This window comes from Borostomias antarcticus (genome assembly GCF_949987555.1).
Source record: "Borostomias antarcticus genome assembly, chromosome: 12".
NCBI lineage: Eukaryota > Metazoa > Chordata > Actinopteri > Stomiiformes > Stomiidae > Borostomias > Borostomias antarcticus.
Window position 1 is genome coordinate 15,449,614 of NC_140245.1, and position 139,814 is coordinate 15,589,427.

At 46.9% G+C, this 139,814-nt stretch overlaps 2 protein-coding genes across 2 annotated transcripts in view; both read right to left on the reverse strand.

The window, feature by feature from the left end:
• Positions 1 to 44,037: 44,037 nt before the first annotated feature.
• On the reverse strand, positions 44,038 to 121,517 carry LOC311315740 (inactive dipeptidyl peptidase 10-like; the record flags this gene model as incomplete). The annotated part of the gene is made up of 26 exons (XM_084446443.1): positions 44,038 to 44,172; positions 44,429 to 44,502; positions 44,632 to 44,704; positions 45,891 to 45,949; positions 46,185 to 46,284; positions 46,692 to 46,746; positions 48,182 to 48,376; positions 48,872 to 48,941; positions 49,099 to 49,197; positions 49,603 to 49,650; positions 49,763 to 49,884; positions 51,264 to 51,311; positions 53,472 to 53,563; positions 54,234 to 54,341; positions 54,759 to 54,797; positions 55,133 to 55,256; positions 55,993 to 56,090; positions 59,762 to 59,916; positions 60,951 to 61,071; positions 61,903 to 61,984; positions 62,143 to 62,195; positions 68,399 to 68,473; positions 69,911 to 70,005; positions 91,645 to 91,740; positions 91,968 to 92,082; positions 121,458 to 121,517. The coding sequence occupies 26 exons, from the start codon at positions 121,515 to 121,517 to the stop codon at positions 44,038 to 44,040; spliced, it is 2,391 nt and encodes a 796-aa protein (XP_084302569.1).
• A 2,622-nt stretch (positions 121,518 to 124,139) lies between these two features.
• The window catches only part of LOC311315741 (sodium/hydrogen exchanger 2-like), a gene marked incomplete at both ends in the record, with an annotated part of 23,341 nt that continues 7,666 nt past the window's right edge, over positions 124,140 to 139,814 (reverse strand). Inside the window, 8 exons of the mRNA XM_084446444.1 lie at positions 124,140 to 124,516; positions 124,727 to 124,814; positions 125,015 to 125,131; positions 125,745 to 125,850; positions 127,598 to 127,765; positions 127,863 to 127,933; positions 128,279 to 128,368; positions 139,558 to 139,757. Coding sequence (XP_084302570.1) covers positions 124,140 to 124,516; positions 124,727 to 124,814; positions 125,015 to 125,131; positions 125,745 to 125,850; positions 127,598 to 127,765; positions 127,863 to 127,933; positions 128,279 to 128,368; positions 139,558 to 139,757 — 1,217 coding nt within the window. The remainder of the gene's footprint in view (positions 124,517 to 124,726; positions 124,815 to 125,014; positions 125,132 to 125,744; positions 125,851 to 127,597; positions 127,766 to 127,862; positions 127,934 to 128,278; positions 128,369 to 139,557; positions 139,758 to 139,814) is intronic.

Genomic DNA, 139,814 nt, shown 5'->3' on the forward strand with positions numbered 1-139,814 from the left:
ACTCCTCTCAGGCTCCTCTCTCAGGCTGCTCCTCTCCTGCTCCTCTCAGGCTCCTCTCTCAGGCTGCTCCTCTCCTGCTCCTCTCAGGCTCCTCTCTCAGGCTGCTCCTCTCGCTCCCTAAGAGACTCAACCACCTGATCCTCCTGGGCTCTCTCCACACACACTTTCAAAAACTTTCACACACACACACACACACACACACACACACACACACTGTATACACACATACACACACACACACACAAACACACACTGTATACACACACACGCACACACACTGTATATACACACACAGACAAACACACACACAGACACACACACACTTCCACACCCACACCCCACACACACACACATACTATATACTAGGGGTGTAACAATATATCGTGCCACAATATATCGCGATACAGAAACGTCACAATACGTATCGTCAAGGTGAAAACAATATTGTGATATGTTTATCGTATGTCAGTGAACGCTGGATACACAACGCTGGTAACAAACATGTCTTTTGTCTCTAGGCCTATCCATGATATTACAACAGTTAAGCTCTAAATTCACAAAGTGTAGTGGAGTAGAAATGTGGAGAAATGCACTATTGATGTGAACAGCAGCCCTACTGCTTCACACCTGCCCTTAGTATATCGTATTGTTATTGTCAACCCAATATCGTGTATCGTATCGTGAGATTAGTGTATCGTTACACCCCTACTGTATACACCCACACACACACACACACACACACTGTATACACACACATACAAACACACACATACACACATACTGTATACACACACACAGACACACGCACACACACACACACTGTATACACGCACACAGACACACACAGACACACACACACACACACACACACTTTCGCACAGACAGACACTCTCTCACACACCTACACACACACACACACGCACACACAAAAACACACACACACTCTCTCTCTCTTTCTCACACACACTCACCCACACACCCTGTGGATGGATCACACACATACACACACACACACACACACAGACACAAACACACACACACTCTCTCTCTCTTTCTCACCCACACACCCTGTGGATTGGCTCTAATGTTTGTGGAACTCTCACATGTGGCCGTCGCCCTCCGGGAAGCCCCGCCCCCTGTCCATGCAGATGTGTGAAGAGAGGCACCCTCTCGACGGGGATTAGACGGTTGATGAGGGTTTGGAGGAGTCCTACAGAAGAATAAGCTAACTCACTTAACCATCTGTTCTTTTGGATTAAACCAATTACAATAGCATCTGACACAATAAGCTGTTAAAGTCAGGCATGGCATAAAAACACAAGATGATTTGTTTTCGGTGGGGGGGAGACAAACAGCTCTCTTTGAGGGGTTGTGTGTTCATTTGAGGCTTCTTCTGCATGGGAAGCAAGAGTCCAGACCCCAGATGATTCCAGTATAAAACAGACACAAGGTGCTTCACGCAGAGTTCAGAGAGATCATTTCATTAGGCTGTTAAAATACCATGACCATGACCACGCCAGACCACTGTTCTTTTTTTATCCTCTACAAAAATGATTTCATTACTCCCAGGATGTCTGAGATCTTTAGCTCTGAAGGAGGAATGCTGTAATACGCAGAGAGATATAGTTTTTTTTTTTAGATAAGAACCAGGAGCAGGATTATGACACGGTTGACATCATTTGAAAGGGATCCATTAAATAATATCATTTCTGTGAGTGTGAGTGCAAACATGTGAGTCGTTCATGTTCACGTCACACCTTTTAAACACAACGTGTGCGTGTTTAAATTTAGTATCTTTTGAAATTGCTGCTGAAAAAGAATAAGAACAATAATCATTTTACCGGAAGACCACCGTCATAATCTCTTGCCCTTGGGAATGAATCGAAGTGTATGATTTTAAAGGGTTTTTATTGTTTTTGTATGTACATTTGAGTCTCTGATGGGCCTACTAACACACAAAGTATGAAGTGAAACAACCCAGTCATTTTGTTGTGGTCAGCCGAAATGAAAACATTAGTAAAAAAGGCAGTCCCTGCAAGCCGTTCAAATCTCCCATGTCACTCTACGTCACATTCGGGGTCCCCGCTAGCTAGCATAATGTCTTAGCGCGGAAAATCTGCCTGTACTAAGCAGCACAGATCATCTCCCAAGCTCAAAGGACAGCAGAGCTGAGTGGATACATTTTATTTTTGATGGCAACGTTCCCGCTGAAATTGGCAAAACACTGGCAGTGTGTGCTAGCCATTTTTTGCCTGATTGCTTTTCCAACCTGGGTCAGTACAATGCAGGATTTTCAGATAAACTCTTTCTGAATGATCAAGCAATACCAACTGTCCGTGGAAATTATGCAGAAACTGTAAGTAATTACGCTTATGTTTGTTTGCATATAGTACTAACGCTAGCTAGCTAACACGAACAAACTGCCCTTTTGCCTCAACCCGGATGCTCCTTTCATCATATGTTAGAGTAACGTTAGTGGAATCAAATTGGTAAACTTCTAGTTCATCGAGCGGTCATTAAAAATGATCAAATGTTAAGTGGACATCATTGGATTCCCCTCCTACAGAATCTAGCTATTATTGTTTGTAGTCGAATGGTGTCATATAGCCTGGTTGTGTCTAGCTAGCGAATGTAGCTACAGGTAACAGCATGCAACCGTGGAGATAATAACATGGGCACTAACGCTATCATGTTTAGTCAGGGAAAGAGGACAATTAAATTTGTCACAGTGATATTCAGTGTGGATGGTCCAGGCTAGCCAGTTATATTTGAGATAGCATAGCACCATCAACATCCCTCGTTCTCTAGCCTGCCAACTTGCTCTTAGCTGAGCTCATTTGCATATAAAAAAATCGCTCAATCAGCTCAATCTGATCTCGTGGTCAACGGAGGGGTATAGAGGCATGCTACAATGCTTATTCTGATTGGAATTTTCAGCAAAAATACTCAGACAAGTTTTGGGGACCCCAACGACTTATATTAAATAGTTGAAAATTAGCAAAATAGAACACCTTTAAACCACATGTATGGCTTTCGCAGTCCTTCAGACCAGATCACAGACAGGAGATTTTCTATTAAGACACCAGAAAATGACACATGAAAATAATAAAATGACAAGCCTGGGCTCATTCTATGTTGCTGACACAGGTCAGAATGTTCACTGTCAAGACATCCAGGACAAAGCGAAGCTGAGATCTTATCATATATACCAGGACAATCCTCCATGATATCAGTCCTGACCCGAGCGCTCACGAGACAGTCAGTGTGTCATCTCAGAGCAAGGGGCCGTTGTTTTCCTAAGATGGAGTCTAAGATCGGGGGGAGGGGTCGGGGTGGGGGTCGAGGTGAGGGGGCGGACAGTGACATTCACGCTTTCCGACGTTAACGCCACGTCGCCCCCCACCCCCCTCCCGCCCGCCACTCCGCCAAGCTGTTATCGCAGTCGTCCTCGTTTCCAGGTCGCAACCCTCAGCAGCGCCGCCTTTATTGGGCCGCAGCTTGATCCGCGCCCTGGCCCCGACCCGCCATTGTCCCTGGGTGAAGCGTGGCACTGCCAGCCACTCCAACCGCCCTGACAGAGCCATCTGGCCCCTGCTCCCCTCCCCTCTCTCTCTCTCTCTCTCTCTCTCCCCCTCTCTCTCTCTCTCCCCCTCTCTCTCTCTCTCTCCCTCTCTACCTCCCTCTCTCTCTCACCCCCTCTCTCTCTCTCGCTCCCCGCCCTCTCTCTCTCTCTCTCTCTACCCCTCTCTCTCTCTTCCTCTCTCTCTCTCCCCCCCTCTCTCTCTCCCCCTCTCTCCCTCTCTCTCTGTCTTCCTCTCTCTCTCTTCCCCCCCCCCCCCCTCTCTCTCTCTTTCTCCCTCTCTCTCTCTCTCTCTCTCTCTCTCTTTCTCCCTCTCTCTCTCTCTCTCTCTCTCTCTCTCTTTACCCGGGCGGGCATGCCTCAACACGTCGGCCCCTGAGGAGGCGCAGAGACAGAAACCAAAGAGGGCACCGGAGGACACACACACACACACACACACACACACACACACACACACACACACACAGGGAGGAGCAGGCTAGAGAAAGCGTGCCACACAGGGTTTCAGAAACGATAGGATAGACAGCACCCATTATGACACAAAAATATATTGTGATATATTGGAAATGGGCAGTTCCGACCTCGCAATCTGATTGCTTAAGAGCCGTTGTATATAAACGATATACCACGGCAAAGCCTCTTTACCGTTCTATGTGAAATATTACTGCGTCAATTATTACTGCCTGTAAAAACCTTAGTTCCATTGCGTAACCGTCTAGTGGTTATATTTTCCGATATACTGTAATATATGAAAAGCGGCAATTCCTTCAGTATTATTCAATATATTCAAGCTGTTTTTCTATCAGTATTAGACTATGGTGACACTATCTATAGACATGCTTCCGTGACAACCTTGAATCCCTTGGACTCTGTCTACCTGCCCTAAGATTTATTACGGGTGATAGATATGACACTCACCACTGTGTTCTTATTCATAAGGTGGTCTGGCCATCTCTTTCTCTAAGGCGTAACTATGACTGGTATTTGTTTATTTTCAAAGCCATTATTGGTAAACTTCCATCTTCTATCTCGTCTCTGTTGGACTGGAGCCTTGGCACCTACCAGACCCGATTAAACGATTGGCTTGTTCTCAGGGTTCCTCAAGTGCATTCTGAACTTGGAAGGGCTGCTTTTTTCCATGATGCTCCTTATACTTGGAATACTTTACAACAGACTCTAAAGCGTGAGGCATTTCTTTCAGTCACAGAGCTCTATACCTATGTACTTTAACCTGTAACTGTTTTTAATTATTATTATTATTATTATTATTATTGTACATTGCATTTGATTTGTTGATTTGTGTCTCTGTGTAAACTCGTCATCACTCTAAATAAGGGAAACCTCTTATTTATGCTTCACGAGTATAAATAAAGGTTTGAAATGAAATGAAATATATTATGTGTATCATATATTATTCTGTATATTTCCTCCATACCATATATTTTACATACTAGAATATATTGACAGTTAAAGTCGCACTGAAATGAAAAAAGTATTCTGTCCCATTTTGGTTCACATAATTGGTCATAGTGTTCACCTATTCAACGATGTATGCCCAAACATTTACAAAATTATACTTTTGTTATAATCTTATATCAAAGTATATAATTTCTAATTTCCTGGAAAACGGTAGGTCACGTGCAATGATGACAACAGGTACCTTCGATTTGAGACCAATAATCTCACGACATCCACCCGTCAATCAGCGCTATCCTTCTATCGAATCTGTCTAAAGTTCTTAAAACCCGTCCACTTGTCAATGTTCCAATCAAATTCCTCTAAACATATGTCCCACCCTCATAGCTGGTTTGCGTCGGAAATACGTCAAACTACGGAAGTTAGATGATCTCAATGACTTTAATATATAGGGGAATATATTTTCTTTGCATAAGGGACAGCAATGACAGTTACAGGGTGTTTTTGTAGATGAGCATATAACAGTAGCTGAGTCGCTGAGGTTTTTAGGAGTCATGTTGTGTCTTGCTGTGACCACACAGTAGTAGTTCCCTTTATCAAATCAAATCAAATCAAATCAAATCAAATCAAATCAAATCAAATCAAATCAAATCAAATCAAAGCTTTATTTGTATAGCACATTTCATACACAGAGGCAACACAATGCGCTTTACAGAGAACAAGGAAGGTGGGCATACATCTCACCCCTACATATTCCAGAGGGAAGCAAAAAACCAGTATCACCCAGGGGCCAGAAAAGTGAGCTGTAAAAACTCTTCCCTGACCCCTCTCAACGAGACGATTTATCAAATACCTGCTACTTGATATCACTTCACGCTACATTGTTCTGAAATTATTCTGGTATTTATCTGGAACACGCCATTCCAGCGAAAATGATTGTTGCAACCTATCCTCCATGTTCCCTACGCCCTGTAATGAAGATGCGCACATCACTGACAGTTGGGGAAAGACGACGACAAGCTGGCTTGTTCTTCTGTCCCGTTCCCATCAGCATTCACCTCATGTTAGCCAGCATTAGCAATTCACCACGTACGCCATTTTGTTGCACCTATAATTATAATCCCAAATACTGACCCCGGTGTCACGAGAGTCAAGCAGGACAACGACCAACGGAATATGGACACGGAACCCGATGAGGCTTGAGGTCTTTGTCCCCCGCCTGTTTTCTGGGACGCGCCGTCTCTGTGAGCCCAGACTGGGGGGAGCGCAGGTTGGACCGGTCCCCCGGGAAGGAGGTGACGGTTGAGAGGTTCCTAGCGACGGTTCTTCTCAAGGGCGGCGGTTTGGGGGCAGGCTGGGGCGGCTGGCTTCCCCACGCCACAGAGTCCCGGGCCAGGTTAGGGCTGGGGGTGGGGGTGGGGGAGGTGGGGGGGGGCGTGGCGGGGCGGGACCCGATGCCCCATCACTCCCAGATACATCATCCCCGTCGGACACCCTGGCGCCGATCCCCACCGGTCCGGGACGCCTGGGAAACGCTGACCTGCTCCCCTTTTGGGCCGGACGCCTCGGATGCCGGGCGTCTCCTTTAACATGCAAACCCGTTGCCGCGGCAACCCGGCGGCCGGCCCCACCCCCCGGTCGGGGCGACACTGGACCCCGGCGACACCCCGAGTGACGGAGCTCCGTTTGATTGAGGCCTCCCCGCTTCCCAGAATGCCCTGAAAAGCCGATCTCCCCAGGCGTGTCCCCCCTGCGGACATGTCTCCCCACCCCCGGTGCATGCTGGGAGTTCTCCTCACGCTCGGGATACAAGGCAGATCTCCTCTGCTGCCCCCCTCTGCTCAACACGTTTCTAGGCATGCTCAAACATTCAGAGCGTGTGGGAGAGTGCACTCTGGGTGTGTGTGTGTGTGTGGGGGGGGGGGGTTAGACCTGGAGGGATGGGAAACAAGGTGTAAAGGATGAATGGGGGGGTGGTCATACTCATCATCCCAATTCTGTCTGGACCTCACTGCAGTGGGCACACACACACACACACACACACGTTCTCCCTAAACCACCTACTAGGCTGAGGGGAGAGGATGAGGAGAGATGTCTTTTTGATTTGATTTGATTTGATTGACTTTATTTATCCCGAAGGAAATTAAAATGCCACGTAGCTCATAAAGCCATAAAAACAACACAAGACAACAATACACATATAGAAACATACAAGATAAGGACAGACCAAAAACATCAGACATGTACGTTGTTAAAAACAATGGATGTGTTGTACACCAAGTGATCTCCAGTTAAAAGCCATAGTGTCATAAGCTCCCCCGGGGGGCCACGCCGTGCCTGGGATCAAGTGCACCCTTTATCGAGTGTGGCCCAGGCCCCCGTCCTTTTTATTTACTTCCTGAGTCAAGCCAGAGCCTTTTGAGACCGAGGGGTTGGCAGCGGGGGTGGGGGGTGGGGGGGAGGGGGGCGTGACACAAAGATATGATGAATGTAGCAGATGAAAATGAAGGGAATGGTGGCGCGTTGCCAACTCTCTTTTATTTCACCCTGGTGCATTTTCAAAGAGCAGGGAGGCCTGAAGAAGGCCAAATTCACCATGACCACCAGCAGATGCTCCTCCCCTCCTCCTCCCTCCTCTCTCTCTCTCCTCGTCTTCTCGTCCTGTCTTCTTTCCCACCCTGACTTTTCACCCCTCGATTTTCACACAGCTTCAAGCGGAGGCGCTCTCAGACGAGGGGCAGTGTGTGTGCGCTCTGATCATCATCTGGTCCCGTCTGTGGGCTTTTACAAACAAACACGTATTGTTTTAGAGACTTCACGAACGGACGTCCATTTTGTCTGACGGTGCAGAGCAGACTGAACTTGTGTGTTTGTGCGCCTTCTTGTGGACCTCAGGAAGACTAGTGGTCACCTTGGTGGCAACGGATGTGGATCCAAATAAACAATAAAAAATGAACAATCAAGACATTATAAGATTGCAGTTGTGATGTAATGGCTCCAGAGAGACGGTCTACTTGTTCTAGCTGAGGGTATCTCCTGACAAGGGGCTTCACAGAGACTTTCAGATCAGAATCAACCCCTCTGACCGCATGAGACCGCATCCTCCTGGTAATGCTTTATTTGGACGGGTCATTTGCAGACCAGATGGAGAGTTATCACCCCATAAAGGAAAGACTTAATTTGACCATGTCCTCTGCCAAAAAACGGAAAATAAACTAGTCCAAAAAAAGTGAGACCGTAACACTTGCGTGCGTGTCTCACTGAGGAGTTTTGCTATAATTAATTACTGAACATTATCAAGGACACCAGGAAGACCACTATGCTGTAATATAAGATGAAGCGTTTGAGTTGCTTCTGGGCCGAGTGAAAAATGTGAAATTTAAATAAAAGCAGATTTCCCTCCATCATTTCCGTGCAGCGGGCCGAGCCCTTGAAAAAATGAGACCTTTCAAACCGCTCATGAATCATTTTATAATAAGTCAATTATTTCAATGGACATTTAGTCCACTTTCAAATTAATTTATATATATATTATGACAGCCTTAACAGTAAAGTAAAATTAATATATTTGTCAAATATTTTGACAAATAAAAATCTATCAAATACTGTAATTCAGAGCGACTGCTGTTCTAGGACAGTTTTTTAAATCCTGCATCTGAAAGACAAGATGAAGGTCTCATTTCAGAAATATATAATAAACTATAAATACTGTATTTGTTTTTGGTGGTTCCCTTCGTTGGCCTCCTAGCTGACCCAGCGCTGTTAGTTCTACCCAGAAGACCGGCGGTGAGGTGGGAACAGCTGCAGAGAAGACTCCGTCTGAGAGACCAGTGACAGGCCGTCGCTAACCAGAGGAGTGTGTGAGCTGTGAGCCATGTTCTGTAAATCTGGGCCTAAGCAGCGGTGTCAGACAGAACCAGCGGTCCAGACCCGGGTCAGACAGAGCCAGCGGTCCAGACCCGGGTCAGACAGAGCCAGCGGTCCAGACCCGGACCACGCACGCTGACAGGTGGTGGGCCAACCTGGGTCACATGGGAAACCCTCCCTCTAAATCACCTTCACAGTCTGCTTGGACCTGCTTGGACCTGCTTGGACCGTTTTAATATCGGCTTTCACACCCAAAGGCCCCAAAACATCATCTCTTGGATATAATGTATTTATATGAAGTTGCAAATCAGATTATCTTCATGTTAATTCTAGACTTTTATTATTATTATTATAATTATTATTATAGTGAGTAAGAAATGCACACACTTTGAACAATGCTTAAAACAGGAATACGCCAGGCTCTGCTATGTTAGAACATTTTGTTTGGTTTGTTTTAAAAAGATGACATTTTTCATGGATTAACAAACCTTAAATCAAATTTTGTATTTGTGTTTCAAAAGTAAAATACAAATACTTACTGTGCCATGCAGTCACCAGACTCCCATAAGGCCCCTGTGGCGAGCTGTCCTTCCAGGACCCAGACTCCCATAAGGCCCCTGTGGCGAGCTGTCCTTCCAGGACCCAGACTCCCATAAGGCCCCTGTGGCGAGCTGTCCTTCCAGGACCCAGACTCCCATAAGGCCCCTGTGGCGAGCTGTCCTTCCAGGACCCAGACTCCCATAAGGCCCCTGTGGCGGGCTGTCCTTCCAGGCCTAGCCCTCTCTCACACACCCTGTATGGTCACGCCCACCTTGGGATACCATAAATCCAGGTAATCCTAATTCCCAGTTCTAGAAATGCGTGGCGGATTACCGGCGTCCGTGCCGGGCCTGTGTGGGGCGCTGGCTCGCCCCCGTTAGAACAGACAGGACAAGAACATCAATATTCAGGGTTAAAAGAATCCAATTCAGTCAAATCGTGGACTTACTGTATCACAGATATTTAGCACTTAAGAGAAAAAGTGTGTGCTGTAATGTACAGTAATATTAATTGTACTGCATATTTAAATTTATTATAAGTTTGAAAAACTTTCTCTCTCTCTCTCTCTCTCGCACAAACACACACGCACGCACGCACACACACACACACACACACACACACACACACACACACACACACACACACACACACACACACACACACACAGCGGGTGGAGGTAGGCATAATCCCAGCTCCGGATCTGTTCTCCAACAGATCATTGTGTAAATTGAAGCTACTCTATTGCAGCTGGCTGTCTCCGGGCGCGTTATTGTCAGGGACAACCTCTGCGTGTCAGAGAGGCAGAGAGAGAGAGCCCTCTCGGTGAAGGATACACCCCTGATAAAAGGGTGAAGTAGATCGGTGTAAAAGGCAAAGAGGAGACATAGCGCACAAAAAAATTCATTTCCTGTCTTACATAGCGGCAGCAGTATCAGGAGGAGCAACCTGTCTGCTAGATAGGAGATTTCCCTTGTTACATTGATAACCATTTGTTCATTTCCTGACAACAACAAAAAAAAATGTATTAGTCTCCTCCAAAATGAAATGACCCCCCCTTTTTTTTTCAGGTGGTGTTCCTCCCGCAGATGGAGTCTATTTCATCGTCTGTGTGCTCTCTGCCTGGGATGGTAATCAGCGCATCAGTTATTATAGGAGTATTTCCAGCGCGCCTGGAGGCTCGGGGGCCCTCAGGTCTACGGGCCGAAATTCTTCCACTTTTATGTCGCTTGGCTTTCTCCGCAGGTCGGATTTGCATTTTAATGGAAGCAGTTTATAGACTCCTCGTCGGCGTCCGCGGCACCACAAGTGGCATCATTAAGTGAACTAAGCCGGATTAGCAGCGATGCCGGGGTCCGATAACCCCCATAACACAACTGTGCTTTTCTGCTGGATTAGGGAGAGAGAGAGAAATACTGTATATAGAGAGGGAATAGAGTGAGAGAGTGTGAAAAGGAGGGATAGAGAGACGGAGAGAGAGGGGTAGAGAATGGGAGAGAGAGAGAGAGAGAGAGAGAGGGAGTGAGACAGAAAGGAAGGGGGAGAGCTGTCTAAAACAAGGTGATGAATTGCGAGTAAAGTATGTTCCTACTTGAGTTAAAGGGCCCCTTGACTGTCTGTTTTTCTCCATTTTCCCATATCGCTTTCTCTCTCTCTCTCTCTCTCTCTCTCTCTGACTCTCTCTCTGTCTGACTCTCTCTCTGACTCTCTCTCTCTCTCTGACTCTCTCTCTCTGACGCTCTCTCTCTCTCTCTGACTCTCTCTCTGACTCTCTCTCTCGCTCTCTCTGACTCTCTCTCTCTTTCTCTCTCTCTCTCTCTCTCTCTCTCTCTCTCTCTCTCTCTCTCTCTCTCTCAAGTGATTCCTTTCCTATTTTCTTATCTTATTTTTCACTCTCATTCCTCTAAGGCCCAAACATGAACAGTAGGTTTCAAGCGAACATTTTGAAGCTGAAATAATGAAATACTCTCAAGTGAAAAAAACAGTTGTCCAGAGTGACAGAGGGGAAAATATATATTATTGACTGCGGTGTTTTAAAGACTTTAATAAATAAACGTTTTGTTATTTGGTAGCTAAGAGGTTTAGAGTCGGTACTGTGTCTCTGAGGTGTGGCACATTGTTCTAGGACGTCTATTGCGTGCTCACTGTCAATCGCAACGAGGGCTGGGAAGTGTGTCATTTCATATCTGAAACCAGAGAATCCAAACAGGGCTGGTGTTCACCTATCCAACCCCGAGAATGTTCACGCTTTCACAGGTAGGATTGAGAAGTAAATCCTCAAACGCGTCACCCTCGACGCTCCTGACTGAAATGTGTGTGTTTCATTTCATCTCCTTTCCTTCTTCTCCCCCCTCCCCCTACACAGCTACAACGCCAGGCAATCTTGTTTGAGATGTATTTTTGCGGCGTCTTGTAATTGGGGGTGTCAAAGCGCGAGCCGTACTCCGGCGGCGGCGAGGGCGCGGCGGCGTGCTCACGGAGCCAACGCGGCGTGCGGGAACAGACGAGCGCCGTCAGCCGGTGAGCGCTAGCCTGTGGAGGTCACACACCGACGCCGGCAGGAATAAGAGATTATGCATCGTGAGATCAACGCAGGGGGAAGTGTATCTGTGCATACAGGATAAGCCTCCACGCAGAATCAGGGGCTGAATCGGCACATTTAGATGAAAGGGATGCGAGGTGAAGAAGAGGCTTAGCCTGTTAGTTGGGGAGGCCATCTTGGTTCACGATTATGTTGTAGCTTTCAATCTGCTGTGTTGTACAGAGGTGTTGCGTGGTACATGCTTCACATCATTAGGGATTTTCGATTGTGCAACATTAAAAAGTGTGCAACATTAAAAAGCCTACAAATGGAAATAGTATTCTTCAATATTGTTAATATAAAGGTGTGCTGATACAAATTACTGTGTGTCTGCTGCATCAATGTTACATTACAAACATAACTTGATCTGAAATCAAAAATGTAGTATTATAGAAGTGGCTCTCAAATGTTTTTTGTTTTTTTTCCCACCAATACTTGTTTAAAAAAAAAAAAAAAAAAATATATATATATATATATATATATATATATATAATTCAATAAATAAAATACACAAAAAATATTATTGGACACTCAATTAACATGAGAAATAAATAGGGGGAAATTAAAGGAAAATAATGCACTAAATAATGGATTCAATCAATAAAAAAACAAACTTTTTTTGATTAATGGTCTATTCTAACTCTAATAAATTAAAGTTGAAAAGTTGTCATACATATTTGTTCTTCTCTAACTCATTTGAGCTCAATGGCCATTTCCCATTATGTTGATATGCGCACGATCCCAAACTCATTGCTAATTGTATGTTGGTTTAAAAGCCATTTTCTGTTAGAGTGCACAAATCCATTACACTCCTTCCTCGCTCTGCGCTGCTATAATGTGATTGAATTAATGCACCATCCACAACATGTGGCCGGCGACTCCAACATTGATTGATCATCTTATTTCTGGTGCTCAAAGCGGTCGGTCTGCGTTTATCGATACTATTACTGGCGCTGTCCCTGGCCCGGCTCCCCTAACGAGCCGCCCTCTCACCTTTGTCTGGGGCTGATGATGCCACGCCGGGGCGGGGTGGGGCGGGGAGGGTGAGGAGGGCAGCGCGGGCAGGGTGATGGCCTTTCCGAGGGGTGACACAGATAAACACTGACACCTCCTAGCGCGCGGATGTTGTACCCAGATGGAAATAAAGGAGGCTAGATCAGCAGGCGAGCTGAGAGATCAGATTGGCGGACCTGGCCTCCTCCAGAGTGTCATCTCACACTAATAACCCTTTGGGCTGTCTGCCTCTCCCTCCCTCCCTCCCTCCCTCCCTTTATTCCTCTCCCTCCATCCCTGGCTCAGATTTCCTCCTCATTAGCCCTTATCTCTGGCCTTGTGTTCATCAGGTTTATCTTTCTAATGATGTTGCTACTCACCTTTAAGGAAGCCAACATGGCCGGGGGTGGGGGGGTTGTAAATGCAGGCCTCCAACGGCCCTCCATTCAGCCCCCCCAGCCCCTCCGCTTACCCCTTTTCAATGCACAGCTTACCCCTTTTCAATGCACAAAAAAAAAAGTCACCTTTGTATCTGGGGGGTCCCCTGAGCTTTAGGGGGGATGGGGGTGGGGCCTCATCTCCACACCGCCAGGCTCCAAGATAGAACTCCCTGAGCTCCTCTCTGCACAGTGAGAGAGGACCCCCCCCCCCCCCCTACCCCCCAAGAACCTCCCAGGGCCCCGCCCCTTATCCCTCACACCTCCCTCCACCCTGTCCAGCACCCCAGTCTCGTTATCACCTTCTCTCTGTGCCCCACCCTGGTCTCTCTCTCCCTGGTCTCTCTCCCTGGCGTCTCTCTACCTGGTCTCCCTCTCCCTGGTCTCTCTCCCTGGCGTCTCTCCTCCTGGCGTCTCCCCCTCTCTAAGCTCTGTCCAACTGCCATCAGGAGCCCAGACACATTTCTTGTATGCCGATACAAAAATCGCGTGACCTCTGCAACGCTGGCATCGCTGCTTGTTCTATGCAGGTTTCCAGTAACAGATACTATCTAAAGTAGTTAATATGTCAATAGAACATCAGACAGACGCAGGGATTTGGCTGAGGTGTGCCTCAGGGTGGTGTTGAAGGACATGCGGTCTTACGCGTGGTCACCCTGGCCCCGTCCGGGGCTCGCAGGGTCCGTCTGGGCATCCTGGCTCTGCGCTGCCAGGAGATTAGAGGGTGACTCGGTGTCTGAGTCGCGGCTGTCAACAGATACACAGTTTCTGACACGGCCTCGCACCCCTGCACACACACACACATGCACGCACATACACATGCACGCACACACACACACGCACGCACACACGCGCGCGCGCACACAGGGCAAAGATCATTATTGGGATCATCTGCGGCTGTTAAACGGGATATGTCAAGATGGGACAGGCCCCAGTCAACATCATGTAGTGCAGAGAACACTTAAACCCCCCGTGTGACAACGAGGAGCTCCACGAGATCTGTCTGTCTCCAGCACAAAGCATGCCACGTACATCTGCGCTGTGACCGTGTCACATTCCACGGCCGGGGACTCTCCCAGCCCAAACCCTCGGTCACTGCGTATAGCTGGTGAACCTAGTTAGCACTGCCTGCTCCAGTAGCACTGCCTCCCATTGTCCTTTATGTTCTGGAGGCCTCTCCATTGTGTGCACTACATCATACTTCCTCTCCGAGGAGGACAAGAGAAGAGAAAATGTTTATAGTGGTTTTGTGTGGGCTCGTTGTCCAGTTTGCGAACTAGCCATAGTTTTCTTGTGCTGATCCTTTAAGACTCGCCATGTAATTTGTCCTTTCCTCAGAGAACCAAGCAAATGACAGTGTAAATACAACAACAACAAAATACAGTACTGTATGCCAGCCTAGCCTAGCCTACAGTAGCTTAGCTTAGCCTACTAGCCTAGCCTACTGTAGCTTATTTTAGCCTACTAGCCAGTCTACTGTAGCTAAGCTTAGCCTAGCCTAGCCCACTGTAGCTTAGGTTAAGTGCTGCATGCTGTGCTTTTTGCAGTCAGGCACCAGAGCTGATGTTCGGGGTTAAAAGGCTGTAAACAGTGTTGACTGCAGCCGGGGGGGGTGTTAGAGATAAAGCTTGAACCTGAACACCAACGGGCTGCCCTACCATGGGGTAAAGACCGGGTATCTGTGACAGGGCTCGCGCACGGGGGCATACAATACCAGGCTTTAATGAAGCTAATCTCCACCCATTACCGCATCTCCAAGGCAGAAAATTAATGAGCGCAACGTTAAATGACCCCCTTTTCATGGGAACAAAATTGGTTTTTCTTAGGATTATGGGATTAAAGCGGTGTTAAACCCTTTAAAGTGTTCCAGATACACCAAATATTCATTACGTGCGGTACAAAAGGAGAAGGGAGCAGTCGCTGATCAAGGGAGGGCCCCACCTGCTAATCATTTTGGAACAGGAGCTCATGATCTTACAAGCCGTCGGTCATCACGCCGGGGCCTTCCTCTCTCATTATCAGGGCGGCCATTTGCATGAGATAAGACGGCGGGACACACAACAGGGTTGAAACGTACGTTCGAATGAATGGGCTTGTTTTTCTGACCCCCACCCGACGTGGTGGTCGTCCCTCCGGGGTCCCCGGGTCAGAGAGCCCATCTCCCCTCGGGGTTGAACGCCGCGGCGCTAGCTGTTGTCAGCGGCTACAATGAGGCTCGCTATCTCCGTATTGCAAAGCCTAATGATTTCCTGATGCCAGCGCTGCAGCGTGAGGTCTGGCTCCCATAGATATTTTCAGGCTGAATAATAAATCAATAGTCAAGCGCCATCACCCTGAGCTGACAGCCTGGCTTTCCACAGGGTCCTCCCATGGAAAAACTGTCCTTTAAAAGTTAGCGCGAGGAGGAATTAATTGAAGGTGATTGAGCACAGTTCTCGCCGTGGCCTTTTTTCACCCAGCAGGTGGTAGCTTGTGAGAGAGATTGTCTTACAACTTAGAACGTGTGTGTGTGTGTGTGTGTGTGTGTGTGTGTGTGTGTGTGTGTGTGTGTGTGTGTGTGTGTGTGCATGCGTGCATCCGTGCGTGCGTGGGTGCGTGTGTGTTTGTGTGTTTGTGTGTGTGTGCACGTGCACATGTGTGTGTTTGGTGGGGGAGGGATTGCACGCATGCTTAACAGGAATGAAGTTGCTGTTGTTTTGGGTGGAACACCATTCTGATGGTTGCCAAGTGTTGCTGACATTCACTTCTACTAAATCTTGTTGAAATAAAGGTTATGTCCAAGGGCAAGATCCCACCAGCTGAACCGTGACAATCCTCGCCAGATTCTTCAAGTGCCAGAAACCAAAAATAACTTTTATCTTTTTTCCCCTTTGTTTTAACAAAATTGTGCTGCAAAGCATATCTGTACCATGTTAATTCAACTGAACTAAGAGTTGTGCATATTTACATTTAGGATTCCTGAGTCCTGATGAGGACCAACAAATTGTAGTTAATTTCTCAATAATGTTATAGAATGTATAGATTTTAAATGGTCTACAGACTTTAGCAAGATAAACCCAAATATCACTTGAAATGGCACATGTACCAAATATTTGGCAGATGCACAGAATATTTTTAGTTCATTTACTCATTCATAGTAAAGACCCCAACTCTACAGAAAGAAAGAAAGAAAGAAAGAAAGAAAGAAAGAAAGAAAGAAAGAAAGAAAGAAAGAAAGAAAGAAAGAAAGAAAGAAAGAAAGAAAGAAAGAAAGAAAATGCTTTTGTGTAATGTACTGTAATGCCCTGTATGACAATTCACCTAGACTGAGCCCATAGCCAGAAACTGTTGCGCAATCTCATGGCTCTCTCCTGTTGGGATAGCTGTAGACGGCCAAAGGTCAAGCCTTGACCCCCGCTCTACCTAGACTGCCTCCCTCCATCCTGCGCCATCTCTCCTCCTCTTCTCTCTCCTCTTTCCTTCTCCCTTCATCTCTCTCGTCTTGACTAACCAAGGCTTCATTACTTCGGTAATGAGCCACATTAGCGGACCTTTCGATCTGTTTGCCCGAGGCCCTGGTAACCCTGGGCTGAGTCTACAGACAGTGATTAGTGAAGGATGGATGGTGCTAACAGCCAGGCAGGTGATCAAGTCACGGATGATGCCGGCCTGTCAATCGTGGTCCGACTGCTATTGAGTGGATGCTCGTAGCCTCCAGAGATTTCTGTCTCTCAAGTGAACTATTTCTGCGTGGGATAAGAGGATGGGGTATTACTGGGGACCAGACCTGTTTGTCCATATTGAAGTGTTTGCCATTAAAGCTGGTCACATGGCTTGTAAAATAAGAGGTCTCAGTTGTCTCGGGAAAGATGTGAAGGCAGATTCTTTTTTGTTTGAACACAAGCAAAAGATTATGAATGGGAATGTGGAAATCACCTCTCTCTCTCTCTCTCTCTGTCTCTCTCTCTCTCTCATCTCCTAGGTCCTGGTTGGGTTTTTGAAGTCTCTGTGAGGGTCTGTGGACTAGACCTCCATGGCAGAACCATCATAGAGGTTATGTGAATGTCAACACTGCAAATCAACTCCTAATGTCATACCCATCTGCTCCAAAACAGATATCTCTGGCTCTCAAGGGCAGGATATGGCCACCGTCGGTCCACTGATGGTTCTGCCACTGTGTGTGCAGTCTTTAACCTTTACACATCCAGCCTGGGTCTGCAATTAGTTTTTGTACTGTTTTTTTTTTTAACCAACGCTGCTGTTTGGGCTCCAGTCCAGGTGGCATGTACTTTAATAATCCCTCACACAACTGCAAATACATGGAAATATTTTATCAATCATTTTTAGAGTGCTGGGAGGATGATATCTATCATCTTTTTATTATTATTATTATTATTAGTAGTAGTAGTAGTAGTAGTCTTATTATTAGTAGTATTATTATGTATTATTATTATTATTAATCATTATTACTATTATTATTATTATTATTATTATTATTATTACTACTAACAATTTTCCTCTTATAGCTGCTTTAAATGAACTGAAATGTGTATTGGTCAGTGTTAATTGTTAAAAACACCTCTTTAAAAAGTAGTTAAGTGTTTAATCTGGTATTAATAATTACATTAGATCTTCTCAGAAGAATATTTCACCTCCGTGATTTCAGTTTCTTTTTTATTTTTGTTCTTTTTGGGGGGGTATTCTGCGGGCTCTGATACTGTTCTCTCCACTAAAGGTTTTGCATCTGCTGGTTTTATAACCCAGTGATTTTGGCGTCTGCAGGGATTCAGGGAGCAAACACGCAACAACGCTCGGCCTCCTCGGGTGTGACGGCAACCATTGTTCCTCCAAACAAAGTCTTCACTTTGATGTGTGACGCTCGGCTAGCTGGGAGAACTTTCCCAATCTGTAGACCTCTCTTTTCAGGCCAGAGTCTGTTTAGCAGCCAACATAAAATACGGCAGCATTGTGTGTGCGTTTGTGTGTGTGTGTGTGTGTGTGTGTATGCGTGTGTATGCGTGTGTGTATGCGTGTATGTGTGTGCGTGCGTTTATTCTCAGGGACAAAAATCTGTGAAATAATTCATCTAAAATATGTGAACATCTTTTGGTTATATTGGTGAAACACCTACATTATATACATATTTTTAATGCATAGATTAATATATATTGCTTTCTTTGACTGATTAACTAATAAAATATATGCATGTGTTAAACAAAAAAAATCCACACGTTAGGTTTCAACTGACAATGACATGACAGCCTACATACATCTCTGACCTCTCCCGAGTTATTCCCTTTACCGGTGATTCTATGAGCGGTTTTGTAGCGTATTGTATGTAGCATGCTGCATTTACTAGGAACAATCGGGGGGGCTCGATGGTCTAATACATCCTATTAAAACCCCCTTCAAGGGTTAAGCCCGGATAGTGCTCTGTTATTGTCCTGTTGCTGGGACAACATGGTGTTTTGACTCATGCTAAAAGTCTTGACTGGCAGTTTCTCCCCGCCAATGCGCCGGCCACAAAAGGTGACAGGACCGAGGGGAAGCCCGTCTTTATCCCGGCCGCTGAGCTACTTAACCTACACCTGATTCTCATTTTGTCACGCGCGCGCGCGCACACACACACACACTCGCAAAACAACAACAATAACAACAATAATAGACAATACCAATTTCATTTTTAATTTAATCAAACTGAAACATCAAACTATTTCAAACATTTAATATATATCTTTATCATGATAGTTTGCAGTGGCTTCAGTTTGGAACACAGTAATATCCTGACATTCATTACCATCCATATCAATGATTTTGGTATCATTGTCATGGGAAAAACACTGTTTTAAATAGAATGTTTTATATAAGGTTTATATGTTGGATTGTGAGACGTTCCTTTCATGCAGAATTGACGTTGTGTCAAATGTTTCATTTCAAATGTAAAATGAAATGAAATATTGCTTGTGGTATTTTCAATTCTTCACATTGTACTGTAACACCACGATGTACACCTTATAGCTGCTGTCTAAGGTTGGGTTGACTATTTCTTTAGCTAATAACATGAAACGAATCCTTGGGGTGTTATGGAATTACTAGCCTATATATAGGCCTCATCAAAGAATAATTCATCAAAATATGGAAACCACTTCTTTTGTGTATTATTTTATTAGCCTAATAGACATAGTAACAAAATGACAAATTATAGCCTACTGTAATAGTTTCAATCTATGAAACAAAATTATCACGTTCTTCATATATTTTCTTTTCATTTAGCCTACTTTCGTGTTTTGTAAATTAAATTAATAGGTGAAAATGTATCAAATGTAATGTGATGGATACATTGTGTAGGTTATGCCTCGTGTCTTTTGCAGGCTACCATGTGAATACAGTAGATAGGCCTACAGGGTCAGTACCGGTATTTGTTTATGATCCCGTATCTATCAGCAGGGGTTCGGCTGCTCTGCTCCGTGTGCTCAGTCGGCCGCGCTATGCAGAGGTGTGAAACCCGTATTCAGGAGGCGACAGTAGGCTACTAACGCATGTCTCCACCCGTGCACTAAACCAGTGGATTCTAATTAGCACAACTCCTCAGCCAGGTAGGGAACCAATTAGTGAAATCAGCTGGTTTAGTGCACGGGTGGGGCAAATACATGTTGAGCAGTTCTACTTTCTGAAGCCGCGGATCTTCCACCTCTGGCTTCATGGTCCAGGGAGAAGCGGTTCTGTGTCGCGCGTAAACCAGGGGGTTTCTGCCCCCTTCCGGCTACACAGAAATAACATGAGATGTGATAGAATGGATAGCCAATGGTAAAGTAAATATAGCAGCAAAATTAGATTAAAATTAAGGGTGGGCTATAGCCTAATAAAACGATTCAAGGTAGTCTACAGTACCCTACTGCCTGCAATTGATGTAGGCTATTGACTTGTAGGCTAAGCCTATTATGTAACCGCTTCAAATATTGTTAATGCTTGTCGTTATGCATTCCTCACTAATAAAAAAATATATATATTTCTTTCATAGAAAAATAGAATGATCTCCACCATATCCAGCCTATGATCACCGTTTATTCTATCTTTAGCTTGTCTGAGTCGGCCGTACAGCGCGGCTTCAAGCTGGCCACAGCCTCACGTATAGACTAAATGAATTTTCACTCTAAACCTAAAGATTTTCCAAGGACCAAAGCCTATTTCAAAGTGGCATTTTAATTAAGGCACACTGAAAGCCGGCCACATCAAATTTATCTCACTGTTTAGGTCTCTCTCTCTCACCGGCGCCATATAGCAGGCGCTGTAGAGTTGGGATGCACCAGGCCCTCCCTCTGATAACGATTGGAGCCTCCTCGACACCCTAATAGAATGCCTTTCCCCATACGAGCGGAATTGAGCTGGGCACTGGAGCAAAAATCATTAGGTAAGCAAGATAATAAGAACCAAATCAGCCATTATCCCCCGCACATCTGTGTACTCTCCACCCTGACAAGCTACCGGTCTCTCAAGGATCCTCTCGCATTTCTCTCATTCAACTCCCAGCTCCATATCTCCTCAGCAGAGCTTGTCACAGTCGCCCCCATATTAATTTTCGCGCGTAAAAAGAGATGCTGACATTGCAGCCGCTCAATCTGGGCGCGCGCGTGACCCTCGGAGGGGCTCGAGGCTATCAGGGCCATAGAACTATGTTATCACCGCTATTAGGAGGCTTTAAACAGTGGATAGGAGAGAGAAGACACCGGCGAAATTGGAAGCTTATTGTGATTGATGGGTTCCTATTAGACTGTGTGTTATCTCTGCGGATGTGGGGAGCGGGCACTGAGTTGTAACACAACAGATTACCCGAACCCTCGCAGTCTCCCGAAGGATGTTTAAATAAAACATGGAGGGCCTTTACCCGAGACGCTCATTTTCGCTCTCGGCCACTCAAAACTATTTCACGTCAGGAGCGATTTGCCAACCCTCTCCACTCTATAAACTGACACAGAATTCATATTTTCAATTTATTTACTTTCTCTGGGAGTATGAGTAGACTATTTTCTTTCAGATTCTAAAGGCAACTAACAGGAATTGTATTACAGTCCAAGGTGCTCCTCTCTGGGGGGGGGGGGGATTCTTCCCATTTTCGGTGCACACTCAGTGCCAAAATGATTGATTGTGACTAGCACTGGGTGTCCGGCATTACCCAACAAATGACTTTGGCCCGTGCTGACAGACCTTGGCCAGACAGAAATCAATATTTCACCATTAAAATCTATCAAAGAAGAGTTAAAGCTCCAGCTGTCTCGGCCGCCTTTTTTTTGCGCTACACGAACATTAAACCCGACACTTGTAGTACATGAGTAATCAATATATAGTAGTTCACAGATCATTTGTGGTCACCTCGGAGCATTGATGGATGCCTTGAGTAGTTGTGATTCATTTTGTCACCCCATTAAAGCGGATTCTGTCGACTTCTCCCTTGATTTCATTTAGAGGAACATTCTTTACACTCCTGGAGAGGCAAAGTGGGTGAGAGGTTTAAAGTCGCACTGGAACGGACGTTTGAGATCATCTAACTTCCGTAGTTTGACGTATTTCCGACGCAAACAAGCTATGAGGGTGGGACATATGTTTAGAGGAATTTGATTGGAACATTGACAAGTGGACGGGTTTTAAGAACTTTAGACAGATTCGATAGAAGGATAGCGTTGATTGACGGGTGGATGTCGTAAGATTATTGGCCTAAAATCTAAGGTACCTGTTGTCGTCATTGCATGTGACCTACCGTTTTCCAGGAAGTAAGAAATTATATACTTTGATATAAGATTACAACAAAAGTAGAATTTAGTAATTTTTTACGTACATACATCGTTGAATAGGCGAACACTATGACCAATTATGTGAACCAAAATGGGACAGAATGCTTTTTTCATTTCAGTGCGACTCAAAGACCTAAAAGCAGAGCATGCTTTTCAATTTCCCCATCTCAGTGAGAAGGGTTATAGAGATTTAGTGTCCCACAGACTGTGAAAGACCCATCGAGGTAGGACAAACATGCTTTATATTAGAAGCCACTCTGCATGACATATGCTCAAAGTGTGAAGTGACCTATGTGAATAAGTTTTCTTACGCGTACTGTGTATGTGTGTGTGTGGGTGGGTGTGCGTGTGACCCATTCCCTCAGAAGAGAGATTGGTTCTTGGTCAGTGAAAACATATTATTCCACAGTATAACCGCATGAATCAGTCTGGTCACTAAAATATGCGATTTAAAAAAACAAATGGTACAGTCCTTAGTACTGAGTAAGGCTTTCTATGAACAGTGACGGGGTGGTGAAAGAAGACAATATGTTGTTAATGCAGAGTAGCTGGTTTCTGCCCTCTTGTGAGAGACAGAGAGGGTGTTTCTCATTGCTCATTTGCCTCAAGGACAGCCTCTGCCTGTCTGTATCTCTTCCTGTATGTCTCCCTGCCTGCCTGTCTGTCCGTCTCTCTTTCTGTCTACTTGCCTTGCCTGTCTCTCTGTCTACCAGCATGTCTCTCTGTCTACCAGCATGTCTCTCTGTCTACCAGCATGTCTCTCTGCCTGTCTGTCTGTCTGTCTGTCTGTCTGTCTGTATGTATGTATGTATGTATGTATGTATGTATACACATCATGTATCCCTGCATGTCTGTCTGCAAGTCAGTCTGTTTGCCTGTCTGCCTGTATATCTTTGTCTGCCTGTTTGTCTGTATGTCTGTCTGCATGTCTCTCTATCTGGATGTCTGTCTGTCTGTCGGTCTGTCTCTCTGTCTGCCTGCATGTCTCCTGGCCTGCCCGCCTGTCTGTCTGCCTGCATGTCTCCTGGCCCGCCCGTCTGTCTGTCTGTCTCCTGTCCTCTGTTGGACCCGGGCCCAGCCCACACTGTGCGGGCTCAGAGCTCACTGGCGCAGACAGCAAACAGCTGCTGGAGTTGTTGTCGTCCTCGCGCTCGGCCCATATGCCCGGCGTCACCTGCTGCAGAGAGGATTATGAGGTACAACCCTTATTAAAAATGGATTTGTTTACCCTCCCGCCTGCGCGTGCACACGCCCGCCCATACGCCCGCGCCCGGGCCACGCCCTGTACTTACTGTAGCTACGCAATCCCACATACACACACGCACACTGTACATGCGTGTAATGTACAGAAGTCGTATTTCTTAATTGTTTTATAATTGCAATACCCCCCCCAAAAAAAAATAATAATAATAAATAAATAAAAATACAAATAATAATAATAATCCACTGTCCGCCACTCCAATGTTTTTTTTGTTTGTTTTTTTTCCAGTAAGTAGATGCTAATTTATACAGCAGACTGTTCGCTGTCAGCGGGAAACGTAATAGCTTTTGGGATTTGATTAAATGGTAGAGCCGCAAAGCGTTGCATGGTGGACTAATGAGACTAGGACGCAACACAACCTGTAAAATGCTTTTTCAGTCAGTGGAGTATGTTACAGAGCATGCCGTTGTACAGGACTAGAATAGAGCTAAAAATTAGCTTACAAGATGTCAGGAGTGAAACACGACTTGACCGGATTCATTAATAATGGGCTGTTTCGTTTTTTTGTTTTGTTTTGTTGTTGTTGTTTTTTTAACACAGAACACGTTTATTTACTGTTCACAATAACAATTACACCCAAAAAACAATTACCAAAATATCTTCAAAACTTTCCACATTATCTGCCTTTTAAAAGTGGGAGAGGATGAGATAGGATTATCCCCCTTCCAGAGGAGCCCTAAATGGGGATTATTAATCTTCATTGCTTGTCGTGGCAGCAGCCAAAAAGAGGCAGGTAGCATTAATCTACATTAGGACTGTTGGCCAGGCAGGCTGTGGTTTATGCTGATTCATACTCATCTAGACTGCATGTTAGTTAGCCGATAATATTGAACCTTGGATAAAGGCTTGGGACTTCCCCTCGCCAGGAAATTGAGGTAGGGGTATTGTAACTTTCAATCTGTCGTACCAATTAGCTTTTTTATATATATAACTGTTGGAGTTTTGTTTTGTTGGCTCTTTGGAATTTTTTACTGTACAAATTAGTTTTTTATGTGTGTGTGTGTGTTTATGAGTGTGTGTGAGCGTGTGTGTGAGCGTGTGCATGTGTGTGTGTGTGTGTAGGTGTGAGCGTGTGTGTGAGCGTGTGCGTGTGTGTGTACTGTAGGTGTGTGTGTGTGTGAGCATGTGGGTGTGTGTGTGAGTGTAGGTGTGTGTGTGAGCGTGTGCGTGTGTGTAGGTGTGTGTGTGTGAGCATGTGCGTGTGTGTGTGAGTGTAGGTGTGTGAGTGTGTGCGTGTGTGTAGGTGTGTGAGCATGTGTGTGTGAGTGTAGGTGTGTGTGTGTGTGTGTGTGTGTGTGTGCACAGCGGTGTATCAGCTCAGCTGTGGTGTTTTCTCTCTGTGAAGCGGAGCCTGGCTGGCTGGTTGGATGGTTAGATGAGGTCATAGAGACTAAATATGAATGTAATTAAAACTAATCCACTTCCCCCTCGGCCCTCTCAGGCCCCGCCTACCTGGGATTTACATCACTTACACAGACAATGTCAAAGAGCACAACCTGCTACCGTGCAGAAATGTGGCCAGGATCAACAGACGACCCAAAGGCAAAATGTCGCTCAGAGAGAGAGAGCAGGGAAGAGAAGGCATGAGGTCGGCGGACGCTGTGGTGCCTTCGTCCAATCAGCGTGTGGCAGGGACCTTGCATACTACTGGAGGGCACACCGCTAGCAAAATGCTTCATAGCTAACTACAGTACTGATCAATGAACAACAACATTTTATCCAAACTTCCTGATAGGAGCTGGTGCTCTCACAACGTGTCGCTCTTGACCCTTGACCCCTGTGGGGGTCCTGTTCTGGTTGCGGGTCAGGCTTGCTGTGTTGTGTCAGTGGTCCCATATGGAATGAGGCACGGGTTGTCAGCTAGCGGCTAGCGGCCACCATAAAGAGCCACAGGAGCCGCAGTGGTGGGAGGTCCATGGAGGGTGGAGGCCGGCGTTTCTCCTCGCACAAGTGTCTGCCACCTGCTGAGCCTCGCCTGAGCACGACGTGTCATGGATTAGGAAACCATAAGGGCCTCCTAATCCTCCCTACTCACTGTGTACATGCCCTGGAAAGGCTAATTTCAGAATTGTTTGCTTTACGCTTTTTCAGTTTAACATTTTATTCATGTAACTAGCGATTTTAAGGCAGAGCACTTAAAATTTGAGGTAATTTGGTTCATTGTAATACGCAAGGGCAGCCCCAATGCAGGGCCCAGCCAAACCGATTTTATGGAGAAAAGCATGTGTACCAGCGTGTCTGCAACAGGCAGCCACGGGGGGGGGGGTAACGAGCTGGGGAGTCGCGGCCGGACGACGGGGACGGGCTCCGGGCGGTCCGCGCCCCGACAGGTGCACGTTTAAGGGGCCCGCTGTACGCTGGATCAGAGCGCTTGGTCCCGCTCCGCGCCACCCTGGATCCCAGGGGTCCCGTGAACTCCCACATCCGCACACTGGGCCCATTGTTGCCCCCCGTGGAAACCTGCAAACAGCCCCGTGATTTACAACGCCGCCTGGCATCGCCTGCCGCCCGACAGAGACCCACGGAACAGAGGTTTTAAAGCTCTGCACTTTTTAAAGTCTCGGACTCGCTAAAATAAGATCAAGAAGGATTTCTTTTCTCTATGAAATGAGCAAGTAACATCTTCAACTGTCACCTTCTCTCTATGATGTGTGGCCAAGCTGTTGTGTATAACTCAGGTCTGCTCTTTAGAAGTGTAGAGTCTATGCAGCCATAGAGAAGAGACTAGTGTCACGCTTGAGCAGGTCTCATCTCCCTCCATATGACAAGACTGTACTCTATAATACTCTGTACTCTATAATAGTATTAGTATTATAGTATTACCAAAGGCTACCAGTAGTGCTTGATTATCCAAACATGAAAGAAAGCATCAGCAATTGTTGTCATACAGTTAGTGCCAGTATCTTCATACTCCCCAGACCGGTGCAAGATGATGTCAGGGCAATTTATGGCGCCCTGCTTGTATCGCCCAGTTGCACTTCCATCACGGCTGTGTGACGCTCACCCATAGCAGCTGCCCCTACACGCCGCCTTTGAGAAATCGCCCATTTCACACCTCCTAAGGCATTTTCCCTCCAAAAATATGTGGAGCCCCCCGACCCCACCCCCAGGAGAACACACAGTCTGCCTGTAAGACTGCTGCAGATCTAACCTTCTACTGTACCACTCTCAGGACCCTGTGTGTTAGAGGACGTCGAGGCCTCTTGAGACCACACATCTCCACACATCATGGTCTAGCTTATTAGAGAGTGCAGTTTATCAGCACTGTAGCCAGGGTCCTTATTCAACACGCAAGTAAAAGTGTGTAAGTAGCCTTGAGAACCAATGGTTCTGGAGCCTAGTGGCCCATAAGGCAGGAGCCTATCTCTTGATTCCTTAGCATGAGGCAGCTTGAAGTATGCTCCCTGGACATTACTCAAAATCCAACCCTTGATGCTGAGTGCCAAGCAGGGAGGCATTGGGAATAATTTTTTATAGTCGTTTCTATGACGGGGATCGAACCCCCAACCTCCCAATCTCAGGGTGGACACTCTACCCACAGTCTGCCTGCAATAGGATGGCCCAGGTAGGAGTAGCGACCAATGCCCTACCTTCGCTACTGAGAGGCTACCATTCTTCTTCTTCATCGTATGGGTCGGTTGTTGCGTCCTCTCCCCCCAGGCGTGGGGCCGAGGGGCTATCCTCCCCCCCCCAGGCTCAGGGCTGAGGGGCAGTCCTTTTACCACCCCGAGCCTGGGTGAGGGGTCACCCGGGCTATATATCCGGGCACACCTCCAGGAGCCATGTCACCATTTCGTCATCCACAACTGTTAGACCACGCATTCCGTTGGGTGTCCGGTATGTCGGGCAGTCCTGGATGATGTGGTCTGCGTTTGGTTCCCTGGCGCCACACTCGTACGCCGCACAGGATACCAAGCCCCATCTGTGTATCGATGAGCGGAAGTGTCCGACGCCGGTCTGGAGGCGATTAAGCCTCACCCCCGCCGGTCTGGGTAAGTCCATCCCGGGAGGGGAAGGACCGGTGGCTGGAGGTGTTTGGAGGTATTTGCCTCCAGCGTGTTTGCCTCCAGCGCCAGGTGTTGTCCGCCCATCCTGCCTCGCTGATGTTAAGATATCTGCATTGCTGCAGGAGATCCCGTGTGGCACAAAAGGGTGTTTCAACTTGAGTCACCAGGGAGGCTCTGCTGATGCAGTGAGCCTGTCATGGAGCAGGTGTTTAGGCTCCACGGCCCGGCAGGCTCCACGTGCTGTGGTTCCTGTGTGGCGGAGGCCACTGGGCTGGATGCCTGCAAGGATGGGAAGGTTGTCCACAGGAGTGGGACGCAGGCATCCTGTCATGATGCGCAAAGCTTCTTTGATAGGCTGATCGATGAGGCGGGTGTGAGTGCTGCAACACCAGACCGGTGCGCAATATTCACTGGTGGAGTTGACCAGGGCTAGGGCTGCCGTATGTAATGTTTTTGCGTCGGCGCCCAAGCCTGATCGGACCAGTCGCCTCATCAACGGCACACGAGCTGTTAACTTCTTGCGCAGTGACTCAAGGTGTCGGCGGAACGTAAACAACCTGTCCAGAGTCACGCCAAGATAGGTTGGTTCGGTGCAGCATGGCAGGAGTGCTCCATCGATGTGTATTTGAGCACATGTTTGGCTTCCTTGTTGTTAAGGTGGAAGGCCGCCGACACCGTCTTTGCCTCGCTGAGCTTCAATCTCCATTTCCAGAGGTATGCCGCTAGTGTCTGCATGTCCTGGCTCAGTGTCTCCTACACGGCCTGCCAGTCTCCAGCGGAGTACACCAGCGCAAGGTCGTCTGCGTAGGCGTACTTCCTGGAGACTGTATTCGGCAGGTCGTATGTGTAGATGTTATGAAGGAGGGGGGCCAGGACAGATCCCTGGGGGACGCCGTTCTTAAGGCGTCGCAACCTGATTCGCTGTCCGCTACCGGTGGTGAGGGTAAAGCTGCGGTTTCGGACAAGCTCCATGATCATGCTGACCATGTGCCTGTCCGGCAGCAGGCAGAGCAGCTTGCAGGTGAGGCCGCGGTGCCATACGGTGTCGTAGGCAGCCGTCAGGTCTATAAAGACGGCTCTGGCCGTCTTTTTGGCCGAAAAGCTGTTCTCAATGTCTTACCATTATGAAGAACATAGACACAAATCCTCAGGACTGCAGTCAAATTTGAATACAGATCCCCAAAGGTTCACGTTCAGGCATCACTGAATGGTATTGGCTAGAAGCATGTCCCATGAAGTAATAAAGTGATACATTAAGACACAGAACTCGAAGATGTAGTGCAGTGTGGGAATTTAATTCGAGTGTAAAAGAAGAAAAAAAACTGTAATCCCAAAAGCGATGATGGAAAACCAAGCTTCTCTGGTTGTAAAGGTTTCTATAAGACCTCAGTACAAGCGCCTCCATGTAACACCTGCCTCAGCCGAACACAATACCGGGGGTGATTTACACCCAAACTATCAACGGCAAACTGTTGAAGTGACTAATAGAAACTGGAATGGAGTGCGAATCGAGAGAGATTTCCTTAATCCACTGATTTCTCTTTGAAGTCCACAGTGTAAGCCTATTAGGCCATAGGCTGTGGAGAAGCAGACTGTAGTACTTATCTGAGCACTGGTGAGAGACTGGAGGGGAACCGGCATTTTTACAGACAGCTGTTTACCTCCTCTTAATTAAACAACTTATTTGAGGACATCAATTACATGAAGTCAGAACCTGAAACACATAATGAGTATTTAACTGCTCTCCACTGGTTTCATGACAGTCAAAAAAATTCAGTATGTCATGAGAGACACACACAGGATCGTATCGTAACAGAGGTCTGTCAGTGAGCCTTTCAGAAGAGCCCTGGGTCAACGCCTATAGCTCTCTGTGATCCGTGAAGAGAGTTTGATGGACATGTGCAATCAAATGATAATGCAGAATTTGCAATAAAGAAATCATAGATGTGGGACTCTCTCTTACGGTGTAATCAGAGAGATAGCGAGGCCCTGGGCTCCTGGGCCCCGGTTGTTCCTGTCCAGGGACTGTATTTATGAGTGTGTGTTATCTCTGCATAATGGCATCATTGCTTGTAAATTAATTTGGCGCTGTCATCAGCTCACCTCTCTTATCAGTTAATGTGAACCTATTGGCGGAACCCGGAATATTATCCTCAAGAAGGGTGGGGGGCTGGAGGAAGAGAGAGAGATAGAGAGAGAGCGAAGGAGAGAGAGAGGAAATGCTAGGGAAGGCAGGAGGAGGAGGACAGGAAGAGAGAGAGGAGGAGAGAGAGGGAAGGAGGTCGTGGAGGGGAGGGCACGTGACGGAGAGAGAGAGAGAGAGAGAGAGAGAGAGAGAGAGAGAGAGAGAGAGAGAGAAACGGAGGGATCCCTATTAGGTGTCAGAGGGGCTCCAGACGATAAGTGAATACGGCCTGGTATCCTATTCATCATCCTGCCCGGGGCCCAATATTGAGGATCCTTCAGGTATCAGTACTATTTGTCCCAGTGTCACAACCCAGGCATAAATCTTGTGTTGAGGGCCCCTCGTTAGAGACCCCCCCCCCCCCCCATTACGGCAGCTCAGGCCCCCTCTGACCGCCCCCTCTGACCCCTCAGTTGTTCTTAATTAACCCTTCAACCTCCTCATGTAGCTTCAATTCCCCGACAACGATAAAAACTCTAGCCCAGATCCCGCCAACGGCCGGGCTTATGATGACAAATTAGGACGGATGCTGAGGAAGGACTGCTGAGAGATCCCCTCAGCGGGGATCACGCTAAACCATCCAGAAGAGGATTAGACTGTAGGCAGGATAATGCAGAGATATCGATTCGAGTAAATAATTGAGTATGCTTCTGCTTCACCAAATTCAGGTGAAAATGAGGCATTGATATTGGCATAGTAACCTAGCCAAATTGGCACTTGGTCTTTCTGGGTATACTGTACTTTCATTAATACATTTTATTTCGTTATTATGTTGAAATAACATTTAATTTCATTAATTGTAGGCCTATTACAGTGAAATAGAGTTGAACAAAACAGGCCTTCATTTGTGTAACTGTGCTCGGTAAAAAAAAACCAAAAAAAAACAACAACAACAAAAAAGTCCCAGTAAGATGTTATCGTAAGAACGGTACCGTATGACTGAGAAAACACATTCGACAGAATCTCTTCAAATCTCCCAGGAGAACGTCAAGGCGAAGTCAGAACAGTTTGACGGGAGTCCCGAGCATCTGCCGGCTTCCAAACAACACATGGCTGTTGTCCGCGCTGCCACGGAACAGCCTGGTGTGCTCAGTTGTTCAATTACATATCCCCTTTTTCTTTGCGATCGGAAGTGGGGATGGTACCAGTGATCCTTACGGAGCTGGGACAGATCAAGAAATCTCGCTAACTACTCGTGACAGGTTGGGCGGCCTCGCTGAACATGTGCCGGGCAGTGGCTGGGCCGTGGGGAGGTGGCGGGTGGGAAACAGACGGGCCTGTATCTCCCAGCGCCCCTCGTGAGCGGCTAAATGTATGCATGAGCGTGATCATCTTGATCTGTAGCTTCTAATGCCCAAGCACGGGTGGGAATGGACTATCCAGACACGGCGATTGGTGTCAGGCAAGGCGTTTGACTCAAAATAACACAGCAGGGTTTCAACATTTGCTCAACTCTGACGGTCATTTAAGAGCCTTTGCTGTTTTGTTTGTCTGCACGCACGTCTGTTGTTAATCCCTCAGTATTAAGGAGGACATTCCTTTTCTTTCTTCTTTTTTATTTTTTTTTACCTCACCATCAATTAAAAAACGTCCTCACAAGTTGTAGGCTAATATCCGTCAAGGTAAACACAGCAGCAGAACTAGAGCTACTGGACAAACATCAACACCAAAACAATACAGGCCTCTCTTAAGCCTGAGAGTGGGCAGGAACTACAAGCCATGCATCATCCTTTGTGATGCTTCCGAGGGTCCATTACTGGACGAGGTTTACTGAGGCAACCTGCAGGCCATAGGCATTAGATAGAGAGAGAGAGAGAGAGAGAGGAGAGAGAGAGAGAGAGGAGAGAGAGAAAAGAGAGAGAGAGAGAAGAGAGAGAGAGAGAGGTGATTATTCCTCTTTCTGCTCTGCTTGTGTTTGACTCTAATGCAAGATTCCGGCAATGAGCAAATGAAGGGAAACAAATAAACCAGTCAAGCTATAAATGTACCTGTATTCCCCCAAAAAAACAAGGCTGTTTGTTTTAGATGTGTGGGGCACCGCCGCACTGTCTCCTCCCTGAGCCCCGCCACCTGGCGCCACCCTGTGTCTGCGTTTGAACACACCCTATCTGTAACAGTCCACTGAGGGACAGACAAAGCAGGTGAGGGAATCCCATTTACTAGAACAAAGGCCCACGCCTGCACCGTTTCTTTGTTCAGTCCGGAGCTTGGCAGCCGGAAGCTCGTTTTCTGAAGGCGTCTGGGTGGCGTGTTGCTCCTGCCAGTCCTGTAGGGAGGCCAGACTAGAGAGTCCACTTTTATCCACCACGGCATATGGTAGCTTCTGGAAGGCTTAGCGTACCCCATTGGCGGCAACAACTGGTCAATACACCCACCTAGCCCGCACCCGCCCCACTCAAACCAAACGTACCCCCAAAATGACGCCGTGAAGACAATGAGAAGCCCCTATGTGCAGGGCGTTGCAGGAAGCCCCCCCGCGGAGAGAGACCGCGGAGAGAGACCACGGCGGGTTTCTGCAGTGTTCTGTGCCCCCGCAGCTTTAATGCTCTCTAACTTACAGAAGGAAGGAGAAAGACGCTGCATCTCTGGAGAGGCCCGCTCTCATTGGCTGGCGCACCACGAGCCTTGGGTTGCTCCAACTGTCAGTGTTAATCAAGTCTCATCTCTTAACACCGGCTCCAGTTATCAGTGAAAGAGGGAGATTAAAATTCAGGAAGAAACAGATGATAAATCATTTGTACATAATTAGCGCATGGCAAGGTTACAGCTGACACAAATTTTTATCTTAATTACCGGGGAAATTTGTTCCATTAATTTAATTTGGCTTGCACGAATGAGTCGACACCTAACAAAGTTAATCTTACACCTGTCATGGCGGTACAGTGAGGAGACCGCAGCTTCGCAGGAGGAGGGGGGGGGTCTCTATCGCGGACTGGGCAGGAGGAGGGGGGGGGGTCTCTATCACGGGCTGGGCTAGGAGGAGGGGGGGGGTCTATCGTGGGCTGGGCAGAAGGGGGGGGGGGTCTCTCGTGGGCTGGGCTATGAGGAGGGGGGGGGTCTCTATCACGGGCTGGGCTAGGAGGGGGGGGGGGGCTCTATTGCGGACTGGGCAGGAGGAGGGGGGGGGTCTCTATCGTGGGCTGGGCTAGGAGAAGGGGGGGGTCTCTATCACGGCTGGGCTAGGAGGAGGGGGCGGGTCTCTATCACGGGCTGGGCTAGGAGGAGGGGGCGGGTCTCTATCACGGCTGGGCTAGGAGGAGGGCACGGGCTGGGCTAGGAGGAGGGGGCGGGTCTCTATCACGGGCTGGGCTAGGAGGAGGGGGCGGGTCTCTGTCACGGGCTGGGCTAGGAGGAGGGGGCGGGTCTCTATCACGGGCTGGGCTAGGAGGAGGGGGCGGGTCTCTATCGTGGGCTGGGCTAGGAGCTCCTCTGAGGGAGAGGAGAGAGGGAACAGAACAGGCTATTTACAGAGACAAAACTGACTTTGTCTGCGATCTTTCTTTCTAATTCCTGTTCTCTCTCTCTATATATATTGTGTGTGTGTGTTAAGAATATAGTCTGCAATTATATCTAAATAAAAGGCAAAACATCAAGACGCTATACAGTAACAACATGTACCAGTGGTGTGTTGTCACAGCTAGCAGCAGCGCAGCAGGTTCTGCATTCACGGAACACTGCAGCCAGAACTAGCCGGGCGCTGACGGATCAAATGCGACATTTTGCACTGGAGGGTTAAATGAGCTCTGTTTTCCTGGAGTCAGGGAGGGTGACAGGGCTGCTGAGTGTATTCTTCCTCTTTGTGACAACACACAGTTGCAGTTCCTCCTGGCCGTTGGGAGGGGGGGGGGGGGGGTGAGCACGGGACCCCCGTCATGGATAGCCGCTCCGCATAATCAACATAATCAACATAATCAGCCGTCTTGATTAGAAAGTAGTGGGATGCACCAGGACACCGCTCAGTCACTCCGTCACGTGACTCAGTGGAACTAGCAGCAAGGCAAGGCGCTACACACGTTCAGGTGCTCTACACATTCAGGTCAACAACGTTCAGGTGCTATACACATTCATGTCAACAACGTTCAAGTGCTATACACATTCAGGTCAACAACGTTCAGGTGCTCTACACATTCAGATCAACAACGTTCAGGTGCTATACACATTCAGATCAACAACGTTCAGGTGCTATACACATTCAGATCAACAACGTTCAGGTGCTCTACACATTCAGATCAACAACGTTCAGGTGATATACACATTCAGATCAACAACGTTCAGGTGCTATACACATTCAGGTCAACAACATTCAGGTGCTATACACATTCAGGTCAACAACGTTCAGGTGCTCTACACATTCAGGTCAACAACGTTCAGGTGCTATAAACATTCAAGTCAACAACGTTCAGGTGCTCTACACATTCAGATCAACAACGTTCAGGTGCTGTACACATTCAGGTCAACAATGTTCAGGTACTATACACATTCAGATCAACAACGTTCAGGTGATATACACATTCAGATCAACAACGTTCAGGTGCTGTACACATTCAGGTCAACAACATTCAGGTGCTATACACATTCAGGTCAACAACGTTCAGGTGCTATACACATTCAGGTCAACAACGTTCAGGTGCTGTACACATTCAGATCAACAACGTTCAGGTGCTCTACACATTCAGGTCAACAACGTTCAGGTGCTATAAACATTCAGGTCAACAACGCAGTGGACTCAGTAGAGAGAGATTACCGTGGAAGTGAGAAGACACAGACCAGTGCTGCAAGACAAGACATTTATTGTCAAAAATTCAGCTCATATTCATTTTAAAACCCCACGCCATAGAAAATGTAGATGAATATATCATTTGATGTCAGTGCCTCACAGCTGTACCGGGAGGGCATGGGAGCATCACGGCTGATATTAAGCTGTGATAATTACCTGCCCAAGACCCCGACTCCCAAGGTTTTCCCCAAATAGCTGGGCCAGAAAATGACTCAAAAACAAAGGAGCCTAATCGAATTCACCTGCTCCTCAGTCATTCAAACTGGCAACTCTATTACCTACTGTGATTCACAGTCCATTACAGGACCCCCCCTCCCCATTCTAATAGAATGTCTATCTCCCTGTAATACAGACGCGTCAGGCGTGCAGCCATTTGTCAGGGCGGTGATTCCACCTGAAGACCGGCGCTGCCCGGGAGAGCAGCTCGCCGCATCGCACACCTCTTATAATAATGGCCGGGCGTTGAGCGGCGGGCTGAGTGATTGACTGTTTGGAAAAGAGACACTTGCGGGGGGGGGGGATGAGTGGGCAGGAATCAGGTTGCGTGACGCCGTCGTTGTTGTCGTTGTTGGCCACGATACAACGGCGGCGATTGCGGCGGTGGTGGCGGCGACGATGACGGCGGTGACGATGAAAACGGCGGTGACAATGATGATGACGAAAACGGCGATGACGGTGGTGATGATGATGACGCTGTATGTTTTAATGACTGCCGGGTCACTGCGCTCCATGTCGGCCATCGGCCCGGTGGTGAAGGCCCCAGAATGTGGACCAGACCGGGCAGAGGGGATAGGGGGGGGGATCTGCTTCATCGGGCAGGCCAAGGCCTCTGAGAGTGGGGAGTGGACGTCATTATGGAGCAGCTGCCCCGGTCGTCTGCTCCGGAGAGGAGACAGGTGGAGGGCCACGGCCCTGAACGGCCTGGTTTACACTGAACACAGTAGTCTTGGACAGGGGCGGACTGGGGAAATCATTCAGGCCGGGAAATGTAGCCACGAGCAGACGAGGTGAGATGGAACACTTTCAGTTTCGTTTTGTAAACGCGAAATGGACAGGCTTTCCGATTGGGGGGGGGGGGGGGGGGGCGACAGGCAATTCTGATTGTCGTGCGATTTGTTGAGCGATTTGTTGACGGGGGGGCAGACCATTCACCGCGAGCCAGGCCAGTTAGAGGGGTGCTCCCGATGGCCAGTCCGCCCCTGGTCTTCGAGAGAAACGTCCTACTATACCCCATTGATATATTAACTGCATAGCCTCTGTGTTTATGTATTAGGTAGAGCAAGAAACAAACATGTTTTGATACACTAGAAACGGATCGTGTGGAGGATTGTCTGTATCCTGTGCCACTCAGCTCTTTAACAACACAGCTCTCAGGTCAGGTGTTGAACAGTCTCAGAAAACCTCAATTGTTTGATTGGCCTGCCACCTGCTGGTGAAACACTGTAATCAAATCAGGGTTTTCACTGCTATCACTCTACTCATAGGTGTATGGCCTATGTCATTGCTATGATAAGATAACACTTTATTGACAAAAGGGAAAATGATATGGCACACCACTTTTTGGAGACAAGCTTGTAATAGTCACTTTTGGACTGAGTTCTAGGTAGATTGATGAATGTGATGATGACTGAGCCAGCGTTGTGGTCGTTAGGTTACCGTGGCCAAGGTGGCGTGGCAGCAGATGCACCCGCCATTATTGTGCCGTTCTGGACGTCCCCGGTGTCGCCAGCACATTAATCCACCAGCCTGCTGAGGGGCGAGGGCACAGATGGCGCCGAACTGGAGCAGTGTGCCCTTCAACGGATGGACAACACGGCAAGTTGTCACCAACCGGGTGTGAAGCTGTTTAAGGCTGACCGGGCCTGGTCCTGGAGAGAAGCAGATAAGTAGCCTCGGTGCTCTCTATAGCCTGAGCTATCTGGAGGCTTTGGCCGGCCAGGCGGGTTAGATAGACTAGGAACAGATTCATCAATCTAGCGGGTTGAACAGGAAGCAGCTGTTCGTCGGGGTAGGATCCGACCCAGGTAGCCTATTTGTCGATCTTCACATTTCTGAGGGGAAATTGAACTTTTCATGAAAAAGCTGCCTTTTTTAACAGAGCGTTGACAATCGCAAATATTTTATTCTCCTTGACTTGAGTCCCCTGAAGAATATATGACAGTAGAATGAACAAATTAATCTCTGCATTTTGGAATAGTGTTCCATAAAAAGAAATCACACCCAGGTGGTGAAGTAAGCGATTAATGAGCAATTATTGAGTAACGGTATTGGCGACTATAATTATGCATAGTTTTTGTCCCATTGAAATGAATAATGGACTATTTAGTTGTTAGAGTGGTGAAAGTTGGTCATGATTTGAAAATATCCACACATTTTGTAAAACTGCCACCACTCCTACAGTTTTAAGTTCATACACAAAATTGTATATACAAATGTTCCAGTATTTTACACTGTCACTCACGTCCAAATATCTAAGCGATGACATTTGTAGGCCTAGTTTTTTAAATATTCAGTGTTGTTTGAAAACCATGCTCCCCAGTCACACGAATGGTGGAATGTTCAGAGCTCCACTCTAGCAGCAGTTGGTAATTTCAAATTCATACTCATTTTCTAATTTGGCACCACTCCTCAGTTTTTAAGCTACTCGGACATATTATCTCAAAATGTTCATCTGTTTCCCGGTGTAAATATCATGGAGGTATTAGGGTAACTATTTATACTTCTTGAGATAGAGCTGTCTGAAGTCGGCCATGCTTTCCTCATGCCTGCCCTCTAGTGCTGGTGTGCAATGGTATTGGTGACTCCTGATTGGTCTAAATCTTATGCTACGAACGGACACACACACAGACACACTGACACACATGTGAGAAGCAGCTGCACCACTTAAAAAACAAGGGTGAATTTGCAATAGCTGTGACCATGTACGCGCATGTGCAGTCAAACCAAATGTTTATAGGCTGACCGACCGACCGGCTGACGGAGTGAGCTCTAGGCCTAGTACCCTCGTGAGACCATCCTGTTCTCGCGAGCTCACATTCGCCATCTGGCGCATCAGGTGAAGAGCTACAGTATAGCGCTGCAGCTAAAGAGAGGAGCGAGCCGATTGGCTGTCCAGAATGAGACGGTGTGATGTAACTGGACAGAACAGATGCAGCCCCAACTAAAAGCTAGCGGCTATATTCAGAGCCGCGGGAGTCCCTCCCACTTCCCACCCACCCTGAGCGCTCGGTGGGCCCCGAGCAGCTGCAGCCAGAGCTGCCCGCAGCCCCAGATGTCTCTGGGAGGTATTAGCTCAGGGTCATGCTCTGGAATTTACTGCAAATCTCCTCCATCCTTCACTGCCAACACAACACCCAGACCCCCCCTGCCGCCTGGTGCTGGTGGGGCGGGAGAGGGGGGTGGGGGTGCCACACCAATAGCATGTCCATGACTATATCTCAGTAGTATTTGCAGTGCCTATTATTCAAAGCGTTCCGAGAGAACACATCGTTGGTTGCGTTGCATGTGAGTGGTGCGTGAGGCATATCATCTGTTTAAGCTGAGTTATGGTTCGGGGGTGAGGGTGGGGGCTCCACATTCACCCCTTCTTCTCCACAAAGAGTCAAAAAGAATAAACAAAGACAAAAATAGGCAAAAAAAATCTAAATCATATTAACTCTTTTAACATAACTGTTAAGTCTGCTTCTAGAGTTAGGTAGTCGGGGGAGTGGTGTGTGTGTGGGTGGAGTGTGTGTGTGGGTGGGTGTGTCTGTGTGGGTGTGTGTGTGGGGGGGGTAGGGAGGGGGGTTGGGGGGGTTACCTAACGACCCCACTGCCTTGCTCTCTCTCCCGAGGCCAGGTGCCGGTGCAGCTGGAGAAGACAGCCCTGGACACCCGGTGATGAATTACACGTCACTAATCTGCTACAGATGCCTTCTCATATGGTTGCTCAAAGCCCGTAATCTGACTGACGGGTTTCCGAGACACGGAAACACAGACATTATCAGAAAATATGCGCGTTCCTCGTCAGGTGTGTGTGACCCATCACGCGAGAGAGAAAAAGTTAGGCCTACTACTGCATATTAGGCCTTTTTCTGACCGAGTGAAGATGTGAGTGAAGTGTTGTTCGACAAATGTTCAAAGTGTGGACATAGCTCGTGCTGATGACATGTCAATCTCCTTTAACATTTATCCTTTAATGTTATTCATGAGTGAATGAGTTGATGGATTGTCTCAAAGCAGATGTGAAAGGCTTTACATTAGGCTACACTGAAGCTGAGCTGTGGGCAGTCTACCACTAGGTGGTGCTATAGTTTTACTCTAAAATGTGTTGGCCTACAATTACACCCTGAGAATGAAAGACTTGGATGAAACAACAACTTTACTCATATATCACATAATTCACGTTGTTAATTGTCTTCTTTCCAAGAATGTACTTAGACTGATTCACTGTATTTACAGTACAAACAAGGGTGCAGTGGTGACTAAAAACGTGGGTATTCTAACTGATGGCTAAATTGCAGAAATGTCACAGTTTTTACATTAGTGGTGGTTAAAGATCTGGGTATACTGTGTGCCATGGATAAAGAAGTGGGTTTACTCCCTACACCCTCAACTACACCACACATCAACTCAGATCTGAAGTCTTGTTTTAGAGATTCAGATCATTTGAACGAGGCCTGTGTGAATTCATCCAGACAGATACAGTAGTTTTGGGGTACAGTAGTTCATCAGGTCTTCTGGATATGAATCCATATCCTACAGTATACTCAGACTGCAGGTAAGAAACCTGTGTCATTGTTCCTCCAGCATTCCTCTTGAGAAATATAGCGTTCATGTTTGCTCTCTTCCGTTCAGGGTGCAGTATGATGAGAGAAGTGTCAATATTATATCAAGTAGCTTCAGCTCAGAAATACAGAAGGCCTCTTCCTCTGTTGAACCCCAGCAGATGTGGACAGGGAGGTCGGTAAAGCCGGCCTCTCAGGTCAACATGGAGGTGGGACTCATGCCTTGCTTTGGGGATCTTGGAAGCCTCATACAGCAGGCTTCAATCTAGGATCTCTTTTATTTCTTTTAATGAAAGGGCAGGTTTGTAAAGGGATATGTATCATGGCAGAGGATTTAATTTGACAAGGTGGAATTCTTACATCCACCGGCAGATTAAATGTCACATTACAATATTTTGAAGCCACCAGGCACTTTACAACATAAAGAAAACAGATCAAGTCGTTGTCTCGGGGTGAATGGAAACACGTGTGTTTTGCCTCAGAGGACTGGCCAGGACGCTTAGCAAGTGGAAATCAATCCAGAGGGATTATCTGCTCCTAATCCCAAGTGTTTCTCAATATTGCACTTGGCGTCCACAAGCCAGGTCTCAGTGAAGTTCAGCTGCTTCTCCACCGAGGCCAGCTGCTTGGATTGGATCAGACCCAGCATCCCAAAAACGGCTTTCTGGATTTCAACCGTTTCTATCTGGCTGAAACATTGTATTATTTATGTCTTTTCAAAATGTCTAGCGTTGCTTAGCATATATATTACAGGAAACCACACAGTACATTATCCATTGTTGTGCAATTCCTGATAGACAGTCAGTGCCAAGCGTGGCTATTACGTAACATTAATAAATATAGAAATACAGCATCCAGATCATTCAGGCCTGAGGCCGCATCTATGTAGAAAAACAACCCCTGGTGAGAACACAGCGCGCTCCTCCTCCCACTGCACATTTCATTGGGCGCGTGCGCACACACTCTCCCTCACTCTCTGTCACACACGCACACACAGTACACAGAGAGAAATTGTGTTTGCCATTTGCACTCTCTCTCGCTCTCTCTCACACACACACACACACGTACACTCTCGCACACACACGTACACTCTCACACACACACACACACACACACACACACACACATACATACAGAGAGAGGGAGGAAGAGAGAGCAAAGGGCAGAGTGAGTAGGATGCAGTGATAGTGATAAACCCTCCGGCACTGCAAAGGCTAAAATGGCTCGGACAGCCCATAATAACCCTGTAGGTCATATTCAGCCCATAATTACCCTGTAGGTCATATTCAGTGGTGAAGCGGTGTCTGGGGACTGAAGATGTGGGTGAGCCTGTAGCCCTGCTATAATATTCTGAAGGTGTTACATTGTATACATCAGTGGTGGATAAGAAGTGTCTGTACTGCCTGGTTAAAGAAGTACAGTTCACTATACACTTCTGGTATAGCACACTATACACTACTGGGACAGTTCACTATACACTACTGGTATAGTACACTATACACTACTGGTACGGAACACTATACACTACTGGTATAGTACACTATACACTACTGGTACATAACACTATACACTACTGGTACGGAACACTATACACTACTGGTCCAGGACACTATACACTACTGGTACAGAACACTATACACTACTGGTACATTATACTATACACTACTGGTACATTACACTATACACTACTGGTACATTATACTATACACTACTGGTACATTACACTATACACTACTGGTATAGTAAACTATACATTACTGGTACAGAACACTATACACTACTGGTATAGTACACTATACACTACTGGTACCGGACACTATACACTACTGGTATACTACACTATACACTACTAGTACAGGACACTATACACTACTGGTACAGAACACTATACACTACTGGTACAGTTCACTATACACTACTGGTACAGAACACTATACACTACTGGTATAGTACACTATACACTACTGGTACAGAACACTATACACTACTGGTATAGTACACTATACACTACTGGTACAGAACACTATACACTACTGGTATAGTACACTATACACTACTGGTACAGAACACTATACACTACTGGTACATTACACTATACACTACTGGTACATTACACTATACACTACTGCTATATTACACTATACTACTGGTACAGAACACTATACACTACTGGTATAGTACACTATACACTGCTGGCACAGAACACTATACACTACTTGTATAGTACACTATACACTACTGGTACAGAACACTATACACTACTGGTACATTACAATATACACTACTGGTACAGTTCACTATACACTACTGGTACAGTTCACTATACACTACTGGTACAGGACACTATACACTACTGGTACATTACAATATACACTACTGGTACAGTTCACTATACACTACTGGTACAGGACACTATACACTACTGGTATAGTAAACTATACACTACTGGTACAGAACACTATACACTACTGGTATAGTACACTATACACTACTGGTACCGGACACTATACACTACTGGTATAGTACACTATACACTACTAGTACAGGACACTATACACTACTGGTACAGAACACTATACACTACTGGTACAGTTCACTATACACTACTGGTACATTACACTATACACTACTTGTATAGTACACTATACACTACTGGTACAGGACACTATACACTACTGGTACATTACAATATACACTACTGGTACAGTTCACTATACACTACTGGTACAGGACACTATACACTACTGGTACAGGACACTATACACTACTGATACAGAACACTATACACTACTGGTACAGTACACTATACACTACTGGTACAGGACACTATACACTACTGGTACATGGCACTATACACTACTGGTATAGTACACTATACACTACTGGTACAGAACACTATACACTACTGGTATAGTACACTTTACACTACTGGTATAGTACACTTTACACTACTGGTATAGTACACTATACACTACTGGTACAGGACACTTTACACTACTGGTACTTTACACTTACACTACTGGTACTTTACACTATACACTACTGGTACTTTACACTTACACTACTGGTATAGTACACTATGCACTACTGGTACTTTACACTTACGCTACTGGTCCTATTAGCTCTGCCGCTTTACCTCTTCCAACAATGTGGAAACGAAGGAAAACATGTTTAACTATAAAAATGCTGTAGGACTGAAATGTGGTACAACAGCTGTTGTCTGATTGTTCAAATCATTGGTTCACTGGTTTAGGCTCATCTGTGATCCATATGCGGCCCAGCCTCTTTCTGTTTGGCTGGGTAAGATTGCTTATCATAAGCTAAAGGCCACTGTAGTTCATATATAGCCGATGTCCGTATACTGCATGGTATCAGCAAGGTTGGAATTGTATTGGTTTCCAGGCTAGTGAGAGCGACCCCCTTTGTCAAAGTGATGAATGACCTTCTCATATCAACGCCTTTTAAAAACGCAACTGCAATAGGCCTAGTTGAAAAATCCTCAATCCCATGAATAATAAATTGTGGAGCCCGCGTCGCAGGTGAACCAGCGGAGTATTGCCCCGCCAAACCGGTGGAGATGTAAACTGCTGACACCTCCCCGTTCCATTCACTCGCCCAAGGTCCTCCATGCACTTCCAGTATGAGGTAACGCTCTCTGCGTGCTTGCTGCTTCGCCTCGGTACTCCAACACGTCTACGGGTCTGAGGCCATTCTGAACACGAGAATCCAGCGAATGTTCCAAGTCTGGTTGGGTTAAAGAAAGATAGAGCTGTTTTTTTCCCCTTGCCATGACAGGGCGTACTGCTAGGAACTCGGAGTTCACTATTTAAGTGTGTCGCCACATTTAACGCACTCAGGACAGAGTTTAATGAGTTCTGATTTTGTAATTATGTTAGGGTAGTCAGGGCAGAGCAGGCAGCTGGCTGGATAAACAGTCTAGACAGGGAATATAGTGGGATTAAAAACCGTCCATTTCTTTTTCTGGCGTATGAGAGGGCAGAATAGCCTAAACTTAAACCCGTCAACATTCTGTCGTTTTTTTTCTCTCAACGCTGTCGGTGCATAATATGCCCAGCTCTGCAGTGACAAGAGGAGACAGTCAGGTGATTTTAATGACATTGTCAAGGTGATCTGTGTGTAGTTGACAGAACACGCCATAGATTCAGCATGAGTTCTTTATTATTCAAATAACCAATAAAAGACATAATAGCAAAATACAATAGTGATTGATCCCATGCCAATATTGCATTGCATCTAATAGAATGAAGTCAAAAGGTACAACCACCTGCCAACTACCCATAAAACAGTGACCATAATCATATTCAAATAATTCAAACAAATGTCTGTGACACAAATTTTAAAATACACACTGTAGACTGTAAGCACTACACTGTACCGTTGAAACCAACACATCAAGAGTGGGTAGGACGACAATGAAGCAATTGCACTTCAACAAATCATCTGTTTCCTCATGGGTGTGAACTGAATTGACATTTAAATATTGTGCACAGACACGAAAGGAAATGAGGTTGGATAGATGCTAAGGTCTGTTGTGTGATTTAAACTGACAGAGCTCAGACCGACTTCAAAAAAACAAAAGCATGCCAAGATGGCAGTAATGCAACTGAAAGCACGAGCTAAATCAACCTGTTGAGAAAAACAACTCTCAACCTATAGTTTATGTGCTATTTTGCAGCTTCCAGCACGCACGCACGCACACACACAGACACACACACACACACACACACACACACACCCACACACACAAATTAACTCAACATCAGCCTACATCTTGATCGACTACCCAGTGCAGTTCAGTGTAGAATTGTAACGTCTGTCGTGGCAAGGTCACGAGGTCCCCGCTACTCGTCCTCCCTGGTCAGCTCAGGCGAGACGGACGCGTGTCCCTGCAGGCACCCTCTGAAGTGGCCAATCAGGGACTTGGTCAAATGCTGTTGGCTCTTGGAGGAGAGGAAATGTCCTTCGTCAGGGTAGATCTGCATCAGAAACAAGGTTAGTCAGGACGCGTCCGTCTGGCGTCGGAACCGTCACTCAGAGACCTAAATCCAACCAGGGTCTTAAACAAACAGGACGTGACAGAACACAGCTACGAAGGGTTTCCTTTACACTGATATTACCACTGTCACAGTCTCACAGTGTTATCTCCAAACCAACAAAATAACAATTTCAGTCTGTAGTAGTGCAATAGTTCAATTGTGCAGTGTGTGTGATGTGTGAAACATCTATCCAGACCTGCAATGTGTAGTTTGCGCCATTTTTTATCAGGTGCTGAATTAATTCTGCTGAATGTTGAAAATGAACATTTGCTAGGGAAGAGAGAGAGAGGAAAAAAAGGTTTTAATCTCTGGATGGAACTCACGTTCCATTACGACAACAACATGAATATTTTATTTTAATGACTGAATGAATTATTCAATGAACATGCGACTACTTACCATCTGCAGTTCCATGGACCAAAAGCAGATTCTGTTCTTGCAGAGCGTTCGTGTTCTGTAACACGCTGGAGAACTGGGGGGGAAATACAGAGGCAAGGAGGTATGTAGTCACAAGAAAACAGCTTTGGAAGCACTAGACAGACCGTCTGCAAACAGCGTTCCTTGCTTTTATATGCTGCATATGAGATAAAGTGGAATATCCAGTTGTTTGTTTTCATTTGTGGATCTTCTGCCATTAAAGGAAAATGTCATAATAATCTTTTTCTCTGAGGATGAAATGCATGCTAACGACTTTGTGGTCAATCTTTGCCACTTCTCACCTAGCTAGCATCATTTGAACCACAGCCCCCCTGCTGGCGCCGTGACAGAAATAGCTCTCTTTGGCCCACATATAAACAACCCACTTGCAGGAAAACACGTCTGCTGCCTTCTTCCAGTACACATGTCAACTTGTAGCTACCGCTGCTTCAGTGGTTGGTTACACATATCTGACGTGGACTCTGTGAAAATCGCCAATCAATGTCGTCTCTAACACATACTCTTTCTGTCCCGTTTGGTGCACAAAAGCCCCGTACACCCATTGCTTAGTGATGCTTTTCACTCTTTTTAAAGTTCAAATAAAAGTTTTCTGACAGCTGCATGCATTAATGTACTCATGCATACGGTACACGTACGCGCACTAGGGCTGTCCAAAAAAATTCGAAGTTCGAAAAAAAATTGAATATCTTTTTTTAAAAGAAGTTCGAACCAAAATTTGAGAGTTTGAATATTGTAATATTAATAAATTATATTATTTATCAAAAATTATGCCGCGATTTACATTAATAACAGAACATTTATAGGCTACAATTTATTTACGGGCAATAACACAATAATCCAGACCCAGCACCTTATTGAAAGATGAAAGTTAACACCTCAGCGAGGGGTAACAGTGTTCACAGTACAATATTACAGTCAAGGGTTATTGTATTAGGCTATTATATTCATGAAAAATCTTTTTTTTTATAAATTTGAATATTTTTTGAACTCTACTAAATTAATTTGAATATATTCAAACTCAATTTCATGGCACTTTTGACAGCCCTAACGCGCACACACACGCACACACACACACACGCAGACACACACACACACGGCGCGCGCACTGTGGTACTGTACATTGCTTGCTGTTTTCCAATCTGGTGTGACATCACATTGTGAGAAGAGCAGACAACAGAACGAGAAGATAAACAACAGATGGAAAGCAGTAAACAACTTACTTGATATCTGTTGTCACCTTTTGACGGCAGGCCAAAGTATCTCTCAGAAAATGCTGAAGCTGCAATATGGAGTGAAGAGCAGATTTGAAGAAGAACTGTTTTGTTTCTTTATATTTTCCTGCTTAGTGGCATTCTAACTATCCTGTTATGCTATACAGCTGTTTGTTTTGTTGCATTGCATTTCCTGATGAATGCTTGGCAGACGATTACAATCTGAAACTTCCATGTGACCAAAGTGGGCAGAAACTTTTTTTCCTTAAACATCCTGTAATGGAATTCATAACATCTGCTTACCGTACATCGTCCAATCAATGACTGGGGTCACGGCAACAGGACACCTGATGGCTCTCTCTGTCGACCTCAGCAACACTAACAAGACGTAAGCACCATAACCCTGGGAGGAGAACATGGCTTCACTAACGAGAAGTAAGCACCATAACCCTGGGAGGAGAACATGGCTTCACTAACGAGAAGTAAGCACCATAACCCTGGGAGGAGAACATGGCTTCACTAACGAGACACGAGCACCATAACCCTGGGAGGAGAACATGGCTTCACTAACGAGACACGAGCACCATAACCCTGGGAGGAGAACATGGCTTCAATCATGGAACACAACACGGCCCTATGAGAGCCCAATCACATCTGAGCAAAGTCTACCGTTATACATGCCAATAGTCAGAATTACTACTACATTGATTACTACAATGAAGTTATAACATAATTATTACTGCATTGATCTCCTAAAAGATTTGAAACTTTTTTTTTCGAAATCAGTTGATGTAATCAATTCCACTGTACCTTCCCATAGATTCCTATCCGAGTGGGATCAACATACGGTAGTTTCAACAAGTACCTAGAAACAACAAAACCACAAATACTACATGATTTCAACCCAGAAATACTGTATGATTTCCACCAGGCTCAGCGTTGACAGATGTTTCAGCTGGACTGGATCTCAATTTGTTTCTCAGTTCCTCACTTCTTGAAAAAGGAAAAGAGGACACGTTTTGGAGAAGATGGTGGAGGTTCAGGATGTGAGGAATCGAGGATTCAGGATGTGAGGAATCCAGGGAAAACTTTTGAGATTCAATCATGAAAGTCTCACAAAGAAGGTGAAGGTTTTAGAGGGGGAACTCTTTAGGAGGAGGATTGAGAGGGGGAACTCTGTAGGGGGAGGGTTGAGAGGGGGAACTCTTTAGGGGGAGGATTGAGAGGGGGAACTCTGTAGGGGGAGGGTTGAGAGGGGGAACTCTGTAGGGGAAGGTTTGGAGGGGGAACTCTGTAGGGGAAGGGTTGGAGGGGGAACTCTGTAGGGGGAGGGTTGAGAGGGGGAACTCTGTAGGAAGGGTTGAGAGGGGGAACTCTGTAGGGGGATGGTTGAGAGGGGGAACTCTTTAGGGGGAGGGTTGAGAGGGGGAACTCTGTAGGGGGAGGGTTGAGAGGGGGAACTCTGTAGGGGGAGGGTTGAGAGGGGGAACTCTGTAGGGGGAAGGGTTGGAGAGTGAACTCTGTAGGGGGACGGTTGGGAGGGGGAACTCTGTAGGGGAACGGTTGGGAGGGGGAACTCTGTAGGGGGAGGGTTGGAGGGGGAACTCTGTAGGGGAAGGGTTGGAGGGGGAACTCTGTAGGGGAAGGGTTGGGAGGGGGAACTCTGTAGGGGAACGGTTGGGAGGGGGAACTCTGTAGGGAAAGGGTTGGAGGGGGAACTCTGTAGGGGAAGGGTTGGAGGGGGAACTCTGTAGGGGAAGGGTTTGAGGGGGAACTCTGTAGGGGGAGGGTTGGGAGGGGGAACTCTGTAGGGGAAGGGTTGGGGGGGGAACTCTGTAGGGGAACGGTTGGGAGGGGGAACTCTGTAGGGGAAGGGTTGGAGGGGGAACTCTGTAGGGGAAGGGTTGGAGGGGGAACTCTGTAGGGGAAGGGTTGGAGGGGTCCTGCAATGATGCCAGAGGAACAGTACTGTCAAATCTGAATGATATCCACTACACCCTTAGGCCTTTGATCTAAATATTATTATTATTATTATCATCATCATCATCATCATCATCATTATTATTATTATGCTTATTATTATTATTATTGTTATTATTATTATTATTATTATTATTATTATTATTATTATTATTATTATGTAATGCTAATACTACTACTACTACTACTACTACTACTACTACTAATAATAATAATAATAATAATAATAATAATAATTCATTTGATTTATAAAGCACTTTTCATTGTCAGACAATCTCAAAGTGCTGAAGTACTGAGCCATATCTGAGAACTGGACCTACTCCAAAGCAGCTATCTGGTCCTGGACGTCTACGGTCCCCATCCTCCTGTGGATCTGCTGCAGAACCCTCTGGCCCCGGAACCCGGTACCCCTGCCGTCCAGACGGGCCACGATGACCTCGTCAGAACTGACCAGAACCGAGTCCCAGCCAAGCTGGAACTCCTCACTCACAGACTGACTGCCAGGAACCCCATCGCTGAAAGAGAGAGAGAGAGAAAGAGAGAGAGAGAGATATAGAGAGAGAGAGAGAGAGAGGGGGGGGGGGGGTGGGAGAGAAGGAGAGAGATACATAGGGAGATACAGTACATAAATAGAGTTAAGGATAGATAGATAGATAGATAGATAGATAGATAGATAGATAGATAGATAGATAGATAGATAGATAGATAGATAGATAGATAGATAGATAGATAGATAGATAGATAGATAGATAGATAGATAGATAGATAGATAGACAGATAGATAGACAGACAGATAGACAGACAGTGGGAGGGGACACAGGGGTGTGGACAGAGACCTTATCCTGTCAAAGCTGATAGACTATCCCACACAGAAACAGAGAAGAATGGCTTTATATTGACAACTATTGTACCTTATGTGTTCACAGTATGCTTAACTACAACTGTGTTAGGTATGAACACAATTTAATTGAAATGTTAATGTAGAAAAGTTCCAATGGAACCATGCTTACATAATCAAGAGAAGCCCATAGAAAAAAGATTCAGAGAAGTCAACTGGATAGGTTAGTTTCAAAGGAAGCTCTGTGAGAAGAAGAAAAGTTCATTGTAGTTGTTGAAGTAAGAAATATATGTTTTAAAGGAGCGAAAAGAGTGAGGGAGAGGTAGTGAGAGAGAGAGAAATAGAGGGATGGAGAGAGAGAGAGAGAGGGGGGGGGCGATGACTGAAGATAGCTGTTACCAAAGTGTTGATTGGGAACGAGCCTGACGTGGGTCCTGAATGTGTGTTTTCTCTCCAGGGCCGCCCTGAGAGGCCCGTTGTCCTCCAGGATGAAATACGCTGTTGGAGGGAAATGTTTCTGTGACCAGACACAAGTCATCTGGGCAGTGGACGATACTGTTATTGTGAAAGGCTGAAAAAATCCAAAAGCAATTATGGCTCCTGTAGATAAAAAGCTGCTGCTATACTGTGAGAACAAGCTGACTGACAACAACAGCGTTATGGTTTTATATGTCATTTTGTACTATACTTACAACAGCATAATTGCACCCAGGCATGAAAACCAATAGAATTTGCATTCAAATCAGTTCCTGCCAGCTGCTTGGCGCCAGCCATTGCAATGCTCTGTTGAACAGCTGTTGAACACCACACCAAGCCAAACATTCTTGGCCCAAACACTATTAGAGGACCATCGCAAACAGCTGTGAATGGGAACAGAATCGAGCGAACCACGTCGATACTCACAGTTCACGTTATCAAAACTCAGGAGAATCACAGAGGGCACCCCGGGACCTGTGAGACCAGAGATACAACGTAGATCAAACCGTCTGGACCTGTTCTTAGGGAAGGGGGGGGTTGTATTAATGAGGCCGTTCCGTAGCACTGTGACGGTGCGGGCCCTCACCTCGACACTGCAGGATGGCGTGCCGCGTGTCGGGGCTGACGTCTGCGCTGAAGAACGTGCACTCATCCTGGTTCAGCCCACAGGTCAGACATCGCCGTGGGAACAGGCCAATGGCAGACACACTGAGGGAGGACAAGTGGTGTTAAAGGAGAAGGCTCTTTTTCGACAACCTGGACCTTATTTACGGCATATTATAAGACGTTTGACTCACCGAGATAAATTTGGTGTCATTCGGAGGCCTGTAGAAGAAATTTAAAATCCAGTATATCCATGTAATGGCGGCAGACGGGGCACCGAGAATGCAGCTTCTAAAAAATGTATTTTCTGCCGCGAAACGGTTGTTTTCATCAATCTATTTTTATGAATCGCTAGTTGTGCTTCCATAGAGCGAGGGCTTGTTGTGGTTTTCACATGCCTCTGTAATATGATCTTTAGAAACGTCTTTAGAAACTAAATAAAGCTTCCCCACTTGCTCCAGCACGCATGCGCACAGCGCGCAGACTGGCTATTCTCCGTCTGTAGGCTACACTCGCCGCTTACATTCTCTACGCTACGATCGGCTTGTTGGTGCCTGGAATATTGTGTGCAATATGGATGAATATTTATCCGATTTTGAGGATACAGAAGATGACTTAGAATATGATGGAAGCCGATCGTAGCGTAGGGAATGTGAGCCGAGAGTGTGGCCTACAGACGGAGAATAGCCAGTCTGCGCGCTGTGCGCATGCGTGCTGGAGCAAGTGGGGAAGCTTTATTTAGTTTCTAAAGACGTTTCTAAAGATCATATTACAGAGGCATGTGAAAACCACAAAAAGCCCTCGCTCTATGGAAGCACAACTAGCTATTCATAAAAATAGATTGATGAAAACAACCGTTTGGTGGCAGAAAATACATTTTTTAGAAGCTGCATTCTCAGTGCCCCGTCCGCCGCCATTACATGGATATACTTGGCTCGCGCTGGATTTAAAATGTATTCTACAGGCCTCCGAATTACACCAAAGTTATCTTGTGAGTCAAACGTCTTATAATATGCCGTAAATAATGTCCAGGTTGTCGAAAAAGAGCATTCTCCTTTAACACAGCTGTTGAAGGGTTATTAGCGCGTTAACACAGCTGTTGAAGGGTTATTAACGCGTTAACACAGCCATTGAAGGGTTATTAACGCGTTAACACAGCCGTTGAAGGGTTATTAATGCGTTAACACAGCCGTTGAACAGTTAACGCATTAACACAGCAGTTGAAGAGTTATTAACGTGTTGACACAGCTGTTGAAGGGTTATTAACATGTTAACACAGCTGTTGAAGGGTTCTTAATGCATTAACACAGCTATTGAAGGGTTATTTACATGTTAACACAGCTGTTGAAGGGTTATTAACGTGTTAACACAGCTGTTGAAGAGTTATAAACGCGTTAACACAGCTGTTGACGGGTTGTTAATGCGCATTAACCGCGGTTAACATGGATCAGTGTTGAGTGCACAGCGCAGTACGCATGTCTTACCTGTACAGGTGTCTCTTCTGCGGTGAGTCCTCAGTGCTGAAGAAATATCTATTGGGGTGAAAACTTTTTCATCAACAGGAGCTTAAACTGACCAGACAGGGCTTTCACCCGACATGAAACACACACAGTAAATGGTAAATGGACTGCACTTATATAGAGCTATAACAGAGACACACACTCACAGGGTGTAAACACACAGTAACAGAGCTGACACACTCACAGGGTGTAAACACACAGTAACAGAGCTGACACACTCACAGGGTGTAAACACAGTCACAGAGCTGACACACTCACAGGGTGTAAACACACAGTAACAGAGCTGACACACTCACAGGGTGTAAACACACATTAACAGAGCTGACACACTCACAGGGTGTAAACACACAGTAACATAGCCACACACTCACAGGGTGTAAACACACAGTAACAGAGATGACACACTCACAGGTTGTAAACACAGTAACAGGGCTGACACACTCACAGGGTGTAAACACACAGTAACAGAGCTGACACACTAACAGGGTGTAAACACAGTCACAGAGCTGACACACTCACAGGGTGTAAACACACAGTAACAGAGCTGACACACTCACAGGGTGTAAACACACAGTAACAGAGCTGACACACTCACAGGGTGTAAACACACAGTAACATAGCCACACACTCACAGGGTGTAAACACACAGTAACAGAGATGATACACTCAGGGTGTAAACACAGTAACAGGGCTGACACACTCACAGGGTGTAAACACACAGTAACCGGGTTGACACACTCACAGGGTGTAAACACAGTAACAGAGCCACACACTCACAGGGTGTAAATACACAGTAACAGAGCTGACACACTCACATGGTATAAACACACAGTAACAGAGCTGACACACTCACAGGGTGTAAACACAGTAACAGAGCTGACACACTCACAGGGTGTAAACACAGTAACAGAGCCACACACTCACAGGGTGTGAAACACAGTAACAGAGCTGACACACTCACAGGGTTTAAACACAGTAACAGAGCTGACACACTCACAGGATGTAAACACAGTAACAGAGCTGACACACTCACAGGATGTAAACACACAGTAACAGAGCCACACACTCACAGGGTGTGAACACAGTAACAGAGCTGACACACTCACAGGGTTTAAACACAGTAACAGAGCTGACACACTCACAGGATGTAAACACAGTAACAGAGCTGACACACTCACAGGATGTAAACACACAGTAACAGAGCCACACACTCACAGGGTGTGAACACAGTAACAGAGCTGACACACTCACAGGGTGTAAACACAGTAGCAGAGCTGACACACTCACAGGGTGTAAACACAGTAGCAGAGCTGACACACTCACAGGGTGTAAACACACAGTAACAGAGCTGATACACTCACAGTGTGTAAACACACAGTAACAGAGCCACACACTCACAGGTTATAAACACAGTAACAGGGCTGACACACTCACAGGTTATAAACACAGTAACAGGGCTGACACACTCACAGGGTGTAAACACACAGTAACAGAGCTGACACAATAACAGGGTGTAAACACAGTAACAGAGATGACACACTCACAGGGTATAAACACACAGTAACAGAGCTGACACACTCACAGGGTGTAAACACAAAGTAACATAGTCACACACTCACAGGGTGTAAAGACACAGTAACAGAGCTGACACACTCACAGGGTGTAAACACACAGTAACAGAGCTGACACACTCACAGGATGTAAACACACAGTAACATAGCCACACACTCACAGGGTGTAAACACACAGCAACATAGCTGACACACTCACATGATGTAAACACAGTAACAGAGCTGACACACTCACAGGGTGTAAACACACAGCAACATAGCTGACACACTCACATGATGTAAACACAGTAACAGAGCTGACACACTCACAGGGTGTAAACACAGTAACAGGGCTGACACACTCACAGGGTGTAAACACACAGTAACAGAGCTGACACACTCACAGGGTGTAAACACAGTTACAGAGCTGACACACTCACAGGGTGTAAACACACAGTAACAGAGCTGACACACTCACAGGGTGTGAACACAGTAACAGAGCTGACACACTCACAAGGTGTAATCACAGTAACAGAGCTGACACACTCACAGGGTGTAAACACAGTAACAGGGCTGACACACTCACAGGGTGTGAACACAGTAACAGGGCTGACACACTCACAGGGTGTGCTCGTTCTCATCGTAGCCCAGAATCTTGGTGACCTCCCAGTCGCCCGAGGTCAGGTACCGGACTTCACTTTCCTCACTTCTGGACTGAAGGAAGACAACACAAGATTTTCAAGGGGAGGTGAGGGGGGGCATGACTCATTTTGCATTGAGGGGCTGAATGAATGAGTGAAAACTAGACTAGACCATTATCGACATATCCCAGATATAAATCACTACACTCAGAAACAGTGCAAAGCAGCCAATCATGCGTCTGCAAAGGCGATAAAAGTCTTGATTCTTCTGATGGTCTGAACTAAGACAACATCCAAAAATAGCATCGGCTTAAAGGGATTTGTGTAGCTCTTTGCTTTTCTTGCCTTCACTAACATCATTGTATGGTTTTTGTATGTGGAATGTTTGCCTTTCATGGCTGCAGCATGGATAAAAGCAAAGCCAAATTTTCCACTTTGTGGGACAATAAAATGTATCTTGAATCTTTTTTCTTAAAGATATTTTTAGGGCATTTCTGCTTTATTGGGATAGGACAGTGGAAGGACAGACAGGAAAGGTGGGAGAGAGAGAGAGAGAGAGAGAGAGGGGAAGACATGCAGCAAAGGGCGTGGGCCGGATTCGAACCCACGCCGCCGTGGTAAGGACGAGCCTCTACATGGTACGCACCCCAACTCATTGAGCTACCGGGGCGGCCCGTTTATCTTGAATCTTTAACAAACAACTGTGGCCCGGTCTCATGGTCTCATAATGTGAGGACACCCACCTTCTTGGTGAACATGGCGATGTGGTGGAACTCTCCCTGCCCCCCCTGCTTTACGGGCACTGTGAGGAAGAACCGGCTCCTGTCCTGGGAGAACAGCGGCTCCTGGTTCTGAGAACACACAGCTGCTCTCAGAACACATGCTGCACACCGCTGACCTCTGGGAAGGAACGTTAGATGCCAAATATGTACCGCGTCCAACAGATTAAAGGGGCACAGTCATGCTCATTTCAATTGATATTATTTGGATTAAATGCTTAAATTCTGTGTGTAGGCCTTTTTTTTTTAAATCCCTGTCGGTTTAGCTGTTTCCCTACACGGAAGACGGAATCGCGGAAATCATGGATTCACATTCAACCTCAACCTCAACCTTGCCCTTTGTAACAGCTACAGTGACAGTGATTTTAAAAGGGCCTACATACAAAATGTAAGCATTTAATCCAAATAATATCAACTGACACAAGCGTGACCAAGCCCCTTTAACATACAGTAATTTGATTGTAATGACAGATGAATAATTAGCTGGACCTGTTGAGTGAGCCAGAGTTCTGTTGTCTCTTCGTGTCTCTGCGGGGTGAAAAAAAGACAAACAAGTTAGTATTCTGACACATGGCTTCAACTCAGCGCTGAAACCATACCGCCTAATCCAGAATGAGACGGTTCGTCCAGAAGAGATGAATGACAAGTCAAGAGCATGCTATATCCAGGCTGGCCTGCAAGGACTCGGCCATTGTTGCGCGTCCTTGCTCGGAGCTAATGGATGACAAATTGCCGCTGTGTCTTCGGCAGCGCTGCATAACGAGGCCAGGCCCCAGCGAGACCCCCGCTGTGTCCTGGGCAGTGCTGGATAACCAGGCCAGGCCCTGGCGAGACCCCTGATGAGTGGTGGTGACGCTGCCCACCTGAACGCACGCCCCGCTGGTGGCGTCGCACACGCTGAGCACGGACACGTTCTGGGGCCGGGTCAGCCAGCGCACGGCCAGGTGGGTCGGGCTGATCCACTTCACCATCGCCACGTAGTGCTCCCTGGGGGGCCACAGGGGGACAAACGCACACCGCCACAGTGAGACCGCCAGAGTGAGACCGCCAGAGTGAGACCCGAGGTGGTCTCCCGGGCCAGACAAGTCTGGGCTTGTCTGAACTGGCAGGATCCTCCGGGAAATGTTGTTTTTGTTGGAGCAAATAACGAGGCTGAGGTTAACTAGTTTTAGCGCTTTGACGGAGTCTCACCAACACATTCCACAACACATTTAATAATGTGGCCCGTTAGTAAGACAAACTACCACCATCCTGTTGAAACAAATGGACCTCTGTGGGAAACGATGCTGCGCCGTATAATACATACAGTAGAGCATTTTGCTGATATATGGGCACAGGTCTGTGGTTATGTTGAGGTGTTCTGTTGTTGTCTGTTGGTACTGTCAGTGTTTGCAGTTGGTGTCTGTCTGTCTGTCTGTCTGTCTGTCTGACTGATGGTAGCTGTATGGCAAAATGATGAATTTCCAAAAGGAAATAAATTATCATTCAAATTCAATCAGTCAATCAATCAATCAATCAACCAATCAATCAATCATTCAATTAACTACTGAGAAGGGGTCACAGTGAACATAACGTGTGTTCATCCTCTCCCTGAAATGCCACAGTGTGTAATGAACACACTTCTGGAGAAGCCCTGGCAGGATGATGTCACCGCATCTCCCACCTGAAGCGATGATGTCACCGTGTTTCCCACCTGAAGCGATGATGTCACCGTGTCTCTCACCTGAAGCAGAGGTTGTCTGGCGCCCGCAGGTCCTGGGTGTGTGTGGGTCCGTACAGGTTCACCACCGTCAGATGCACTGTGGGATTGATCTGGCCCGCCTGTCACCAAACACAATGAAGCAACCATTGGTTCAGCTTTGCTCGACAACAGATGTATTTAATTCTTCTTGTATTCATTCATTATACAATTGTGGCCAAAATAAATGTTGCTGAACATCAACATGCATGTGTGAAGCAGAGTCCTGCAGTACTGTAGCTACATGACTGTCTCAGATCTAACATCATTCTCATTTCACCAGATTCATGGGTGACCCACAATTAAACCTGCCCTTCATGGGTGAATGTATCATGAGGTTTAATAGATCAAAGCATATTCCATTTATGCTGAGCCCCATAGGGAACGCTGTCCCTCCACACATCATAACGAACACTTGACATAATCAGCCCTTCGTAATGAATACTTGACAAAACCAACACTTCATAACGAATACTTAACATAACCAGCACTTCTTCTACCATTTAAAAAGATACATTCAGAAATGTATAAAACATTAATCTAAATGAAATATTGAATGAGAATTAGAGTTGCAGCACAGTACCGGATCCGGGCCGGGTGTTTTGATGATAAAGAGGAAGGAGACAAATGACAAATACATGAGGGTCTCTTTAAATCTTAAATTAAAAAACGTGTCTGGAATCCAAACAGTAGAATGGTTATTCACCCGGGGCTCGAACTCACAACCACACACCAAGGGAAGGTCATGTTCTTGTTTGAGCCAAGTGAGAAGCTGGCAGTTTGACCTTAAATACAGTAGGAATCCTGCATGAACATATTAGTAGGCCTACATACTATGATGGGAATGAGTTGTGGGACTCTGGACTGAGCATGCACTGACTGATTTGATTGGATTGAACACAGGTGGCACTGATTGAGATGTAAGCAGACAAAAGACTGGTCAGATGAAGAGATGCCAACAAGAAACAGTAGCAGCTACCAATATATATATTTTTTTTTAAACAATTCATGTCACACAGTACAATAGATTTTGCATTAGCATTGTTATTCTGCATCCCCCTGGGCTTGAGCTCTTGAGCTACCTGTCATGTGAGAAGCCATAGATGGTTTGAAAATGAAAATGAAAATGTCACACTACATGTTGTAATTTTTTCATGAACATTGGTGATTTATTGAGCGAGTATTTGCAGTACAGGAGCTGCAAATAATTCCTGCCAGTTCAAAGTATATGGAAGTTTCTACTCACTTGGGCCTGCATTTTGGTGGTAGTTGCAAAGTGATAGCACGTATAGCTGATTTGTCATGATTTTTTTTACATTTTAAAATTTAGACTGTTGCTGTAGTGCCACCATCAGAACTAGTGGCCCACAATGCCAGTTGAGGACTTTGGGCATATAGGACTGGACCTTCCTAGGAAGAAGAAGATGACTGAATATTGGGAAATACAAGATGGAGCGGCAGCTGAGGCCGCCTGGAAACTAATGAGTCCTGAGTCTCCATTTGGTGATATTTGCTGAGGCTGCATCCCTAATGAAAACTGGCAGTGCATTCCGCAATTTGGGTGCACAAAATGAGAAAGCAGGATTCTCCCCAAATCTTTAGTTTTGAACATGTGGTACAGAGAAGGCCAGCGTCAGAAGACCTGAGAGCTCTATTGCTGATACACTACCATACATACATGCATACATACATACATACATACATACATACATACATACATACATACATACATACATACATACATACATACATACATACATACATACACACACACACACACACACACACACACACATACATACATACATACATACATACACACACATACAGTATATACATACATACACACACTCACATACATACATACATACATACATACACGCATACACACATACACACATACACACACACACACACACACACACATACATACATACATAGATACACACACACATACATACATACATACATACATACATACATACATACATACATACATACATACATACATACATACATACATACATACATACATACATACATACATACACACACACATACATATATACACACACACACACACACACACACACACACACACATACATACACACACACACACACACACACACACACACACACATAGCCACACAGTGACACACATTTCACACAACACACACATGCACGGCACACAACACACACATGCAACTCCAGGTGTCGCCAATGCAAATTGTTCCCTGCATTTCTCCCATCCAAGCCGTCTTCCTCCAGGGGCAGCCAGGAGCAGTGGGCAGTGGTCAGGGACCAAGCCGTCCTCCTCCAGGGGCAGCCAGGAGCAGTGGGCAGTGGTCAGGGACCAAGCCGTCCTCCTCCAGGGGCAGCCAGGAGCAGTGGGCAGTGGTCAGGGACCAAGCCGTCCTCCTCCAGGGGCAGCCAGGAGCAGTGGGCAGTGGTCAGGGACCAAGCCGTCCTCCTCCAGGGGCAGCCAGGAGCAGTGGGCAGTGGTCAGGGACCAAGCCGTCCTCCTCCAGGGGCAGCCAGGAGCAGTGGGCAGTGGTCAGGGACCGAGCAGTGGGCAGTCATCGTTCATGATCCAAGTCCAAGTCCCTGGTCAGGGACAGGACTGAAGAGCATCTGTTCTTATCCATGTTTTTCGGATTGGGTTCTTTGGGAGGAAACCCTTGCGAACACGGGGAGAACATGCAAACTCTGCACAGAAAGGCCCGGAGACCTTCTAGCTGTGAAGCGGCAGTACTAGGTACCAGGTACTAGGTACTACACCACCGTGCCGCACGTGAGCGATTCTGGGGTTCAGCGTCTTGCTCAAGGACACTTCGGCACACTGCTGAAGCTGGGATCGGCCGTTCTACCTCCCGAGCTACGCGCCACCCCCATATACTGTATATATATATATATATATACATATATACATACATAAATACATACATATGTACATACATGCATACATTCATACATACATACTGTACATACATACATAAGTCAACTAACATTTAAAAATATACATTCAGAAAATAATAATACATTAATTTAAAAGCAATATTGCATGAGAATGAATCCTGAGTCTCAATTTGAATATATTTGCTGAGGTCACATCCCTATTGAAAACTGGCAGTGCATTTGGGGGCACAAAACGAGAATGCAGGATCCTCCTCAAATCTTTCGTTTTGAACATCTGGGAGATCTGAGAGATCTATTGCTGATACACGATCAAAAGATCTTACGCACATGCTGGCGCTGTGCCAGTGAGACCTTTACAAACATACAGAAGAATCTTGAAATTTATCTTGAAGTGAACTGGAATCCAGCAAAGTCTCTAAAAGAGGAGTTATGAACTCTACTACTTGTCTTGGTTACAATATGCTGCTGCATTTTGGATATTGGCTAGTCAAAGCAGTGGTCATACTGTATAAATCCATCAGATTATTTAATCATTTTCCCCTTTGTTGAGAAAATATAAATATATATTTCATGGGATACAAGATTCAGACACATAAGTTGTTCCATCTCCTCGCAGTGTTTATATTAGGAAGCTGAAAGATGCTGAACTCTTCCTGTGGTGTGGTCAGACATGGATGACCTTCACTACAGCAGGTGAAAGACACACACTATATTGTATGATCTCCAAAGACATTAGTATTTTTGTGAAGAACTGCTGTTTTGGGGCCTTTGCAACAAGCAGGTAGCTCTCAGAAAACACACATTATTTTCCTGTTTCCCGTTCAACTCAGCCTCACCTTGGGGTATGGGTAGCGTGATCCTGTGGGGTAGGCACTGCCCGTGAACTTGGGCAGGAGCATGTTGGGCACTAGGCTGTCGTTGATTGTCAGATAGGCCAGCCTCTCCCCGTCTGGAGACCACCAGTGGGCCACATATGACCCCAGCATCTCCTCTGGACACAACAAAACCACAGCTGTTAGTCGCTCCGTCAACTTACAAACACTTTTATTTCCAGGGGCCCCATCCTTATGGATGATCTGCCCTACTATCTACACAGATTCAACCAACTCTTCTTTTACCCATGTGTTGTCAAACCTTTCAGCCGAGACCTCCAAAATAATGCTGCCAGTATGGCAGCACCTAGTCTCGCAAAACCAGACAATTGGGATCTCCACCTTCCAAACGTCTGGGGTTTTCTATGTTGAAATAGGGGCTAGAAAGTCAGCGAGAACGGCTGGTAACACCACTATGTCTGCTACTTTGGACCCAAACAAAGCAACGCCCTAAACACTTTGGATTGGTTTTGCAATGCAGATTTTTTATATTTTTTACTCTCAATTTGTTTCCGCCGACTAAGCGACAAAATGTGAATGAAAGTCGCCAAGTCTAGTTGAGCGAAGCGTTTAGAGACTGATCCGTGAGACAACACAACCCCCACTCTCCCCCGAAGAGCTTTCAACAATCCTAACAAGAGCACTCTTGTGAGACCCAAATGGACTGTGGAAAAGCCTGCTCCATTAACTTGTTCTTCAGAAAGGGAGCCAAACACAACCACCTCGGGATGTAGGTGAGTGCTGGAGTCTATCGTCAAAATACTGGTGCAAAGCAACGCTTTTCTGCTCCGGGAACCCCAGCAGAGCGGGGGGAGGGGGGAGCTATCAGCAGGCTGCATTGAGAAAATAATGGCTAGCCCTTCATCTGAATTTCATTAACTGTGCTAAATGTCTGAGCTAGTTCTCATGTATTTAATTAGTTATCCGAAGTAGACTAATGCACTCATTATGAGCTGTGGCCCATCTTTCCCTGCAAGCTGGAGACATCCATCTGTGGAAATGTGATTTATGCTTTTTTGATCTGTTATTTATTCTCTCTCCCTGTGTCTCTCCCTGTGTCTCTCTCCCCTTCCCTTTCTTTGTCTCTGGTATATTACATTTTGCTTTTGTCCTTGGGTATGCCTTGAAGCTGCAAATTGGCATTCATACAAACCTTCATAGAGCCAGTCGGCAATCCCATTAAAAACCACTCCCTCTTTTCCAGAAGAGGTGATCCGGAGGGAATTGCTTCTCACATCAGATTGGTAATAGATGTTGTTTTCAAAGATGTAGATCTGAAAAGAGAGAGAGATGCCTGGACTGAACAAAGAGAGAGAGAGAGAGGAGAGAGAGAGAGATGCCTGGACTGAACAAAGAGAGAGAGAGAGAGAGAGAGAGAGAGGGAGAGAGAGAGAGATGCCTGGACTGAACAAAGAGAGAGAGAGAGAGAGAGAGAGAGAGAGAGAGAGAGAGAGAGGGGAGAGAGAGAGAGAGAGGGGAGAGAGAGAGAGAGAGAGAGGGGAGAGAGAGAGAGAGAGAGAGAGAGATGCCTGGACTGAACCGGGAGAGAGAGAGAGAGAGAGAGAGGGGAGAGAGAGAGAGACAGGGAGAGAGAGAGATAGAGAAAGAGGGGAGAGAGAGAGAGAGAGAGACAGGGAGAGAGAGAGAGAGAGGTAGAGAGAGAGAGAGAGACAGGGAGAGAGAGAGAGAGAGAGAGAGAGAGAGAGAGAGAGAGAGAGAGAGAGAGAGAGGGAGAGAGAGAGAGGAGAGAGAGGGAGAGGGAGAGGGAGAGTAAGAGAGCGGGAGAGAGAGGGTGGAGAGAGAGAGAGACAGGGAGAGAGAGATAGAGAGACAGGGAGAGAGAGAGGGAGAGAGAGAGAGAGAGAGAGCGAGAGGGGAGAGAGAGAAAGATCGATATATAGATAGAGAGAGAGAGAGAGAGAGAGAGTGAGAGAGAGAGAGAGCGAGAGGGGAGAGAGAGAGAGAGAGGGAGAGAGATAGATAGAGCAGGGGAGAGAGAGAGAAAGATTGATATATAGATAGAGAGAGAGAGAGAGTGTTGTTTGTATTTGTGTGTGAGTGTGTGAGTGTGTGTGTGCGTGCGTGTGTGTACGCTGGACACTCACCAGCTGTTGGCCCTGTACTCCCCAGGCTGCGTGCTGGAGCACTGCATTCTGGACCTCAGGTGGGTTCAATTCCCACACCTCTCTAACACAAAACACACACACACATATATTAACAAACACCATCTGTTGCTGAATAAAAGATGTCATCGCCTTGATGAATTAGAGTTGGTACAAAAATGCATCCATCCACAGAATAAGCCTGGATGGATATTAGAGTAATAACTCCCATCAGCCTCTTACCTTGTGTGGATGTTGTAAACAATGTATGATGCTGTGTATGAATGTCGATAAACCTACAATAAAAAATGGATGTAAATTATTCAGTGATGAGAACATATGTGGAGTACAGCAGATCAACAGTAAATCAGCAGAGTACTAAAGCCAGCTACGCTGGACAAACGGGTTAACGCAAAGGTCAGACTTCTGAAATTGAGCTTTTCACGATTTCTTTTAATATTTCAAATGTAGTTTTTAGTAGAGCTTTACATTATTTAATATTTTAAATGTATGTAGAGGTGATTATTAATGCATGAATATTAGAACCAAATGAGCCCATGGAATCATCTCACAAGAAAGAGAATACCCTAAATCCAGTCTTCCTGAGGAATTTGAGGAAGTATTTTGACGATGTCTTAGTCTTGAACGAATGGACTGTGGATGAATGGATGGATGAATGAACTGAACACAAGTTGGATGGATGAATGAACTGAACACAGGTTGGATGGATGAATGAACTGAACACACGTTTTCAGAGTCAGAGAGAGAGTGGTTCCCAGTAAGGGGCCGTCCTGTCTCTCACTTCCTGTTCCCACTCAACATGTCTGACTCTGCACAGTTACAACCCAGCAGAGGTCCTCACATCACTCTGCTAGTGTTGGATGTGTCAGAGGAGGAGAGGAGAAACACAGAGGCCTAGTAGAGGAGGAGGAGAGGAGGAGGAACACAGAGGCCTAGTAGAGGAGGAGAGGAGGAGGAACACAGAGGCCTAGTAGAGGAGAGGAGGAGGAGGAGGAACACAGAGGCCTAGTAGAGGAGGAGAGGAGGAGGAGGAACACAGAGGCCTAGTAGAGGAGAGGAGGAACACAGAGGCCTAGTAGAGGAGAGGAGGAGGAGGAGGAACACAGAGGCCTAGTAGAGGAGGAGAGGAGGAGGAGGAACACAGAGGCCTAGTAGAGGAGGAGAGGAGGAGGAACACAGAGGCCTAGGAGAGGAGGAGGAACACAGAGGCCTAGTAGAGGAGGAGAGGAGGAGGAACACAGAGGCCTAGTAGAGGAGGAGAGGAGGAGGAACACAGAGGCCTAGTAGAGGAGGAGAGGAGGAGGAACACAGAGGCCTAGTAGAGGAGAGGAGGAGGAGGAACACAGAGGCCTAGTAGAGGAGAGGAGGAGGAGGAACACAGAGGCCTAGTAGAGGAGGAGAGGAGGAGGAACACAGAGGCCTAGTAGAGGAGAGGAGGAACACAGAGGCCTAGTAGAGGAGGAGAGGAGGAGGAACACAGAGGCCTAGTAGAGGAGGAGAGGAGGAGGAACACAGAGGCCTAGTAGAGGAGAGGAGGAGGAGGAACACAGAGGCGTAGTAGGACCTCATTGGCCAGTGTGAGCTGAACCACCTGCAGCTCAACATGGGGAAGACCAGGTACTGTAGATGGTGGTGGACTTCAGGAGGAAGAAGACTCAGCTGACCCCTGTTTCCATCCAGGGGGTTGATGTCGAGGTTGTCCAGTCATACAAGCACCTGGGGGTGCACCTGGACAACAGGTCCTTTGGCGTATGTAGAACAATGCTCAACATGTTCTACCAGTCTGTTGTAGCCGGTGCAATGTTCTTCGTGGTTCTGTGCTGGGGCAGATCTATAAATTGTAATTTTTCCGATCATTTATACCCAATAACAAAGGAGCTTTCATGACATCCACTTCTAATTTCATATGCTTTAATATGGAGTTGGTCCACCCCATTGCAGCTATAAGAGCTTCCACTCTACTGGGAAGACTTGTTCCCTGCATTGTGTCTGTGGGAATGTTTGTCCATTTATCCAGAAGAGCATTAGTGAGGTGAGACACTGATGTTGTTCGAGAGGGCCTTACATCACCAAGCGCAATGCCAAGCGTTGGATGGAGTGGTGTAAAGCACGCCGCCACTGGACTCTGGAGCAGTGGAAACGTGTTCTGTGGAGTGATGAATCACGCTTCTCTGTCTGGCAGTCTGATGGACTAGTCTGGGGTTGGGCGAATTCCAGGAGAACGTTACCTGCCTGACTGCATTGTGCCAACTGTAAAGTTTGGTGGAGGAGGGATAACGGTCTGGGGTTGTTTTTCTGGGGTTGGCCTAGGCCCCTTAGTTAAAGGAAATGTTAATGTTTCAGACATTTTGGACAATTCTATGCTTCCAACTTTGTGGGAATACTTTGGGAAGGCCCTTTTCTATTCCAGCAATCTTGTGTCCCAGTGCACAAAGCAAGGTCCATAAAGGCATGATTGGGTGAGGTTGGTGTGGAAAAACTTGATTGGCCAGCACAGAGCCCTGACTTCAACCAGTAGATGTGTATATCAGTGGCGGCTGGTGACTCAAAAAACTGAGGAGGACAGGAGGAAGAGAGACGAACCGCCCATGGGCGTAGGGGGTCACTGTCTCTCAATCAATCAATCAATCAAAGCTTTATTTGTATAGCGCATTTCATACCCAGAGGCAACACAATGCGCTTTACAGAGAAAAAGGGAGGTGGGCATACGACCCACCCCTACATATTCCAGAGTCAGAGTCGTCTGAACACGACAGTTCCACTGGCTGGCTATAGCCGGTAACGTTAGCTACGAGGTGCACGTCAGGTTATGGCATAGACAGGCACGCAGATTGGCTGGAGGCGCAAACTGTCGGCAACTCGTCCAAAACATTTCTAGAGACATACTGCTGCTGTTGCTGCTAATAACAACAACAATTAGCCTACTAATAAAATGAGACTGGGTCTAGACGAGTGATAACGTCATAATGTTAGATTTGGGTGGAGAGGGACTATAAAGGTTACTGGTTGCTATGGAAATTGTATAACTCTAACCATGAATTATCAACTTTTCAAAGCTAATATCAGCAATACTGTAGATGCATTTTGTTCTCAGAATTATGTTTTCTGTTGAAAGGCCGTTGAAAGGCCTCGGGGCAAGTCTTTGTGCTGTTTAAATTACCTTCGTAGAGGTAAATTCTCGGCTTTGCCTCAGGCAATTCACTCCAGTCATTTAAACAGCACAAAGACCCGCCCCTCGTTAGGTCATTTAAACAGCACAAAGACCCGCCCCTCGTTAGGTCATTTAAACAGCACAAAGACCCGCCCCTCGTTAGGTCATTTAAACAGCACAAAGACCCGCCCCTCGTTAGGTCATTTAAACAGCACAAAGACCCACCCCTCGTTAGGTCATTTAAACAGCACAAAGACCCGCCCCTCGTTAGGACATTTAAACAGCACAAAGACCCGCCCCTCGTTAGGACATTTAAACAGCACAAAGACCCGCCCCTCGTTAGGACATTTAAACAGCACAAAGACCCGCCCCTCATTCATTATCCCTTACTTTCTTGTTATGCAGTTGTTGCAGCGCAAACCATATTCATGGACGTTTATGATTTTGGTGTCTCATGCAGTATTTAGCCTTGAGTTATAGCCTACTATGGCATATCGTTTCATTTAGATATTTCTGCTATTATATCTCTTTCAGTTTCACTCCTTATTTACGAATATGAAAGCAACAGCATCTTACTAAACAAGACAACTAAGATGATTCCTGACTCTATAGTTTGGCTTGCTGGTTGTGTAGGCACACACAGTACAGTACAGACCTCACAAATGCTCTTCTGGATAAATGTGCAAAAATTCCCACAGACACACTCCACAATCTTGTAGAAAGCTTTCGCAAAGGGGGAACCAACTCTATATTAATGCCTATGAATTTAGAATGGGATGTCATGAAAGCTCCTGTCGGTGTAATGAGTAGGCGTCCCAATACTTTTATCCATATAGTGTATATACTGTACAGAAGAATAAAGAGAATAAAGAAACAACATCACACAACAGAAACAGAAACAAAACAAAGACACACCACAATCAGTCATTTCTCTCATGGTCACATCTTGTCTATCTTTCAAATGTAATGTTTTTGAACATTTTCTTAAACATGCAAAATAGTGCTAGTTTCTTTCAGTTCATTATTCCTTGTCCATAATTTGGCCCCTTTAACTGACATATATTTGTCTGTCCTCTCCCTCATGTTCAAACACTCCGTCTGGTGAATGAACAGCTGCTCTCTGATTGAAACAACCCTTGGATACAGCCAGGGTGTTCTGGTTTTATCTCTGAACATTATTTGTAGAGTATGAATTCATAAATGGTAAATGGTAAATGGACTGCACTTATATAGCGCTTTTATCCAAAGTGCTTTACAACGAAGGCCTCTCATTTACCCATTCACACAGCTGCTCCCATGCAAAATGCCGGCCTGCTCATTGGGAGCAATTTGGGATACAGTGTCTTTGCCCAAGGACACTTCGACAGGTCAGGAGAAGCCGGGATTCGAACCACCGACCCTACCATCATTGGACGACCCACTCTACCTCCTGAGCTTCAGCCGGCCCTAATACTAAGTTGGTTGGGTGATTATAATCTGTATTGACTGTTGGTACAGTATGGCTGTTTTTTGCAGTAGTTCAATCAATCAATCAAAGCTTTATTTATATAGCGCATTTCATACCCAGAGGCAACACAATGCGCTTTACAGAGAACAAGGAAGGTGGACAGACATCCCACCCCTACATATTCCAGAGGGAAGCAAAAAAACAGTAATCACCCGGGGGCCAGATAAGTGAGCTGTAAAAATTCTTCCCTGACCCCTGTCAACGAGGCGATCAAGCAAGCTCCTGGAGTATGTTTGTCTACCGGCTAAGAACATTTATAGAGCAATAAATAACATTAAATTACATTTTCAGAGTAAGAGAGGCTAATAACATCATAGGAGAGACATGGCAAACACTGGTGTATGTCTGTGTGTGCGTGAATGTGCCTGGGCCCAGATAGAGGCAGGGGTCAGGGGTAGGATCGGGGTAGGAAAAGGATACGGACCCGTGTTAGGGTGAGGGGAAGGGGATCTGAGCCCAGGACTGGTGTATGTCAGTGTGTGTGTGTGAGTAGTTGGAATTTGTACTAGTTTTTTTTTCCCCATACCACACTGTATGTAATGTATGGAATTATGAGTGATTAGGACAGAATAAATAATGGTTTATGATTCAAGATGTCCTGCGTTTTGTGCAGTATTGCAATGGATTTATCCCGTTTGGATTTGATTTATGTGAGGTTTCCAACAGAGTTGTATACAGCTTATGATTATATGTTTGGCTTTTTCCATATGAATTTCCGTCAATCAATTGCCTTCAACTTTGCATGAGGTCATCAACATCCAGGTCTCCTCCCCCTCCTCCCCATCCCTCCCCCTCCCTCCACCTCCTCCCCCTCCAGGTCTCCTCCCCCTCCTCCCCCTCCATGTCCCCCCCCCCTCCCTCCCCCTCCAGGTCTCCTCCCCCTCCCTCCCCCTCCAGGTCTCCTCCCCATCCCTCCCCCTCCAGGTCTCCTCCCCCTCCCTCCCCCTCCAGGTCCCCCCCCCTCCCTCCCCCTCCAGGTCTCCTCCCCTCCCTCCCCCTCCAGGTCTCCTCCCCCTCCCTCCCCCACCAGGTCTCCTCCCCTCCTCCCCCTCCAGGTATCCTCCCCCTCCAGGTATCCTCCCCCTCCAGGTCTCCTCCCCTCCCTCCCCCTCCAGGTCTCCCCCCCTCCCTCCCCCTCCAGGTCTCCTCCCCTCCCTCCCCCTCCAGGTCTCCTCCCCCTCCCTCCCCCTCCAGGTCTCCCTCCCTCCCCCTCCAGGTCTCCTCCCCCTCCCTCCCCCACCAGGTCTCCTCCCCTCCCTCCCCCTCCTCCCCCTCCAGGTCTCCTCCCCCTCCAGGTCTCCTCCCCCTCCCTCCCCCACCAGGTCTCCTCCCCTCCCCCTCCAGGTATCCTCCCCCTCCAGGTCTCCTCCCCCTCCAGGTCTCCTCCCCTCCCTCCCCCTCCAGGTCTCCCCCCCTCCCTCCCCCTCCAGGTCTCCTCCCCCTCCGTCCCCCACCAGGTCTCCTCCCCTCCCTCCCCCTCCTCCCCCTCCAGGTCTCCTCCCCCTCCCTCCCCTTCCTCCCCCTCCAGGTCTCCTCCCCCTCCAGGTCTCCTCCCCCTCCCTCCCCTTCCTCCCCCTCCAGGTCTCCTCCCCCTCCAGGTCTCCTCCCCCTCCCTCCCCTTCCTCCCCCTCCAGGTCTCCTCCCCCTCCAGGTCTCCTCCCCCTCCCTCCCCTTCCTCCCCCTCCAGGTATCCTCCCCCTCCAGGTCTCCTCCCCCTCCCTCCCCCTCCCCCACCAGGTCTCCTCCCCTCCCTCCCCCTCCTCCCCCTCCAGGTCTCCTCCCCCTCCCTCCCCCTCCAGTGTGCACAGGAGCGAACCCACCTGTTTGACATCGTAGGCGAAGAGCACATACTTCATGTCTGGAGAAACTGAATACTTTGCAACCTTGAAAGCCACCTAGGACAGAGAGAGAGAGAAAGTTTACCATCAATAAACCTCAGACAGAGAGAAGGTTTACCATCAATAAACCTCAGACAGAGAGAAGGTTTACCATCAATAAACCTCAGACAGAGAGAAGGTTTACCATCAATAAACCTCAGACAGAGAGAAGGTTTACCATCAATAAAACAGTTACTCCTAAAATTATGACAGAAGGACGGGGTGATTAGCTGCTACAGAACTGTGTCACACTCTGCCCTGCTCCTCCTGACCCCGCCCTGCTCCTCCTGACCCTGCTCCTCCTAACCCTGCTCCTCCTGACCCCGCTCTGCTCCTCCTGACCCCGCCCTGATCCTCCTGACCCCGCCCTGCTCCTCCTGACCCTGCCCTGCTCCTCCTGACCCCGCCCTGCTCCTCCTGACCCTGCTCCTCCTGACCCCGCTCTGCTCCTCCTGACCCCACCCTGATCCTCCTGACCCCGCCCTGCTCCTCCTGACCCTGCCCAGATCCTCCTGACCCCGCCCTGCTCCTCCTGACCCCACCCTGCTCCTCCTGACCCTGCTCCTCCTGACCCCGGTCTGCTCCTCCTGACCACGCCCTGATCCTCCTGACCCCGCCCTGCTCCTCCTGACCCTGCCCTGCTCCTCCTGACCCCGCCCTGCTCCTCCTGACCCCACCCTGCTCCTCCTGACCCTGCCCTCCTGTTTCCTGTGCGTTCCCTCTCCTTGTGTGCCCCCTGTTGGTTCTGCTGAGCTGTCTTCTTGTTTCAGTTAACCCTTTACTGTCTGCTCTCCTGATTGTTTTGCCCTGTGTCTTGGGTTAAGTGAAGGAGAACATTTTGGTCGGTGGATGCTCCAGCCATGTGTGTGTGTGTGTGTGTGTGTGTGTGTTTTGGCATTGCCGCCTACATAGTGTCATGTGTGTGTGCCCTCCTGTTTCCTTGGTTCGTTGTCAGAGTGTGTGTGTCTGGTCCGTGTTCTACATTGCCCTTGTGTTTCAGTTTTTGGATTATTTTTGCATTATTTATGGATTAGACTCACTGAGCCTTCTTCACCTGCCTTCCGAGTCCTGAAATTGGGTGAGAAATGCACCTCGATCTTGGGTCACGGGAGATATTATTGTGATGGAAGAATCCTGATGCTTATTCTCCACTAAATCATGTGACTGGAATGTCTAAATACCCCCCCCCCCACACACACACACACACACACACATACATACTCACATATATAATTAAAAGGCAAGCAAACCCACATCTATTGTGTAACTAACATACAGTACAACCATTAACCATAATACAACCAATTACATGACTCACGCAATTATCACATTTGAGACAAAGAGATGTATCTTTAAAAAAGAGCTTGTCTTTTTATATAGTTCTGCAATTGTATTCCAAATGAAATGAGTCCCATTGAGATCATGGAGTGGGTCCACAAGACCTTACAAACTCACAAATGTGCTGTTCCTCAGGACAACGTCCGTCTTGTTGGAGGCAAAGTTGAACTTGATCACATGGCCGTCTCTGTTCCTGTACAGAACGTCAGAATCTGCGCAGTGAGGGAACGAGAGATGTTAGTCATGATCTGCACAGCGCGCTCGCATCACACTGCATTTCACACCCTAGCCTAGGAGTAAATACACAGGCGAGGCGTTACCAGGTGCCCATCGCTATCAACGAACCAGCTTGTCAGGTGCAATGTTTGGCCTCTCTCTTCTGGGATGACACATCTCCAGACCCATCTGCCCGGCCTGCGCTGACTAGTGATGTGCGTCGACTACCCTACGCCTGTGAGCAAGCAATCCTCAGGGGCAACTCTCTCTCTTTCTCTATGTCTGTCCATCCCTCCCTCCCTCTCTCCCTCCCGCCCTCTATCTCTCTCTCCCCTCTCCCCCCCCTCTCTCTCCCTCCCTCTCTCTCTCTCTCTCCCCCCCCCTCTCTCTCTCTCCCTCTCTCTCTCCCTCTTTCTCTCTCTCCCCCTCCCTCCCTCCCTCCCTCCCTTTCTCTCCCCCTCCCTCTCTCTCTCTCCCCCTCCCTCTCTCCCTCCCTCCCTCTCTCCCAGCTCCACTGGCCACTGGAGCACCAGGCTGACCTGAATCCACATTAATTCAATGTTGTCCTTAAGTTCTGCATTAGAAAAAATATCTTGAACTATCGCCCCAGGCAACGGCTTGAAGGTGTAGAAATGTGCCAGGGATCTGGTTCTCTCCGTCCTGGTGAGGTAGCTAGCTAGCTACGCTGCTGGAGCAAGACTGCGTTAAACCACGGCTGAAAAACAATGGTTGGCATCTTCCGTGGCACCACACAAGAGGATATGGGAGACAGATTTGAATGAGGTAGCAGATCTTCCGTGGCACCACACAAGAGGATATGGGAGACAGATTTGAATGAGGTAGCAGATCTTCCGTGGCACCACACAAGAGGATATGGGAGACAGATTTTAATGAGGTAGCAGGGTCTGTTATCCACCCACAAGCACCAACATAAAAGAAAAAAGTATAAATGTTATTAATAGTTTAGATCTATTCACACCTCTTAGCCAACATGAAAAGTCTTCTGACATTTCTCCTGTCAGAATCAGAATTTGTTTTATTGCCATTGTAGTTTTTCAACGTACTAGGAATTTGCTTTCGGGCATGGTTCATAACATGGGGACAACATTGGACAGGGTGCAGGGATGAGATAGACGAGACAGGACAGTGCAGAGACAGGACAGTGCAAACAGCAAGTACAAAATACGAGTCAAAGGCACAACAAAGGAGTGGTGATGTTCATGCACCTTTCCTGGTGTGAAAAACCGAGAAACTATTGGTATTCAATTCACACTGACCGCTGCCAGAATGATTATCAATATAGAGCTGGACTTCCACCTTTATCTTCTCAGTTCTCAGGCAGCCGACTTCTTGCCCCCAGAGATGATCACCCTTGACTTGCATAGTCCTAACATCCCTTTCTTGGATATTTCAGTATGTGTGATATTATTGATTGAAAACCGTTCCCTCAGAAGAAGCCCATATACTGTTTTCCTGTTCATTGAGACTATGTATCTGTATACTGTAATTATAATGTAGATTACAGTTATATGTCACTGTAGATCTACACGTTGCCTGCTCATGTTTCCTTCTCATTACTTTTCTCATTTTATTTTCTCTCTTTGTTTAAAATAATGACTTGTTTATGTATGTTTTATATGTTTTGGTTATTTTGTGTGGACATTCTCTCTAGTTGTCTTTTTTATGTCTGCCCAAGTCTTGTTTTTTATTTATTTTATTTATCCTTTATTTAACCAGAAGATGTCCCATTGAGATACAGGATCTCTTCTTCCAGGGAGTCCTGGCCAAGACAATGTGTATTCTGTGTATTCTGTAATGTGTATTCTGTGTGTGTGTTGTATGTGTGTTTATTTGTATGTCTTTTTGTAAGTATATGTTTTTTACATTAGATTATGTACTGTACACACATAATGGTATTTACTTTATCCACATTTCTGCCCCTTTTTTTTTAGGGGGGGGATGCTTGTTATTTGGCATACTTAGCATTCTCTGTATGTTAAAATAATTTTGTTTTCATACCGACTAGGCATATGTACTGTAGGATGTGATTTATACAGTTAACACACGTGCTGTACAGTATTTCAGTGCTTACCCAGAAAGCAAGCGGATCTGGGCCATATACAGGCCAGATCTGGCCCTTGTGGCTTAGTTCCGGCCCATATATGGGCCAGAATTATAAAACATCCGCTTTCTATCTGGGTAGGTATGGAGGACACTGCTGGTAACATTGCTAACAATAGCATTACCACTGAGAACTCAAAACTCAAATCAAAGGCCTCGATACAGCATTGTTTGACCCCAATCAAATCATAAGTGGTTCACCCAGTTTACTGTGTCTGATTCACTTTTGTTAACAGGAATGTTAAGTGGTGTCCTTAGTCGAACTACTGATGCAACATTCCAAATGCTCCAAGGCCCCTTTCCCTTTTAGTTTAAAATTCAGAACTAACGTAACGTAACTAATGAAAACAGATTAAAAAATTTTTTTTTTTTAAATCCACCAAACAAAGCTTCGTTTTAGAGGACATTGTGATATCACACTGTCTGCTTACTGTCAACTTAGCATTCCTTAGACATCCATTACTTCAGTGGGATGGTGCCTAAGGTGTTGCCTGGGGTATGGTTGTATAGTATCTGATATATCCATGGGGGTGTTGTATCTGGGGTATGGTTCTATAGGGCTTATCCACAGGGGCCTGTTTGAGAGAGACCTGAGGCAGCTCCATGTCACCTCTCTCTCATACAGGATGAGTCTTGAGTGATAGCTCTCACATTGATACACTAGATCGAGGTACATCAGATGAGAGAAACCGTCAGTGCTCTCAGATCACTGACCCACTTGCCTGATGTCAATGCAAGGAGCAGCGCGGTCTAGATAGAGAGCCACCTGAGGAAGACCTGCTCCACTGGTTCAAACGACGCTTCTCATAGTGCGTTCAGAACCAAGAGCAAATCCCAAGGTGGCGCCGTAGGTTTACGCACTGGGCGAAGACGGCGCACGCCGGTCAGAAACGCGGAAATAGCGCATGCATACACTGTGATAGTGGACGCCGCTAAACCGTCTCCATGATCCATCAGGTGTTGAAGAAATTCCAAGATCATCTCAACCGAGCAGGACTCGGGAGCAATGTCCCTCTCTTCACACCAGCGCGTAAAAGAGGAAACTGTGTACTGATCACAGCCGAAGAGAGTCCTCTACCAGAAAATCTCCACCGGTCAAGAGCCAGGCCGCCAGTGGCCGCCCCCAGAACCGGAGGCATGTAAATCGAGCCCTCCGCCTGGGACAGCGTGTTCGGCCACTGAGGGATGAGCCACTGGTCCACAGACGTCATGGCCATCACCTGTGCATACCATCTTTCCCAGTGTTGGTCCAGCGCAATCAGAATCACTGATAGACCCTCCGACCGTACTCTGGCAAGTAACGGTAGGACTAATCCCACCGGTGGGAAGGCATGCAGCAGCACCTTCAGCCAGGGGGCGTGAGCGAACGCGTCCACCCCCAGCGGAGGCTGGTCCTGAACCAGAACCAGACGGGACACTTTGCGTTCTCTCTCGAAGCGAAGAGATCCACCTCGGCCCTGCCGAACCGTGCCCAGAGCTGAGCCACAATCTGAGGATGTAGGCTCCACTCGCCCGGATGAGGCCCACCCTAGTCCGCTCCGACATTCAGGCGGCCGGTGAAGTGCCGGCGACCGAACTCCCCCTTGCCGGTTAATGTAAGCTACTGTGGTCTGGTTGTCTGACCGCACCAGCACATCGCGCCCCCTGACCAGGTGGGCGAAGTGCCGCAACACCAGCGGCACCGTCTCTAATTCTAGGGGGTTGATCCCAGACAGCAATCCGATTAGGGCCATATACAGGCCAGATCTTGCACTTGTGGCTTAGTTCCGGCCCATATATGGCCCAGATCCGCTAGCTATCTGGGATGTGGCGCTGTTCCCCGGTGGCCCACAAACCACCTACGGCCTGGGACAGACATGTACCATCCCAGCCATCTAGAGACGTGTCTGTGAAAACGTTGACGTGAGCCGACACTCTGCCTATTGGAACGCCGTCCGCTATGACTCGCTGGTCCCTCCAATAGCTGAGTTCCGCTTCCAATGACCTCTGTGCCCGCACAAGGCGCTGTCTGTGTCTCACAGGACCTAGATGGAGCCGTGCGAATCACCTCTGGGTGCGTCTCAGGTGTCTCAGCTGTAACCAGCTGTCCAGGAGGCAATTCTCCTGCCAGATTGTTAAGCGGTTTGAAAGAGATTGTGGCACCAGTTTGATGAATCAACTTAATTCACCTTGGCCCTGACTGCCACCGGACAGCGGAGAAACTCTGCTGTCCTGGTCACAGGCGGGCCCGTCCTCGAAAGGGACATGAAAAATCCCCATAGGAAGTTCCATGTCCTGATTCAGTCTGAGGGTGAATGGCATTCCTGCTGAGAAGCACTTCAAGTGAGTCTACAGCGTCCACATTACTGACAACCCGCCGTCGATTTGCCCATTCAGACAAAGAGGCGGAGTCTCGTAATTCAGGGAATCTTGTCACCACATTTGAATATTTATCCTTCGTCTGCTCAGTGCTCAACGCTGCTAGTGATGGCAAAAAGCAATGAGACCCAGACAGTCCACAACTGTTATGCTCAATATCAGCTCGCAAGCTAGCCGGCGCATGCATGTTGTGAGAGAGGGGCCAGGCAGAGGAAGAGGAGGAAGGAGACAAATGGCAAATATATGAGGGTCTATATGAGGGTCTACAGTAGGTGTACACATATGGTGCACTGTTAACTGCTACAGTTAGGAGATAGGTATAGGTACTGCATCTGTAACACGCTCCCCATCCAGTTGTTACACTGGCCCGGAGCGCCATTCACACACCAATGGCAGCAGCTGCCATGCAAGGCGCTTGCCTGCTCATTGGGAGCAATTTGGGGTTCACTGTCTTGCCCAAGGACACTTCGACAGGTAGTCAGGAGGAGCCGGGATTCGAACCACCGACCCTACGATCACTGAACGACCCGCTCTACCAACTGAGCTATACCGCTCAAAACAAGGTTTGAGGTTGTGACATGGCCACAGCTCTTTTCTGTCCTGTTAACTGCTACAGTTAGGAGATGGAACAAGGTTTGAGGTTGTGACATGGCCACAGCTCTTTTCTGTCCTGGCCACACAGTGAACTGGCCCGACATCAGGACTGCATATATTTCACCATAGGCTCAAAACTCACCTCTTCAAGAAGTACTACCAGGATTGTCCCTCTTAAGCACCTATTGTTTAGTTTTTTAGTTATTTACTTTTTCACTTTATTGTACCTTAAGCACTAGTTTTTACTCTTAGTAACTTGTTTAGAAAGGAGATGCACTTGTGAATTCTGGTGAATAGTAGTACTCTAACTTCGTATGTTAAATGCAATTATATAAATCACTTTGGATAAAAGTTTCAGCTACTGTAAATGATTAATGTAATGCGAGCAGCCAAAGAGATGTCATGCTGTTGCTAACTAGCCAAATAATGAATCTTAGCTGTGTTGCTCAAAGTTGATGTTTGAGGGTGGATGTAATTTTATTGGTTGAAATTGGTTCAGTCAAACTACTGTACGTAAGCACACATTTTGTTTTACATGAAACGTGATTGGATTTTGATAGAATACTGTGGCAACCTGGGGCCCGCACAACCCAAAATGGCTGCCTGTGCCACTATAAGTGTCCGCTAGCTGTGGGACTGCAGTTCCCAGATACACAGACTAACAGACTAACAAGACAGGTGGTAACCAATCAAACAATCAGTGGCACAGGTGTCCTCTCAATCAGAGTCAATATAGCCAGTTGTAGTCCTAGGGTCTGCTATTGGTGGAGACATTGCTGTTGCACTATAGGATTGTGAGTAGTGTATTTTTTCCTGTATGAACAGCAGGAGTTTAAGGGGTCATATTTCATAATACTGTCAAAAATATAGTGTTCAAGATAAAGCTCTAAAACATTTCACACTACATCTACCATGTCATAACATTTTAATCATTTTTTTTCATGAACATTGGAGATTTATTGAGGGATAATTTGCAGTAGCTGCATACAGTATACTGTTTACAGTTAAATATGTTGATGCGCTGTGGCCTCAATTTTTGATATTTTATCAAAGATCGTTTGTGGAGGACTGTCTGAAGATGTAGTGTAGCAATTGGGGTGTCAATTGACCAAAGCATGTGGGAGGAGTAGGGTTTGATAGGTTTTACAGTTTTTGAGAAAAACAGAGTGATGGGCTTCATAATTCCTGCCAGCTCAAAGCACATGGAAGTTTCTGCTCACTTGGGCCTACATGCAGGTGGAGGTTGCACAGTGATAGCATGTACTGTTGATTTGTTATGATTCTTTTTTTAAGTTTTAAACTTTAGACTTTTGGCCCCCTATGCCAGTTGAGGACTTCTGGCATAGGACTGGACCTACATGATGAAGAAGAAGAAGAATATTGGCAAATACAAGAGGGTTCCGGCAGCTAAGACTGCCCGGCCCCTAATTAAAAACATTAAATAATTGATTGCATAAGTCGTCTATTCACCCCTACACTCTTGCACAATACATTATCTTCAAAGTCGCATAATTAGTGGAATGGACTGCACCTACGCACAGATGAGGTATTTTATATGATTTCAGAATGAAGACACACGTCCTTGGCTGATCCCACAGTACACCATGAAGACCAAGGAACACTCCCCACAGATCCAGGATAAGGTTCTTGAAAAACACCAATCAGGAGAAGGGTTTAAGAACGTCAACAAGGGATTGAATATCCCCCAAGCACAGTTAAACCTCTTTCCAACCAGCCTATTTTTCATGCCCACAATGAATATAGAATATCTCCACAACCACAAGGACCATTATAATAATATGGGCATCAAATGAAAGCTAACACATTTGGGGAGGCTGCAGAAGTGTCAGAATCAAAATCGATGTTACTGTGTCAAGCAAATAAGAGTACAAAATCTTCTTTTTGATCATTGTCTATAAAAAAAAAAACAGTTTTCAGAGTGAATATCAGCCTGGAAACTTGAGATAATATCACAAATCAACTAGGAATCATTATTACAGTGTATAATCAGTACCTGTACCAAGTTAGATGCTAGTAATGTGAGCCAGTGCAACTTGAGAGGTTTTAATACAGTCATGTCCAGGCGGACAACCAACTACTACGTATCACACTGTAAAACTAATTATATTTCACTGACATGTCACTATAGGTATATATTCCATCCAAATTGTGAAAAAAAGCAATTTCCATCCAGTGGTCCATATACTAGGCCATACTGGGCATTCATTCACAATTATTTGGCCTACATGTGACATCAATGTGACAATGACATCAATGAGAGCTTCCACTATAATGGATCTCAATGGAATGGAGGCATTGTCTATCTTTTTTTTTTGAGAGAGAGAGAGAATAGGTTCAACTGTGAATCTGCCTAGAACAGGCCTTCCTCAAAAACTCAGTTACCGTGTGAGGTGGGTCACAGAGAGGCCACCAGGAAGCCACCAGGAAGCTACTCTGAAAGGGGCTAGTCTTCCCTGGCTGAGATGGGAGAAACGACAGCCTGGACCCTCCACACATCTGGGTTTAATGGACCCTTCACACATCTGGGCTTAATGGACCCTTCACACATCTGGGCTTAATGGACCCTTAAAAAGTGTAGCCTACAATAATCTATGGATCTATTATGGTACACAACAACTGTACTTGGCCAAGCTAATTAATTGGTCAAAAGGTGTATAATCATGATTGTGTAACATTATTTCTGAGCAATTGCATTCGGGAAAATATGTTTCAATGAGGAATGATTGTACGGTAGCCTAATTTAGCATGGTGGCATCGGCGCAGTGGCTAGGTTTCTGTGCAAAACTAGAATGGAGAAATAAGACGCCTCCTTCCCTCCACTAGTCTGGGGGTCCACCTTGGGCAAGTGGTAGTACCCCCTAGCCCGCCTACCTGGGGTTACAGGTAAAAAAAACTCTGATGAATGAACAACTAAAAGGAAGAGAGACCCAGCCCGGAGGAAGCCCGGGGCCCTTGTCTGGAGCCAGGCCCAGACGGAGGGCCCGCATGCGAGCGCCTGGTGGCCGGGCTTACCATGGAGCCCGGCCGGGCCCAGCCCGAACAAGCAACGTGGAGACACCATCTCATCCTCCATCATCCCGTGGACCCACCACCCGCGGGAGGAATTGTCGGGGTCGGTGAAGGCGGGATGCAACGATGGACCGGACCCGGGCGGCAAAGGCTGGCTCTGGGGACATGGAACGTGACCTCGCTGGGGGGGAAGGAGCCGGAGCTTGTGAGGGAGGTGGAGCGATACCAATTACACCTGGTGGGGCTAAGCACCGGCGCCGGAACCAAACTCCTGGATAGGGGTTGGACCCTGTTCTTCTCCGGAGTTGCTCACAGTATGAGGCGTAAGGCAGGTGTGGCTATACTAGCTAGCCCCCAGCTGAGCGCCTCTGTGCTGGAGTTCACCCCAGTGGAGTGCGCCTTAGGACTGTGGGGGGGTAGACTCTGACTGTGGTTTGTGCTTATGCACCGAACAGCAGTTCAGAGTACTCGGCCTTCCTGCAGACCCTAAGTGGAGTCCTATTTGGGGCTCCTGCAGGGGACTCCACTGTCCTACTGGGGGACTTCTATGCACACGTAGGCAATGATGGAGAAACTTGGAGGGGCGTGATTGGGAGGCATGGCCACCACGATCTGAACCCGAGTGGTGTTTTGTTGTTGGACTGGGACTGATGAGATCCGTCCAGAAATGCTGAAGGCGCTGGGTGTTGAGGGGCTGTCTTGGTTGACACGCCTCTTTAACATTGCGTGGAAGTCTGGGTTAGTGGCAAAGGAGTGGCAGACTGGGGTGGTGGTCCCAATATTCAAAAAAGGGGACCAGAGGGTGTGTGCCAATTATAGACGCATCACATTACTCAGCCTCCCAGGGAAAGTGTACTCCAAGGTGCTGGAAAGGAGGGTCCGGCCGATAGTCGAACCTCAGATCGAAGAGGAACAATGCGGATTTCGTCCTGGTCGTGAAACCACCGACTAGCTCTTCACTCTCGTGAGGATCTTGGAGGGGGCTTGGGAGTTTGCCCAACCTGTCTACATGTGTTTTGTGGACTTGGAGAAGGCTTATGACCGGGTCCCTCGAGAGGTCTTGTGGAGGGTTATGTGGGAGTATGAGGTGAGGGGGTCCCTACTTAGGACCATCCATACCTGTACACCCAGAGCGAGAGCTGTGTCCGGGTCCTCGGCAGTAAGTCGTCTTCCTTTCCGGTGGGGGTTGGCCTCCGCCAGGGCTGCGCTTTGTCACCAATCCTGTTTGTGATTTTCATGGACAGTATATCGAGGCGTAGCCGTGGGGAGGTTGGTTTGCAGTTCGGTGAACTGGGGATCACGTCGCTGCTATTTGCAGATGATGTGGTCCTGATGGCATCATCTGCCTGCGACTTCCAGCACTCTCTGGATAGGTTCGCAACTAAGTGTGAGGCGGCTGGGATGAGAATCAGCACTTATAAATCTGAGGCCATGGTTCTCAGCAGGAAACCGGTGGCCTGTCCGCTCCGAGTAGGAAATTAGTCCTTACCCAAAGTGAAGGAGTTCAAGTATCTGGGGGTCTTGTTCACGAGTGAGGGAACCATGGAGAGGGAGTTTGGCCGGAGAATCGGAGCAGCTGGACCGGTTCTGCAGTCGCTTTACCGCACTGTTGTGATGAAAAGAGAGCTGAGCCAAAAGGCAAAGCTCTCGATCTACCGGTCTATCTTCGTCCCCACCCTCACCTATGGTCATGAAGGATGGGTCATGACCGAAAGAACGAGATCACGGATACAAGCGGCCGAAATGAGTTTTCTCCGGAGGGTGGCTGGGGTCTCCCTGAGAGATCGGGTGAGAAGTTCAGTCATCCGGGAGAGACTCGGAATAGAGCCGCTGCTCCTTTGCGTCGAAAGGAGCCAGTTGAGGTGGTTCGGGCATCTAGTGAGGATGCCTTCTGGGCGCCTCCCTAGGGAGATGTTCCAGGCGTGTCCGGCTGGGAGGAGGCCGCGGGATAGACCCAGGACTAGGTGGCGGGACTACATCTTCGCACTGGCCTGTGAGCGGCTAAAGATTCCCCAGGCAGAGCTGGTTGATGCTGCTAGGGAAAGGGATGTCTGGGGCCCCCTGCTGGAGCTGCTGCCTCCGCGACCCGACCCCGGATAAGCGGATGAAGATGGATGGATGGATGGCATCGGCGCTACACGGTTGTGCTGCAGATAATACTGTAATGCTCTCACTTGGGGAGATGCAGGAGGAAGTTTAGTCTTCGTATTCGTGGTTTATTAAACACAAAACAGTGGTGGCAAAGCAACAACAATTTAGTCAAACCCAAATGCAGCAACTGTCTCTCTTTCAGGTTCATGCATGGAGAGAGAGGGAAAGAGAGAGAGAAAGGGAAAGAGAGAGGCATCTGTTTAATTGAGAAGGCATATGCCAGCGCTCCGTATAATACTGGTTTCAGATTAAGGTGAGAGCGAGAGAGCGAGAGAGCGAGAGAGGGAGAGAGGAAGAGAGGGAGAGAGAGCAAGAGAGGAAGAGAGGGAGAGAGAGAGGGAGAGAGGGAGGGAGTGACGACTGGGATCCAGGAGGTCATCTCACCCAGGGGACAGAGCCGCCATGTCTCAGGAAGGGAGAAGGGGGAGTTGCGGACAGCTCCTGACATCCAGTATAGGGGAGTATATTCCTCGCATTAAACGGCCATTTCCAATGACACGGGGAGGGAGACGTGGGAGGCAGCAGTGGGGCGATGTTGATTATTGATCAAGGAAGCTAGCTGACCAAGTAGGCTGAATCCTCATATCTTTGTTCATCCGTGGGCGAGGAGAGAAGACAGAATTTTGAACAGGGTCGGCCATTTGGAAGAATTGTTTGTCACAGTATACTCAAGTACATTTGACTCAACACATGTATGGGCGACACCTTATCACACACACACACACACACACACACACACACACACACACACACACATGCACCAGGGTGGCCGGTTCAATGTTTCCCTGCTCTTAACCCATCTCGTCGTCCTTCCCCCGAGGACATCTGGGAGCGGACAGGAGGCAGCGAGCGTGAGGACACGTCCGGGGACCAAGCGCTCCTGTCCGTCTCCCTCAGGGACACGTCCGGGGACCGAGCGCTCCTCTCCGTCTCCCTCAGGGACACGTCCGGGGACCGAGCGCTCCTCTCCGTCTCCCTCAGGGACACGTCCGGGGACCGAGCGCTCCTCTCCGTCTCCCTCAGGGACACGTCCGGGGACCGAGCGCTCCTCTCCGTCTCCCTCAGGGACACGTCCGGGGACCGAGCGCTCCTCTCCGTCTCCCTCAGGGACACGTCCGGGGACCGAGCGCTCCTCTCCGTCTCCCTCAGGGACACGTCCGGGGACCGAGCGCTCCTGTCCGTCTTCCTCAGGGACGGACAGAGTCAGCGGTCGGTGCTCCTGTGTGTTTTTCGTTCTGGGTTATTTTTGCGAACACAGGGAGAACATGCAAACTCTACCTAGAAAGGCCCGGGGAATACCCCACAGGGATACCGGTTACTTAGTGTTGAGTCAGTGTGGTCAGAGAGTGGGTCGACCATCTGACCTTTACTTGCCCTTTCAGCCGGCTACTGCTAATGATGACATCATTAGGCAAATATATTCATTCTCGTCATTAAAATGCTCCTGTGGCTCCAGGCAAACCCAGCCATCTTAAAATAGACTTAATTTCGTTCTTACACCCAACAACTACGAGGTGTTGGTAGTGTCACAGCCACTCTGTTGTTGCAAAGCCAAAGTGCAAGAGTAGCAAAATATAAATACAATACTGTAGGTGCTTCAGTGGAAGGTAGTGCTTCTTGAGTTTTGAACATGCATGAGAATCCATGAACATTCAGCTGAAGACGTCTCATTACTAAAACCAGCAGGGGATATACAGTAAATAGCCATTCTATGGGGTGACATAAGTGATATGACAGGCACAGCGAGCTAGAATAGGACTGCTGTGACTAATCTCTTTAATTATATTTAACTAGCAACCAAAGCCCAAACTACCGTTGTTGTGTGACTGAAGAGACATACAGTAAATGACGTCTGGGACAGAGAGATATCAGTGCTCATTGTGAATCTACGGGCGCTACGTCCACGGTCCACTAGCTATGTGGCACACGTTGTGCTCTTCTTCGCTTCATTGGCTGTGAGCGTGATGCACTGGCTCCCCGTCTGAGGAAAACAAACCCTGACGCCTCCCCTGTGGCTGACCACGCGCTCACCGGATGATAGCCGGGGAATCATCCGCACGGCAAAAATAATAAGAGTATCGTTGAAGAGATGATGATATGGTTCCCATGGTTACGCTAATTCAAAATGCATGGGTTTTGAATGGGATGGCGGGACGCAGGTTATACTGAAGAAGCCGGGTGGAGATTAGGCACTTTGCACTTTGGTCTGTTCTCAACAGCTGCACAGTAGAATCAAATAACATATTTACCTGTTGTTTGTATGGCACAAATTGGTTTTCGGCGCACTTAATATCCCAATGAAAATCATAACAATTTTAGCACAGTGCTTGAACATGCTTCAACAAGCTTGAACAAACATGCTTATTATTGCTCACCAAAAAGGGTAGCAAACCACCGGATAAAATTATAGCAACTAACAACTTCTAAAACTGTGAATTTCATAACCATGATTTGAATCACCAACAAGACAGAACATGCCTCTATAATACCCCATAGGCTACATGTTGAAATGATCAGCAGCTATGCATGCACGGTCTGCCTCAAACAGAGACCTGATGATATTACAGTAAGCAGCTGATGGTTACAGTAGCAAGAGCTGTGAGACTGAGCCCCTTGCTACCATCCTAGGGCCTAGCCACTCCAGGTCAAGTTTATTTGATATACAGCAGCCCGTCATGGGACAGGCGTAGACTCAATGAGCACTCCATCCCTGTCTGCTCTGCTCTCAAATTCACATTCAAATTCAAATGAGCTTTATTAGCATTAAATACAATGGTATCTGTTGCCAAAGCAAAATGGTGATAATCGAGAACAGGATACAGCAGGAATACTGTCTCTATGTCTACATGTTCTCTCTCTCTCTTACACACACACACACACAGACACACACACACGCACGCATGCCCACACACACACACACACTCCCTCCTACTGCCCCTAGTACAGGGCAGTTTCAATAACTTTATCAATAACTTTATCCCTAACACATCTCTTAACACCTTGGCTTGTCCATGTCTGAATGCTAGGCTACACCCAAAAGTTGCCTAAATCATTTAAATCCTAATGCAATAAAAATTGATAGATGATTAAGTCATTGCACATTACAGTACATGAGAAGGCAGGTCAGCGGAGGAACCGGGCCCGACCCATACTGGCGGCTGGGGCGGTGACGTCACCAGGACGCTGGAGAGAGCGCGCTGCGTGCTTCGGGCCGGCGCAGCGTGTGAGAGGCCACGGCGCCCGGCGCACATAATGAGAATCAACAGGCGACTGAGACCATTTGGATGGGCTCTGCCCTCTGATGCCTTCTCCACGGGCGTCTGTTCTCCATTTCCCAGGCGTCTGGAGAGAGAGCGTGCTCGCCGTGGCGGTGTGCCCAGGACCAATCACACGCCCAGGACCAATCACACACCACCGCCCACACTGCTCCATCTGCGGAGTCGGAAGCTTCATGGGGCGGAGTTATAGGGAGGCGGAGTTATGGGGGGCGGGGTTATAGGGGGGGCGGAGTTATGGGGGCGGGGTTATAGGGGGGGCGGAGTTATAGGGGGTGGGGTTATAAGGGGGCGGGGTTATAGGGGGCTGCACCGTTACAATCATGGATTCATGCATATTGTGATTTTTCCCCTCTGCAGGATACTGATAGGAAAGGCTGAGATTAACGTGTTCCTCTGAGTCGCCTGCTAGATTAACGTGTTCCTCTGAGTTGCCCGCTAGATTAACGTGTTCCTCTGAGTTGCCCGCTAGATTAACGTGTTCCTCTGAGTCGCCTGCTAGATTAACGTGTTCCTCTAAATCGCCCGCTAGATTAACGTGTTCCTCTGAGTTGCCCGCTAGATTAACGTGTTCCTCTGAGTCGCCCGCTAGATTAAACTATCTCAAATTCAAAACCAGCTCTACTCGGCATTTGAGCACTACGAATCACAGACATGTGCGTTGAGAATGTGCCAGGTGCGCTGACGAATCACAGGCATTCTCGAGTCAGCAACTTCACTTGGGTTGAAAGATAATGTTGACAGTTTTGGCAATCCACAATTCGCCAAATTCAGACTATTATCAGGCGTATTTTTTTTTTTTTTTTTTTTTTTAGACATTTATTTAACCAGGTAAGCTCATTGAGATAAAAAAAAAAATCTCTTTTTCAAAAGCAACCTGGCCAAGAGGCAGCAAATTACAATACAAAAGGTTAGAATACAAATAGCATACATACAATAAATCAAATAAGCTCAGGTTAGAGGTATAACAACTGATTTAAAGCAGTGACAAACCCCAATGCTTTCAAGTTCCTTATCCTTGAGAATTTCAACAAAGCTGTCAAACGGCATCAATTCAGGCAATTTTACACGTAAGTCAGCTTGCAAGGAATTCCATGCAGAGGGAGCAGCATGTCACTGGTCACTGGAATGGGGAATCTGCAGTCCCTGGGAAAAACAAACACAAAACAAACAACAAAACAAACAAACAACACTGCTGCCTCAGAGAGGTATGACTCATTACGGAAGGAGACTATCCAAACCGGCTCCAGCCCCTCCCCAGACATATGGGCAAAGATACAAGAACTCAAAATCAATACTCACTCCCATCCAGTTTTTGAGGAATTTCCTGCCGGTAAGAAGACTCTCGATGGCTACTCGCCACTCAATGAGAGCCCAGGTTCCCTCAGTTGTCCCTTGATTAAAATATTGCTTAAATGTTAGTTTTAATGCACAATAACAGTGCATATAATAGGCAATAAAAAAGACAAGCAAACAATTTGGCAAAAAGTAAAAAGACAGTACTCTAGTGCAACATTAAAGTTAAATAACAATATAAAGATTAACCGTAAAGGGGTAGTTAAGAATTTTGGACATAGAGCCTCATTTACGACTTACCCATAATGTGGGTCATTTTCAGCTGATTACATGTTGTTTCTTGTTCCGGTGTTAAAGGGCAATGCTCGTTTTTGACAACCTGGACCTTATTTACGACATTATAAGAAGTTTGACTCACCGAGATCACTTTGGTGTAGTTCGGAGGCCTGTAGAAGAAATTTAAAATCCAGCACGCATGCGCACAGGCCAGCGCGCAGACTGGCTATTCTCCGGCTACACTCGCGGCTCACATTCTCTGCGCTACGATCGTTGTTGGTGCCGAGAATATTGTCGTCGTCATTCGTCAGCAACAATCCGATCGTAGCGCAGAGAATGTGAGCCGCGAGTGTAGCCGGAGAATAGCCAGTCTGCACGCTGGCCTGTGCGCATGCGTGCTGGAGCAAGCGTGTAAAGATCATATTACAGAGGCTAAAGACCCCGTATTTGAAAACCACAACAATGCCTCGCGTTGAGGAATCTCAACTGTCGATTCATCCAATCTGATTGATGAAAACAACCGTTTAGCGGCCGAAAATAGATTTTGAGAAACTGCATTCTCGGTGCCCCGATCACCGTCATTACATGGATATACTGGCTCGCGCTGGATTTTAAATTTCTTCTACAGGCCTCCGAACTACACAAAAGTGATCTTGGTGAGTCAAACTTCTTATAATATGTCGTAAATAAGGTCCAGGTTGTCAAAAACGAGCATTGCCCTTTAACGGCATGCTAATGCTAGCGCAATGCAGTAGAAGTAGAAGAAGTAGGCTAACATTCAAAGAAAACTCACTTAAACACCAAGTGCACCCAAATAAAATCAAATATGAGGACAGTGTGTCATGGGCTCATTTGGTTTTTATCATTTCATAATTTCAATCCAACTATCAGAACCCATTTATTTGTTCAGACTTATATGTCTCTCTGTAAATAGGGAGGCGGAGCGATACTGTACATACAATAACTAGCCAATTCAATCCAATTATTGATTTGCCATATCAACAATAAGTTGATAGGAATGTGTCAGGTTTGGTCATCACATCAAACAAACATCTAAACAAACAGCACACAACACATACAGTACAAGTAGTACAAACACACAAAGTGTAGCAGGTGCTCGGCACGCCCGAGGTAGTTTTAGTGTAAGTTCAGATGTCGGATAGCTTGGGGAAAGGTGGTATCCCCGAAGCGAGTTGTTCTGCATCTAATGCTCTTGTATCTCCTTCCTTATGGGAAGTGCTTGTGTTGCCGTACCAGACAAGGATGGAAAAGGTGAGAACATTCTCTATAGCTGATCTGTAAAAATGAGTCATGGCTGCCTGACTGACCTTGAACTTTTTCAGCTGCCGCAGGAAGTAGAGTCGCTAATGGGCTTTGCTTATTTTGAGGCTGGTGATGAGATTCCATGAGAGGGATTCGTAGGAATGGGAAGGAAGAGACTCTCTCTACCTCGTGACCATTGATGAAGAGAGGCAGATGGTGGCTGGCATTCTTCCTGAAATCAACAACCAGCTCTTTGGTTTTAGAGATGTTGAGTATGAAGTTGTTGGTTTCGCACCACCTCACTAGCTCCTCCGCTTCCCTGCGTTATTCTGATTCATTGTTGTTGGACCCACTACCGAGGTGTCATCAGCGAACTTATACAACAATACTGACTCAGAATGTGATCTACATTTGCTATTGTATAGAGAGTACAGTAAAGGGGATAAGACACCCCAGGAGGGCGCCGGTGTTCAGGAACCTAGGCAGCGAGACAATTTTGACAACTTGTTTCCTGTTACATAGAAAGCTGTAGACCCACTGACAGGACAGGTTGGGAATGTAGCATTATAAGCCATGTTATAAGGTTATTTACGATCATATACAACGGCCGAATTCAAAGTTTCAAAGTTTTCAAACGGACAAAACCCAATCAGAAGCATACTTTATGGCGATTTTTTTTGTCAGAACATCAACATACACCAGTGACCACTCGGTGAGTTTTCCGTCTTTGAAAACAAGAGTTTATGGTGTTTGAGGTATTTTGTCTAAATCAAATCAAATCAAACTTTATTTATATAGCGCATTTACATATACAGAGGCAACACAATGCGCTTTACAGAGAGCAATGGGAGGGTGGGCATAGGTCCCACCCCTACATATTCCAGAGGGAAGCAAAAAAACTGTTTCACCTGGGGGCCAGAAAAGTGAGCTGTAAAATGTTTTCCCTGACTTCTCTCAACAAGACGATTGAGCAAGCTACTGGAAAATGTTTGTCTATTGGCTAAGAACATATACAGAGTAGTCAACATGGGCTAGATACTTCATAAGAGAGACATGACAGTAGAGTGCACAAATAGTTCCAGAGAAGTTGCCTACATGGTAGACCATTATGTGTTAGCTATCCCTGTAGTCTCTAATATGATATTTGAGTGAATCATATAACAAAGCACTTAGCAGAACAGGCTCATAGAGAATGCCGCAAAGCAGAGGTGGGGAAACAGAAAGCAGAGAGCCAAAGGTAAAAAGGGGCAGGGTTGGCTGACGACACAAAATGAGCTAGTCACGCAGAGGCAGGGGGCCTTTCAAGGAGCCATTAAGTGGACTTTGGCCAAGGACGGGGGGGGGGGGGGGGGGGGGGTTCTCCAGGGCCTGCTACAGGGTGGCCTACAGGAGACTATGGTCTATGCACCTATGGATCCATTGAGTGTGTTAGCGGTGACGGGCAATATCTCGAGAGTGTACCATTTGGCAAAACTTTCATATCAGCGGTTGTATATGATTGTAAATAACCTTTTAACATGGCTTATAATGCCAAATTCTGAACCTGTCCTTTAACACCCAGTTCCAGTAAGTAGTTTAAAAACTCCCCTGGAACAATAGTATTAAACGCAGGGCTGAAATCAATGAAAAGAACACGGGCATGTGTACGGTAGAGCTGGACTCCAGGTGTTGGAGGATAGAGTATAAACATAGGGACACTGTGTCGTCCACACTTCTATTTGCTCTGTAGGCAAATTTATGGGGAGCCGGCGCTATTGTCTTCACAACAAAAAGGAACAGAAGAGTGGACTATTCTCTTACGATTAACACAGGTTGCAATTGTCACGTTCGAAAGGGATATGTCTGACTTTGATGAGCTTAGTTTACTTAACCTTACTCGTTTGGAGTGTTTATATGTGAGTTTTCTTTGAATGCTAATCGTTTCGGTTTTATTGCACTAGCATTAGCATGCCGCTAATGCCTGAACGAGAGATCACATGGAATCAGCTGAAAATGTTCTCCATCAAGTCCTAAAGGAGGCTCTATGTCCAAAATTCTGAACTACCCCTTTAACTTTGCCCTCAGCCAAACTGATTTGCCCAAGAACAAATAATAGATTTAGACTCTGACACCAAAGATTGCCTGTTAGATATACCCAAAATGAATCATATCTCATGTTAAACCTCTGTAGAGACATCAGAGCCAGCTGCAAATTTCAAAAGGTCTTGGCGAAATAAGCTATCCTCGGCGGGGTAGCTTGGCCTACCATGACCAACCAGACATCTTGATAGCTATGTACTGTAGCTACATCTCCGAGCACCTCAGAGCAAAATTTTAAGAAGGCTAAAATCGACCACAGATTTTATGTTTCAACAAGTTCATAACTGCCTAAAAGTCGTAAAACTACATTCTGTGACACAACAGTAGTATTTCGAAAATTGTAACTTACAGTTTTGAGTTGAGTTTTCTCCTCCAGCATTGTGGATGATATTTTGCTGCTGGTTGGTGCGAAATGCATTCTGGGATACTTGGCTATTTCAAGTCCACACAAGTCATCTCCCGATGCATCATTGATAAAACGGGCGGAGGAAGAACACATCCAGGCATTTGGAATGTACTTGACTGTACTGTACTTTTGAATGGGTACTGTACTTTTGAATGGGTACTGTGCTTTTGAATGGGTACTGTACTTTTGAATGGGTAGCAAATTAAATGGTACAGCAGCGACTGATGACATTTCACAAGTCTACAAAAACACAAGTACAGACAAGAATGCAGATTATTTTTCCTCGTTGGATGGCAAAGTCTTATTTTTAAGTTATCAGCAGCCATGTAGTTACACACAGTTCGCCAACTCCATCATCATTAGTGTTACTTCCAACTTGAATATTTAACTTAGTGTTCCGGGAGCTCAGAGTCGTGGCCTGGTGAGTTTTTCACCGCCTCTCTCCTTCCCTAATCCCCAACTTCCTAGATTTGTCAGTAGCATGTTACTTTTGAGTTAGATATTGTCTGAAAACAGAAATTGTGACACCCCTATATACTATAAGTAATCCTTGATCCCTCCGTGGTTCAAGGAGTGATAACTTGAACATTAAGAGGCAGCCCAGGGCTGTAGCACAGCAGCCATGTTGGGAGAGGATATGTCCTCTTTGTCTCAAAGTATTGTACAGATGGTCAAAAAAAGAGCCACCCAGGTTGTTATACTTGGTACCTAACTAACTAGTTGATATAGCTGTTAGCTACATTATTAGCATGCTAATGTGTGTCTACTGGTTTTCATGTTACACAAACATATTGTACATCGAAACGTTCACATGATTGTGCTGATTTGCAAGATGTAAATCTAAGATGTTATATGGATATTTTTCAAGTTATCGCCATTTGTTCGGCAACTGTTCAACAACGAGACTATTTTAGGGTGCATGCGTTCGGGTGGCTGGGACTTGAGCAGAAACAGGGCCAATTTCCGAGCAGAGTTTGAGGATTACTTAACTAATATTTAATAAGTTTGTTTTGCCCCCGTTGGTATGGGCAACGGGACCTATAACTAGGTGTGTTGGCAGTGGTGAAGGAGGAACACAAAGTGACACTGAAACCAAGGATAAAATAGGAATTCAGGATTTATTCCTATAATGCAACAACACAGGAGACAAGGGAACAATGAGCAGTGCCAAAGGAAAGAACTCAGTAAAACTCCTGACTAGTCTACCTATCCCATGACAACTAAACTATCTAACAAAAAGTACATGGGTGGCACCTGCCCCTAAACCTAGTGTGCATAACAATAGGACCGCCTGCGTGATGAGATATATGCCCATGGGCGGCTTACCTGTCCCCTTTCCCCTGTGCGTTGATAACTGAAATAACATACAACGTATGAATAAAGTATGTCAAATGATAACGTAATAGAACTACAACAAAATGGCGATACTGAACAACATAGGATACTTAACACAACACTAACTGACCAGGCCAAAACAAACACACAAGACTAAGCAAACAAACACAGCTGACAAACAAAACACACTTCACAACATAGCGAAAAGGAGTCAGCTCCAGAACAAAGGACAGGTTGGGGTATATATAACAGAGAGGACACAGATGATTGGACGCCAGGGACACCAGTTAATTGGACACAGCTGCATGGAATGGAGAGATGACGAAGGGGAGGAGGAAACCAGCAAGGAGGCGGGACGAATGGAAGGAGGGAATCTGCAAGCAGGACACCTGAATGAATGAATGGGAGAACAGAAGGGACAACCAAAACACAACACAAAAGGGACAGCAAAACACACAATGCAACAAACACAGAACATTACTATGGTCACCCCTGTGGCCATAACAAAGTTTAATAATAATAATAATTTAACTATTATTTAAACTTGTGAACTGTGTGTGTGTGTGTGTGTGTGTGTGTGTGTGTGTGTGTGTGTGTGTGTGTGTGTGTGTGTGTGTGTGTGTGTGTGAGTGGGGGTCTGTAAGCAATTTAACAATATTTTGAGTTGTTGAGTGGAAGGATATTTTCGGTTAATCATAAAAGCTTGCTAGTTAAAATAGCAGCAGACCAGCTAATCCAGCATAAATTGGTGCATAACCACTAAGTCACCAGAATGCAGGAAATGAAGCCTCTGAAGCTTAAAATAAAATACATTTAAAAAGTCCCCCCCCCCCCCCCCCCCCCTTTCACAAGGCTGGCTACGGGCCTGTTAATCAAACCATTTTCTTCTCTTGCTAGCATGAAAAAATCATAAAAGTATAAGAAAAGAAATCATGTGTAGTGCCCGCCTCGTAAAAGGTTTAGCATTTCAGGTATAAGAACCTGGTGTGAGGAATGCAGGGTCTGCAAAGTGTTACCCTGTACCCTGTGGTCCACAGTAGGAGCCTATAATATTAAACAGTAGGAGCCTATAATATAAAACCATTAACAGCACCAAACCTGCTCAGTGCATTTCATGTTAGGTCAGTGCATTTACTAATAGCTTATCAAGGCTGCATTTTCTATGCCTGAGGTCGCTTGTGAGGACATTCCATCCTCTACCTCTACTGAAAAATCACAGCAGAGAGATATTTTGAAGGCTAAAAAGCATTTAGTGAGAGGTAAACGGAGCTGTGTTGTCATCTCAGGAGAGCGTCTCTGTGTGAGGTGCCCTCTTTCGGGGGTTCAACCTGAAATCAGTTTTTGAAAATAAGGGGATGGGAGGAAGAGGAAAAAGGCTGGAATAGAGTTGCCCTTTAAAAAGGGTTCATTTGGGGCAGAAGAGGGAGAAACGTCGATCTCAGAGCACTTACTGCTGATCCACCGGGCCTCTGGATGGTGCTGGCTGAAGTGCGGTTTGAACAGGTCCCAGGCAGTCAGACGGGAGTTACCAGCGCCCGGCACCTCCACTGCACAAACACAACAGCCTTCGGTCAGGGAGCAGCACCAGTGGACAGCCAGTACAGCTTCATACATGCACTTCAGAGAATCATATCACACATGGAGGATGGAAATCCCATGCTGTTACTGCAACATGGACACACAGGGTATGTTGTGCACGCACACGCACACGCGCGCACACACACAAACACACACATTCACCGTCACCTTCCTCCCGTCGTGCAACATGCTGTACCTGGCGTGAGGACGAACACGGACATGGTGATGAGAGAGCAGACCGCCACGATGACCAGCAGAGAGATGGCGATCCCTTTCCAGTTCCTCTGCGTGGGGCTCACGTCCACGAAGTCCTGAGAGAGAGAGAGAGAGAGAGACAGACAGAGAAAGAGAGAGAGAAAGAGAGAGAGAGAGAGAGCGAGAATGAAAAAAGAGAGAGAAAGAGAGAGAGAGAGAGAGAGAGAGATAGAGAAAGAGAGAGATTGAGAAAGAGAGAGATAGAGAAAGAGAGCGAGAAGAGAGAGAGAGAGAAAGAGAGAGAGACAGAGACAGAAACAAAAAATAGTGAAGATTTCACCCCGTACTACAGCAACATGCTAACGACAGGCTTCTTAGTCTGAGAAGAGCAGCCACTGCTGAGTTTTGACAGCGAATCTTCTAAATGAGCCAGAACACTTTCTAGCCCATGTTGTTTTCGCTGACCCCCGCTGAAAGAGCAGAAGGTTTTATAGCCAAGATGTGTAAAAATAGACAACGTGTTGTCACAGTACACCTCTATCTGCAGATCCTGGGCCCAGGGAGGATCAGAATGCCGCGAGCTGGAGACGCTACCTGCAGGTATCGATTGCTCTCGAGTAGCCATCTCAGGAGAGATTACCGTAGACCTTCAAATGAACCTTGCATGTTGTCCTCCAAAACACTGACCACCAGAGAAACGGATACGGACACTTTCTCTCACAGTATTCCCAGACCTTTTCTCTTAATGTAAGCAGGTGCTGGAACAGTTATAATTATAATATTGGCTAGGCCTACTCCGTTATCAGTTCCAAATACAGTGGAAACTGCTTATGGTGATCACGGTTACAGTGATCAACCGTTAATGTGGATCAAAAAGCCAAAGGACAGAATCATTCCTATACAAATGCTGTTTAAATTATTTGCTTACAATAATGAAGCAATCCACTTACAGTGTTCATTTTCGTCTTTTCACACATTCCACACAATATATGGAAAAAAAATGTCTAACTATGATGATATTTCCCATGATAGCTGCCTCGCGCTAACCCGTCTGCTGCTGTAGTCTGGCAATTCACTAGGAGCGCCAGGCAAGGTGTCGCGTGCACTGAAATCATGTCGGGAAAAATAATTTCATTCATTTCAATTTAATTTTCTCTCAATGAAAAACGTCTCCTCGAACTCTATTAAACTGCCCAAAACGAGCCAACGCAGCAGCAAAACTTTATTGAACGCGCACCTATGGTTGAAGCTGCTCTCGTCAAGTGGATTGATAATGCCTGATCACGCAATGCCCCCTCGAGCCCTTAAACGGCAGAAGAACTGGGAGAGAGCCTGGGAGAGGACAATTTACAAGTTTCCATCAGCTGGTTTGAGTGATTTCAAAAGAGAGGGAACATTAGCATGTTTCTGAACGGGGAACGGGATGGCACAATGTAACATTTGGTTATAGACTAATCAATCATCCGCTTATAGTGAACAATTTGACCTGGACAGACATGATCACTACACGTGGTTCACACTGTAGGCGTGTTAGGCTAAAAAACAGGTTGTTGAAATCAGCCCAGTATTCAACACCATACCCCTGGTGAGTCAACTAGGCGGATACCCAGTGTTGGGGAGGCTATGGGAAGGACTGTATAAGGGGACTGGTTCAATAGGAATATGTTCCATTCGCCCCCAGGGCGTCGGTCAGGACACACTTGACAGGAGAGTGAATTTGGTATATGGCAACTTTACTGAGGATGTAGGCACGGCCAGGGTACAGTACAGGCATGGGTATGCAGATGGTTGAATGGTAGGATGGTACAAGCACTGAGTGCGAATTACGGTGTGTGTGTGTGTGTGGTTCTGCAATAAACAGATACATAAAACAATAAGTATGAGTGCAAAATACCATAATTCAGTATCAAATAAATACTGCAATAATATAAAATAGTATGCAATATGCCTTTACAGTACACACATTACTTAGCAGTACACTTTCCCATACAAGCTGCAGAATAACATCAACATAAACCAATAACTTCAAATAATAGTCTCCGCAGCATGAAACTGCGCTAAATGAGCTTAGTTGAAGGGCCGACCGCAGCTGCGGGTGTTGCGTAATGGCGGCGCCCATGGAACACACATGACCGAACTTAATGCAGATCAGACGTGCTAAATAAAGTGCTTAAAACATGTAAGTGCGCACGCCAGTCTCACGTGTATTTCTTTACAGAATCTTGACTTACAGGAAATATAACAAAGGTATACAAGTTGTGCTTAAAGGACAATGCTCGTTTTTGACAACCTGGGGCCTCATTTATAAACGTTGCGTAAGTACAAAAGCGTGCGTAACCCATGCTGAGCAACTTTCTACGCAACTTTCGGTATTTATAAAAAACAAGCTGAGCGATAAGTTGGCGGAAGGTGTGCGTAACTCTACGCACACTTCGACCCTCCTTTAACTACGATAAGCACGTTTCTGGAGAAAGGGGAAAACGCGACTCCGATGGCAGAGGGATGAAACTCGGGAAAGTCTGCGAAACACATGACATATTGAATAATAAATACATCGGTCGCTGCAAGAAACCCTCCAATGTGTCACACAGTTTAAACGGAATCAATCGCCACCGTAGCCTAATCACGAAATAATGTCGGCATTGCTTTGGATGTGTCTGTGAATTTACCCATTTGTGTCATAATATAATGTTATGTTGTAGGCCTATTCATTTATAGGCTATCCCGAGAAGCATCACGGGCAGTAGCCTATGAATAAAAGCCACATTACGTTGATAACACAACACGACACGAGCCTATAGCTTATCATAGTAATGATTCCGTATGTCGTTAGCCTACAACTATAAGGCCTATACCGCACCAAACAAATGTTGCATTCGGCGTTGAAGTATATTTATTCAGTTAATCATGTATTTAGTTAATTATTCGTATGTTTAATTATCCACCTATTCATTCGTTAATGTATTTATGTATTTATAGCCTATATTTGATTAGGCTTTTATGTAAACCCGAATGACCACTGAGGCAAGCCGCAATTACAATGATGTTGAGCGGTGAATGGAAATGTCCTACTTGAGGCAACTGTAGGCTACATTAGGTTATATTGTACATCATCATATATCCTCATATTGTCTTATGATTGTCATGTAGCAGGCATACGAGGAATGTGGGCCTAAAAACGCATGTCATCCCAATGCTCACATGCCGCTTTGGTAGAATTAGCTGTGCGCAAAACAGCGCATAAGTGATGCGTCTCCAAGTTGTAAGAACACAAGGGAGCAAGTTAGATTATTAATTTGAATGACGAATCGTCATGTGTGTAGCTATAATTACGCTTTATAGAATCACATGAAACTCATCCATGGACCCCATATATTTACAAGACCTCGATACAGGCACTGATATAGCTGGATTATAGTAGGCCATGACGCACGGGGCCTTGGATATGCCGGTACTTGGCACAGATGTTCTAATATGTGCTTGGGTATCCCGCAACATCCATTAGAACACGCAGCTTCTATATGCCTACAGAATGTTTTGAGAAAGTATGTGAAATGCATGATATCCCGGAAAATACACAAATTGGCTGCTGCAAAGAACCCTCAGATCTGTCGTACAGTTAAATTGGGGATACTTGCCTTAAGTAGTCACTATAGGCCTACATGTTTGCATTGTTATGGATGTCATTGTAAATTGACCCGTTTATACGTTGATAAGTTAGGCATTTTATTCATGGGCCACACTGTGAAGCATTAGATTACGTGCAATATAGATCCAAACCCCATTACCCATGCAACAACACTATAGGCTTATAATGATTATCAGTTTGGATATAAGCAGCCACCTATATAAGGCCTACCGCACTAAACGAATGCCAATATAGCCTGCATGATAGATAATTCATTATCTAACAGACCACTCAGGCCTAACAGGTGCTCTTATCAGTCGTGCACATGTGAAATCATCGTTCCGAAAAGATACTTTTGCGGCGTCTCTACCTCGTTGACCAATACCTCCACCTCGCATCGGTAAAATGTATCTTTCTCTTTCTGCCTTTTGCACTCGGCTCCATTGTCGTTGCATATGTATAGGCGTATCACTGACCATTTATAGGCAATTGTGGGCGTTAATTGGGGTGTGATCAGAACGCGCGTTCACGTGCGCCAAGTTAAGTGTTGATTGTGATTTATAAAGGGCAGCTGGCGTAGGCGTGCCTGAGTGAACATGGGTTGTGATACGCAGCGTTTTATAAATCGGAGATTTTTTGTGCGTATATTTTAGTAATCACTTAGCTAAGCTAACTTAGTTACGTGGATTCTACGCAATGTTTATAAATGAGGCCCCTGGACCTTATTTACGGCATATTATAAGACATTTCACTCACCGAGATAACTTCTAACTAAGGTCCACGAGCATAACGAGCATTGTCCTTTAAGGCCCGCAATGTAAGAAACAAACATCAAAGGAACGTGTGAACAATCAGCTGTCAATCAATCGACGATGGAGCCGAAATAAAGTACAGAAACGGCAGTAACACAAATCAGCACGGCCAATGAGTACAACATAAATTACTGGGTTGGAACAGTGAACTTACAGTAATTCAGAGACGCACACTGACACTGCAGTGCTGCACAGATGAAGTTGTAGCGTGGCGAACTTGACTGAATTCACCGCTCTAGTACTGGATGAATTAAAGACCCAGAACGCATTGTCCACTTAAGGTGGCAGGTAGATATTACTCACAGCTTAACTCTGTTCTTAAGGTGGAAATAATAAGCAAATATAATAATCATGTACTTAAATATTTGGAACCTTTCTAACAGCCGCCCCCGAGAGTACATTCGCTCCTAAGAAAGGTGACAAAGTCTCTAGTGTCTTACGAGGGGGTGGCGGTGACGGTAGTGCTCTCCGCCTCCTCACCGGTCGGGACAGCTGGCAGGGAGACTAGCCTGGCCACTGGTCTGGTGTAGTCATGATCTCTGATCCTCACATCTGCAGAGCAGACGTGGCCATCAGCGCTGGGGTGGACCTTGGTGACATGGCCCATGCGCCACAGAGCCCGTGGGAGCTGGGGGTCTACCAGCATCACGACAACGCCCTCTGTGATGTCGGCTCTTGTCGAGTGCCACTTCTGGCGAGTCTGTAGGTTAGGCAGATAGTTCCGCAGGAAACTGGACCAGAAGCGATCTGCCAGAACTTGGGAGTGCCTCCAGCGACGACGGCTCAGTAGCTCGGTCTCTGGATACACGATCTGGGGTAGGGATCCATCCGGCCGCCCCATCAACAAGACATTGGGTGTCACGGAATCGAGGTTGGTGAGGCTGGAGGAGACGTACCCCAGTGGCTTAGAATTGAGTATCCCTTCCACTTCAAGCAGCACGGTCCTTAGTACTTCCTCTGGGACTGGCTGGGCTCCCACTGTGGTGTACAAGGTTGTCTTCACTGAACAAATTTCCCTTTCCCACACTCCTCCGAAGTGGGGTGCTGCAGGGGGGGTTGAAGTGGAAGCTGATTTTCTGCTTGGCAAGCTGCTGTTACAGATCTGGTAACAGGGCAGCGAACGTCTCTCTCAGCTCCTTTTCTCCTCCCCGGAAGTTGGTTCCCTGGTTGGAGTACAGCTCGGCTGGTGTCCCTTGGCGGGCGATGAATCGCCTGAGGGCCATCAAGAACGAGTCAGCGTCGATGGAGTTCAGGAGATCCAAGTGTACACCTCTGGTGGTGAGACACTTAAAAATGATACCCCCCCTCTCTACTCGTGCGCCTTCCCACCTTGACTTGAAATGGCCCGAAGCAGTCCATCCCCGTCGAGAAGAAGGCTGGCTTGAAGAGGCGCAGGCGGGCGGCAGGGCGGCCATCTTGGGAACAGAAGGTCTGGCCTTCCAGCGTCGGCATTCTGTGCAGGTGTGCTGGTAGCGGCATATCGCTTCACGGCCCCGCAGGATCCAGTATGAGCGCCGTATCTCCGCGAACACCCTCTCTGGCCCAGGATGGTGCAAACAACTGTCAAAGTCTTGAATGAGGAGTCTGGTAGATGGGTGGCCAGGATCCAACACGATAGGATGCACTGCTGTCTGCTCGAGGTCTTCGGCATGACGGAGTCTGCCACCAACACGAATGAGCTCCTCCTCTTCATCCATCTCGGGTGACAAGGTGAGCAGTCTACTGCTGGATAAGACAGGCTTGGCTGTCTTCAGGAGCCGCAGCTCGTCTGGGAAGCTCTCACGCTGGGATCGCTTGAGTATGAGGATCTCTGCATTGCGGTAATCTTCAGCAGTACAGCTGCTGCTCTGATCTGCCGCCCCATGCAGCTCCTGCGTTGTAGCTTCCAGCAGCTCCCTCCAGGTGTCATACTGCTTCGTGTCTGTGTCTACTGCACTGACCGTGGTTGAAGTGACACCACAGAAGGCAGACTTCCGCAGCTCAGAGGCATCGCCATCATGTTCGACACTGGGCTTGACAGGCCACTCTTCTACGGGTTGAAGGAGGAACTGAGGCCCTTGGCTCCACCTGTTGGGCTTCACAAGGTCTTCCAGGCGCTTGCCCCTTGTGATATCATCAGCTGGGTTCCTCGCTGAGTCTACATAGCGCCAGGCATGGGGGCTGGTGAGTTCCTGTATTTCCGGCACTCTGGTGCCAACGAAGATCTTGTAGCAGCAGGACTCTGACTGCAACCACGTCAGCACCGTTGTGGAGTCTGTCCACAGGATTGTCTGATCGATCTTCAGCGTGAGCTCCTTCTCTATGAGCTTAGCCAGTTGGGCTCCAGTGACGGCTCCACACAGCTCCAATCTGGGCATGGAGAGGAGTCGCTTGGGTGCAACTCTGGAGCGGGCCAGGAGGAAGGACAGATGGACTTGGCCTTGACTGTCGACCGTTCTCAGGTATGCCACCGAGCCATAAGCTTGCTAGGAAGCATCAGAGAACACATGGACTTCATGGGTGACGCTTAACTCATCCACTTCAGCTGGTACGTATGCTCGTGGCAAGGTGACCTGAGGCAGGAACCGTAGCTCTTCCTCCCAGTCGCTCCATGCTTGCAGGAGGTCTTTGGGCAGGAGAGGATCATCCCAGTCTTGGTGTTTCTCCCAAAGGCGTCTGACAAGTATCTTGGCTCGAATGGTGTAGGGTATGATGAACCCCAAGGGGTCGTACTGACTGGCTCCATACTCCATACTCCATGGGTCGGTGCTTGTAGCCTATGGTATCAGTTTGACAGCGCCAGCTGAGTCCTAGGGTGGATTCAGGGGGGTCTGCTCTGTCTTGGGCAAGCCAGAGCTCGAGGCTGTCGGACCTGGCCTCCTTGGGTAGATGTTCAACGACGCTTGGCACGTTGCTGGCCCACTGGCGTAGGTCAAACCCACCGGAGGCTAGGAGCTCCCGGAGTCTGTCCACCAGCTGTCTGGCATCCACCGGCGTAGGCAGGCTCTGTAGTAGGTTGTCTACATAAAAGCACCTCTCAATGGAGAACCTCACGTCGTCGTCTCCTGGCTGGCTATGTTCGGCTACATGGCATTGCAGGGCAAACGTGGTGCAGCAGGGACTGCAGGTGGTGCCGAACGGTAGAACCTTCCACTCGAATACTGCTGGAGGGTCATCTCTGGTCAAGTCGCGCCAAACGAACCGTAGCAGGGGACGGTCTTCAGGGAGGAGGTGGACTTGATGGAACATCCCTTGAATGTAAGCGCTAAGGGCGACAGCGTGTTCCCGGAAGCGCAGTAGCACTCCCAGGAGCGATGCTCCAAGGGTGGGTCCAGGCAGCAGTGAATCATTCAGGCTCTGGCCTCTGTACTGATAGGAGCAATTGAAGACAATTGTTCTTGTCATTATGGCTCACCATGTGGTGAGGAATGTACCACTCTTCTCCCTCTTGGTTGACTTCTTCAGGGCTTAGCTTGGTCACGGAGCCTGCATCCACCAGCTTCTGGATCTCTGCGCTGTAGGCTTTAGTCCACTCTGGATCTTTAGCCAGTCGTCTTTCTGTGCTCCGCAGACTCGGCATGACGGCTTCTTTGGGGGCGTGGAGGACAGGCATGTCTCCCTTGCGCAGAAGGGGCATGGCATAGCGCAGGACCCCTGCTACCTCCACGCGGATGGTCTTCTCTTCTAGCAGGGCTACTGCTGCTTGGTCTTGCTTCGACCTGGTTACAACCTTCTCACTCCTGTATGGAAGAGTGTCGAGCTGCCAAAGCTTTTCAATATGCTTGAACAGTTCTGAATTTTGTGTGGGAACTGATGTCACCAGACACTGCTGTGGACGTAGAGGCTGCTGGACGAACCTTGCCGGACCCTGAAGGGTCTAACCCAGTCTGGTACGGACAGCGGCGGGCCCACCTGGAAGACCCAGTCTGATTGGCTCGATGGCGGTGATCAGGTGTGGGTGGTCGGAGCCAATAAGCACCAGGGGTCTGACACTCTGAAAGGGCTTGATTGGTAAACCAACCAGGTGGGTGTACCTCTTCTGGAGTCGGTCCATCGGGTAGGACTGCTCAGACAAACCAAGGCAAGCTGAGGTGAAGGCCCTGGAGACTAGGAAGCTGGTCTTTGGATCAGCAGCAGGAGAGATGTGGAAAGATACTGAAGAGCCACGGAGCGTCTGGACATCCTGTCTGATGGTCCGCAGGGGCAGTTCCTCACGTGTGCCTTGTAGGCCGAGCTCTCGGGCAGCTGCTGACAGGAGCATAGTCCTTTTGGACCCGTCATCCAGGATGGCATAGGTGGTTAGAGTGTGATTGCCATGATGGAGGAGCACTCTGACGACCTTCAGTAAGACCCTGTTGTCCTCTGGTGGTCGGTCGAGGTACAGGACTTCAGTGGCAGAGCTCACCAGGCAACTCTCCTCCTTGGTCGATGGTCTCGATGGTCGACCGTTGACTTCATGAAGGACCTGTAGATGTTTCCCTTGGCACAGGCCGCAGGGCTTCTTTAGGTCACATTGGGCTGCTTGGTGAGGCCTTGCACAGCGCCAGCACCTCTTGTTGTCCTTTATCCAGTCTGTGAGTCTTTGGTCAGCTTTGTGACTTCTGCACACTGGCTAAGGAAGTGCTCCTCCTTTTTTCACAGAGAGGGCAGTAGGGCTTGGCTCTCCCCTTCTTCCCCTTGGAGCCTCCCGTAGGAGCGCTTTTCTCCTCGGGGCCCTTAGATCCGTGGAGGACAGTAACGGACCGCTGTCCCTGGCGACCTTCTGACCTGGACGCTTGCTTCTCTTACACCTCTCTGGATGATGTCTGCCCGTCGAAGTCCTGACACCAGGATTCATACTGGAGCCACTGGGCCAGATCGAGCAGGGTGGGAACAGTCCCTGGCTTCCGGAATGTGCATCGACTGAAGTTGGCTCGTTGCTCTGGGGGTAGTTTGCTTAGCAGTCTCACCACATGAGACCCACAGCGAAGTTGCACATCACCATCAGTGCCCAATGTCTTCAGAAGGCCGACCAGCGACTGGACATGGAGGGCGAACCGCTCGAAGGCTGTGGTGGAGGAGGCTGTGAGGTAGGATCCCATTGGTAGCGCCGGGGTGCGGTGGAGGTGGAAGCCATGTAGGGGGAATATGGCTCCCTGCTTATCTGCCGGGGTTGGAGGAAGGGAGGTTGACTGCCGACCTTCACTGGTGACGCTCTGCGGCGGCTAGCTGACATGGCTTGGCTCTTCATCAGCTGTAGCTCCGCCATCAGCTCGTCGGTCCATCGTCGGTTGAGCTGGTGGCTCTTCAAAGTCCGCTGTGTCTGGCCATGGTGGGGGTTCAGGCCAGTCCTCGTTGTCCTCAGTGTGGACAGGATGGGGGTCCTAATGGCTGACGGAGTGTGGCGTAGCTTGCTGAAGGCCAATCACTGTGTTGGTTAGCCTCCTCATCTCAGTCTGAACTTCACAGAGTGCAGCCACATCAGCGTGGATGACCTGCTGTGACTGCTGTAACATGACACTTTCGTTCTGTATGTCCCTGAGTTCGTCTCTCAAGGTGTGTTCTTGGGGTACATGGAGTGATGGTGGTTCTCAAATCTCCTCCCTGGGCTCTCTCTCTGGATACCGTAGGTGGGCTAGCTGGGTTTCCGGACTGTACCCCTGCCGCTCTGGGTAGTACAGGTCCGCCTCTTGGAGGTCAGCATCCCGCCTGTGGTGATCGATGTAGGGAGAGGGGGTGGAGTAGGGGGGGGGGTCATCTTGGCTGCTCCCTCCTCATGAGATGGCCGCTCTTCCTCGTACCTATGCCTGTCTCGTTGCCTGTGCCCGATGTAGTTGACCTGGTAGTTGTCCAGACGGGTTGGTGGGCGTGTCTGACGCTTAGGCCGTGCTCCGCTGTCTTCAAACTCCATGTTATCCAGGGGTAAATAGAGCATCCGGCTCGAAGGACCACAAATGTTGGAGAGGCTATAGGAAGAACTGTATAAGGGGACTGGTTCAATAGGAATATGTTCCATTCGCCCCCGGGGCGTCGGTCAGGACACACTTGACAGGAGAGTGAATTTGGTCTATGGCAACTTTACTGAGGATGTAGGCACGGCCAGGGTACAGTACAGGCATGGGTATGCAGATGGTTGAATGGTAGGATGGTACAAGCACTGAGTGTGAATTACGGTGTGTGTGTGTGCTTCTGCAATAAACAGATACATAAAAACAATAAGTATGAGTGCAAAATACCATACTTCAGTATCAAATAAATACTGCAATAATATAAAATAGTATGCAATATGCCTTTACAGTACACACATTACTTAGCAGTACACTTTCCCATAAAAGCTGCAGAATAACATCAACATAAACCAATAACTGCAAATAATAGTCTCCGCAGCATGAAACTGCGCTTAATGAGCTTAGTTGAAGGGCCGACCGCAGCTGCGGGTGTTGCGTAATGGCGGCGCCCATGGAACACACATGACCGAACTTAATGCAGATCAGACGTGCTAAATAAAGTGCTTAAAACACGCCAGTCTCACGTGTATTTCTTTACAGAATCTTGACTTACAGGAAATATAACAAAGTTATACAAGTTGTGCTTAAAGAACAATGCTCGTTTTTGATAACCTGGACCTTATTTACGACATATTATAAGACGTTTCACTCACCGAGATAACTTCTAACTAAGGTCCAGGTTGTCAAAAACGAGCATTGTCCTTTAAGGCCCCCAATGTAAGAAACAAACATCAAAGGAACGTGTGAACAATCAGCTGTCAATCAATCGACGATGGAGCCGAAATAAAGTACAGAAACGGCAGTAACACAAATCAGCACGGCCAATGAGTACAACATAAATTACTGGGTTGGAACAGTGAACTTACAGTAATTCAGAGACGCACACTGACACTGCAGTGCTGCACAGATGAAGTTGTAGCGTGGCGAACTTGACTGAATTCACCGCTCTAGTACTGGATGAATGAAAGACCCAGAACGCCTTGTGCACTTAAGGTGGCAGGTAGATATTACTCACAGCTTAACTCTGTTCTTAAGGTGGAAATAATAAGCAAATATAATAATCATGTACTTAAATATTTGGAACCTTTCTAACACCCAGAGAGAGTGCGCCAGACACCCGTGGGGCTGCGCTACCGTAGAGAAAGGCACACAGGCTGAACTCCCAGGGTTCATTGCGTTACAGCCTCCTGTCTGCACTGGAGCCATTATGTGAGTGTTAACCAGAGGAATGTTCAGTTCGGTTGTCTATTTGTCTGTAGCCCTAGACAGACAGACAGACAGATACTTTAATGACCCCCCTAGGGGAAAATGTGGCATTTCAGCACAGAAAAACATAAAATATATAAAAATATAATAAGGAATTACAGCAAGGTTGGAAATGCAGATAGAGTATGGCCTGTAACAATAAGCATAAACATGAGGAAGAACAGGACTATATTATCCATATGTACAGCATGTGCACAGCATAGTATATAATACAATAAGATAATAAAAAACATGTACATACATACATACATACATACTGTCTTGGCTTTCAAAGTTGTCATTTCTAGTGTTAAGCCATATTAACGCCTACAAAGAAGGACTTCAAACACCAATCTATATCCACAGTACCCGGCACTAACTTGGGAGTTGATGTTGATTGAAGGTATATTGTGTGTGTGTGTGTGTGTGTGTGTGTGTGTGTGTGCGGGTGTGTGTGTGTAAGTAGGCTAGTGCGAATGAGTGCACCTTCACAACAAAAATAAGAAAGGTTCAATGTGTCATGTGACATGCGTCAAAATGTGGATTCAAGAAAAGTCAAAGTTCAATATCAAAACAAAAATAAATCAAACAAACAACATAAGCTACAGTATACCGCATTGCTTGCGATCGATGGCTTATTCTTGCAGTCTCACGTTTTGCGGTTGAAAATCAATGTCCTCTCGGCGTCCTCATGCCTGAATCGATTGATGTGATGGACACACCGTGATTGAGTCACTAACTCATCAAACTACGACGACTTGTAGTTCTACAAAAACAACAAAAATGGCTCCAACACATACATACATACATACAAACAAACATATGCACACATGCACACACACACACACACACACACACACACACACACACACACACCAGTGGCAACCCTGGTGAGGCCAGGGCTCCGGCATGGCCACTTCAGCACCTTGGTGGCGGACAGTGACCCTGACCACGGCCACTTCAGCACCATGGACAGCGACCCTGGCACAGCCACTTCAGCACCATGGACAGAGGCCCTGGCACAGCCACTTCAGCACCATGGACAGCGAGGCCTGGTTGTGAGTGGCATCTACAGGAGACCCATCGTCTCCCAGGCAACAACCGGACACAGCTGCCCCCACTTGCCTCATCAGCCGCCCTGCCGGAGGAGCAGCAGCTGGGGCAAATCACCTCGTCAGAGCCAAACACCCTCAAAAGGACACTCCAGACCTCATTCAAGAGTTTAGGGCTGATGACTAACAGGGCCAACCCCCGCGAAGCACGGCGGCCGGGAGGGGATGGCTGGTGGGAGACAGAGCCCCGGGTTTTTGATTGTTAGGACCCAGAACCCCTCTTCTCTTGTTTTTGATTGTTAGGACCCAGAACCCCTCTTCTCTTGTTTTTCACCCTCAATAAATGCACGACTGTGCAGGAGAGCAGTAACCCCGTCTCCTCACATTTGTGTGCGTCCCATCTGGCCTCACCTGGTCTCACCTGGCCTCACCTGGCCTCATGTGGTCTCACCTGGCCTCACCTGGTTCCCACAGTACATACATACATACATACATACACACCTCCACAACACTCACAACGCTCAGGTTGTCAGTCTATAGACCTGTCTGCCTGCCTGTCTGCCTGCCTGTCTGTACAACTACAGTTCTGCCTGTACTGCTACTACTGTACGTGTATAGTTAGAATCATCATTCCCTCATGTCATGCAAACGCAATGTTGTGACCACAGTCATTATACTGCAGCATTATTACGTTGAGAAACGAGGTGTCTCTGCTGTTGTTTAGTGGTGACAGGAGAGTGCGCTGGTTCTAAAGCCGCTGGTTCTGTCAGTATGATGGGCCAGCCCTGTCAGGTCCTAAATAAAAACACATCACCTCGTCCATCTACTCTGCTTCTATAGACACGGCCCTGCTCAGCCCAGGTCAGATCGACTTGTTTCGGAACACAGGGACATCTGTCACTCCCAGTAGACTGATTTATTAACGGTCAGAATGACAGCAGAAGGAACTCGTTTCAGATGGAAGTCTGTTGTGAGATTGAGAGACAGTTTGATTGGGGCGGCTGTGGGGCTCAGGTCGTCCAATGATCGTAGGGTCAGCGGTTCAAATCCCTTCCACTCCTGTCCACATGTTGAAGTGTCCATGGGCAAGACACAACCCCATCCTCGGGTCATCCACAGACGGGCCTCCCATCTTTGTCTCCAGTTATCCCGGTCCTCCACACACCTGCCGATCTTTTCGGTGCTCTCCACTCCCGCATCCATCTTGATTATGTCGACGAATGTTTTAGTAGGACGTCCTTGGTGACTTGTGTCCACGCCATGGAGGTGGTTCCCATAACACCAGCTTGCTGGCCGGAAGCTTGCGGTGTCTGTAGCAGTGCCCAGCCAGCCAGCCTCATTCTCCTTGCTGTTGTCTTCCCACTCACCCTTGACCTCTCTCCATACAGATCTTTGTGCCCGTTATGATAGTTTCACGGGGGAGGTTGGATTTCCACACGTTGCTCATGCCGTTTAGAGCTCTCTGCGTGAGCGCCTTCCTCACTTTGAGGTCCTGTTCTGTTGAGTTGACCCAAGAGCACAGATATTTGAAGTCCTCAACCTCCTTCAGAGCAGTACCTTCAGCTGTCACTAGGGGTAGATGTTCCGGGGTGTTATAGGTGATGACCTATACTGTGAGTTTTCTTGGCGTTCAGACCAAGGCCCACTTTGGGATGTTCCTTTTCCCCTCTGGTCAGGATCTCTTGTGCTTGCCTCACGTGGTTAGATATCAGGCTGATGTTGTCGGTGTAGTCCAGGTCTGTTAGGACTACACGCCAAATTTCTCCCAAAGAGCAGGCTAGCACCTTGCATGGCAGCTGCCGCCATTGTTGCGAGTCCTATATGTGTGTGTGAATGGGTGAACGAGAGGCCCTGCATTGTAAACTTTGGATAGAAGCGCTATGTCAGTTCAGTCCATTCACCACAACTGAGGTAGGACGGTGATCTCTGCGCTGTCAGTGATGATGACAGACACCCCAGATCTCTCCCAGTCTCTGGGCCTGCTGTACCTGTCCTGAAGGGGCTGATCACACCGAGACACATCGCTAGAAACCTGGCATGTGCTCCTCTGTTGTGCCGCCAGCCACGTTTTTCAAGAGGTTTTTAGATGTGCGTTAAAAGTTACGATATTCTCAACTTTTCCGATCAAGTCACACTGCACTGCTCACTGGCCCAGGCGGTCAATCAAGTAACTGCCTCTACGGCTGTTAATATGTCACTTTATTAAGTTTTCAGGCTAGAAAGTAACCGGTACAGTAGATTCCTGTTATGTGGTCAGTTTAACCAACAACACCTGTTTGTCTTGTGCTATAGAGTTTGGGAAACCTGGCTAACTATTCTAGCTAGCGCCACAGACCACAGGCGCACTGCGCTGCATTTTGTTTCGGGCGGTTTTGAAGCGGCCTCTGGTGGCCGCTGTGTGATCAGCCTCTAATCCGTGTCTCCGTCTAACCCAATCTCGCCCACCTGCGTACAAATCACACAAACTTATAGGCGTGCAAACCGTACGCAGATTTTGAATACACCGCACCCAGGTTGCAGGCAGTGGTCCAAATACCGCGTGTGCACAAAATGTATGGAGCCGCGCGGGCAGTGAGCATTGAGCAATTACTGCAATATGCGGAGCTAGCCAGAAGGGCCAGCTAGCTAGCCAGCTAGCTAAGGACTTTCATAATGTAACGTTGTGTCATCCGTATGCAGATTTGACGAGAGTGGGCTGCTCCATGCCCCCCCACTCCCCATCTCTCTCTCTCTCTCTCTCTCTCACCTCTCTCCAGGGTGGTTATTACGCTGCTGTACCAGACAGACAGAAAGTGGCGTGCTGCTGAGAGCCAGTAATGACCAGCCCAGCGGCTGTAATCACACCATACCTGCGCTAGCATCTGCCTCATACCTGCCATTAGCTCACGCAGGGGGCCCTACTTACCTGCTTTGGTTATAAGGATAGATTATAAAGACATGATTGGCTATATGCCCGTGTCCCGAGAAATTCCTAATCCAATCACCAGACCCTGTGTGATTAGACAGGAACTGATAAGTGGATAAGTAAAATACAGAAAATGTTCTATTCAAAGCTTGTAAAACTGACATCACCACAGACCTGCTGTACACATTTGCATACTGAGTGGCAATGTAATTGAGAGTTAATATAGACCTACAAATACTGCACTGTACTATATCGACTATTTGGCAAAATTATGAAGTCTTAATCCCCTCACCCCACGCCCTACTTAGGGCCATCCAATCCCTGTACACCCAGAGCGAGAGCTGTGTCCGTGTCCTCGGCAGTAATGGGCTGCTCACACGTACGCTTTGGAAGCTTCAGCGTTGGCGCTTGTGAGTGGGCGGGTCTGACGCTCACAAACAACAACCAATCACATTGTCCAAAATGACTTTTTTAAGCAGTATAGCCTGTCATGTAGCTAGCACCAGACAGCGATCTCTCAAAACAAGTCAAGAGGGGGGTATTTTGATACACTGATTACATTTCGAGAATCTACATAGTTAATTTGTCGCCTGAAAAACTGTTAACATTTAAATAAGTGACATAGTACCCGGAGTACAGACAACATTACAACAGTTGAGTAATGGCGAAGGACGAGAGGCATGAACAGCCTGTGACATCAGCAGCTCATGAATGAAGCCCATTGGCTGACGGCTGCGGTAACGCTTCAAAAGATGAACTTTTCTCAACTCTCAACGCAAGCTACGCAAGCAACGCGACGCAACTGAACCACAACGCAACCACAATTCCGTTCGGCAACGCATGATGCCGCTCCATTCAAAGTGAATGAGAAGCGTCAAAGTTGAAGCCTGAAACACATACGTGTGAGCGCAGTGTAAGTCTTCTTCCTTTCCGGTGGGGGTTGGCCTCCGCCAGGGATGCGCTTTGTCACCAATCCTGTTTGTGATTTTCACGCACAGGATATCGAGGCGTTGCCGTGCGGAGGTGGGTTTGCAGTTCGGTGAGCTGGGGATCGCGTCGCCGCTATTTGCAGATGATGTGGTCCTGATGGCATCATCTGCCTGCGACCTCCAGCACTCTCTGGATAGGTTCGCAACTGAGTGTGAAGCGGCTGGGATGAGAATCAGCACTTAAGTCTGAGGCCATGGTTCTCAGCAGGAAACCGGTGGTCTGTCCGCTCCGAGTAGGAAATGAGTCCTTACCCAAAGTGAAGGAGTTCAAGTATCTGGGGGTCTTGTTCACGAGTGAGGGAACCATGGAGAGGGAGAATCGGAGCAGCTGGTGCGGTTCTGCAGTCGCTTTACCGCACTGTTGTGACCTATGGTCATGAAGGATGGGTCATGACCGAATGAACGAGATCACGGATACAAGCGGCTGAAATGAGTTTTCTCCGGAGGGTGGCTGGGGTCTCCCTGAGAGATCGGGTGAGAAGTTCAGTCATCCGGGAGAGACTCGGAGTAGAGCCACTGCTTCTTTGCGTCGAAAGGAGCCAGTTGAGGTGGTTCGGGCATCTAGTGAGGATGCCTCCTGGGCGCCTCCCTAGGGAGGGTTTCCATGCGTGTCCGGCTGGGAGGAGGCCGTGGTGTAGACCCAGGAATAGGTGGTGGGATTACATCTCCGCACTGGCCTGGGAGCGGCTAAAGATTCCCCAGGCAGAGCTGGTTGATGCTGCCAGAGAAAGGGATGTCTGGGGCCCCCTGCTGGAACTGCTGCCTCCGCGACCCGACCCCGGATAAGCGGATGAAGATCGATGGATGGATGAAGTCTTAATTTGTTATTTATTTTATGTTCATATCTTTATTTTACAATATTGTAGCCAACTGTAAAACCGTTTTAGAACCATGCTGTTGTTATTATTGTTGTTGTTGTTATTGTTGTTGTTGTTGTTGTAAGCAGGGCAGCGCTGACAACATACAAATAAAAATAAATGTTCAAGATATATGCAACCGGTCAGGAGCGTTACACAGTGTCCAGATCTGTTCTCTCCCCTGGAGAGGAACCCTAGCCAACATAAATCATACTGCTCGTCCACTGAGACTTCCTATCAGCATATCATTCATGCCAGCGTGTGGTTGGTCCACGGAGCGTTCACTGCGCGGGGCTGGGACTTCAACTCCCAGGGTACCTGTTCAAGATCGCTGAGCTATTCTTCACATCACAGTCAAGACCCGAGAGGACTGAAGTCACTGATGAGCTTCAGGGAAATAGAGCATGTTGATAAGGACCAACTCCTCTAAGGGATACTACAGCCTCCCCTAGCAGCTATAGCAGCCAGACATCTATCTAAAAAAATTCACCTAGAAATTAATTAATCATCTGCAGAGAGAAGTGTCATATAAATGTGTAGCCTAAACATGAGCTGTGCTGTGTGTGTTGACTGAAATTGTGTTTCTATTAGACTGGGCTTATCAACTGATTGGAAATTAATTAATTAATGTATTTATTAAAACAAGAGCCTACAATAGCTTAGCCTTAAGATTAGTTCAATGGTTTGAGCTGTTTTTTTTGTTTGTTTTTACATATAGGCTAAGGTATAAGACATCACAATCATCAAAGCAGCCAGAACTGTTGTACAGACGTGAACATTTCAGAGGCAACATGCCTTCGCAGATCAAGATGTGGAAATCTTTGAATGAACTTGCCTTTGATGGGAGTCGCATTGTAAAACCTTAAGATTACGACGACCGACAGAAAACCCTTGAAAAATGTCAGAGGCTAATCTGACTAAATATGTAGGCCTATTATAATCGAGTATTTACCTCTTCCTGTTGCTGGTTCGATTTCTTTTTTGATGGCTCCTTCGAAGCTGTCATTGTGTTTGATCAAGTCTTGATTTTCGGACCCAGTGAAATTAGTCTACTCGACAATGTTCATCACGCTTTGGCAGAAGTCTAGCCGACGTATGGGTCCATAGAGAAGCAGGAGGTTCAACCTGGAGGCGCCGATGTCTGGAGTCAGAATTATCAACCTGAACACGAAGATGTCACCTGCAGATCGATCAGGCGTTCCACTAATGCACGGGCACCGGGGAAATCCCGTTTACAACCTACGCCTGGAACGACGCATTGCTCCCGTCTACCGCTCTTCTTTAAAGCGACACGCAGCCACTGTAGCTTCTGAGTGGAGTCCCGGTGAGCGCTGATCAATGAATAAGAATCTATGGTCTTCGCTCATCCAAATAGGCTACCAAGACACGGGGCGGAGACAGAGAGAGGCTACTCTATACGTTCGTGATCAAAATAGTTTTAAGATTTCAGAAGAGAGAATCATGAGCGAAGGAGTGTTGGGCTATTGGGTATTTTGTGGCCATGAAACGCAGGACTTGGGTACGACAATGTTGAATAAAGTGCACAGTAGACCTAAACAAATCGTCCAATGCTCCTCTTTCAGTCAATGAAGCAATGGAAGCAAGTGTAAGAATGTGGGAGTCGTTTGCAGGTTTATTCTGCTGTAATACTCACTTTAGAGACAACCAATCAATTATTTTGAGGGGAAAGCCTTGGGAGTTGTCAATAATGGTGCAGAAACTCTGGACTGTAGCTAATTAAACATGAACCACCTCAACCATACCGTTCCGTTTTTTATTTTTTTTTAAAGCTGCAGTAGGCTAAGTAAGATTTTTGCAGGATTGTAAAGATTTAAATATGTCTATAGCTAGTGTTATTAGCAATTATAGGCCTAATAATTATTATAATTTGGTGTCTTAATACATCGGGACATATTAAATCTATCAGAGAACAATGATTAGGCTATGCGACCTCGTAAGGCGCACTTTGCGACGGAATAACGCCAAAAACGGGCGATAATATGTTAGTACCCCTAATTGTCCAAAATTACACTATCCCTTTACACTTAATTGTCCAAAATTACACTATCCCTTTAAGGGCCTGGCCAGGGAGGGATTCGAACCCACATTCAACAATATGTCCTCCTTGCGAGGCGGACACGCCGACAGTTGCACCAATAGGGATAGTCCTCTTGGAGGGACTGTCAACACTCCTTTGAGGAGTGAGTTTCACCAGCTAATGTCACATTTCACTCAGATACACTCACTCCACACCGCTGGACGTCCGGGTCACGGCACCAATGTAGCCAGCATTAAGGGGCAGGGTGGGATTCGAACCTACATCCATCAAGCTCTCCCGCTTGAGACAGTTGCACCATTAGGGTCGTCCCTCTTGGAGGGGCTGCCAGCGCTCCTTTGAGGAGTGAGTTTCACCAGCTACCCGCTTCACTCGGTTACTCTATTAGCCATCGAACCACAGTGTAAAGGACACGCTACGCAGAGGGGTGCAGCAGAAAGACACGTCTCGCTCCTTGACCTAACCATGCAGATTGACGTCTTTATTTGCTGCCAAAGCAAAGCAATCATGTCTCAGCCCTTTCCTGTCTTTCAGTCCAGTCACAATAAACCCACCCCACCCCCCAATTTGTTAACTTTCCAATAGTCCTCCTGTTGTCTTGCAGGACTTGAAAATGGAGACACACATTTTCACTTCCTCTTTGTTGTCCATACAGATTGTGATTGTCTTGTTTACAGAGTGCGTGTGTACTGTGCACTCGGTAAACAAGAAAGAGAATGGGAAGGCTGGTTTGATTATTTCTTCCTTCTATAAAACTGTGAGCTCTATTCAAGTGATGAAACAAACACAGCAAACTCTCATCATCATTGCTCACCAAATGTAACTCTACACTGTACATGTAAATGTAATGAGTGATTGATTGGAAGCTTTTTTTTTGGGGGGGGGGGTGAAAGACAGAATCTGGGGAAGAGATGGAGTGTGAGAGAGAGAGAGAGAGAAGAGTGAAATAAAGTCTGAATCCCAGACGTTGCTCCCTCTCCCATTAAATATTGAAGCGTCGGAACGAGAGAGGGTGTGGAAATGCTCTCCATTCTGAGCAACGACTGAAGGCCCGAGTTCAGCCACGGCCGCTGGGCTGGAGCTGCGTCCTCGCTGGGCCCTGCTAACAGGAGGAAGGTGTCCTCGCTGGGCCCTGCTACCAGGAGGAAGGGGTTCTCACTGGGCCTTGCTACCAGGAGGAAGGGGTTCTTGCTGGGCCCTGCTTCCAGGAGGAAGGGGTTCTCACTGGGCCCTGCTACCAGGAGGAAGGGGTTCTTGCTGGGCCCTGCTACCAGGAGGAAGGGGTTCTTGCTGGGCCCTGCTTCCAGGTGGAAAGGGTTCTCGTTGTGCCCTGCTTCCAGGAGGAAGGGGTTCTCGTTGTGCCCTGCTTCCAGGAGGAAGGGGTTCTCGCTGGGCCCTGCTACCAGGAGGAAGGGGTTCTCACTGGGCCCTGCTTCCAGGAGGAAGGGGTTCTTGCTGGGCCCTGCTTCCAGGTGGAAAGGGTTCTCGTTGTGCCCTGCTTCCAGGAGGAAGGGGTTCTCGCTGGGCCCTGCTACCAGGAGGAAGGGGTTCTCACTGGGCCCTGCTACCAGGAGGAAGGTGTTCTCACTGGGCCCTGCTACCAGGAGGAAGGCTGTGAATAGATCGCCTCCCCGTCAAACAGGCCCATCATGGCAGGAGAGGCGCAGTTTCTTTGTTGACAGCAAGAAGAGCACAGCCAGTGCTGTTGCTGTTGCTGAGCTACCCTGAATTAGAATGGCTTCTCACAGAGAGAACAGTAATGGCTGGGATTATTAATACCTGGGTATCAGACTGACCCAGTCATAATGTCTCTCTGGATATACAGTTTGCACCTCCGTGCTCTATCAAACTTACTCTCTGCTGATCTGTATGCAAACAGAAGTGAACTAAAAGTATCTTTTGTTTCCATTGCATGTGCTCTCAAACTGGTCATGTAATTCCAACCAGGGAGGCCAACAACACAAGTCCCCATTACATGAGTAGTTCCTATGACAATACCCAGCTCACCCAGCTAATTACTTTCCCTATGAATGCTACACCAGCCAATGGACGACCCCAACTCAACATAGAAACTTCACGCACAGCATGAGCTTCTTGATAAGGCTTTTACTGCGTGTGCGGGTAGCCAAACTCAAACCACAGGCAGTTAATCACTTGTTTCAAGGTGTCTTTTTGTCTGGCTTCAGATTTGACAGTCATATTTTTCCACACGAATAAATGGTTGACCGAATGTACTTGACCGCATCTGCTAAATGCCCCATTAAGAATAATTAGCTGTCAACATGAAAATCAGCCCACTAAGCAGCAGGGGAGACACTGACAATTATCTGTGCTGATTACCAGATTTCAAAGTGAACAGTAAGAACATAAACATTCCACTTCCATGATGAATCTCTTTTCATGGCCAGTTGAGCTAAGCTGTCTCACGTTCAAACAGGCAACAGGGGATATTGTCATCATGTTAAGATTGTTGATACAGCAGCAACTAGAAAGACACTGGGAGAGCGCAGACCTCTGCCCATAATGCATGTCATCAGCATGTGCAGTGTATACTGTGTACATTATGCACCAATACAGAGAAGACGAATGTCCAGAATATACCGGTGGTACATTACCATTGCGGTTTATGAGCAGCTCGGTCTATCTGGCACTGGTAACAAAAGTGAAAAATAATTTGTGGATCTGTCCCGTGATTTGGATCCACTCCAAAATTGATAGGGTTCTTCCATCTTCTGGTGGTTTTTGCGTAATCCTGCTACAGTAACTAACAAATAAATAAATTAACTAACAAACACCACCAAAAACATAGCGTCCTCCCCCAGTCCTGGGCGGAGGTAACAATACCTGTAGTAATAGTGACACCAAACCCTGTTGTGTCTAAGAGGAGTAACAGTGTTAAACAGCTGTCCTACTTAAGGAAACAATTGTGTCCTGATGTGACACACTTTATATCCCTGAGGGAACCAGTCTATTTCTCAAGAGTCTGACTCCCCTTGGGCCTCTGAGGTACAGGGGAATACTGCTCTTCACACACACACACACACACACACACACACACACACACACACACACACACACACACACACACACAAGGCATACATACAGTACACAAACGCACATGCACAAACATATGACACAGACAAACGCACACGCATACCTTGTTCGTCCATGCATACCTTGTTCGTCCATCATAGTTGGTGATGACCATGACACATCTAGTTTTTGTGTGTGTGTGTGTGGGGGGGGGGGGGGGGTGAGTGTGCAGATGGCTGAACAAGCTAATCTGAGCCAGGAACTCTCTGAGGTACTGGACAGGTCAGGGAGGGTGTGGAGCTCTGAGGTACTGGACAGGTCTGGATGAGGAGTTCTGAGGTACTGGACAGGTCAGGATGAGGAGTTCTGAGGTACTGGACAGGTCAGGGAGGATGAGGAGTTCTGAGGTACTGGACAGGTCAGGATGAGGAGTTCTGAGGTACTGGACAGGTCAGGATGAGGAGTTCTGAGGTACTGGACAGGTCAGGGAGGATGAGGAGTTCTGAGGTACTGGACAGGTCAGGATGAGGAGTTCTGAGGTACTGGAAAGGTCAGGGAGGATGAGGAGTTCTGAGGTACTGGACAGGTCAGGATGAGGAGTTCTGAGGTACTGGACAGGTCAGGGAGGGTGTGGAGCTCTGAGGTACTGGACAGGTCAGGGAGGGTGTGGAGCTCTGAGGTACTGGATCGGTCAGGGAGGATGAGAAGCCAGGAGGTGCAGCCACAAGTCGTTCCTTGTCAGCCACAAGTCGTTCCTTGCTGCCTCTTCAACATGGCACAGGAGCTTCTCCTGCTCTCACAGAGGACAGCACCTTCCTGGTCTTTTCTTTCCCAGGAAGGCCGGCCCTGAGCTAGGGGTTCCAACCTCTTCAGGTCAAATCCAAAGCTCTTCAAGGAGGCTTTCAGGGTATCCCTGTAGTAGTGTTTGGGGCCACTTTGTGCTTGTTTGCCATTTTTTTAAGCTTGCCAAAGAAGACTCATTTTGGCGGTCTCGTGCAGAGTCACATGGCCAGTCCATCTGAGCTGTGCCTTCGTAAGCAGGGTGGAGATGCTGGGACTATTGGCCTTGCTGAGGACTTCCGTGTCAAGGATTCCGTCCTGACACTTGAGCTTCAGCAGTTTCCTCAAACAGCTCAGGTGGAGAAGGTTCCATTTCCTGGCATGGCGCTGGTAGACTGTCCAGGCTTCATGCCCAGAACTTGAGAAGTGTTCCATACCGGCCTGTAGTTCTTCATTTGAGCCAGCAGCTAGAGCACTGTCATCAGCAAACACAAGTTCCCCAACAGTGACTTCCTCCACTTTGGTTCAATAGGCTATTAGATGAGGCTGATGCCAGTGCTGTTGGAGTGAGTGTTTCAGCATGTCAGAGAACTGCCAAAGAGCACCGGCACTGGGATGCAGCCTTGCTTCAGCCCGTTTGTGATTGGGAACGGATCAGAGAGTTCTTGCTCCTCTCTGACCCTGGTCATCATGCCATCGTGGAGTTTGCACACTATGCTGATTAACTTGTCTGGACACCCATACGTGGCCATGATCTTCCATAGGCCTTTTGTTAGTTCAGCGAACGCCATGTAATAGATATAGAGCACTTTGTTCATGGCATTTCTCCTGTAGCTGCTGGGCAGTAAATACCGTGTCAGCAATTCCACTGTCTTTTGTGAAACCACACAGACAGGATTCTTGCCAAGACTTCGCCAGCAATTGATAATAGGGAGATGCCTCTGTGGTTGTTGCAAGTCTGCCTTTCCTCTTGTAGAGATGGATTATAGAGCCATCCTTAAACTGCTGGGCAACGGCTTAGATTTCCACACAGACTGGAAGAGGTCCTCTAGCCTTGTAGATTTCCATCGGGATGGCATCGCACCGCAGCGCTTTGCCTAATGAGAGGAGGCTTATGGCTTCATGTTTTCCTCAATTCGCCTTATTCACCTCAGCTGCCATATTGGTCAGTCTGACGTAATTAGGGGTGCGGATGCAGAAGTGCACGTTGCCTTCAATGTTAAAAGTTCACTGTAAAAACACCACTTCAAGAACCAAAATAGTCAAAATAACAGGCTGAATACACTATCGGTGAAACAAACTCATCATTACCAGACTCTGATTGTTTTTTACTGCCGTTGTTTTCGCGTTTGGAAATACATCGGAGTGAATGCAGCTGACGGCTAACTATGGCTCATTCAACTCCATGTATTTCCAAACGCGAAAACAAAGGCAGTGAAAAACAATCAGAGTCTGGTATTGATGAGTTTGTAACCCCGATAGTGTATTCAGCCTGTTATTTTGACTATTTCGGTTCTTGAAGTGGTGTTTTTACAGTGAACTGACCAATATGGCTGCCAGGTGAATAAGGCGATTGGAGGGGGGAACAGCAAACGACCGGTTTGTTTCAACTTGAGGCAGTCTCGTAATTGCCTCCTCATTCATACTTGATGGCCGGTTGAGGACTGCGCTGAAGTGTTCAGCCCACCTTGCAGGTTTGTCCTTCCCAGACAGCAATCCGATCAGGGCCATATACAGGCCAGATCTGGCACTTGTAGCTTAGTTCCGGAACCATATATGGCCCAGATCCGCTTGCTATCTGGGTTCTTTGTGAGGAGTTTTGCTCCATCTGCGTTCAGGGGGAGATGAGGTTCCTGAGTGTTGTGGACTTTCTTGAGCGCAACTGAGGCCCTAGATGTTATTACTGTTGGCATCACAACCGAATCCCCTTAGTTTTTTCACACAGCCTTGCATGGCTCTGCTGAAGAACACTGGCCCTGTGAGTCTTGAGCAAGGCCACTTTCTTTAGGCTCCAGCTGCTCTCATTCAGGTTAGCCTTATGCAGGCAATGTTTTTCAGAGGTAATGGACCAGAGGCACAACTAACTGATGAGACACTCGCACAATCGTGCACACAATCGCACACACACACACACACACACGCACCAATGCATTATGTCGCCAGGCTGTGTGAGTCTCTCTGTCTCACACTGACTGTTTCTGCTGGTATTCAGAGAGTGGGCCTGCTGCTATTCAGAGAGTGGGTCTGCTGGTATTCAGAGAGTGGGTCTGCTGGTATTCAGAGAGTGGGCCTGCTGGTTTTCAGAGAGTGGGTCTGCTGGTATTCAGAGAGTGGGCCTGCTGGTATTCAGAGAGTGGATCTGCTGGTATTCAGAGAGTGGGCCTGCTGGTATTCAGAGAGTGTGTCTGCTGGTATTCAGAGAGTGGGCCTGCTGGTATTCTGGGCCTGCTGTACCTCTGGGCAGTTTTTGTCATAGAGGTTCACATGCTGTCATTTGTTGTAGGAGGGATTCCTAACATTGAATCACTTCACTAGTCCATAAGGAGGTTAATGTGACACTGTCCATCTATCTATCTATCTATCTATCTATCTATCTATCTATCTATCTATCTATCTATCTATCTATCTATCTATCTATCTATCTATCTATCTATCTATCTATCTATCTATCTATCTATCCATCCATCCATCCATCCATCTACCTATCTCTACTCTATCTATCTATCTATCTATCTATCTATCTATCTATCATCGATAAAATCTATCTATCGATCTCTATCTACATCTATCTACAGTATCTATCATCAGCTGACCTCTTGGTCTTCTTTACAGTAACCAAGAAAGGCCTCAGGATCTCAACAATGACAGAACCCAGCCTGTTGGCATTCTGTATGCTCCTAGCCCAGGACACTAGACAGTTTTATTGCATCTCTCTATATTTACGCACAAATTAATTGGATTTCCCGACTCACTGTGTCCACACGATTCAAAAGAGGCATTTGCCTCTGCCCTCACAATAGAACAGATAATAACATCATCTCACACAGGGATGTGTGTGTGTGTGTGTGTGTGTGTGTGTGTGTGTGTGTGTGTGTGTTTGTGTCTGTGTGTGGGAGTGAGTGAGTGAGTGTGTATTTGTGAAGAGAAGCGAGAGAGAGAGAGAGAGAGAGAGAGAGCATATTGAGCATATTGCCTCTACTGACCGCCCCCCCCCCCCCACACACACACACACCCCACCTCCTCTCTCCCAATTGAGCTCCAAAAATACCCTGTCTCCTGCCCGCGCCTGGAGGGTTGCCAGGTGTTAGTCTCTGCTCACGGAGGGAAGGAGGAGGGCCAGGGCTGCTTAGCCACCCCCCCAACATGTTGCTAACCTCACGCAGGAAGCGTATGATAAGAGCGACAGGATCACTGGAGCGAGGAGGCGGAGCCTGGCTAAGAGCCACACGCCTTCACAGGGCCAACCTTCGGCTGCGAGGGAGCCCGGCTGAAAGAGGCCAACACGGCAGATGTGAACGTGCTGAAAGACGAAGTGCGGCATTGAACATCCAAGGTTATTATTGCATCTGACCTGGGCCGGGCCAATTTACAGTCATTACCTACCACTGTGCCCTTGAGCAAGGCACTTAACCCCAAGTAAGGCTGCTTCCAAGGTAAATTTGCCCATGTCTACCTTCAAAAACAACTATCTGCTCTTGATGTGGGGAACATATCCGTTACCTGGTTCATGTTCACTGGGCTCAGAATGACAGCGTTTGATGTTGGTGCATTTGGTGGCCGGAGGATGGAGAGATTCCCACAGCAGGGGGGACCTGCCGCCTACAGCCACAGGTGCCAGAGACTTGGGACCCCCTCTATACCCGGAGGTGGTTTAAGAATGCAAATGTTTGCGCGCACACGCACTAATAGGCATAACAGCAACAACAACAACAACAAAAGAACACAATCTATTGTAATATTTTACAATAGCAGTAGCTGTATTATGATGAATGTAAATACTATTTTCACCTTTTGTAACAATCATGGTTAATAAGATATTTTGAATTGTTTTTATGATCTTGTTTTTATGATCTTGCAACCCCCCAACCCCCCACCTCATCATCTCAGGACCCCCCAGGGGGTCCCGACCTCCACTTTGGGAACCACTGCTCTAGTGGGTCCATTAAGCAGGTGCAATAGGACAGGGGCTTTGATGCCCAGACTTTCATTTCACACTGTTATACTGTGTTGTCTATTAAGGGATTCATTTCTGTAAAATGTCTCTCTCTTTTTCTCCCTCTCTCTCTCTCTCTCTCTCTCTCTCCCTCTCTCTCTCCCTCTCTCTCTCTCTCTCTCTCTCTCTCAGTGTCACCGCTATTTATCAGTTGGTGTAGGACGTTTTGGTGACTTTTTGCTTACTTTTTCGGATTCCGAGCCCTCTGCCTTCTGCCCTGCCTGCTGTGAAATGACACAGTTCGTGTGGACAGTCGAGATTGAATATTTGGCTCGGAGGGCAAAACTGTGAAAACAAAAGTGAGGAGACATTGTCCTCTAGTGGCGGAGACAGGAACTGCAGACGCATTCAACAGAAAGGACAGAGGGGCAAGCATGACGGCTGCGAGGTTTGGCCATGATGGAATGCATGCAGCGATCAAGCTCGAGGTCATCAGTTCACCATTGAAGTGAAGTTGTCGCACTGTGTGTGGTCAGTTTTCCACAGTCTGTGATTCATTCTTTCACAGAATCACACAGTCTGTGATTCATTCTTTCACAGAATCACACAGTCTGTGATTAATTCTTTCACAGAATCACACAGTCTGGGATTCGTTCTTTCACAGAATCACCCAGTCTGGGATTCATTCTTTCACAAAAAGAGCATTTAATTTTGTTTTGGATTAGGTGGAGAAAAAAAATCTGTAATTTTGTTCAAACCCTTATACCCCCCCTCCCGTTTCTCTCTTTCTGTGTGCATGTGTGTGTGTGTGTGTGTGTGTGTGTGTGTGTGTGTGTGTGTGTGTGTGTGTAAGAGAGAGAGAGAGAGAGAGTGTGTGTGGGTTCGTGGGTTTGTGTGGGTTTCCGCGCGTGTGTTCATGTGTGTGTGTGTGTGTGTGTGTGTGTGTGTGTGTGGGTGTGTGTGTGTGTGTGTGCATGCATGAGATTAACAAAAAGCTCTTCCCTGGAAAATTGACTTAGCTCCATCTTTATGTGGTCCTCAACATGAGTTCTCCATTGACAGTTAACCATAGATTTGAATAACAGAGGATTAAAACTCTGCCCATCACTTTCCCAGGGATCTGCAGTGCTCAGTGATAAGCAGGCTATTGCCTTGACGTGGACAAATCCTAAAGCAGCTCTTCAAGACAGGATTCTCTGAATTCATATAACCTCATATTTTTATACGTTCAGGACGTTCAGCAGATTGTCTCACTATGAACATGCTTTATAAATAAAATGAATTATTATTTAATTTATCACATATGCATAACGTTAGGCTACTTTAGATTTATTTGACAAGACAGTTTGAGTATAATATTTGTGTAATGTGGATACATTCTACTCTGTCTGTGGATTTAGATTTCGCAACATTTGCAAGCATGTCTACGGGGGCGTAGGAAGACGTGCCAATGCATGCACAAACATTCAATTTAATTTGTGCGTCAAGTAGTTTTTTGCCTATGCCCACTCCTTTTGAATAAACACATCATTAAGCTAGATGCACTTGCAGACCAACACATCACTTGTTGCTAGGAGACTAGCCTACTGTAGCTATGATGACTGGGTACTGTACGTGTATCAGGCTATGAGGATGGAGAACAAAATTATCTTTCAACCTATCTGAGGAATTTCGTTGACACAGCTAGTGTAAGGGAAAAAAGCCTGGCTATATCCGTTGAATGCCAAGACATGCAAATAATTTATGCTGCAAGTTGTTTCTGTACTTCCCCAAATGAAAGCTCAAATGTATTATTGAATATTTTCGAGGCACGTGACAAATATTACATAGGCTAACAGTTAGACTGATGGGCTATTAAAACGGGAGGAATCGAACCATGTTGCAATCCATATTAAAGTAAAGTGTTTAATGTCATTGGACTATAACTAGACTATTAAATTGGATATTTGGGGGTAAAGATCTCCAAACAACCCCTAATAATAATTTAGAGGGGGAAAGGATACCAGGAAACTGACCTTTAGATCCTTGGACGACTGGCATGGTATTTGATGAGAGACGCTTGCTGTCTGGTTCATTTTTGAGAAAGTTCCAATATGCGAGTCGACTGACAAAAATAGCCTAGGCTATTTCCTACACAAAAAAGAAGCACACTCCTAATGCCGTCTTTTTTTCAGAGTGTAGCCAGCAACGTCGAGAATAAGTCACTTTTTAGCGCTACACTGTTGCAGCGGTCAACCCTTAACATCTCCAATTGTTGATGCGAGTCTCCCAGTCCTCCTCCTGCATCACCGGGCATGAATGATGCATTGGTTGCGCTGCCGCCTGCATTAGTTTTAGCAGCCAGACGGACCGACATCACGAGGAGGAGCTAACGGCCAAGGACTTGGAAGTGTAAGTTGGAAAGCGTAAAAGGTTTCTTAATCAATTCCACTTAAGTGCATCTATCTGCCCACAGGCCTACTGCTCGTCTACTTGTGTGTTTTACAGTAAGTATTAAATATGTAGGACTGGAAGAAGTAGGTCTATAATACTCGATGGACACAATTGTCTGTCAATCAATCAACTGGTCCTTATGGCTAGATGCTATGAAATATGTGACTGCCACCAGAGGTTTGGTCCTAATGGCTGCCAAGGTCATTTTTTAAGTTTTTACAGATTATGAAATTAAATTGGAAGCTTTCAAATTATGTTTCCTGCATTGAAATCAGCAAATAGCTTGAATAAGATAATGTTTCTGTGAATGTTGGTAGACTACACATGAAATCACTAAGCAGAGAAAAAGGGCGTCAGGGATTCAGAGCAGAGCAGACAAATTTAGTGATCCTAAAACTGTTATATTGGGTGGGTTCGCAACTTAAATTTTCGTAATATGAAAACAATGGAAACTGAAAAAAATAGTATTTTGCACTCTAGCGTATTTTGAGGACTGCAGACATCAGGACCAAACCTCCTTTGGCGGTCACATATGGGTGGAAAGTGGTTTGAACAATTTAGACCAGAGAAAGCATTGGCTCTGCATTTACTATTGTTGGATTTCATTCCAAGCTTTCACCTGAGAGTCTAATTGATGCACTTATCTTCGTTTTTCTCCCCAAATTATTTGAGTAGGCCTACCTCATTTCACACCAAGATGACTTTCTGCAAATATGCGACTGCGGTAATCATTGCCGCTCATCTTTAATTACTGAAGGGAGCCAGATTTAGAGGAGGTGGTGTCACTGGCGTGGGCAGGAGCCGCGAGAGGAGAGAGCTTACAATTCCCGAGACACTCAGCTGCCCGTGTGCCAGCAGGCCAAATCCCTCTCCACGAAACCCAGCGGACCTGCTGGAAGCATGAATCTCAGTGCGCGTGGGTGTGGGTGCTTCAGACAGCTCTCATGCGTGATACTTATGTGTTATAGCCTACGTGCGCGGAAGCCAACGGCAAACAAGGGAATTGGTCCTGGGATATTTTCAGAGTAGACCTCTTAAGCGTGTGCCTAGCACTGAATGCACATGCCATCGGAGTTGATATCGAGTCACGAATATGCAGTTTCTTATCGACTGATATTTCCAGCCGTGTACAGGCATTAATTATTAAATGCCTGCCTCTCAAAGCAACCCTGAATGGAAGAAGAAGAAAAAAAGAAAATTCCTGGCCGTTTCTAACCTGGCATCCCTAGCTGCCCTGCTGCCCCTCTGCTCCACCAATGAGTCAAAACGCGAAGCTGTAATTATGGGCGACCTTTCCCGCTAGGCGCTCTTTATAAGTCTTCCGGTGGTGCAGTGCCACCCAAGTTCTCGCCAGGCACAAAATAGGGCTTGCGCAGGTGCGTGGGCGGATAGCGCGTTGTGCAGAGTTGACCCCGTGCTTCTGTATCCCATGAATGCCCAGAGAGAGAAAGGCAATAATAAAAGACTGTCTAGACGTGAACAGGTCCAGGGACTGTGTGCTTTAACACTGGATATTAGAGCTGGCTGGGAAACGGGAGAGAACAGTGGAACCTCAACACTCTCAGACTGACATCTGAACATCATTATGTGATAAAGCTGTTTTAACTCTCACCTGACCACAGCAGTGTTTTGACTGCAATATCAAGTAAGGAACATAGTGTAGCCAAGCACATTGCAGCTGTAATCAAGAACATCAGAGAGCCACTATCCACGGCACTAAGGGGCAGGAGAGGCTATGAATTCCCATTACAGCTTACAGGACACATCACACTTGCTTTGAAATATGTTTATTAATGTTTAATATTCTTCTTCTTTTTTTTAAGTAGTAAAAAAAGTTTCTACTATGAAGTCTATAGTATACAATAAATACATATTTGTAGTAATAAAACACACACAGACACACACACACACACACACACACACACAGTGTTAGTGTATCAGACAAGTGTTGAAAAAGAACAATCATTCCAATATTGTCCTAAGAACACTTAGTAAAGTAGACTTAGTTAAACCATCATCTTGAGGAACCATGAAGGATACCATCCCCCTCCTCCTCTGTAATTCAGCTTGGTTCAGAGCTTGTCTGATACTCTAGCGTGTTGATCACTAGTGGAACACTTGTAATTAGCCAATGACTCCTATCTATGGTGCTTGTTCAACGACAGGAAGGCTTCTGCACACCTCAGTCTGCATGTCCTTCCCCAGGCCCAGATCACTGTCTCTCCCATGGCTTCCTGGTTGGCTTCCTGGTTGACTTCCTGGTTTTAAAGACTGGGCGAGGAACGGGAACCCTGGGACGACTGCCTGAGGAGCAGGGGGTTCTGCACCCCGGCCCGCCTGGGGTCCCAGGGCTCTGGAGCCCAGCCTGGAGGTGGAGGCAGAGGCGGGGGCTGCCGGGGGCCCTCCTCCCTCTCCTCCCCGGCCCCTCGGTCCTGTTGTGGCGGCGGGTCCCCCCGCTCAGAGAGACGTCTGCGAGGGGTCGGCACCGGAGCCCTCCTGCTCCCGGAGCTCCGTCGGAAGGATCCCTCGTCCACAAAGTCCACCCCAGGGGAGGGTGAGGGTTGTCTGGATGAGTCCACCTCCCTCAGGATGTCCAGGGGAACCAGAGAGCGGCCGGAGGAGCGTGGAGAAGGCCTGGACCCTGAGGGTCCACCTGGGTATGAACACACGCTTTGTTGCTTTGACGGCGTTCGGACGTATAACATCAAAGTCTTCATTTTTCTCAACCCAAATTGTGATTTAACGACAAAAAGCTATCTATCCACTATCAGAGGACACTTGGCTAAGTGGCTTTGCCTGATTTTTCTTTTGACCACAAGGTTGTGGGTATGGGCATGTGGACGGATCTCACCACCGTGGCTTGATCTTCTGAGTGGGAACGCTGCCTCCAGACTCTGGCTCGGCTGAAGAGAGTAGTACTTCTGGGTCCTGGGAGAAGCCTGAGAGACAGAGAGAGGGATTGAGGCAGAGAGAGAGAGAGAGGGAGAGAGAGAGAAATAAACAGATAGAGACTTGAATGTTTGTTCCTTGTTCTACAGGAGGAGAGAAAGAGAAAGCTGCATTCGGTTTGCTATATATAAAACACTGAGCTCCAGCTCGTGGGTTTAAGCTGGCGCCCAGGGGGCCGCCGGGGGCGTACCGGGTCTCTGGCGCTGCCTGCGCGCAGGCTGCGTCTGATGCTGGGATAGCGCCTCATCAGGATTTCTCTGGCCCGGCTGTTGTCCGGCAGCGAGTGCTTGTTACTGTAGGCCACCGTCTGAGGGCGTCAACAACACAGGGATAAACACAAACAAATGTGTCAAGGACACAAACAAAGTGCTAAATCACGAAGGCCGAACGTCAGCACTCTGACCAGACCGGACGCCATCAGGTTTGCTCTGAGACAAACAGGTCAACTAAAGTACCCAATCGGCTTTCCTTCATTCCTTCTTTTCCCACACCGGACACATGCACTGTAAAAGGTATCGCATGACTTTCCATGATAAAGTGAGGAAACCGTTGCCTTAAAAAATGAAGTAAAGGAACTTATTTCTGACAATATTTTTTGCAGGAACACATTACTAAGTTTAGTAAATTAACCTGAAATGTTTAAGAACAAAAAGTAGAACAAACTCAGTCAAAATGGGTAATGTCAACAGAGCACCAAAAATTAAGTCAGATGAACGTTTCTAAGTTAACAGGATATGATGTTTTACAGTGTAGTTGCTCTGCCGACCCCCACCCCTCATATTCTCATAGTTTAAAAGATCTCCATCCACAAACTGGACACGCGTGTGTGTGTGTGTGTGTGTGTGTGTGTGTGTGTGTGTGTGTGTGTGTGTGTGTGTGTCTGTGTGTGTGTGTGTGTGTTTGGTCGGGTGACAGCTCACCCTCTGGCGTATCTTGTACATGTTCTTGGACAGGATGTCATGCATGTTTTTCAGGTCCTCCTTCATGAACTTCTTCCTGGGTTTGGAAGAGGCTTTCCTCTCCTCACTGCATGTGCAAAACTGGGTTATTTCTCTTTTTAAAATTAAAATCATTATAACAATCAAAATGTTGGCAATAACATTTTGAAAAAAAAAACACATCTGTATCCTGGTTTTGGGTTTATAGTCAAATATTTTGGTGAAATTTGTAAAAAAATATTTAAAAAATAACAATAATAAGACTACAGCATGATAAATGACAAATTACAGCATGATATTGAACATTGCTCAATACTCATCATTTCACCAATCTGAACGCCGTTTCAAACAGGTGATGTGTAGGATCCAAAGAACGTTGTTCTGGTTCATGGTAGCATACTAATGAAGACTTTTGGAGATGTAGACGTTGACTGATTTTGCATACTTTGAAAAAGATTATGACGGACTTCTGAATTGACCAAAGGTTGCAGTGAGGCTTTTATCACAGTTCAGCAGAGGTGCTCTGTAGGACGTACTGGCGATTTATTTTGAGTTTTTTGGGGGTTAATGTGAAATGTCTAGAAATTAAAATTTGTTGTTAAAAGCCATGCCCAATTAATTCAATCATTAGTTTATACATCAACTGAGTAATGACCCTAGATCAAGTGAACCAAATTTGGTATGAATCCATGTAGCAGATTACCGGATATAAACATTTCACATTTGTGGCACCCCCTAGAGGCAGAATATCCCAAAACTGCGTAGCAAAGCTCGGACCTAGCATCCGAAAATGTGCACCAAATTTGGTTATCAACGCTTTAGCCATTTTTCATTCATGAGCATTTATGTAAAATTGAATTTAACAGCACAGTTTTAAAAATGCGTAATGTCAAATGCGTATTGACACATCGAAATATCTTTAGAAAGTGAAGTCCTTAGATGATCCTGCCAGATTTTTGGGATGATTGTCCCAACAGTTTCCAACGAGTTTTTGAGAAAATGGAAGAAAAGTCCCCAAATTATGCATTTTTAGTGCAGAAGACCATCGGAGTAAAGATGTAGATGAATTGATCAATTAAAATGATGTAAGGATTTTGACTGTACACTAAGCCGTTCTTGAGATAATTACGAAAACGTAAACATGATTGTTATAGCGCCACCTTGAGGTCAGTGACACAATGACATTTTATGTGCCTGCATAGTGGGTGGGATGTGCAAACTACCTGCCACTTTTCATGAGCTTTGAGCATAGTTTTAGAAAGAAAGAAAGAAAGAAAGAAAGAAAGAAAGAAAGAAAGAAAGAAAGAAAGAAAGAAAGAAAGAAAGAAAGAAAGAAAGAAAGAGAAAGAAAGTAAGCAGCTGCTACTGCAGCTTGGACCCCTACAGAACAAGAGTATGCACGTTTCTGCCATTCTTCTGACTGGATTTGGCAAAAGTTCTGTTACACTGACTGTCTGAAGGAGGAGAAGTACTCCCACCCACGATAATGGTTGGAGATAGGGGGATCTGTGGAGGAAAGGGGGATCTGTGGAGGAAAGGGGGATCTGTGGAGGGAAGGGGGATCTGCGGAGGGAAGGGGGATCTGCGGAGGGAAGGGGGATCTGTGGAGGGAAGGGGGATCTGCGGAGGGAAGGGGGATCTGCGGAGGGAAGGGGGATCTGTGGAGGGAAGGGGGATCTGCGGAGGGAAGGGGGATCTGCAGAGGGAAACGGAATGTAAGCTCACTGGACCAGGATGGTCTCAGGAGGCCAGGGCTCATCATGCTCATCGGGGCATATTTCCCTAGTAGAGGAAGGAGAGGAATGGGAGTGGGGACAGTGGGGTCCTGCACTTACTGGAGGGAGATGACAGAGGGCGCTGCGCTGACGTCCCCCATCGTGGTGTCCAGCAGCTCGATGGCGTTCTGGAGCTCCAGCTTCTTGTACAGAGCCACGATGCTGGACTCTGCTCGACTGTCCCGGATGAGAATCCTCCGTAACACCAGGTCGTTGAACCGCTTGAATCTGCCACAGACGAATAAAAGAGCAGACATTATGAGCACTGCATCAGATCTAAAGTTGGATGTTTTTATGAACCCAGACGTGTTGGTGGATGCTGTACTTGTCTTTCCAGTAGTAGTGGCTCCACTGACCACATAGGTCCTCTATCCCAGTTATGGTGTGTTCCATGAGCTGCAGAAACAAATGAGGGATCAACATTGAAAAAGAGGAAGACAACATTAGAGAATGTGCGAGAGAGATTGAGATGCGGAGAGAGAAGGAGAGAGAGAGAGAGAGATGAAACAGAGTCCTCGAGAGTCCCGAGTCGGTAGCAGGTTGTTGGTTAAACTCACTCCCCCAGTATGAATACTATCCACCTGTGCTTATGAAGCTAACTTTTCATCGGCATAACTGGTTAAAACGGTGTCTGTCCCACGGGAATCGTGGGTTCGAATCCCACCCCAGAGAAAGACAGAGAGAAGCAGCTGAATATACTGTATGTGTTATCTGGAAGGCTAACTAACGTTACATACATACCCTGGTGTGGACCTCCATGTTGATGGTGTTCAGTTGGCGATTGGTTCTTCGAACGTTCATATACTCAATCAGCGGCCGGATACTAATGCCCTGTATCGGAAGGGGATAAAACAGGTTGTTGTACATTAAAAAGAATAAAAATAAATACTTTTTCAATCACATTGTTTTCTTCCCTTTTGATGTATTTTATGGTGTTGTTCTTAGTGCTTATTTTTTCTCTTACAATGTATTTGGGCGGGGCTAGGCCATGCCGCTATACCAGGGTTTGTCAGATTGTCAGTCGGTGTGTCATGTCCAATGTTGGCCTGTATCTCTTTGTTGGCACCACAAGGGGCAGTAGTCCCTCCACACTTCTGTTACAAGCCCCTATGACTGACCGTGACATCACTCGCCTATATGGGTCTACACGGATAAGGCCTGTCTATTAATAGCAAGCTGTAAAGTTGCACAATACAACTGTGATAGCCAGTTAGCTCACGATACGGTAACTCTCGGTGGAGTTTTGGGACACTACACTGAAAGTCATTGCGTGGGATATTCATGGATGAAAGCAAGCAGTACGCGCCCAGTATCATGTAAACAAACCGAGCACAGTAGCTGGAGTTTTCGGGCCCTACACTGACAGTCATTGCATTGGATATTCATTACATTACAGTCATTTAGCAGACGCTTTTATCCAAAGCAACTAACAATAATTGCATTTAACGTAGGAAAAGCCAATGTACTACTACTTGCCAGAACTCACAAGTGCATCTCCGTTCTAAAACAAGTGAATAAGAGCACGATCTAGTGCTGAAGGCAAAGTGCAAGAATAGCAATCTCAAAATACAATAGGTGCTTAAGAGGGAGGATTGTTGTAGTACTTCTTGAAGAGATGAGTTTTGAGTCTGTGAGGAAAGATGGGCAGCGACTCTGCTGTCCTGACGTCAGTGGGCAGTTCGTTCCACCACTGTGGGGCCAGGACAGAGAAGAGCTGTGACCGTGTCGATCAACCGCAGGGGCCTCGGAGTGATGGTTCAGCCAGTCGCCCCGAGGTAGCAAAGCGTAGCGGTTGGGAGGGGGTATAGGGTTTGACCATGGCCTGGAGGTAGGAGGGGGCTGTTCGTTTCATTGCCCTGCATGCTAGTGCCAGAGTTTTAAAATGGATGTGAGCCGCTACAGAGAGCCAGTGTAGGGAACGGAGAAGGAGGGAGTTGCAGTAGTCCAGGCGGGAGATGACCAGGGCCTGGATGAGCACCTGCGCTGTTTCATCAGTGAGGAAAGGTCGAATTCTCCTGATGTTGTAGAGCAGGAATCTGCAGGAGCGTGTGATGGATGTGATGTGCGGAGAATGACAGTTGGTCATCCAGGGTCACACCCAGATTCCTTGCAGTCCGAGTCGGGGTCACCACTGTGTCTTCAATGGTGATGGCCAGGTCCCGGTGCGGGCAGCCCTTCCCCGGGGGGAACAGCAGCTCAGTGTTGTCCAGTTTGATCTTGAGGTGATGTGTCGTCATCCACTCCGAGATGTCAGCCAAGCACCCAGCTATGCGTGTCTCCACTTGTGTATCAGAAAAGGGGAAATGACAGGACCAGTTGGGTGTCATAGCAGTGATAGGAGAAGCCATGCGAGTGAATGACAGAGCCCAGGGATGTGGTGTGTGTTCCACAATTCGCATGAGCCGACCTACAGTATTCATGGAGGCAAGCAAGCAGTACGCGCCCAGAATCATGCAAACAAACCCAGGCACTGACTATGTCAGTTTGTATTCAGTTTCCATGTTCAGTTTTGGGTGAAAGAGGTTACTGCAGGTGAAAGAGGCACTTCAATGCTAATTGTTCTGGGCCATTCAGACCGAGAGAGAGTCATACTCCGCCAACAATAGGCATGACGGCTCAATCAAGACCTACAGGAGCTGCCCGTGATTGTCCCCCGTGAAGATGTGGTCAATGGAATGAAAGGGGTAGGTCCAGCAGGGCGCGTTCGTCTTTCAAATGGATGATTTGTACAGCAACGTAGGGCGCCCAGTGTCATGTAAACAAATTGTGGGACGTGATGTGAAATTGCGAGCGATGTGTACGGCAGCTGTGTTGGATGCAAGCAGTACGCGCCCAGTATCATGTAAACACAGTAAGCACTTCAAACTCATTGAAACTTTTCGTAGTGAATCACGTGGCTCAATGGACAGTCTGCAGGCTACTTTGGACTCTTTTGGATCACGTCTTACGGAGGTTGAAACATCACTGCAACATTGCGATGATAGAATTACTGCACTCAAAGCCAAATGTGATGCACTGGAGAGGAGTAATAAGAGGCTAATGGCTAAAACGGAAGACCTGGAATCGAGGAGCAGACGCCAGAATCTTCGCGTGCTTGGTATCCCAGAAAACATGGAGGGGCCTCAAGTCACGAGCTTCATGACCGAGTTTTTCGCTGAGACGTTGGGTATAGATGTACCCAGCGGACCCGAGATGCTGGACAGGGCACATCGCATTGCCTCTCGCTCGAGCGGTCCGAAAGCCCCCCCGAGACCCATGATCGTGAGGGTTCACCACTATAGAGTGGTGCAGCGCATCCTGCAGCTATCGAGGGAAAAGGGCCCGCTTACCTTCCGTGGACAAAGGGTGCACATCTTCCCGGATTTCACTTCTGAAGTCGGCAAGCAGAGAGCCTCATTCAACAACATCAAGCTGAAGCTGGCCGCCAACGTCAGATACGGTCTGCTATTCCCTGCTCGGCTACAGGTGTCGTTTGCTAACAAGAGGCACAGCTTTGACACACCGGAGGAGGTGGAATAATTCTACGCGGAGACCATTGCCCAGACGCTCCAGTCAGGAAAGGCAGCAGAGGGTGCTGACACGTAACTTTTCAGCACTTCGTTTCTTTTGAATGATAGCCTGACACATTTGACTAACCCAGACTACTAGACACAAGCCCCGGTGTTAGATCATATTTTATTCCTTTTAGACCATCACTATCTCACGGGACTTGATTGGGGTGAGTTTGAGTGTCACACGGTTTTGTTTTATTTATCAATCAGACGTTTGTGAATATTGTTAGTTATGGAGTACTGGTTTAGTGCAAGTTTAGGATGCACAGTTTAGAGAGCGTTAGACGCCAGGTTCAGGGAGGCGTTTGGAGAGCTGGGGAAGGGTTGGTTTTGTTTTTGTCCCCCACATTGTCTGTCTGTGTCATTCATGTTTTTGTCAGGAGGTTTATTATATTGAATATTTACATAGTGACTGGGGGATCGGATAGAGTTATCACCGATACCATTTGGAAATATGGTTGATAATGCAACAATCAAACTATGCACTTGGAATGTCCACGGGATTCATGGCCCTATAAAACGAAAGAAAATTCTTAACTACTTGAAAAAGGAGAAGGTACAAATAGCACTGATCCAAGAAACACATTTGGATGACAACGAGCACTTAAAGTTAAAAAGAGGATGGGTGGGCCAGGTCTACTACTCCTCTTTTACTACTAGAAGCAGAGGTGTGGCCATTCTGGTGCATAAGTCATTGCCATTGACGGGAGTGGAAGTTAGAGCAGACAAATCAGGCAGATATGTTATGATTAAGGGGACGCTGTTTGGGGACGCTGTTTCCTATTTAAATGTATATGCCCCTCCCATTCGATCCACTGATTTTTATACTGAGGTGTTTTCCTTGTTCTCGGATTGGATTGTGGACTCCTCAGTGATAGCTGGTGATTTCAACTGTTGTCTTAATTCACGGCTGGATAAATCTCACAAAACAGCACAATCTAATCTGGGGTATAGCCAGTCACTTCTTGGATGTTGCAAGGATATACATTTTATTGACACATGGAGGTCACTCCACCCCACCGATAAGCAGTATAGTATATTTTATTCAGGGGTCCACAACTCATCCTCTAGGATCGATTATTTTTTCACGCCTGAATGCGCCCTCCAGAAAGTGCTCTCCTGCTCAATTGGTAATATTATTATTAGTGACCACTCATCTATATTTTTGGTCTCGTCCAGCAAGGCCCAACGACTCAAAGGACAATGGAGGTTTGCTAATCATCTTCTTAAGAACCCACATTTTAGACTGTATCTTACAGATCAGTTCAAGCATTTTATCATTGAGAATAGCACCCCAGATGTGACGCCTAGTCTACTCTGGGAGACAGCTAAGGCGGTAATTCGGGGCTTTACTATATCGTTTTCAGCGAATCTAAAGAAAAAGCAAAGGGCTGAGCAACAGGCACTGGAAGAACAAGTGGGTAGGCTTCAAGGGGAGTTTAACCTCAAGCCCTTGGAGGTTCTGAGACTTAAAATTGATGCTACTACAGCAGCCCTGGACACTCTCCTATCTACTGAGGCCCAGAAATCCATTCTGTTTGCTAAGCACAGGATGTATGAATTTGGGAATAAGCCAAGTAAATATCTGGCCAACCTGGTTAAGGCAAGAACTGCCCCCCAGGCTATCCCCATCATAAAAGACCGGGCTGGTAATATATTTCATAACAATACGGATATTAGTAATTCATTTCTTGAATTTTATAAGCAGTTGTACACTTCGGAGTCGGACAGTCACTCTGAGGCTTTGATGTACACCTTTCTTTCATCTATTAATCTTCCCCAAGCCTCGGATGCACAGAAAGAGTTGTTGAACAGACCAGTCACCCGTAAGGAAGTCATAGATGCTATTAATGACCTACAGAATAACAAGGCCCCTGGGCCAGACGGTCTAACTCCTGAATTTTTTAAGGTGTTCCAGGACCCGCTGATTGACCCTCTGGTCAATATGCTGTCCCATTCCTTTGAATCTGGGACTCTGCCTGGCACTATGATGGATGCAAACATCTCACTGATTCTGAAAAAGGGCAAGCCGGCAGAAGACTGCGCCTCCTACAGGTCAATTGCTTTGCTGGATGTGGACCGGAAATTACTTGCCAAAATATTGTTTAAAGGCTTGAGGGTATTCTCCCAGACCACATCTCAGTAGATCAGACCGGTTTAATACTGGGTCGCAATTCATGTAATAATGTTAGGAGGCTTCTGAACCTCATACAATATGGTATAAAATTGAAGTCCAAATCTCTGGTGATCTCCCTCGATGCAGAGAAGGCCTTTGATAGAGTGGAGTGGCCTTACCTGCTGGGTGTCCTTTCCAAATTTAACCTCGGTGATAACTTTATTAAATGGATATCTATCCTATACGCCGCCCCACGTGCTTCAGTCATTACGAATGGCATGAAGTCTCCTGCGTTCACGGTAGGGCGAGGGACCAGACAGGGCTGTCCCATCTCACCCCTCCTGTTCGCTCTCGCCATAGAGCCCTTGGCAGAGGCCATTAGGAATGACCCATTGGTGATGGGCATAGAGGTGGGTCGCGTACAGCACAAGATTTCGCTATACGCGGACGACATCTTAGTTTATCTTAGTAATCCTGCGACCTCCATCGCAAGAGTGGTCGATATAATTAGATCCTTTGGCCAATTCTCAGGTTACAAGATTAACTACTCTAAGTCTGAGGCAATGCCACTGACCCCTAATGTGTCCTGGTCCCCAACTTGCTCTGCCCCTTTCCGTTGGTCCCCATCGGGTTTTGTCTACCTAGGTATACGTATTACCCCTTCCCTCAATGGCCTGTACAAAGCCAATTTTATGCCCCTAATTCGTACGATTAAAGAAGACCTGGCTTGCTGGACGGCTCTACCACTGTCTCTTCTGGGAAGAGTGAATCTTTTTAAGATGAATATACTTCCGCGGCTCTTGTACCCCTTTCAAATGATTCCATTTCTTTTAACGAGAAAGTCAATTACATCTATAAATAGCTCTCTGTCCTCTTTCCTTTGGAGAAATAAACGGGCTAGGTTGAAGCTTACTGTACTGCAACGTCCTCTCGAGCAAGGTGGTATGGCTGTGCCAGACATTAAACGCTACCAAATCGCTTGCCTTTGTAGTTATCTGTGGCATTGGTTTAGAGAGGACCCTAAATCTACCTGGCTTGCCCTAGAAGCTGAGCCAGTGGCCCCTATCCCTCTTCGTAACATTTTATATGCCTCTAGGAAGTGGGTTTGTAATAAGGTAAAGGGTAATATTATCCTACAGAACACCCTGAAAGTTTGGAGACTGACTAGGAAGCTAGAGAACCAGGAGGGCCAAATCTCTCTTCTCACTCCTCTTTACTTAAACCCAGATTTTTCCCCTGGTTTGTCGGACCATGCCTTCTCTTTATGGTATGAAAGGGGGGTAAGGACTGTAGGCGACTTGATGTTGAATGGTAATATTATGTCTTTTGAGCAGCTCAGGGAGAAATACAATCTCTCTCGGAATACTTTTTCAGGTACCTGCAAATGCGCAGTTTCATCACCTCCACTATTAAGTTGTGTCCCAATGGGTTTTCTCTTTCGGCAGTGGAAAAGGTTACTCAGAATCCTGACTCTAAGAAACTTATTACCAGGTTCTACTGTGCCCTATCATATCCAGACAATGAATGTACAGCTCGTGTTAGGTCTCTCTGGGAAGTGGATTTTGGGGAATCTATCCTGGATGATGATTGGGATGGGGTTTGGTTGAGTTCTTCGGGTTGCTTATTTACTAACAAAGCTAGGGAACAGCAATTTAGGATTGTACATAGACTTCAAATTACTCCAGTGAAACGTAACAGGTTCAACCCTTTACTTTCAAAATACTGTGTTAAATGTAAGACTGCCCAAGGTACATATTTTCATTGCATTTTTGATTGCCCTGTTATCACTGACTTCTGGGTCAAAGTATGTAGGGAAATTAATACTGTATTTAAGAGAAGTTTAACCATTCACCCTATCTTTTGCATTCTTGGTATACAATCTGGGGCACTGAACCTTAACCCCTCTTCGTTGAAGCTGCTTAAGGTGCTTTTGTTCAGTGCAAGGAGATGTGTGCTCCATCAGTGGATCTCAGATGCAGCCCCCACAGTTGCCCAATGGACTCGGAGCATTATGGAACTCATCCCCTTAGAGGCTATAAGCTTCTGGCTCAAGGACAAACCTTTTGAGTTCTTCCGTATTTGGGACCCCTTCCTGGGGCCTCATTTATCAAAGAGCGTGTAAATTCAGGTGTAAAAGAGGGCGTACGACGAAAACGCGGAAAATGCGAAATGTAGCGTACGACGAGAATATTTACACGCTTTTCGGATCTATCAAAAATGTCGTATGCCCTTTTCTGCACGGGAAATCCGAGACCGGCGGGGAAGAGAGCGTACGCACACGCGCCCCGTGTTCCGCCCCCTCCACGCCCTAATCCAACCATATATGGTCAAAACCATGAGTGGCCAAACGTGGTTTCCCGGAAGGAACCGGCTTAAAAAGGTAGCGTGGAGCACCCAGGCGGGACAATGAAACATGGAACGAAGAGCTAAGAAGAGGAACTTTTCGGAGACGGAGGTGCATGTGCTTGTTGGTGAGGTCCACGCGAGGAAGACAATCCTCTTCGGAAGGTATTAATAGCCTACCTTTGTCTGTTTGCTCCTACAGCTTAGTAGCCTACTTTAGCTACGTTTTGTGCATCTAGGATTTGGCATACACGGACATACTGTAACATGTGGCTGTGAGGAAAGGAAAAATTCTGTGGTAGGCTATGATTAAATTAGGACCAAAAACAGGGAACAATAACGCAGATGACCACTTCATAATGTTAGAACACATTAAACATTTTCCCCTCTGGGAATTTAAGACTCATCTAAATCACCCGGTAAATCACAGCATTTATTTGACTGCCAACAGAAAAACATATCAAATGAATATGGCTGCACAATGAAATGTTAAATGCATAATCAAGTTCACAGACAAACTCAAATAAAATGATTGAAATTGTTTCTCCAGACTCTGACGTGGGGTGGGACTCAGAGGAGGGGGAGTCTGCAGTGGTCCTTGACCTGACGGTCGTGCCCCCGCGAGTTGTAGCCTCCACCTCCAGCGCGCCGGCCTCCACCTTCTTATCAGCTTTGAATATATATCTTGGCAAACATAACACGGGATGATGTACAAGGAGGGGACAGATACCTAGTGAAAGTAGCCTACTATTGGTTGCTAGTAAAAAGACAATAACGAGGGCTTGGTATAAGGTGGGACCCCCAACCAAGGAGCAGTGGCTGGGTGTTGTGGAGGAGATGTATGTTAGGGAGAGGTTCACGCATGCATTGAGGATGCATGAAGGAAAGTTTGAAGGGAGATGGGAAAAATGGATGGATTATAGAAGGAAGTGTGATGATACCACTAATACTGAAGTTGTCATATTTGAGTAAGAAAAAAAAGCAGCATGGATGGAAGTACCCATAAGCTGTTATTGTAAGTTTTTATGTTTTATTGTATTGTCGTTGTATGGATGGAAAATGCTAATAAAGATTAAAGTAAATAAGACAAAGAATATGTATCTTGGCTATGCACACACCAATAAGCCAGCCGTCACGCGCAGCGCCTGCCTCCAGTCTAGCCCTACCCTGCTGTGCGCCAGGATGAATGAGTCATGCGTGGAGCCAGGCCACCGTGCCACTACACTTGTGATGAGCATGTCGGCGTCACATATGATTTGGGTATTTATAGTGTGCACATTTTAGCGATTCACATAGACGTATTCATTCACTGATGGTGCCCTTATGTGGGTGCAGTCGCCATCGCCGTCACCTCTTTGGAGTTCTATCTCGGCCAGTAGGCCAAGTAGCGCCGGATTCATTTAGGCTCGCATTACGCACAGGAGGACTGTCATTTATATGCTTACCAAAGAGCAAACAGGTCCACATGATCACATATTAATGACAATCTAATTGGTCAATTATTGCCGTTTGATGGAGTGCCTGCATTAGGTGTGTGACATATAGCGCGGAAAGGTTTTGGACAGCGCATAGGTTCAGTTTTGGGAACAAATCCATATCGGAGCATGAATGAGCCGGTTAGAGGACACGTCTAATCTTGCATTGCGATATATGTTTGTGCTGAATTGGCCTAGTAGCCTACATGATTGTGCGTTCATGAACTGTCGCTCTTATTCTCTCCGTCAAACATAGTAATTCACCGACGCACCACCTGCGTCGCCAGTTCCCCCTGTGTTCAAGAAGGGCGTAGAACACCGTGTAAATCGGTAGGACAAGCTGAGAGGTGTCCTACAAAAGCGCGGAGAAAGGCGACTAAATTTTCGCCCTTACGGCTTGATAAATCGCAATGTGGGGGGGGCAAATGGCGTACGCCTGAACTCGCGAAAAAGACCGTGTAAAAGAAGGCGTACCTCAATGATAAATGAGGCCCCTGGACTATATTGGTGATGATGGCGCCCGGGCCATAAGGACTGGTCTCTACGGTCTAGCGTGGACTGGGATCTCGAGACACATCGCTCTGTAGGCCTAAATGTTTTCGTGTCCTTTTGTCAACACCAGTACGTCTGATTTCCCTGTCACGTATAACATAGTTGTTTCAGCCTTCTGTTTTGTTGTTGTTGTTGTTGTGTGTTTATTTTGTTTGTTTTTTGTTTTGTCTTGTGTATCTGTGTGTGGGGAGGTAGTTCTGGGTTTGGGGTGTGTTTGGAAAAACGGTACATTTTGTGGTCTCATTACTCTTGTTTGCTTGAATGGTGGACCCTGTGAAAATCAATAAATATACTTTAAAAAAAAAGCACTGATGCAACAGATGGAAATATCAGGTAGTATTCATGTTCAGTTTTGAATGTTGAATCCCCAATAAATTGTTGAAATTCTAATGATGTGCAAATGTGGTTTTGTCAACTATGGTTCTGTCTGCTAAAGGCAAGCTGTAAAGTTGCACTATAGATCCTTTCAGAGTTTACATGCTGTCACTGTACCCAAATGTTTGTAAACAATGATGACGTAGTGAAAGTGCGTGGGCATTTTGGCACCGGAAGTGGCAGAGAAATGGCGGAGTGTACTGACCTTAGCTTTTTAACTTTTTAACTTAACTTTTTATTTGCACTCAAAACCTGGTTGAGCCTAGGATGCAGACCGTCTTCGTCTAGTAGGATTTACAAACTTATTCGCCATAGACACAATTTGGCTGAGAGCAAGTGTTAATTTCATAAACTGGTTATAGCATTAAAACACACAGGCCTAATAGCCTACAGTATATATTAGATTCACCAGGATATTTTATTGTACATTGTCTTTTGGACATTTCAGGCTTGGGTCATGCTTCAGCCATGCAGCTGCAGTATTATTCAGTAGAGCTCTGTGCTAGGATGGGAAGGAGAGAGAAAGCGATTACTTCTGGAGTGTGCATGTGGAAAGATATAAGCAGGAAAGATGTCGAGCCAGCTCCATTGACTTCCACAAACCAAAGACGCTAGGCAGTCATATTATTTGATTGTGCTCAACCCGGAAAGTCGCAATTATAAGGATTCTGTCAATGTTTTTGCTGCATGTGTTTGTATGAATTGTTGTTGATGCTGGCGCGATGCTCGCCCTGTGGGGGGTTGATATGCCATCAACTCCATCTTTTATATTACATACAGTTCTCTCACACACACACACACACACACACACACACACACACACACACACACACGTTGGTACTAGCCACCATATACACACACACATTCCACATTTCATATGCCATGAACCCCACCTTTTGTTAACATACAGCATTCACACACATTCTTCCTGTAAAACAAAATCTCCCGAGTGCTTACGTCAGCAGTGCAAGAGCAAGGTCAACCAATAATCTCATGACATCCACGCGTCAATCAATGCTTTCCGTCTATCGAATCTGTCTTAAATTGTTATAACCCGGCCACTTGTCAATGTTAATGTCAAATTCCTCTAAACGTTATGTCCCACCACTATAGCCTGTTTGAGTCAAAATACATCAAACCATGGAAGTTAGATGATTAAGCATTAAGGAAAATTTGGAGTCATGAGTTGTGTATTACCTAATTCAGTTAAGTGCTGTTGTTTACAGTTCTGATATTATTACGGTTGGGTGTTCAGGTCTGCCTACACTTAGCTTATCTAAGAACTATGCTACTAAAAATTTACTTCTAAGGGCCAATACTAAACTGTAACTTTCATATGTTCATATGAATATTATTTCAGCTATTTCAATGGCATGTCTAGCTGGTTCCATCCTACTAACCAGTCCTGAAAAGAAACAAGCCAGCCCTGCCCATAAGCCAGGCCTTTACCTGGTCTGGTTGTGTTATTTAAATTCCTTCATTTTGTTTGCTTTGTAATCCTGTTTTCAAAAGTACTATAACATAAAGTGTATTATTATATCATTATTACATTCTCAGCATAGCACAATATTGTGACGAGTAGAAGCATTTCCCAAAGCCGCTCCATACCTGGATGAAGACGGTGAATAAGATGACGGCGATGGACGCGGTGACGAACAGTTTCCTGCGGTTGATGTTGTCCGGCAGGGTGAACACCAGGGAGAAGCAGATGGCGCCGCGCACGCCGCCGTACGCCAGACCAAACTGGTCTTTGTAGTTGAAGGGGATGGTACGGAAAGGGTTCGCGATCTGCGTCAAAACCAGCACGCCTGAGGACGACGGAGAGAGCGGGAGAAAAGTGTTGAGGATTTATTCCAAACTTCCTC